Source organism: Capra hircus, chromosome 9 (genome assembly GCF_001704415.2).
Source record: "Capra hircus breed San Clemente chromosome 9, ASM170441v1, whole genome shotgun sequence".
Classification (NCBI taxonomy): domain Eukaryota; kingdom Metazoa; phylum Chordata; class Mammalia; order Artiodactyla; family Bovidae; genus Capra; species Capra hircus.
In genome coordinates, this window is record NC_030816.1 from 6,395,994 (window position 1) to 6,540,172 (window position 144,179).

Genomic DNA, 144,179 nt, shown 5'->3' on the forward strand with positions numbered 1-144,179 from the left:
AAATCAACTATGAAGTAACAAAAGTGAAAGTGTTAGTTGCTCAGTCATGTCCGACTCTTTGCAACCCCATAGACTGCAGCACACCAGGCTCCTCTGTCCATGGAATTTTCCAGGCAAGAATAATGGAGTGGGTAGCTATTCCCTTCTCTAGGGGATTTTCCTGACCCAGGGGTGGAATCCAGGTCTCCTGCATTGAAGGCAGATTCATTACCATCTGAGCCACCAGGGAAGCTCTTAGGAAACTGCTTTGTAAATTTTAAACGGTCCAGGCCAAGAATACTAGGGTGGGTTGTTATTTCCTACTCCAGGGGATCTTCCTGACCAGAGATCAAATTTGTGTCTCCTGCATTGGCAGACAGATTCTTTACCATTGCACCACCTGGATCAACTATACTTGAATATAAAATAAAAATTAAATTTAAAAAATGTGTTTCTATGACAAAATGCATATTTACAAAGAATTCAAATGTAAACCCCATTGATTAGTTTTCCTTCAGGGAGTGTGGGAGGATGTTTAAAAGGTTTTTCTGGAAGCTTGGGGTATTATGGGCTGTGACTGAGGAGTGACCCAATCTTTTTGGCGCTGGTTGTTTAAAGGCATTTTGCTTTCCTAGTTCAAATCTTCTGATAGAAGACTAGTTTGAACTAGAAGACTAGATCAAATCTTCTGATACATTATCCACAGAGAGCTGACAGACCATATCTGGTTATAGCCATAAAAAAGTGGGTTATTTCTAGTCTAGGTGGCAGGCAGTGTGATGGACAAAGGTGAGTCCATATCCTGAACCTGCACACTGTGACCCCAAGTCCTAAGTGCTGGATTCAAAGCTGCCAAATCCTGCAGGCAGCCATGTCTGTCTGTATAGCAACATTCCCCCACCCGCACCGCCTCATGTTACCTTAGAGCAACGGTTCTCAAACTTGAGCTGCGTTGAAATTCCCTAGAGGGACTCTTCATATACAGACTGTCTCACCCCTGGGAATTTCTGGTTCCAGAGGTCTGGAGAGGAGCCCAAGAACTGGCATTTCTAACAAGTTCTCAGGGGACACTGCGGCAGCTCTGTGGGGTGTGTGTTGGGGGGTGAGACTTTGAGAACTACCGCCTCAAGTATAAGGCAAATGTCTATTTAAATGATCCTGAGTTTGTTCTTCAAGAGGAAAACTGTGGTTATTGTCCAGGGAAATGCCATACTTTTTCCTGCTTGGGAACAAGGAGTGTGTATTTGTTATACAGTTTGACTTCAGAGTTACAGGCAGCATTGATTCTGAACCCTGGTGATAATGTTTGAGGTGATAACATGAACAGGTTTTCTTGTCTACTGAAAATATTTTAGGTAAAGAACAGATTTATGCTGATTACTTCAAGGAGCTCCTCTGTAAGTGCTTAGGGAGAATAAATGTTACAGATGTCATTGAAACTAGAAGCAAATATTGAAGCTAAATTTAAGATTTAGAGGGGGAAGTTCTTAGAGAAGAAAAAGACTCTAATACCCCTTTGCTCCCAGATATACCCAGAAGTTTTCAGTATCCATGATTGCCTAGGTAGGTAACTCTTGGGTTCATCAGGATAAAAAAAAAAAATCTGAAATCTGTGATGTCCTGTTTTATATAGATTGGGTGAAAAGTATATCTAGCCAGGATCAATATCACATAACACATGGGACAGGAATTCTGAAATCTGATACTCAGGTCAGTTACAGAGAGGCAAGGCGGCTGCATTTGGCCAGGCTATTCAGGGCGACCCTCGCTCCATGGCCAGGAGGCTTCATGCTGCATTTCAATGCAGTCTTCAGACCACAGTGTGGGCTCCTGATTCCCATCTATTCCTCCTCCATGGAAACGGTTGGTGAAGCAAAACTATGTGTGTAAAACCGCTCCTCCCAAGGGCTGCTGATTCCCAGAAGCAGCAAAGTGCCTCCTGCCAAAGACCGTAACCTCCATGTGGGTCTGTAAAGACAAGAGCCACTTCCAAGATGGCAGATCACAGGGTGAAACAGCACGTTTTACTTTCTTTGGTTCCACATGAACAAGCGTCTCTTGTTAAAGAGAAGTTTGGGGTCTTGAGATAGAAGTAAAATACTGATGAGGTGGTGCTGTCCCTCAGCTGACATGCTACAGTTTTATTTTCTTGAGATTACATCATCTCATTCATCCTCACAATACCCTTGTAAGATATGTTCTGTCCTATTTTGCATCTGAGGAACCTTAAGAAAAATTGTTTGACCAAAGTTGTAAGCAGTTTAAGTTACAAACTCCCAACCCCAAAACCTATGTTCTTTCTCCGCTACCCTGGCCACTTACTTCTAATTTTTGTTCTATTCTGGATTAAGATGGAATATCTTTGTTTTCTATCGATGCAGATTTCACAGATGTAGTATTTGTATGAGAAAATATGTATCTGGATGTCTAAACCTTTTCTATAAACTCTAAAGCACAGTTTAAATGTCTTGTGACTCATCTATTGCTGAAACTGCTCACCTTTAACAACAAAATGAACTTCATAGCAAGATCTTATCCCCAAAATGGCTTGTTCCTAGGAATAAGGCTTGTTGAGTAAATAACTAGCACTAGTCCACTAAGAACCTTCCAGTATTTTTTTTTCTGTGAAAGTGTTAGTTACTTAGTTGTGTCCAACTCTTTGCAACCCCGTGGACTGTAGCCTACCAGGCTCCTCTGTCCAGGGAATTCTCTTGATATTCCCTTCTTCAGGGGATCTTCCCAACCCACCGATCAAACCTGAGTCTCTTGCATTGCAGGCAGATTCTTTACCATGTGAGCCACCAGGCAATAGCCATTAATTTTTAACAAACTGGGCAATGCAGGAAATATGGTTCTTTTTATGTGTCCAAAGTGTCATCAGAGAAAATGCCTTCCCCATTCCACAGCAATGCTGATCATTCCATGAGGAGATGTAGTAGGGTGTCTACCTCCCCCCTGCCACCAGCCCTACAGGCCAGCACGTCACATCAACTAGCCAAGCAGACCTTTGCCAAAACTACAGGAAAGATTTTCTCTTTTTGAGGTACGTGCGAGCTGAAGAGATGCTGTGGCTTGATGCTGCTAATTCCAATACTATTAGCAAACGTAGAATTAAAACTGGAAATGATACCCAGCAAGGCTGAGAGGTGGACAGAGTAAGCACTCCTATTTTAACCTCCAGAGCAAACTACATTTTCTTGAGCCTTCCAGATTCAAGCCAAAATAATCTCCTGGTTCATAACTTTAGGTATCTGTCTTTTACCACTTAAAAAGTACTAATGCAAAACTCTTCCTAAAATATTCTATTTCTCTGGATGTAAACTGAGACTAGTGAATGCAGTCTATTACCTGTGTATGATAGACTTAGCCCATATTGCAACCTGTTAGTCTCAACGATAAAAGGACAGCAATAAGAACCTTCTTTAGAAAAAAACTGTGAGGATTCAATGAAATAGGGCATGTACATTAAAAATGCCAGCCGCCACATATAGAATTCAACAATACCACATCATTCCCCCTTTCCTCCATTACCTTTCCAAAATATCAACAGCTTGAGCATCAGCTAGTTCTAAGTGTTTTTCATGTATCAACTCATTTAATGTATGCAAGTACCATGAGCTAGAGACTATAATTAGCCCATCTTATAGAGGGAAAGGGCAGTATCCAGGGACACACACATCGAGGGAGCTCTGGGACACAAATTGTCACATTAAGTGATTGAAGTCCTGGGTTTTTTGGATTTCATTGTTGTTTTATGAAGCTAACTCTCACTCCTCTCTATGTCACTAAACCTGTCTTCAGAAAACCTTTCCAAAATTTAGCTATTCTACTCATTTGTAGATCAGGAAAGCAGCTCATCAATCATGTTGCATGGTCAGTGCTGAATACAGTAAGGGATGTGTGAAGTGCAGGCCTAAGAGGCACGATCTATTTGGTGCAGATGTCTTCTCTTAATTCAGAGGTTTAGAAGCTCTTTTTGCTTATATTGTACTCAAAGTATAGTGTCAGTCTATCACGTACACATCTATGCTCTATTTCTTTCCAATTATTCCCTCAAGGAAACTCTCTAAACAGCTGTGACGACAGTTGATGTTTACTGTTTGTCAGGTACCAGGCACCCTGCCAAACCTTAACCCAAGTATTTACTCCTCATAGCACGTCTGACTCTTTGTGGCCCCATGGATTGTAGCCCACCAGGCTCCTCTATCCATAGGATTCTCCAGGAAAGAATACTGGAGATGCCCTTTCTACTCAAGGGCATCTTCCCAACCCAAGGATTGAATCCGTATCTCTTGCATTAGCAGGCAGATTCTTTACCACTAGCACCACCTGGGAAGCCCAAGCAGGATTATAAAAGACCAGTGAGTGCTAAGGAACCCAAGGACACCTAGGGAGTGGACAAAGGGCAGGGGTGGCCTCGCTCCACGTCCACACTGAGGGTGGGCAGGGCCTGACTCTTCCTGGCACCTAACGCTGAGCAGGGCACTCTCAGGAAGCAAACAGTTAATGAATGAATACATGCCATGCCCTTCACAAAAGTAAAAAAGCACTTTCAAGTGATATAAAAGGGGACTTCGATGTGAAAGGGGCACTTATTGTGCAGAAAGAAAAAACGCTGTAAGAGCAGATCCTTTCTTGACAAGTTATGGTAATTTCTTTAATCCTAGAAAGTCCACACTGTCACAGTAATATGAATTTCCCAACCCTTTTTCACTAGGCAGACTTGCGGGCTCTACCCAAGTAACACCCAGCCCAGGACAGCAGAAGTGAGGCATGTCTGAAAATGAGGTGGAGAGGAGGGTCAGAACAACAGCGAGTCAGCCATGAAATGGGTTTATGACTCAGTTTAATCCTCCTTACCTTTGAATATTATGAGCAATATATGCCATTATGATAGCTATTAAGGGTGAAATGAATAATTAAAACTAATTATCTGATAAGACTAAGCATACTATCTAACCTGATTTAAGGCAAATTCATCTACTTCTACTAAAAATACTGAACAGGAAAATTAAAAAGGTGAATAAGGAAATAAAAACCCTTCAGGTCTTATTTCCACTATATATTTCCTAAGTGACCTAAGGAAAGTATCATTCAAACAGAGTCACAGTGTATTTTAAATTTTTATTAGTAAGAGTTTGGAGTACAAATAAAATTAGAATACTTTTGGCTGAAAAATTAGCAGCTATGAAAAAAATTAATATATAATATTGTATCAAGAACTGCATCACAAAAATACTGCAGTTTACATATATTAGAATGATTTACAACATAGTAAATGCTTATTTATATCAATCCAAAAATCTCTTTATAAAAAAATTTGATATAGTTTAGCACTTTTGAGAGATTCAGTTCCTAATAAGTAACAGGAACACAATTTAGAAGATGTAGGTAGTACATCTTGTAATTGGAGACCTAACCAGTAAGTCTTGTCAGATAATTATGAAATTATATTCAATAATCATTTATAAGAACTCAAGATAGAAACTCTGATTCCCTGATCAGTATGTATGCTTGGCATCAGAAATCCTACTATGAACAAATATGTAGCAAATTCTTGAAAACTACAGTTCACTTTAGAATAAGTGCCAGTCACCACCTGTTCTTTCCCTGACACACAGTTCCCACCACTCTTCATTTGCACTGCCTCTTCTCCTAGGCTGGTGGTATATTTCTGCTTCTTAAAGACCAATCATGCCCAGCATAATCCAAGGTCATCGACTCCTCTGCAGCTGAAGTGGGCTGTGAAACAGCAAAAAGAGCCCAAACACTTTTCAACAGAAAAATCATCCACCCAACTCAGCAAGGGAGGAGCTCCATCTGTAAAACGCTTTTCACCAAGGCTGCTTTAAAACTAGTCCTCTTAAGTCCAATGGTATCACATGATCATTGTCTCTTTGGTTTGACAGTAAGTTCAAATCTTGAAGTACATGTTAAAATTTCCAAGTTATGTTACTCTGAGTTGAAAATCTTGCTCTAGTGGGATGAAATTTCTTCCATTCTGTGCATTTGGTATGACATCTCACAATCAATCACTGAGATACAAAGAGCGTTAGGAGTTCAAGGAGAGGAATTACTGATTACACTTCACCGGAGCCTCTGGAAGCCAAGACAGGGAGTGCGTCATTCCTGCGAACAGAAAGACGGCTTCTGAATTCAACCTGATGAGTTAGCACAGCTGTAGGTAAGTGATGTACTGAGACTCTGTCACTGTGAAATGAGTAGCATTTAACTGTGGTTACTTCCAGAAGAATGGGAAATTCCCACGTTGTCACCGTTTCCACTTTAGAGTAGCTCAGCCTTGGCATGTTAGAAAGGGACCCCCTTCACTCCTAGTCGCAGTGGAGAGGTTCCTAGTGGCACCAGCTCCCCACTTCTGGTAACTGCACTTCCCTACAGCACCTCTCGCTCTTCATTTCCACGCAACCATCAGCGGGAAAACTGTATTTAGCTCAGTGAGGACAGGACCAAAAATAATAGGGATAAAACAGAAAATGAATGTGTATGCCAATGGAGTAAAACTCCTCATAGAGCTGATTCAAGAGGTAAAACCTATTTGCAAAAAGGAAGTGAGATACATCTCTATTTGCACAAAGAAAGTAAGATACATCTCTATTTTCGGTTTCATTCAAAAGAGCCTCCTTCCGTATCGGCAAACTAGCTATGTGGTGTGGTATGAGCTACTTTTCACTGTATTTATATACTAAAAATTATTCCTTAATAAGGACTTTTTAATACATTAATAAAAATATATTAATAAAATATAATACAAGAAAATATACATTAATAAAATATATTAATAAAAATATAATACATTAGTAAAAATATATTAAAAAGTCCTTATTAAGGAATAATCTTTAGTAATCTTTAGTATATAAATACAGTGAAAAGTAGCTCATACCACACAGTATAGCTAGTTTGCCGATATGGAAGGAGGCTCTTTTGAATGAAACCGAAAATAGAGATGTATCTTACTTTCTTTGTGCAAATAGAGATGTATCTCACTTCCTTTTTGCAAACAGGTTTTACCTCTTGAATCAGCTAAATACGGTATTAAAATATCTTAATAATAACAATTGGAAAAAGACATTCTAGTCAGTCATCTCAGCACTACTTCTTCAATTTCATCTTCTACAGAATCAACTGCTTTTACCGCTGGTTTACTGTTTGCATGTCTTAATCGGTGTCTGCTTGGATTAAAACTTCTTCCTTTGCTGAGGAAAGAGTCATCATCATCTCTATGTTCCCTATCCCAGCTGCTTTTATCCCCAGGGAGAAAATTTAGAGAGTCACAGTCTTCTTTAGTGGCAGCCAGAGAACTTGGGTCACTGCTTTTGGAGGAAAGGCTGCTGCTGCCACTGGCACCAAACAGCAGTTCCATCAGGCTGGCTTTTCTTTCTCGTCGGGTAACTGAATCTATACCGTCTTTACTAAATTTCTCTGTATTATTTCCTGAGAAACCCAAAAGGTCACTTTTTTGGCTAACTGGATTTGACCTCACTGGTGTTTTTGCAAATGAAGGCACATAGCTACCAAACACAAGCTCAGCTGGAGAGGCTGGGCTTCGAGTACGGCCTGGATCCTGACCATCTTCTTTGGTCATTGAAAGACTGAGGTCTTGCAGATGATGCCCGTTAAGTAATCTCTCTGAGGATCCAGAGGACATGTGTGTTCTGGGGTTTCTCTCTGGGGAACGCAGTTTTGGTTTCAAGTCAGGAAGCGATGGCAGCAAAGGATATTTTACATTCTGAGAGTCTTGTTCTCTGTTGATTTCATTCAGTTTAGCAAGTAGCATTTCTCTCTTTAGCCTCCCTTCTTCCAGTTTATCAATTTTCTGAACTTGGTACATTTCCACTTGGTATTGTCCAGTTTCCAACACTGGCTTTCCTTCTCTTTCCAACAAAGATGTCTTTTGCTTTGGCATTTTAGCAAGTTTTTCTCTTTCCCATCCTGTAAGAAATCAAATTTTTAAAATGGGATTTTATAGTAGTATTTTCAAATAAGAAAACAACTCTCATCTTAATTTACAAACCAGTTTCAGCTAATTTGTGTATGCTCAGCACACTATAAATTTCATTTTTATACTTGATATTCTGGGTTTAAAAAGCATACTTAAAGACTTAAAGTCTTCATTCTTTTTCTTTCCTTCAAAACTTCATTCAGATGTTTGCGACTCTTGATAAAGGGGATATTAACCCTTTCTTTCCCAAGGGATGTTTACTCATCATTTGCTTAAGCTCTTACCATTCTCCAGCTTCTCAACATCCTGTTTCACAACACGGAGTCCTTGATCTTTAGCAAACTTGTCTTCTCTTTCCACAGTTGGGTTTAGAATCCCAACTTCTCCAAGATTATCTCTCTCTTGAGATTCCATATCCTATTATGTGTTTAAAAAAAAAAAATGCAAAGTTCACATGCCGGAAAAGGGGGAAAAGTAAGTATCATAAATTTATCTCCCATTAAGCATATCTCCCATTAAGCAACTAAGTTAGAAATTAAAGCAAATTTTCCATTTCCAAAGCAGCAAGCCACAGGTTACCACCTTTGAAAGATTTTCACAAGCACGCAAAATTCTTTAGTTAAAATTTTTAAAGAGGCATTTGGAAGACATATCAGAACCAATATCCTACATAAAATTCTAAAGTGCCCTTACTTCATACATTTCACAACAAAATCTGATGAATTCAGTTAACAAGAAAAGGCTATTCATCAACTATTAAAGGCCCAAGTGACGCACTCAATCTTTCAAGTTTATACTATGCCCAAGGCCTCCAATTAGTAAATCTCATAACATTTAAAATCAATTAAAAATATAAACTTAAAATGTATTGTTTCTCATAGTCCCTTTCATATGTGTGTGTGATTTTTCTTAATAAAAGTAGAATATATAATTAGTGGACATGCAGAAGAAAGAACTGTCTCCTAGTACCCATTTCCTCCTCCTTCCTTTTAGTTACAGAATCCCTTGAGTTTCAGCAGAACATAGGGCTCCCTAACTGGAGGTCTTATTTGCTAGCCTTCCCCTGAAGCTAGACAGGACCAGTGGCAAGTGAGTGGAAGTACATATGCAACTTCTGACCACATTTATTTAAACAAAAACTGCTTGCCCTGCACTTCCTCATTCCTCCTTCTCCCAGGTGTGGTAAGCCAATTCCAACCACACAGATGAGGGTACATTCTTTGTGACTAAAAAACAGGCCAAGAATGGCTACCATGGAACAAAGGTGTCCACCCATCCTGGACTATCCCCTGACCTTCAGTTTATTACAAGAGAAAGTGTCTTGAATCTTGCTTGCACCACTGTATTCTGGGTCTCTTTCCAATAGTAACAGCTCCCATCTGCTGGGACCCCTTAAAGTTACAGGATAAGCTTCCTGATTAGTTACTACCACAGACCTGAAGGGTAACCCGCCCTTGTTTCATAGATTAGGAAACTGACGTTCCAAGAAGTCATACAAGTCACTAAAATGTTAGAATCATAATTTAATTAAAAAGCAGCGCTAACTCCAAGGCCACATCCTCTCTTTCACCACACCAGACTGCTGCTGCTTGTGCTGACTCTTAAAGCATTTTTTTTTTTTTTACCTTTCTAAGATTAAGAATTACTTTGGTATTCTACGCTTTACCTTTAAAATAAATCAACATGATCTAGTCTTGATGGGCTTTCCAGGTGGCACTAGTTGTAAAGAACCAACTGCCAATGCAGAAGACACGAGAGACGCGAGTTTGGTCCCGGGGTTGGGGGGATCCCCCGGAGGAGCGCCTGGCAACCCACTCCTGTATTCCTGCCTGGAGAATCCCATGGACAGGAGCCTGGCGGGCTACAGTCCATGGGGTCGCTAAGTGGGACACGCTGACTTAGCACACACACACAGTTTCAATGATATTCAAACGTAGAAAGAAAAGAGATACCATCACTTATATTGTAAAACGAAATAAAGGAAAAACCTAGAGTATAGACAGGAACCAACTCAGTCCATCCTTTTTATTTTATACCACAGGAGGAGATCTCAACTGTAAACACCGAAGACAAAACCCTATTAGAGAAAAGGACCTTTCGGTACTCAATGAATCCTTTTTAATGAAGATCCAACACAGAGCTCCTGAATGCCACTCTAATTTGAATGACATAAAGTCAGATTCTACTGCAATTACTTGGTTCAACATTCATCTAACCTATAAAAGTCTCTTATGCAGGAGGCCAAAAAAATAGTCAAATTCTAACAGATCATTTGAAAGCTACTATAGTTTGCTGTTAAACACAAAAGCAAGAAGGATTTTGAGAGACTATCTGGTAAGAGACATAAAAGGTAAGACACTTAAAAACTTTTCTTCTTTCTCCAGCCCAGAAAGTACAACCTTTCTGAAGCACCTGAAAGATAGTGTTAACTGACAGTCAATCCAAAGGAGTTTAATAAAATGCACAGATGTTACCTTTTTCCTTATAAAAGGCTAGCTGCATATTTATACAGCTACAGCACTCACTCCATTGCTGAAATTTGTAAATGTTTGATATTGTGTATTTAGGAATACTTTACACCTAGACTTTAGTACCTAATCATATTGCTAAACTCACCAAAGAAAGACGTTCAGGTTCTTCCCTTTTGTTTTCATAACACAGAACTGTCTGTGGTGTTATAGGATAGTCCTCCAGCTTGAAGTCGTCACTGGTTTGTATTCCTTTTGTACACTGGTTTGTAAAATCACTCTGGCATGCAGCTACCATGAAAATTATAAAAGAATTTTTCTAGTCGTACAGTGCTAAGATATATGGAATTCAGCTGGTATATGTTCACGCTCTACATGAGATAATGCATGTTTCTCAGCTCCATGACTACTCACTATTACTATTTTTTCTTTTATTTCTAGGATTTGCTGGCAATTTTGTGACTTAATCCCATGGATGGACGAGCCTGGTAGGCTGCAGTCCATGGGGTCGTGAAGAGTGGGACACGACTTCACTTTCACTTTCACTTTGTGACTTGAAGACAGTTCTGAGGAATAAATCCTATTAAACTTTTAGGAAGTTTATGTTTTTAACTCTTTGGAATTCAGAGAAAAAGGAAATTTACACTTTTGTTTTTTAAAAAAAGTATGGATATGCATAAAAACACCAAAGTATTTATGAGTGAAATGAACAACAGCTGGGATTTCCTCTAAGGTAGAAAAAAAGTAGACAAACTAGATGAAATAAAATTAGTAAAATGTATAACTGTTAAAAGGCAGGTAAGCCATAAATAAAGGTTCATTATACTATAATCTCCCATTTAGGGTATGCTTATATTTTTTCATAAAAGATAAAAAAATAACATATTAAAAATTTTTTTAATTATGTAAAATAATTTTAATGACCTCAAGGGAAAAAGCTGAGAAAGTGAAAGATTTCTGAAAAGTACCTATAAGGGAATTTAAATTTATTTCAATAAAGTTTTTTCCCCTCAGCTTCCTTCTACCTAAACATTAATTTATTTTATTAATAAGAAAAACTGCAATATGTCTTTCAACAATAACTACTATACCATTTTTTCTTGATGCAAATTCTTTTTCTTTCTTTGAAGTCTTTGGCAGACGATGAGAATATCTGTTTTTTATGTCCAGTTCTCTCTCCTTTTCCTAAAAACAAACCCAATATAATTAAGAATGTATAGAGTTTCAGTTTAAAATAAAAGTCCTCATCTTGTCCACTGGTATTTTCCTCATCAAATTGGAATACACCCAGGTGCAGCTTCCCTTTGCAACTACCAACTATAGAAAGGAATGCTTTTAGGGCATTTAGGTTAGGGTAGACCAGTGATTCTCCATTAAAAATCCGATACACACTAGCAGTCAAGAAAATCAGAATAAGGCAAAAGTCTTTTTCTACCCACTCCTATTGCCTTCAACTGACTTCCAGGCCTAGCCTCAGAGATAAAGAATTTAATTAGCATCTCTCAAATTTGGGTTCCAAATTAATGATGAGTTAAAAATTAGACCATTTTTTAAAACACAAGTGTTCTTCACCATTTTGCAGCTAAGACTTTCTCTGAAAATTTGATTAACAAAATGAAAATTCTATGAAAGATAACGCATAAATGCTTTAAGTTGTACAATATGTCAACCCATCAGTGAACTTTGGGTAGAATTAAGAACATCTACTTCAACAAAATTAAATAATTTGAATGTTTCCTCTAAATACTATGAAAAGAAAGGGCATTATTTGAAATAACTTTAAAAATAATCAATCATGGGGTTATATGAGGAAGAACATTGGATTATTCAATCATGGAACACAGAAAGACTCTAGACCCATAATTTTTCTTCCAGGATTCTATAACATTTTTCAGTTGTAGCATTCCTATCTACATCAGTGAATCTAATGTTTCATTTTTAGTTACAGTGATTATATTAATAAATCTTTTCTTTATAAGTGTCAAAATCAAAGTTCCAAATATAAATGATAACTGTTAAAATACTGAGTTTTCATCTAAGACATATCATGGGGAGAAATGATGCAATTTAAAATAAAATGCTTACCTTTAATTTGTCATATAGTCCTTGTAGCTCCTTTTGAAGAAGTTTATTTTCATCATGAGCCTCACATGCCCTTTTCCTTTCAGCAAGCAACTGTCGCTGCAAACTGTTAGTACTTAGCTCAAGGTTTCTTGATAGTTCCTATGATATGTATATAAATACATAGAAAAAAGTACTTTAAAAATAATTCAACAGTAAAATACTGCACACAGTGTCAAAATGACATTTTCTGTGGTACCAAACAAGACACATAAATTAGACTGGGCTTCGTGTTCATAAATATACAATGAAATGGAACACAGATTTATCAACAATTTAGTAAGATATTTAGCCTATTATTTCACTTACTGTATTTCACAATGATTTATACATAAATGCTGCATGAACAATACATGGATAGTCATTTAAATTGGGAGAAAAAGACAGCAAAAAGATGTGATGAGAAACACTGGCTTTGGGAACCATTGTTTAGCAAACAGAAACTGAGACAGCTGTGTAAAATTACACAGCACTATTCAAGGTGCAGAGAGCATCATCCCAGTTTTTACTTATTTCAGCTCAAAAGACATACGAGATCAAAGTGAAAGGATGGAATATGGTATTTTAAGCAAACAGAAATCAGAATAAAGTGGCACAGTTTTACTTATATCAGATAAAATAAACCCCAAGCCAAAAAAGGTAACAAAAAACAAAGGTCAATGATAAAGTAGTCAATACATTAAGAACATATCATAACATATACACTATCAACACCCAAACAATGAAACATATTAAGCAAATACTGATAGATATTAAGGGAGAAATCAACAATACTATAACAGTAGGAAACTTCAATACCACACTACCAGCAATGGAAAGGCTGTCCAAACAGAAAATCAACAAGGAAATGTTGGAACCATACTTTATATCCAACAGTAGCAGAATACTTATTCTTCTCGAGTACACATGCAACATTCTCCAAGATTGATCATGCTGATCACAAAACAAATCTTAGCAAATTTAAGAATGAAATCATACCAACTATCTTTTCTGATGACTTATGCTTGTGTGCTTGTGCTAAGTCACTTCACTCATTTCTGAATCTTTGCGACCCTATGGACTGTAGCCCACCAGGTTCCTCTGTCCATGGGATTCTCCAGGCAAGAATACTGGAGTGGGTTGCCAGGCCCTCCTCAGGGGATCTTCCCGACCCAGGGACTGAACTCTTGTCTCTGCACTGACAGGCAGGTTCTTTACCACTAGTGCTATCAATCACAAGAACAAAGTTAAAAGATTTAAAAACGTGGAAATAAAAGAACACAGTTCAGTTCAGTTCAGTCGCTCAGTCATGTCTGACTCTTTGCGACTCCATGAATTGCAGCACGCCAGGCCTCCCTGTCCATCACCATCTCCCAGAGTTCACTCAGACTCACGTCCATTGAGTCAGTGATGCCATCCAGCCATCTCATCGTCTGTCGTCCCCTTCTCCTCCTGCCCCCAATCCCTCCCAGCATCAGAGTTTTTCCAGTGAGTCAACTCTTCGCATGAGGAGGCCAAAGTACTGGAGTTTCAGCTTTAGCATCATTCCGTGTTGGAGAAGACTCTTGAGAGTCCTCCAACAAGTCCATTCTGAGGTAGATCAGCCCTGGAATTTCTTTGGAAGGAATGATGCTAAAGCTAAAAGAACACACTTCTATACAACCACTAGGTCAAAAAAGAAACCAAAAGGGAAATTTTAAAAATTATCTTAAAACCAACAAAAATGGAAATATTTAATACATACACCAAATCTTGTATATTGCAGTGAAAACTCAAAGTTAAGAGCATTAATGCATATATTTAGAAATTAGAAAGAGCTCAAATAAGCAACCTAACTCAGATGACCATTATATCTACTACTGTGGGCAGGAATCCCTTAGAAGAAATGGAGTAGCCATCATGGTCCACAAGAGAGTCCAAAATGCAGTACTTGGATGCAATCTCAAAAACGACAGAATGATCTCTGATCATTTCCAAGGCAAACCATTCAATATCACGGTGATCCAAGCCTATGCCCCAACCGGTAACGCTGAAGAAGCTGAAGTTGAATGGTTCTATGAAGATCTACAAGACCTTTTAGAACACCCAAAAAAGATGTCCTTTTCATTATAGGGGACTGGACTGCAAAAGTAGGAAGTCAAGAAATACCTGGAGTAACAGGCAAATTTGGCCTTGGAATATGGAATGAAGCAGAGCAAAGGCTAATAGAGTTTTGCCAAGAGAACGCTGATCATAGCAAACACCCTCTTCCAACAACACAAGAGAAGACTCTACACATGGATATCACCAGATGGTCAACACCGAAATCAGATGGATTATATTCTTTGCAGCTGAAGATGGAAAAGCTCTATACAGTCAGCAAAAACAAGGCGGGGTGCTGACTGTGGCTCTGATCATGACCTTCTTATTGCTAAATTCAGACTTAAATTGAAGAAAGTAGGGAAAACCACTAGACCATTCAGGTATGACCTAAATCAAATCCCTTATGATTATGCAGTGGAAGTGAGAAATAGGTTTAAGGGACTAGATCTGATAGAATACCTGATGAACTATGGACGGAGGTTCGTGACACTGTACAGGAGACAGGGATCAAGACCATCCCCATGGAAAAGAAATGCAAAAAAGCAAAATGGCTGTCTGGGGAGGCCTTACAAATAGCTGTGAACAGAAGAGAAGCAAAAAGCAAAGGAGAAAAGGAAAGATATAAGCATCTGAATGCAGAGTTCCAGAGAATAGCAAGAAGAGATTTAAAAAAAGCCTTCCTCAGCGATCAATGCAAAGAAATAGAGGGAAATAACAGAATGGGAAAGACTAGAGATCTCTTCAAGAAAATTAGAGATACCAAGAGAACATTTCACGCAAAGATGGGCTCAATAAACAACAGAAATGCTATGGACTTAACAGAAGCAGAAGATACTAAGAAGAGGTGGCAAGAATATACAGAACTGTACAAAAAAGATCTTCACTACCCAGATAATCACAATGGTGTGATCACTCACCTAGAGCCAGACATCCTGGAATGTGAAGTCAAGTGGGCCTTAGAAAGCATCACTACAAACAAAGCTAGTGGAGGTGATGGAATTCCAGTTGAGCTCTTTCAAATCTTGGAAGATGATGCTGTGAAAGTGCTGCACTGAATATGCCAGCAAATTTGGAAAACTCAGCAGTGGCCACAGGACTGGAAAAGTCAGTTTTCATTCCAATCCCAAAGAAAGGCAATGCCAAAGAATATTCAAAAGTGAAAGTGAAGTCACTCAATCGTGTCAGACTCTGCGACCCCACGGACTGTAGCCTACCACACTTCTCTGTCCATGGGATTTTCCCAGCAAGGGTGCTAGAGTGAGTTGCCGTTTCCTTCTCCAGGGGATCTTCCCAGCCCAGGAATTGAACCCGGGTCTCCCACATTGTGGGCAGATGCTTTACCCGCTGAGCCACGAGGGAAGCCCCAAGAATGTTCAAACTACTGCACAACTGCACTCATCTCACACGCTAGTAAAGTAATGCTCAAAATTCTCCAAGCCAGGCTTCAGCAATACGTGAACCGTGAACTTCCTGATGTTCAAGCTGGTTTTAGAAAAGGCAGAGGAACCAGAGATCAAATTGCCAACATCCGCTGGATCATGGAAAAAGCAAGAGAGTTCCAGAAAAACATCTATTTCTGCTTTATTGACTATGCCAAAGCCTTTGACTGTGTGGATCACAAGAAAGTGTGGAAAATTCTGAAAGAGATGGGAATACCAGACCACCTGACCTGCCGCTTGAGAAATCTGTATGCAGGTCAGGAAGCAACAGTTAGAACTGGACATGGAACAACAGACTGGTTCCAAATAGGAAAAGGAGTACGTCAAGGCTGTATATTGTCACCCTGCTTATTTAACTTCTATGCAGAGTACATCATGAGAAACGCTGGACTGGAAGAAATACAAGCTGGAATCAAGATTGCTGGGAGAAATATCAATCACCTCAGATATACAGATGACACCACCCTTATGGCAGAAAGTGAAGAGGAACTCAAAAGCCTCTTGATGAAAGTGAAAGAGGAGAGTGAAAAAGTTGGCTTAAAGCTCAACATTCAGAAAACGAAGATCATGGCATCTGGTCCCATCACTTCTTGGGAAATAGATGGGGAAACTGGAAACAGTGTCAAACTTTTTTTGGGCTTCAAAATCACTGCAGACGGTGACCACAGCCATGAAATTAAAAGACGCCTACTCCTTGGAAGGAAAGTTATGACCAACCTAGACAGCATATTAAAAAGCAGAGACGTTACTTTGCAAACAACGGTCTGTCTAGTCAAGGTTATGGTTTTTCCAGTGGTCATGAATGGATGTGAAAGTTGGACTGGGAAGAAAGCTGAGCACCAAAGAATTGATGCTTTTGAACTGTGGTGTTGGAGAAGACTCTTAAGAGTGCCTTGGACCGACGAGTCCATTCTAAAGGAGATCAGTCCTGGGTGTTCTTTGGAAGGACTGATGCTAAAGCTGAAACTCCAATACTTTGGCCATCTCATGCGAAGAGTTGACTCATTGGAAAAGGCTCTGATGCTGGGAGGGATTGGGGGCGGGAGGAGAAGGGGATGACAGAAGATGAGATGGCTGGATGGCATCACCGACTCGATGACAAGAGTTTCGGTGAACTCTGGGAGTTGGTGATGGACAAGGAGGCCTGGCGTGCCTGCGGTTCATGGGATCATAAAGAGTCGGACATGACTGAGTGACTGAACTGAAATGAACTGTACTTTACTTTGAGGAGCTCAAAGAAGAAGACCGAATTTAGCAAAAGGAAGGAAATAATAAAGATCAAAGTGGAAGTAAGTGAAATAGAGACCAGGAAAACAACAGAAAGGATCAATGAAACTAAGAGCTGGTTCTCTGAAAAGGTAAACAAAACTGACAAATCTTTACCTTGGACTAAGGAAAAAAGAACTGGAAATGAGAGGGGAGAGATTACAGCCAATACTACAGAAATGCTCTGTATCATAAGTGACTAGTATGAACAATTATGTGCCAAAAACTTACATAACCTAGAAAAAATGAAATACACAACCTACCAAGAATGAATCAGGAAGAAACATAAAATGTGAATAGGCTAATAATGAGTAAAGAGACTGAATCCGCAATCAAATTCCCAACATGGAAGAAAGGAGATCAAGATGGTGGAGTTAAGGGGACATGGAGTTCACCTGCCCCAATGAACACATCAAAAATATGTCTACAGATTGAATAATTCTCACGGAAAACTAACTAGAAACTGAAAAAAGGGCTGTATAACCACAGCTGTAAGGAAGATAAACAGGTAAGCAGGAATGAGAGGAAAGTGACTGGGTAAGGACTTGTGCTTCTGGGCAAGAACTCAGGAAATGAGAAACTGCATGGGGAGCAAGTATGTTTAGCCACAGGCTGGGCTCCCAGTCCTGGGGTCTTAGTGGAGGAGAGAAGCACCCTGGACTGCTTGGACAGACGGAAAGGCTGGGGAACCCTGGACTCCACTGAAGAGGAGCACATGAACACTGGCCTGCCTCTGAGGCTGGCTGGATGAAGGTCCACTCTAGCAGCTAATGGGTTTCCCACAACCGTGTCACTCCAGGCCCCAGCTGAAGCCAAGTGAACAGTCAAGCCCCGCTCACTCCATGCCACCATGCAGCAATGAATCTGGGGTAGCCAGCATCAGGGGAAAGACTCAGCTTTGGGATACAGAAGCAGCAGAGTCCTGGGGCAGGGCCTGGTGCGTCTGCAGCAGCCATTTTCGGCACTTTTTAAAGCAGTGCCCAGAAGCAGGACATATTTCTGGGAGCAGCCACTGTACCACACCTCAATATCCCCTGCCACACAAATGTAGAGAAACCACACAGGCTCCTCCTCCCCTGTGGAGCAAAGTGGGGACTGGGGACAGTGATCTGCTTGTGAGGTGTCTTGCCATGCCTCTGAGGAGAGGTATGGCTGGTTTCTGAGTTTCCTGAAACTCCTTCACTGTGTGCCCCAGCCAAAGCCAAGCAGATGCTCTATCCCTACTCAGTCCCTGCCACAGCGTGGCTCTGGATGTGGGATGGCCACAGCCAGGGAAAAGTCTCTACCGTGGGCTGCATCTAAAGGAGCCAGACACCTGCCCAGGCAGTGTGCTGAGCCTGTCTGCACAGCCCCACCTGCTTCAGCAACCCTGCTTGGGGGCGAAGGTCCTGGTGCTGAGAGAGAGAAAGATACACACTTAAAGGGAACAGAGGCAGCTTGAGCCTGACAAGAAGAGCTGCTGTTTTGGCAATTTGGGATCAGACCCTGCCCCTGACAAAGAGGTGACAGCCACTGAACAGAGAGAAGTCCCATCTCATACCATGAAATTATGGCTGAAAACTTCCCAAACCTGAAGAAGAAAACAGATATTCAGATAAAGCACAGAGGGTTCCAAACAAGATGAACCCAAATAGACCTACACTAAGACATACAATAAAACGGTAAAAGTTAAAGAGAGAATTCTAAAGGCATATGCAAAGGAGAAAGGTGTCCCCATAAGGCTATCAGCTGATTTCTCTGCAGAAACTCTGCAGGCCAGAAGTGAGTGACATGATATAGTCAAAGCCCTGAAAGGGAAAAACCTGTAACCTACGATATTCTGCTCTGAAAGACATCTATCATTTAGAATAGAAGTGATAAACGACTTGTCAGACAACCAAAAGTAAAAAAAATTCAACATATGAAAACTACCCTAAGGAAATGTTGAAGGGTCTTGTGTAAATTGAAATGAAGTAAGAAAATCCCTGTAGGAAAGGCAGTATGTAGATTAAAAGATGAAAAAAGTAGAAAAGCAACTGTAACTAAAACAGTTAAAGAATAATCAGGAAGATGTAAAATGTGATATCAAATACACAAAATGTGGGTTATGCAGCTTAAAAATGTAGATCTTTCAGAATGTATTTGAACATTTAAGTTCAAATGTTTAAGATTACCCAGTTTAAACCAAGTAGATATGAGTCAACATATGTGAACCCCATGGTAGCCACAACCAGAAAACAAGCAATCAAATGGCAGTAAGTACATACCTGTTAATACTTACTTTAAATGTCAACGGACTAAATGTTCTGGTCAAACGATGAAGGTGACTGACTGGATTTAAAAACAAAAACCAAGACCCTTAAATATGCTGTCTGTGTGAGACTCACTTCAGGGCTGAAGACACACACAGTGTGTAAGAGAATGAAAAAAGATGTTTTATGAAAATAAAAATGACAAAGTGTGGGTAGCAATACTCACACAGTCATATCAGCCTTTAAAATAAAAACTATAATGAAGGCAAGGAAGGCTTTGTATAATGATAAAAGGATCAATATAATAAGAGGGTATTATACTTGGAAGGACTGATGCTAAAGCTGAAACTCCAATACTTTGGCCACCTCATGCGAAGAGTTGACTCATTGGAAAAGACTTTGATGCTGGGAGGGATCGGGGGCAGGAGGAGAAGCGGACGACAGAGGATGAGATGGCTGGATGGCTTCACTGACTCGATGAACTCAAGTCTGAGTGAACTCCAAGAATCGGTGATGGACAGGGAGGCCTGGCGTGCTGCGATTCATGGGGTCACAAAGAGTCGGACATGACTGAGCGACTGAACTGAACTGAACTGAACACTTGTTAACGTATACATACCCAATACAGGAGCACCTAAACATAGAAAGCTAATACTAACAAACATAAAGAGAGAAACTGATAATAATACAACAATAGTATGAGATGTTAACATCCCACTGACATCAATGGACAGATAATTGAGACTGAAAACCAAAAAGGCACAGAGGCCTTAAATGACATAACAGACCAGTTAATCTTGATACCTACATGAAGCTACATGCAAGAAAAAAGCAGAATACACATACATATCATATGCACATGAAATGTCCTCCAGTATAGATCACATACCAAAATAACAAAACAAGCCTCAACAAAGTTAAGACAGAAATTATTTCAAGCATCTTTTCCAGCCACAACAGTATGAAACTAGAAATCAACTACAGAAAGAAAAGTAGCTAAAGAACATATAGAGATTAAATAACATATTAATGCTAATTTAAAAATGGCTCAATGATAAAATCAAAGAGGAAATCAGAAATACCTAGAGACTAATGAAAATGAAAACACAACTCTCCAAAATACACCAAAATGAACCCTTAGAGGAAAGTTCATAGTGATAGGGGCCTTCCTCGAGAGAAAGAAGAAATCTCAAACAGTCTAACTAACCACCTTAATAAGAAAGAGAGTAAAGAATAAGAAAAAGAACAAAGGCCAAAGTCAGCAAAAGGAAGGAAATAGTAAAAATCAGAGAGGAAGTAAGGACTTAAAAGAAACAGAAGAAAAGATCAAATGAAAACAAGGGCTGTTTTTTTGTGTTTTTTTTGTTTTTGAAAGATAAAATTGATAAACCTATAACCGGGCTCACCAAGAAGAAAAGAAAGAGGACTCAAGTAAATAAGCAATGAAAAATGATAAATAGCAACCAATACAACAGAGATCCAAAAAACTCGTAAGAAAATACTACGAATAGGTATACGTCAACAAACTGGACAATCTAGAAGAAATGGACAAATTTCTAGAAGCACACAGTCTGCCAAGTCTGAGTCAAGAAGAAACAGGCAATTTAAATAGACCAATCACTAGAAGTAACATAGAATCTTTAATTAAAAATTAATAATAATAAAAAAAACACCCAGAAAACAAAAGTCCAGGCCCAGATGGCTTCATGGGGTAAATCTACCAAACATGTAAAGCACTTATACCTATCTTTCTCAAACTATTCCAAAAAACTGAAGAGGAGAGAACACTGCCAAATTTATTCTACAATAAATTATCATAATTTATTTAACCATATTCTGCTTCTCAACATCCAAGCATTTTCAGTTTCTCCTATGGTGGACATCCTATTATATACACATTTCAACTTAGTTTTATATTATTTCCTCAGGGTAAATGTAAAGAAATGAAGTTTCTGGATTGATAGATATTTATATGATTTTAAAGCTTTTTGAAAAGCATTACCAAAATGCCCTCTGGGAAGACTGTAAACAATTACATTCTCTTCAAAAGTCTAGTAGCCTTTATTTTACTATATTCTTGGAATGATTGGATACTGACATTTTAAAATCCGTGGACTAGCAAAAAACAGAATATTACTGTTTTAATTTCTATTTCCTAGATTAATAATCCTGAAGTTAATTTTTATGTTTATTGGCCATCCATATCCTTTATAAACAGTTTTATACAGTGTAATAGGAATTTAGAAGACAATGACAAAATGGGGAAAAACAATATTAAAAACAAAACAAAAAGGCTACAAAATTTCTAGAACTGAAGATATAAAAAGAGAGATTAGAGCTGGAAAACCATCATGATAAAGATTGAATTACAAAAGAATCATCAGTGGATGTTAAATTTTAATAGGGAAAAAGATACATATACATCCCAAGCGGCTCACCACAGATTGCTTATTGGTTTCACTGAAGAAGGAAAATAGTAATTTTATCAAGCAATACATTGGCAAGGTGATCAAAATTAACATCAACAGTAAAGGACAGGTGAACATCATGTACCTCCAGCTGTGATAGCTTAACAAGGAAATAACACATCACTTATTCAGTATTCTGCAGAAGAATACAGAAACCTCAGTCTAATAAGAAAACATCAAAGAAATACAAATTAACAATATTCTATTAAATGAAAAGGGATGGGGTACCATATTCTTCAAAAACATGAATGTTGAGACTTCCCTGGTGATCCAGTGGTTAAGACTGCCTTCCAATCAGGGGACATGAGTTCAATCCCTGGTCAGGGAACTAAAATTTTTTAAATGTGAATATCGTAAAAGAGACAACAAAAGTATGAGGCAATGTTCCAGATTAAAGGAGGCTAAAGATATCTGGACAATCAACACAACACTTGACTTTAGATTGAATCTTGTACTACAGCAGTGAAGTGGTATAAAAGACACTATTACATCAACTGGAAAAAAAACAATATAGTGTGGAGGGATTCTAGCAAATCATTTTATAAATGTAAATTTATATCATAATAGTACTATGTTTATACAAGGACATATCCTTACTCTTAGGAAATAAAAGCAATACATTTAGAGGTGAAAAGCATATGTATAGAACTTTCAGGAGCTTGCCAGGTGGTGCAGTGGTAAAGAATCTGCCTGCCAATGCTGGAGACATAAGAGACACAGGTTTGATCCCTGGGTTGGGAAGATCCCCTGAAGTAGGAAATGCAATCCACTTCAGTATTCTTGCCTGGAGAATGCCATGGACAGTGGAGCCCAGAAGTTTACAGTTCACAGGATTACCAAGGGTCGGACACAACTAAGCAACTGAGGAAACACATAGAACTTTCTCTCAAATAGTTGAGAAAAAAGTTATATGTGTATGTATGTGTACATGTATGTTTGTGTTCACACAAGACAGAGAAAGAATATGTGTACATAAGACACATGGAGCAAATGTTAACGAAAGGTGAAGCTGGGTAAAGAGAATGAGAGTGTTGCTAGAACTATGTATTTATTTGTAACTCTCTATAACCTTAAAATTATCCCCATATAAAAACTTAATTTAAATAAGTGTACCTTTAGACACTTAGAGGCAAAACAAGAAACCGCTGAATTCAAACAAAATGTTTGAAAAGCTGCAGGAAGTTAAAAGAGAAAATCAAATTCTAAATGATAGTAACTGTCAACCTGCAATCCAAGACTCAGTAAAATTATCATTCAAGAATGAAGATAAATTAAATAGAAAGACTAGAAAACTAACCACTCAAAAGCCCTCATTGAAAGGATGACCAAAAGGATCAGAAGGAAAGTGAACCCTGAAGGAAAGGTGAACACTAATGAAAAATAGTGACATGCAAATAATAACTGTGTGCCAAGAAACTAATTGTAAACCTCAAAAAATGATTGAAGAATTGAGGAGTTTTAAAATAAGGTAAATTAAAACAGACAACAATAATACGATACTAGAGATAATGCTTCACTGTCCTGATGGAATCTGAAAAAACACAAGTACTAAGACTTTCAGTTCAGCTCAGTCGCTCAGTCGTGTCTGACTCTTTGTGACCCCATGAATCGCAGCACGCCAGGCCTCCCTGTCCATCACCAACTCCCGGAGTTCACTCAAACTCATGTCCATCAAGTCTGTGATGCCATCCAGCCACCTCATCCTCTGTCGACCCCTTCTCCTCCTGCCCTCAATCCCTCCCAGCATCAGAGTCTTTTCCAGTGAGTCAACTCTTCGCATGAGGTGGCCAAAGTACTGGAGTTTCAGCCTCAGCATCAGTCCTTCCAAAGAACACCCAGGACTTATCTCCTTCAGAATGGACTGGTTGGATTCCTTGCAGTCCAAGGGACTCTCAAGAGTCTTCTCCAACACCACAGTTCAAAAGCATCAATTCTTCGGCGCTCAGCCTTCTTCACAGTCCAACTCTCACATCCATACATGACCACAGGAAAAACCATAGCCTTGACTAGACGGACCTTAGTCGGCAAAGTAATGTCTCTGCTTTTCTATATGCTATTTAGGTTGGTCATAACTTTTCTTCCAAGGAGTAAGCGTCTTTTAATTTCATGGCTGCGGTCACCATCCGCAGTGATTTTGGAGCCCCAAAAAATAAAGTCTGACACTATTTCCACTGTTTCCCCATCTATCTCCCATGAAGTGATGGGACCAGATGCCATGATCTTCGTTTTCTGAATGTTGAGCTTCAAGCCAACTTTTTCACTCTCCTCTTTCACTTTCATCAAGAGGCTTTTTAGTTCCTCTTCACTTTGTGCCATAAGGGTGGTGTCATCTGCATATCTGAGGTGATTGATATTTCTCCCGGCAATCTTGATTCCAGCTTGTGTTTCTTCCAGTCGAGGGTTTCTCATGATGTACTCTGCATATAAATTAAATAAGCAGGGTGACAATATACAGCCTTGACATACTCCTTTTCCTATTTGGAACCATTCTGTTGTTCCATGCCCAGTTCTAACTGTTGCTTCCTGACCTGCATATAGGTTTCTCAAGAGGCAGGTCAGGTGGTCTGGTATTCCCATCTCTTGAAGAATTTTCCACAGTTTATTGTGATCCACACAGTGAGGCTAAGACTTTAGACTCCCTTAATTCAAATACAGATTATCTTAAAAATTCGAGGCTAAACTCTAAAAGAAGAGTAGTAGAATCTGTCATTCTGAAATCAATGCAAAGGCAGGGTAAAGAGTAAGAGGCAGGATGAAAAAAAAAAAGAAGCAGAGAAAAGGTAACAATAATTTTGTTTTAAAAAAATAACCCACATAGATCTACCTCAGTAATGCCAACAAATGTAGTAAATAAATATGGAACAAGATATTCTTATGCTGAATTTGTTTTAAAAATTAATTTAGTCAAATAATGTATAAGCACAGAGATAAAACATTAACACAAACAAGATGAAAGTAAAGGAAAAAATATATTAGGCAAAAGAAAAAAAGAAGTGTCGATTCAATAGGCTTTAAGACAGAAGTATTAGAGAGGATTTTTCATTTAATGTAAAAGAAAACAAAACAATCACCAGAAAGGTAAAACAAACCTGAACCGGTTTTACTTTTTATTTATTTATTTATTTTTAATAAATTTTTTTTTTTAAATTTTAAAATCTTTAATTCTTACATGCGTTCCCAAACATGAACCACCCTCCCACCTCCCTCCCCATAACATCTCTCTGGGTCATCACCGTTCACCAGCCCCAAGCATGCTGCATCCTGCGTTACACATAGACTGGCGATTCGATTCTTACATGAGAGTATACATGTTAGAATGCCATTCTCCCAAATCATCCCACCCTCTCCCTCTCCCTCTGAGTCCAAAAGTCCATTATACACATCTGTGTCTTTTTTGCTGTCTTGCGTACAGGGTCGTCATTGCCATCTTTCTAAATTCCATATATATGTGTTAGTATACTGTATTGGTGTTTTTCTTTCTGGCTTACTTCACTCTGTATAATCGGCTCCAGTTTCATCCATCTCATCAGAACTGATTCAAATGAATTCTTTTTAACGGCTGAGTAGTACTCCATTGTGTATATGTACCACAGCTTTCTTATCCATTCATCTGCTGATGGACATCTAGGTTGTTTCCATGTCCTGGCTATTATAACACAGCTTTCATACATGCTGCATTTTTTGGCAAGCTTTATCAAGAAGAGGAGGAACATATTAACTGTATTAGGAATTAAAATGGGGCATATAACTACAGAAGTAATAGAAATTTTAAAATCATTTTTTGTTATTCAGTTGCTAAGTCATATCTGACTCTGTGGCCCCATGGACTGAGGCATACCAACTCCTCTGTCCTCTAGTATCTCCTGGAGTTTGCTCAAATTCATGTCCATTGACTCAGTGATGCTATCTCACCACCTCATCCTCTGCCATGCCCTTTTCTCCTTTTGCCTTCACTCTTTCCCAGCATCAGGGTCTTTTCTAATGAGTCAGCTCTTTGCATCAGGTGGCCAAAGTATTGGAATGTCAGCTTCCACAAAAAATCTTCTAATGAATTCAGGGTTGGCTTCCTTTAGGATTGACTGGCTTGATCTCCTTATAGTCCACGGGATCCTCAGGAGTCTTTTCCAGAACCATAATTCAAAAGCATTATTCTTCGGTGCTCCACTTCCTTTACAGTCTATCTCTCACATCTGCACATGACTACTGGAAAAACCATAGCTTTGACTATACAGACCTTTGCTGGCAAAGTGATGTCTCTGCCTTTTAATACGTTGCCTAGGTTTGTCATAGCTTTCCTTCCAAGAAGCAAACATCTTTTAATTTCATGACTGTGATCAGTGATTTTGGAGCCCCCCAAAATAAAATCTGTCACTGCTTCCACTTTTCCCCCTGCTATTTGCCATGAAGTGATGGGACCAGATGCCATGATCTCAGTTATTTTTTAACGCTGAATTTCCAGCCAGCTTTTTCACTGTCCTCTTTCACCCTCATCAAGAGGCTCTTTTTTAGTTCCTCTTCACTTTCTGCCATTAGAGTGGTATTATCTGCATATCTGAGGTCATTGATATTTCTCCTGGCAATCTTGACTCCAGCTTGTGATTCATCCAGCTCTGAATTTCACATGATGTACTCTGCATATAAGTTAAATAAGCAGGGTGACAACATACAGCCTTGTCATATTCCTTTACCAATTTTGAACCAATCTGTTCTTCCATGTCTAACTACTGCTTCTTGACCTGCATACAGGTTTCTGAGAAGACCAGTAAGGTGGTCTGGTATTCTCAACTCTCTGAGAATTTTCCACTGTTTGTTGTGGTCCACACAGTCAAAGACTTTAGCACAGTCAGTGCTAAAGTAGATGTTTTTCTGAAATTCCCTTGATTTCTCTGTGATCCAATGAATGCTGACAATTTGATCTCTGGTTCCTCTGCTTATTCTAAATCAAGAACATCTGAAAGTTCTTGGTTCACACACTGCTGAAGCCTAGCTTGAAGGATTGTGAGCATTACCTTGCTAGCATGTGAAATGAGTGCAATTGTGCAGTAGTTTGAGCATTCTTTTGCATTGCCTTTCTTGGGACTGGAATGAAAACTGACCTTTTCCAGTCCTGTGGCCACTGCTGAGTTTTCCAAATTTGCTGGCATATTGAGTGCAGCACTTTCACAGCATCATCTTTCAAGACTTGAAATAGGTCAACTGGAATAGCTCACCTCCACTAGCTTTGTTTGTAGTGATGCTTTCTAAGGCCCAGTTGACTTCACATTCCAGGATGTCTGGCTCTTGGTGAGTGATTACACCATCGTGATTATCTGGGTCGGGAAGATATTATTTGTACAGTTCCTCTGTGTATTCTTCCACCTCTTAATATCTTCTGCTTCTGTTAGGTCCATACCATTTCTGTCCTTTATTGAGCCTATCGTTTCATGAAATGTTCCCTTGGTATCTCTAATTTTCTTGAAGAGATCTCTAGTCTTTTCCATTCTGTTTTTTTTCCCCTCTATTTCTTTGCATTGATTGCTGAGGAAGGCTTTCTTATCTCTCCTTGCTATTCTTTGGAACTCTGTATTCAGATGGTTATATCTTTCCTTTTCTCCTTTGTTTTTTGCTTCTCTTCTGTTCATAGCTATTTGTAAGGCCTCCTCAGACAGCCATTTTGCTTTTTTGCATTTCTTTTCCTTGGGGATGGTCTTGATCCCTGTCTCCTGTACAATGTCGTGGACCTCTGTCCATAGATCATCAGGCATGCTATCTATCAGATCTAGTCCCTTAAATCTATTTCTCACTTCCACTGTATAATCATAAGGGATTTGATTTAGGTCATACCTGAATGGTCTAGTGGTTTTCCCTACATTCTTCAATTTAAGTCTGAATTTGGCAGTAAGGAGCTCATGATCGGAGCCACAGTCAGTTCCTGGTCTTGTTTTTGTTGACTATATAGAGCTTCTCCACCTTTGGCTGCAAAGAATATAATCAATCTGATTTTAGTGTTGACCACCTGGTGATGTCCATGTGTAGAGTCTTCTCTTGTGTTGTTGGAAGAAGGTGTTTGCTATGACCAGTGCGGTCTCTTAGAAAAACTCTATTAGTCTTTGCCCTGCTTCATTCTGTATTCCAAGGCCACATTTGCCCGTTACTCCAGGTGTTTCTTGACTTCCTACTTTTGCATTCCAGTCCCCTAGAATGAAAAGGACATCTTTTTTGGGTGTTAGTTCTAAAAGGTCTTGTAGGTCTTCATAGAACCATTCAACTTCAGCTTCTTCAGCGTTACCGGTTGGGGCACAGGCTTGGATCACTGTGATACTGAATGGTTTGCCTTGTAAATGAACAGAGATCATTCTGTCGTTTTTGAGATTCCATCCAAGTACTGCATTTTGGACTCTTTTGTGGACCATGATGGCTACTCCATTTCTTCTAAGGGATTCCTGCCCACAGTAGTAGATATAATGGTCATCTGAGTTAAATTCACCCAACACAGTCCATTTTAATTAGCTAATTCCTAGACTGTCAATGTTCACTCTTGCCAAGAGTGAACCCAAGTTCACAATGTAAGAGAAACACAAGTGGGACTGTAGGTGTTGTGAGAGGGAATCAGAGGGCAGACACACTGAAACCATAATCCCAGAAAAGTAGCCAATCTTATCACATGGACCACAGCCTTGTCTAACTCAATGAAACGAAGCCATGCCGTGTGGGGCCACCAAAGATGGACAGGTCATGGTGGAGAGGTCTGACAGAATGTGGTCCACTGGAGAAGGGAATGGCAAACCACTTCAGTATTCTTGCCTTGAGAACCCCATGAACAGTATGAAAAGGCAAAATGATAGGATTACTAAAAGAGGAACTCCCCAGGTTGGTAGGTGCCCAATATGCTACAGGAGATCAGTGGAGAAATAACTCCAGAAAGAAAGAAGGGATGGAGCCAAAGCAAAAAACAATACCCAGCTGTGGATGTGACTGGTGATGGAAGCAAGGTCCGATGCTATAAAGAGCAATATTGCATAGGAACCTGGAATGTTAGGTCCATGACTCAAGGCAAATTGGAAGCGGTCAAACAGATGGCAAGAGTGAATGTCGACATTCTAGGAATCAGTGAACTAAAATGGACTGGAATGGGTGAATTTAAAAACATGACCTAAGCAAAATTAGCAAAATATCAAATAGGTAGATGAATGTTTTAAATATTGTTGTCTTCTTATATTCAATGTATTTCATAAGGAAAAATTTTAAATATTTTAAGAAACTGAAGATGTGGGATAGAAAAAGAAAAAAAATCTTTCATTGGAAGGATCATGGGTGTTTTTTCCCCTATTTCACTTTGAAAGTGAAAGTGAAGTCGCTCAGTCCTGTCCAACTCTTTGCGACCCTGTGGACTGTAGCCCACCAGGCTCCTCCGTCCATGGGATTCTCCAGGCAAGAATAATGGAGTAGGTTGCCATTTCCTTCTTCAGAGGATCTTGCCGATCCAGGAATCAAACCCAGGTCTCCTGCATTGCAAGCAGACGCTTTAACCTCTGAGCCACCAGGGAAGCCCTTGTCTAAAACTGTTAACAAACATTTTCATTACAGAAAAAAAAAAAATGTAAATATCTGAAGAAATAAGATAGAATTCTAACTCTTTAAAGAGAGAAATAAAGCTTTACAGAATTGAATTTTTGCAAGTAAACCCAAAGAATAACTGAACTTTTCAATTATTTTCCTATTAGTTAATAAAGCAATATATACTTTAATAACTGCATTTGTTAAAACAGGTCTATAAATGTCAGTTGTTTTGTGTATAGCTCAGTGTTACTGTAACTTAATTAGAAAGGCCTTAGACCCTTGTATAACCAAGGACCTTCGTGTAACCTATAGAAACAGTTTTTACATTCCTAGTTAGGTGGTCATTCAATCTCTGTACAAACTGGGAAAGGAATACATCAAGGCTGTATATCATCACCCTGTTTATGTAACTTATATGCAGAGTACATTGTGAGAAATGCCAGACCAGATGAAGCACAAGCTGGAATCAAGACTGCTGGGAGAAATATCAAAAACCTCAGATATGCAGATGACACCACCCTTACAGCAGAAAGTGAAGAAGAACTAAAGAGCCTCTTGATGAAAGTGAAAGAGGAGAGTGACAGTTGGCTTAAAGCTCAACATTCAGAAAGCTAAGATCATAGCACCTGGTCCCATCACTTCATGGCAAATACATGGAGAAACAATGGAAACAGTGACAGACTTTATTTTGGGGGGCTCCAAAATCACTGCAGATGGTGACTGCAGCCATGAAATTAAAAGACGCTTGCTCCTTGGAAGAAAAGCTATGACCAACCTAGACAGCATATTAAAAAGCAGAGATATTACTTTGCGAACAAAGGTCCATCTAGTCAAGGCTATGGTTTTTCCAGTGGTCATGTATGGATGTGAGAGCTGGACTATAAAGAAAGCCTAGCACCGAAGAATTGATGCTTTTGAACTGCAGCATTGGAGAAGACTCTTGAGAGTCCCTTGGACTGCAAGGAAATCCAACCAGTCCATTCTAAAGGAAATCAGTCCTGAATATTCACTGGAAGGACGGATGCTGAAGCTGAAACTCCATACTTTGGCCACCTGATGGAAAGAACTAACTCATTTGAAAAGACCCTGATGCTGGGAGGGATTGGGGGCAGGAGGAGAAGGGGATGACAGAGGAGGAGATACATACAGTGGAGTAATACAGAGCCTTTAAAAAGCATGAGAAGGCAAGAATGGCATAACCAAGATGATGACACAGTTGTTCCTGACTTGGCTCCACTTTAAAAGAAAAACAAGTAACTATGCAAGAGAAGACATCACTGAGCGAATCTCAGAACACAGAAATGAGGCTGAAGCACGTCCTGCACCACACAGGCCGAGACAGACTGCAAGGAAGGGCGAGAGGAACAGCCAGGCGCTGACCGCAGGGCCCTCTCCCCAGTGTAGCACCCTGCCTACAGCTGCTCCAGGGGCAAAGGAGCGCACAGGGGTGACATCCAGCACCCCCAGCATTGGGGGGTCACCTCTGGGAAGTCCTGCTCTGGTTTCGCCCCATGGGAATCACAGAGCATCTGTGGGCTCAAGCACTGGGAATCTGACTGTGACAGACAACGGGAGGAGGGGCTTCCCGCCAGCAGCACGGGGGTCTTGGAGGACAGAGCTCCTGCCTGCAGAGCACACACAGGAAGCCCAGCCAGCAGCTTGCTCTGCTGCGGCCCAACTGGCTGGCACAGTGTGGCCAGGGAACTCGGGTGCGGCGCAAGTCTGCCTAATTCGGGCCTTCAAATGAGGAGGTCTCCCAGCCCTGCAGCCGGGTCTGCCCACATCCCGCAGAGGAGCTGAGTTTTAGCTCCCCTGCCCCACCACGTGGATCACGGCGCCCAGCCCCTCCTACCAGAGAAACTGTTCAGGAAAACTGGGGAGCTGCCTGAAGTGGGCTCTCCCAGCTCCACCCAGGCAGAAGTCGGGTCACAGCCCTGCCCGCCATGGAGTGTGGTCCCTGCCTGCCCCCATCTGACGGGAAGGGCTGACAAGAACACCCAGAAGCTGCACAACGCAGCAATTCTTGAGCTGATGGGCAGGTGAGCGGGCAGAACGGGTGGCCCCCAGAGCAAAGTCAGTAGCACCTGTTCAGCCAGTGAACCTGGGGCGCAGGCTGACTCGAGTCAAGACCACAAAAAGCACCAGTGGCCTTGGAGATACCTAGCTGATGAGTTCGGGTCGGGAAATGAACTCACAACCTCACTTGTTGCCGAAAACAGTGTTCAGCCTGCCTGACCAGGCAGCCTCAGCAGAGCACACCGCGGGCTGTGGAGCCGACCCAACAGCCCTGCTGACAGTGGCACTTGAATGGAGAACAAGGCCTGTGTCTCTCCCTGTCTGCAGATTCACATGTGTAGAGAACAAAGTAGCGGTTACCAGTGGGGAGAGGGAAGGCGGAAGAACAATACAGGGGTAGGGGTTCCAACTACTAGGTACAAAATAAGCTACAACGATATATTATTGTTCAACAAGGGAAATACAGTCAATGTTTTACAATAACTATAAAGGGAGTATAACGTTTAACATTTTTGAATCACTATATTGTACACCTGTCACTTACATAATACTGTTCAGCCAACTATACTTCAACTACAAACATATATATATATATATATATATATATATATATATATATATATATATATATATATCTCAAGACTGGTTCAAGAAGAAACAAAGCCTGAATAGACCAATTGCTAGTAAGGACACTGAATCAGCAACCAAATGCAGTGAAATAAAGCACAGGACCCAGATGGCTTCACCAGTAACTTTGCTGAACAACAAAAACAAAATCAAAGTAGAGGAAATGCTTCCAAATTCATTTTACAAGGCCAGCATCACCCTAACACTAAAGACAGAAAATATCAGTACCAGGAAATAGAAAACTACCAATCAATATCTCTGGTGAATAGAGATGCAAAAATCCTCAATAAAATACTAGCAGATCAAAGTCAGTAGCACAGTAAAAGGATGATCATGATTAGGCAGGATTTATAGCTGGGATGCAAGGATGGCTCAATACACGTAAGTCAATTAATGTAGTACATCACATTAACAGAACGAAAAGAAAAAAACTCATATCTCAATAAATGGAGGAAAAGTATGTGACAAATTCAACATTTGTTCTTGATAAAAATTCTTAACAAATTATAAGAATTATATCTCAGCATAATAACGGCCATATATGACAAGCCCACTACTAATATTATACTCGACTGTGATAGGTTGGAACCTTTTCTCTCAGATCAAGAATAAGACAGGTGCTCACTCTCACCACTCCTGTTCAATATAGCACGGAAAGTCCTTGCCAGAGCAATCAGGCAAGAAAAGAAAAGGCATCCAAACTAGAAAGGAAGAAGTAAAAACTGTCTATTTGCAGATGACATGATTTTATATACAGAAAATCCCAAAGACTTCAACCAAAAAACTGTTAGCTATCACTGAATTGGGTAGAGTTAGAGAACCTAACATTAACATACAAAAATTAGTAGCATTTCTATACACTAAAAAATTATCTGAAAAAGAAAGAAAACAATCTCATTTACAATAGCATCAAAACAATAATATACTTAGCAATAAAGTTAACCAAAGAAATGAAAAAACTTCTACTCTGAAAGATACAAGATACTACTAAAGAAATCAAAGACATAAGTAAATGGAAGGTATACAGTGTTCATGGATTAGAAGAATATTGCTAAAATGTCCACATTTATCCAAAGCCATCTACAGATTCAATGCAATCACTATTAAGATTCCAATGGTATTTTTAAAATTATCTTTTTTTTTTGAAGTATATTTGAGTTACAATGTTGTATTCGTTTTTGCTGTACCTAATGGCACTTTTTTTTTAAAACAAAAGCAGAAAGAAACAATCTTAAATTTTATATTGAATGGCAAAAAAAAACCCTATTACCCAAAGCAATCCTCAAGAAGAACAACAAAAAGCAGGAGGCATCACACATTCCTGACTTCAGGCTAATACTATATAGTAATTAAAGGGGCTTCTCAGGTGGCTCAGTGGTAAAGAATCTACCAGACAATGCAGGAGCCACAAGAGACAGGTTCAATTCCTGGGTCAGGAAGATCCCCTAGAGAAGAACTGGCAACCCACTCCAACATTCTTGCCTGGGAAATCCCATGGACAGAGGAGGCTGGTGGGTTCCAGTCCTAGTGGGTCATGAAGAGTCAGACATCACTGAGGATGCACATACTCACATAGTAATTAACACAGTATGGTTGTGGCATAGAAACAAAGAATCAGTGGAACAGTTTTGAGCCAGAAATAAAGCCACACATATAAAGTCAAAACTAATATTTGACAAGGGAGTCAAAAACATTCCGTGGGAAAACACAGCCTCTTCAACAAATGGTCCTGAGATAACTAATCACATATAAAAGAATGAGGCTAGACCCCTATCCTCACAAAAATCAATTTGAAATGGATTTAAAAATGTAAGATGTGAAACCATGAAACCCTTAAAAGAAAACACTGAAAGTGAGCTCCTCAATATAGGTCTTGGCAATGATTTTTTTGGATATGACAGCTAAGCACAAGCAACAAAATAACAGATAGAATAAGTGACAGGACATCAAACTGCAAAGCTTCTGCACCGCAAAGGAAACAGTCATCAAGTGAAAAGAACACCTACAGAATGGGAAAGAAATTATTTGCACTAAGAGGTTAATATCCAAAATATATAGAGAACTCATTCAACTTGTTAACAAAAGACACAAATAACCAAAGTAAAAAATGGGCAAAAGACCTGAATAGACATTTTTCCAAAGAAAATATATGAAAGGCCAAAAGTACATGTTCAACATGACTAGTCACTAGAGAAATGCAAATCAAAACCTCAATGAGCTAACACCTCATACCCATTAGAATGATGGGTACTAGGATTGTAAACTGGTATAGCCACCATGGGATAAAGGATGGAGGATCATCAAAAAATTAAAAATAGAACTATTATATGATACAGCAATTCCATTTCTGGGAATATATCTCAAGGAAATTAAAATACTAACTCAAAAAGATATCTGCATTCTCATGTTTATAGCAGCATATATTTATAATATCCAAGACATGAAAATAACCTCAGTGTCCAATGATGTCCATTATTCATCAATGAATAAAGAAGTTGTGAGGGGGGTGTGTGTGTGTGTACGTAATAATCCTCAAAAAAAGAAACTCATAGAGAAAAGAGGTCAGCTTTGTGGTTACTGGTGGTGGAGGTGGAGTTGGTGGGGGGTGGGGGTGGTGAGGAGAACTGGATTAAAGTAGTCGAAAGGCACAAACTTCTAGTTAAAAAGTACCAGGCATCTGATGTATACATAGGATGAGGACTAAAGGCAACACTGCTGTAGAATGTATATGAAAGCTGTTTAACAGAGCAACCAAAGAGTTCTCATTACCAAAAAAAAAAAAAATTCTTTTTTTGCTTTTTCTTTTCACTGTATCTCTATGAGGTGATGGAGATTTAAACTTGTTGCAGGAATATCTTCGCCATATTTATGTCAAATCTTCATGCTGTACACATTAAACTTATACATATGCTAAATTGTACCCCAATAAAACCAGAAAACCAGAAAATAAAAATGAGACAGATTTAATATATGTGTATGTGAGTGTACACACATATATATATTACGCATATATCCACAAGGATATGTAAAGAGCACCAAAATACATTTTCAGTGAAAAAAACATGAAGCAATGTGTATGGTACACCTTCACTTGTAGTTAGAGAGTAAAAAAATATACACATATATAACCATGTGCATGTAGAGATGATTTCTTAACAGAGATTACTTCTTGGGAAGAGGGTTACAAAGGATAGCATAGAAGGGATACTGGTGTTTCCTTACATACCTCTCTGTATTATTTGAACTTTCAGGCCTTTTTTAGTGCTTCTATTATTTTTTTCAGTAGAAAGTTATGATTTTAAATATCAACTTGAAATTCGTATAATAATTGTTCTATCTAAATGGGCAGTTTTTAAGAACACTACAAAATGTACTCTCTGCAATGGTTTAAACTTTGCCTTTCAATCACAGATCTTATAATTTCATTGTAAATCTTTGTCTACCAAAAATGATAAAAAAAAAAAAGAAACTTGTAAATAACAAAATCTAGCCAATTTCTTAAATTATTCTGCAATAAAAAATTAACAGGATCTCAATAAATATTTATTTTACAATCAGTTCCTTTTTTCAACATTAGAAATCTTTCATTTCTGCAACATTCAGTAACAGACATAAGGATAATGTTTTAAATAAATATGGTTTACCATACTAAAACCTTTTGACACACAAAAGTTTAAAAATATGATTTAGACTCATCAGCTTTCAGACCCGAGAGTGGCCTCAGAATCATTTCATTTAATTCCACAAATGAAGCAACTGAAGTCTGAGCATTAAGAGGACTCAGAGCAACAGAGCAGGGGAAGAATCGAGCTGAACTCCTGGTTTGACTTCTATTATCTGTCTTAGTTAACTTCATTCTTTCATTAAGACACAAAGCAGGTAGGTGAGGCAAACATGCCTTCTGGATTTGAGTTTGGGGGGGGGGCGGGGCGGGGAATGGGGTAGTGAAAGAGAAGAAAAACATTTAGAGCAGGAACCTAGCCTCTAGAATAAGGTATGGCAGGGAAAGATTCAGAAAAAGGAATCTACCTGGCCAACACTGCACAGCTCAGTTCTCATTCTGAATAAACTAGGAAGGGTAGAGAAGACAAGGCTGAATCAATTCTTTCTTCTGAAACTGATTTCCAGTGGAGGACAATATTATTATTTTATCAACAAGAAATAAATACCTACTTGAAGGCAGCTTTCGGGTGAAAGGAATCTGAATGCCAGTTTCTCATAAGAAAAAATAACAAAAGAGAAAGAAGTCTATTCAAACTTTCTTTGAGAGCGCTGTAATATTCAGGCTACTCAAATCATTTCCCCAAATCTTTAGAAATTTTTTAAAAGGGAGAGAAAGCAAACTTAATAGTTTCATTATGTTTTTCTGACAAGGTTATTCACTCTGTACCAATTTAATGTTAAAACAGAGCTGGATTTAATGTATTAAAAATGTGTGCCCTACAATCTACTGGAGTACTTGTAATAATTATGTACATGCTATTACACTTATGATCTTTTCTTAAAGCTTAGTAGATAATTTCCCATTTAGTGATTCAGGATACTTACAATAGCTAGCAACTCTTCGGTATCTGCTTTACGACAGAGTTGATTGTGGCTCTGACTCATCTCTACCACATCCTTAGATCGTGAACGCAACCTCCACTGTAAGTCTTTCTTACAAGGGATGGGAGAGAACTGGTGTCTTCGGCCCCTACTGGAGGCCAGTTCCAGGCCCAGTGAACAATGGTGCAGTTAGTTGGGCAGTCATTAATAGAAACTGCAAACTGGGGAAACTGCTAATGAAGCTGATAACAATGAACCACTGATATTCAGTCAGTGATTCTCAAAGAGTGGTTCAGGGACCCCAAAGATCTGAGACACTTTCAGGAGTCTGCAAGGTCAGAGCTCCTTTATGATACAATATTGCTTGCTATTTTCACTCACCACCATGAATGTATGGTGGAGTTTTCAAAAGGCTATGTGACAGGTAAAATTACATAACGAATGAAAGTCAACACTTTTTGCTTAATGCAACAAACGAACATTTTCCAAATGAGTAATGTATGGTAATACAAAATCACTCATGGATGAAACGCTCATTCAAAGGAGAAGGTCAAGGGATTTTAACGTGATAGAGTATGCAAAGTTCTCTGATATAATTTTAGATTCCATATTGCAACAAACCTTTGAGAACACCACTTACCAAGTTTTAATATAGTATCAAAGAATATCCAGTTAATCTGAAAAGCTTTTAAATATTCTTCTGTTTTCTAACTCCTATAGACATCTGTGTGAGGCTGAATTTTCTTGTACTTATCGACCACAACAACATATCGAAGCAGACTGAATGTGGAAGCAGCTATGAGGACCCAGCTGTGCTCTGTTAAGCCTAACACTGAAGAAATTTGTGAACATATAAAATGATGCCACTCTTGACCCAATTTATTTTGGTTTAGAGAATAGATGTTTTTCATTCAAAGATTTTATGATACCATGTAGTAAGTTTTTATTAATTTTCAATAAATTAATAAATATTTTTAAATGTTCTCAATTTTAATTTCTAATATGGTAAATATCAATAGACATACCCACATAAACAAAACTCCTGTGGTACTGGGGGGTGTGCAATAATTTTTAAGAGTATAAAAGGGTCTTAAAAACAAAAACTTTGAGAATTGCTACATTATATAACTATTAATATTTTATAAATGTTAGCACCTTAACAGGGTTTTTTTGCAGCTTGTTACAGTTTGTTGCAGTTTTATTTAAATATTAATTATATGTATATAACTATTAATATGAAAATAAATATATTTAAATGGGGCTGATACTTTGACAGGACTCTATTCAACAATCTTTCTGAAGTAAAAGCCAAAATGAAGGTATAAAGCCAACTGTAAATAAAGAAAGAAACATGCAGCCTGATTTAGCTGTCTGCCCTTTTGGACAGAGTTCAAATTTAACCAGTTTTAAATTTAACAAATTTAACCCTGTCAAGCAGCTCTTTATCCCAAGCATACATATGGCCTAGGACCCAGCAGACCATATCACACAAGGTTGGCAAGAAGCAACTGCCATGGGTGACTGTCCCGACTCATACATGTTTTGGTGCTGTCTAAGCATCTATCTACTTCTAAGCCACTGTACTCTTAAGTTACCTAAGACTATGCGTTCTATACTTACACTATGCACTCTGTCACTTTCATCAACTAACAAAATAAACCTGTAAACAACCTATAGAGGGTGCAGAGATAAGTTTTTCACAGCTCAACTATTTAGAGGTACCTTGAAGAATGCTTTCTTTTTCCTCCCCTAAAAAGAAAATATAACACAAGGGGAAAAAGAATTGTGGCTTAAAATCCCTTCCGGGATGAGGCAGTCTACAAACAAACAAACAAATCTGCCTGTCACAAATTCCAGTTTAAGGACTCTTAAAATGCTGTGTGTTAGTAGCTCAGTTATTTCTGATTCTTTGAGACTCCATGGACTGTGTAGCCTGCCAGGCTCCTCTGTCCTTGGAACTCTCCAGGCAAGAATACTGGAGTGGGTTGTCATTTCCTGCCAGAGGATCTTCCCGACGCAGGGATTGAACCCAGATTTCCTGCACTGCAGGTAATCTGCTTTACCATCTGAGCTACTAGGCTACACCAAACAAAAACAAAAAACACCAGTCATCCTTAGTAGAGAATAGCACAAAACTTAAAGTCAGCACTACAAGGATTTTACTGCAATTTCAAGGGACACTCAGGACTTCGATTTTGGTTCATTTGCAAAATGAAACACCACAATAGTTCTTAGACTCCTCCCTTATCCTTACAGTCAGTGGTACTGAGGTGGGAAGAAAAAAGATTAAGTGAAATTTGAAAAACTGAATGAGGCATGAAACAAAAAAACTACCTGGTAAAGAATCTGCCTGCAGTGCAGGAGACCCCAGTTCAATTCCTGGGTTGGGAAGATCCCGTGGAGAAGGGAAAGGCTACCCACTCCAGTATTCTGGCCCAGAGAATTCCAACTGTATAGACCACGAGATCACAAAGAGTTGGACACGACTGAGCAACTTTCACTTTAAAAACAAAGCATAAGATGAGCGGAATCACTCTACCATTATCACATATATAAGGTTTACGACGTAGTCTATAATGAAAAGAATGTAGTGTCAGCAGAGGAAAAGACATATACATCAGAAGAAGAGACCAAAGAATCCAGAAATAGACCCACAAAAATATGCCCAACTGATTTTGGACAAAAGTGCCAAATTCAGTGAAGGAAGAATAGCCTTTTCAAGAAATGGTACTAGAACAACTGGGCACTACATTGGCAGGGAAAAAAAAATAGAAATGCATTTCAACCTAAACCTCACAACTTAAATAAAAACCAACTCAACATGAATCATGAACTTTAAAGTAAAACATAAAACTGTAAAGCTTTTGGATAAAATATAGTAGAAAATCTTTAGGTCTACAGGCAAAGGGTGACAGGGATAGGCAAAGAATTCTTAGACCTGACACCAAAAAGCACAAGCCATAAAAGAAAAATCTGACAAATTTGACCACATCAAATTTTAAAAACTCTCTGAAAGACTCTGTAAGAGGATGAAAAGACAAGCTACACAGTGAGAAAATATCTGCAAACCATGTATCTGACAAAGAACCTGTATCTATTATATATAAAGAACTATCAAAAATCAACAGTAAAAGAACAAACAATTTGAAATATAGGCAAAAAACAAATGAACAGGATCTACTAATGGCAATAAGCATTTAAAAAGATGTTCAACATCATAAGCCATTAGGAATAATATTAAGTTAACACTAGGAGATATTGCTACATACCTATAGGAATGGCTAGAATTTTTAAAAGCGGTTAACACCAAATGCTGACAAGGATGTGGAGAAAGTGAATCACTTATACATTGCTGGTAAAAATGTAAAATGGTACTACTACTTTACAAAAGAAAATGGCAGTTTCTTACAAAACCAAATGTGCTTATCAAACAATTCATCAAGTGAACTTTCATTCATACAACCCAGAGAAATGAAAACTAACGTTCACACAAAAACCTGTTCATGAATGGCCATAGACCCAAGGACTGTAGCCTGCAAGGCTCCTCTGTCCATGGACTTCTCCAGACAAGAATACTGGATTGGGTTGCCATTCCCATCTCAAGGAGATGTCTTGAGACATGTCAGGTCTCCTGAATTGCACAGATTCTTTACTGTCTGAGCCACTAGAGAAGCCAGGAGCTTCATTAGTTAATAACTAAAACTGGAAACAACCCAAATGTCCTTCAACAGGATATACCATAACACTCTTGATATCCATGTCATGGAATACTACTTGGGAATAAAAAACGAACAAACTATTGATACATGCAACAACTCTGATGGAGCTCAAGGGAAAAAAATGAAATCTGCCAACCTTGAAAGGTTAAATACTAGAAGATTCTGTTTATGTTACATTCTTAAAATAACAAAATTATAGAAATGGTGAACAGATCAGTGGATGCCACAGGTCAGAGTGCTAGGGAAAGCAGGAAGGTAACTATTCTTATAAAAGTTGGTAACACACGGGAGCCTGTGATGGAACTGTTCTACATTTTGACCACAGTGATGGGCATGTGAATATGCACGTGATGAAACTGCACAGAACTAAATACACACACACATACACACTCAAACACAAATGAGCCCATGTAACACTGGTTAAGTCTGAGTAAGATGGATGAGCTGTATCACTGTATCACTCCCAATTTCCTGATTATAATATTATATTTGTCTATGTGCTTCCCAGGTGGTTCAACAGTAAAGAATCCACCTGCAATGCAGGAGACCCAGGTTAGGAAGATTCCTTGGAGAAGGAAATGACAATCGATTCCAATATTCTTGTCTGGGATAATCTCATGGACAGAGAAGCCTGGTGCACTACGGTCCACGGAGCTGCAAAAGTGACTAAACAACAACATATTGTAGTCTGCTTATGCTCTATGTTACCCCTGGGGAAAATGGATGGAGGGTATATAGGATCTATTTTTTTTTAACTGCATGTAAATCTACAATTGACACCATTTTTTTTTTAATTTCTTATTCCAGTAAGAAAAACCTAAATATTGAGAACACTGTACAGTAAGTATTTCAAAGACCTGAAGCTTCCCTGAGGGCTCAGCAGGTAAAGAATCTGCCTGCAAGGCAGGAGACACAGGAGATGCAGGTTCAATCCCTTGGTCAGGAAGTTCCCCTGGAGGAGGAAATGGCAACCCACTCCAGTATTCCTGCCTGGAGAATCCCATGGATGGAAGACCTTGGAGGGCTACAGAGCACAGGGTCACAAAGAGTCGGACGTGACTGAGTGACTAATACTTTCACTTTCACAGACTTATCACAGATGACTGATTTCCATGCACTCAAGTGGGTAGCCACACAATTCAACTCCATCTACAACACAGAATCCACAGATTTGTTCAAGTTTTCCTTTCTTCCTTCTCTTTCTTTCCTCCTCTATCATTCCTGCAACCCCCTTCATAACAGGCTATGAGAGAGAACTGCAGTATACGTGTGTGGGGTGTGTGTGTACATGTGTGTGCACTACAATTTCATGTTCTCTCTAGTTTTACAGAAATACACACAGAGGTGTGGGTTGTTTTTAACCATACTTAATAATCAACCTTCTGTGCTCTTGGTTCCTAATTTTAAAATCCATATGGTCACATTTTGTACTTCCGTTTAAAAGTAAACGTCAGCTATTCATGACAATAGATGTTTCTATCCCCTACCCTCACCCCACTACATAGGTAAGTAAATGGTCCAACAAAAAAAGTTTTCATATGTTTGCTCTGCAGTTTGACTTGATCGCTGGTAGAACCTATGCAATAAGATATCTTCTGTATACTGAAGCAAAAGTTAATGATTGCTAATTTGGGAGAATAAGCTAAGTTCTTTTTCTGGCCACTGATATATACTCTATTTAATAAGCCACTCTCTTTGGGCAGGGCATTGGTATATAGAGTCTGGTATATTATATAGACTAAAAAGTACTATTTATATACCAGGTACTAAAAACATCTAATTAATACATTGCAGAAAAGCTATTTTATAGTTCTGACTTTCCCTTGTTCAAAGAATTTTTACAGCAAACATTATTCTCATACTTTTCCCCAACCTTTGCTTTCTAAACAGATTATATATATATATATATATACACACACACACATATATATGGCAGCATCTAATATATGTTCTCCATGTAACAGTCATGGGCTAGTACTCTTTTTCTTTAATTTCAAGAAAAAAAATTTTTTTGTAAGATCTGCTATATTCTCAGACTATTAACTCAGCATCATTCCACCCACTTTTCACATCAAGTCTTATTTGGGGGAGTAGAAGCGCACCCTGCCCCAAAATATATCTTTCACAAATGTTCAAAGAAATAAAAATAGAAATTATTCATGTGGCATTTCTTACACAATGGCCTCAAATGTCAGTTTTATATACTATAGCTCTTATAGTATCATTTTCAATTTTAAAGAAACAATCACATAATCAAACAGTGTATTTCCCCCAAATAGCTAAGATTTTTGGAACTAAACATCTATCATCATGTGGCCCATTAATGTATACAGTCTTTCACATCTTGCTCTTAAAGATAAAATCTTAAATTTTTCCTAATCTCTTACTCAGAAAGATACTTAAAAAAAAATCAGATTTCATTTCCAAGCAATTGCTGAACTGCAATAAGCAGTCTTAAAAGTGCACATCAAATGCCCAATGAAAAATAACACAATACAGCACAATTAGAAACTGTGGGAATTTTACCTTAATTCTTCTCTCTGTGTCATCTAATTTTAACTCTGCAGAAGCGAGTTTCTTTGCTAAATCAACTCGTTCAGGTAGGTGTTTAGCTTCAGAGATCTTTTTCAGTTTCTGTAAGGAAATTTTTGTCCTAAGTAGTTCGCCTTCTGTCTCTTTCACCCTTTTTTCAGATACTCGTTCTTTCTCTTGAGATTTTCTTAAGCGGTCTTTGAGTGCTGTAATCTCATTGTTATGACGAGCAATAAGTTGTGAGATTTCGTTTTCTGTGTCTTCATACTTATTTAGGGCTTTCTCCTGCCTGTACTGAAGCCTTTTCAAAGCCTTATTTTCTTTTAGCAGCTCGGCTAACTTGACCTGGAGCTCAGTTACTTCGTTCTGCAGTTCATTGATTTTTAGCTGTCTTGCACAAAGAACCTGTTTTGTAACGCGATCAGGATCTTTTTGAAGTGGCTGCCTATTGAGGCTCTGGGAGCGAAATCCTGCTCGGACTCCCTTTCTGTTTGGTGGACCCTTAGGGCTTGGTTTCCTAGGGGCTGAAAAAGAAACAGTCATAACGTAAAGTGAAAGCTGTATCAGATGTAGAATTATTGACTCATCCTAACACAAATGACTCCATAACATTCTTTAGTCATTTTGTTTCCTTTAAGGAAACATTTTTAAAAAAATGATTTTACAATATTTAAATATTTGGTTTTACTTAGAGCTTTTAATATATTGTTTTTATTAAGAAAGATCTGAAATCTTTTAAGACAGTTCAAGAAACATATTCTGATCTAGCAAAACAATATCCCATGGTTTACAAGGAATTATTTTACACTGTTTGAAAAGATGGCAACATCAGGCTCCAGCATTTTTACCTTTGCAGATAAGATGGTCACTGTCAGCATTAGCACGGTGCCTAATAAATACAAAATGTCATGATAACCAAGTCATCTGTGCCAAGATATTTGGGATCATAATTTGAAACGTGGAAATGTATGGTTTTTTAAAATTAACTAGAAACCTTTGTTTCAGGAAAGATGATGACAACATGACAGAGATTTGGGACTTGGAGTTACTACTTCACTGGTCCTTGGGCAATTCAACTTAAACCCTTTCCAGGTCTATTTTTCCTTTTGTTGTGAGGATTAACTGAAGTATGTGCATAAGACAGAAAATTCTCCAAAAATATTCTCTGTCAGTGTTAAGAACTTAATCCCATGTATCAGTGAATGAAAATGGAAAACACTTTAGCAGTACAGATGTGATTCTAAATGCTTTCTCAGAGGCTTTCTTTTGTGTGATGTTCAAATCAAAAACATCTGGCATAATTTAAGAACAAGATAAACGACTCCAGCCTAAAAAAATAAAAGCACGCAAAATCTTTAAAGTGTACATATCACAACATTTCACAAAAATTTTGAATATTATTTACTCAAAGTTCATTAAACCTTGGCCTCAGTATACAGAGCACCTGCCCTTTAAAAGAGGCATCTGGAAGTTTGCCATAGTTGAAAACAGCGAACTTTAATCTCCAAGGTTACTGCATTTTTTCTAGAAGGAAATGCATTCCAGAGGGGAAAAAATGAAGAAAAACTAGAAAATCCAATCTTTCCCTACCTACTTCACGAGCCATGGATTTTATTATGCAAACAGGTAAAGAAAAACATGTTTACAATTTAACATTATAAAGTTTCATTTAAAGAGACAGAAATTTTGTAGAGGGTATACTAAATGTGTTCTGGTTTGGGATTCCAGCTCTATACATGCCTAAATATTTGAAAAGAAGTAGTAATAAAAAGAAATGAAGGAAAGCCTATTAGTAGCTTTGAAACTATGCTATCCAATATAGCAGTCACCAGCCACATGTGGCGGAAAAGGCAACGGCACCCCACTCCAGTACTCTTGCCTGGAAAATCCCATGGGTGGAGGAGCCTAGTGGGATCCTCAGTGGGGTCGCTAAGAGTCAGACACAACTCAACGACTTCACTTTCACTTTTCACTTTCATGCACTAGAGAAGGAAATGGCAACCCACTCCAGTGTTCTTGCCTGGAGAATCCCAGGGACGGGGGAGCCTCATGGGCTGCCGTCTATGGGGTCGCACAGAGTCGGACACAACTGAAGTGACTTAGCAGCAGCAGCAGCCACATGTGGCTACTGAAAACTGAAATGTGGGTGATCCAAATTGAGTCCATAACTGAAATACACATGAGGTTTCAAACACCTAATTCAAAGAAAAAAAAGGAATGCAGAATATTCCACACACTATGATTTATACTAACTATATTTAGAAATGATAATATTTTGGATATTCTGGGTTAAATAAAAATTATTAAAATTAATTCCACCTTTCTACCTGTTTTTCTTTTTAAATGTGGCAACAAAAATTATATTTGTGGCTTGCCATTTGTGATTTGCATAATACTTCCACTGGAGAAACTGCTCCAATTTTAAATTGGAGCATCTATCATTTCAATTTTCTTTCTTTCCCAACATACTGAGTGAACAGAGTTTTAGTGACTATATGGTATTACAGAGTATGTATTCAGCTCTTGGAATGACAGAAACTTTATACATAAAAATGGTTGTACATAAGAATAAATGTTAATCATCCCAAATCTCTGATTTTTATGTATAAAATTATATTGCTCAGCAAATAAGATTTCATGAACATGGAAACTTAATTTGAGAAGTGAAAGCCTAGATATTATACGAATCAGGTTATAAATTCTCCACTAATATTTTATTCTATGATACAGCCAGACAAAAAGGGCTTCTGCCACCAACATTTGACATCCTAAAAATCTGAACATTGTTTTCTACTATATTCTATTAACCAGAACTCAAAAAATATCTCTCAACTTTCATCTATCTCTTTCATTTTCAAAACAATCAAGATGAAATACAGGGCTAGTAACACTCAGAAGAAAGATGACTGACTGTTGTATATATCATTCTTCATCTCCCCCTTGTTAAGTTACCACCAAAAAGAGGGCAGACAAATACTGTTTTCCTTCCATCAGGTGTTAAAATTACAGTACGACTCATTAAAAAAACATGTAACAAAGATAAACTATGCATCTACCAAAAACTTAGTATGTTTATATTACTGATAAAATGAGAAACAGAATATGTACATAATATGTAATATATAAATATGTATAACCTAAATTATTATTAAATTGTATTATACATGTAACTTCTGATAGAGCACAAATTTTATTTCTGAAATAATAAGCTGAAAATGTAAAAGGAAGAACGAAGACTACGTTACCAAGTGTGAAATTCTGCAAATTCAAGTGTTCAAGATGCTTTTTTAAATCACATTTGGTTTTTCTTTAGGTTAGTCTGAAGTGAAGTCGCTCAGTCGTGTCCGACTCTTTGCGACCTCATGAACTGTAGCCGAGGCTCCTCTGTCCATGGAATTTTCCAGGCAAGAATACTGTAGTAGGTTGCCATGCCCTTCTCCAGGGGATCTTCCGGACCCAGGGATTGAACCTGGGTCTCCTGCCTTGTAAGCAGATGCTTTTACCGTCTGAGCTACCAGGAAAGCTCAGTTTAGTCTACAACAGTGATAACTGCCAACTTAAGCCAAAAGAAATCAATGTTTAAGGACGTTATCAGTTTGGCCCTGTTGGCTTGCACTAAAGTGCACAGACTTTAATTCAAAAAACAATGCAAAGCAGAAAACAGTACAAGTCAGGTTGAAAATTTTCTGGGCGATACTCAAACTGTTTCTCACAGCTTTTTCTCAATTATCTTCTTAAATAAAACTGCTTCTAGGTAAGGAGTGAAAAATTAAAGTATTTCTACCAATAATTCCCAAGGTATGTGAATGATTTCTTGGGAATAAAGTCATTTTCTAAGATTCAACCCTAAGGACTGTTTATTCTTAATTATGCAGCAAAAGTTTAGTATCAGATCATGCTCTCAACCACAAAATCAAAACAAGAAAATGACACTGGGATGGATTTGGAGGAAGAGACTATGAAACCTGCAGCACTGTACTTGTAGCAAAAACAAACAAAAACATACCAGCAAAAACCATATAGAAAAAAAAAAAACACTTGTTAAAGTTTTTTAAAGTTGTTAAAAGTGTCAACGTCCCCAGGAAGCCTGATCGAGGATTCACGAAAAGGTTGCTTTCAAAAGGAACACACATTCTTTGCAGATTTTAAAAAGGCAAATGTTACTTTTCAAAGTAAAAATTTATAAAGGCAAATGTAATCAAACCCCTGCTTCGAACTTTTCAATAGCTAACTATTTCCCCCACATAAACAGCCACTATCTTAACACAAGATTCTAGGCATTTCATTACCTCACCCTATTCTCCTTTTCAGCTCACATACTACTTCCTGCCTCGCAATCTTACCACTCGAAGCTACTAATGTGATGGCTGTATTGTATCTATTAACCGATACCATAAAACCTCATTTTACTGATGCTGGGAAAGACTGAAGGCAAAAGGAGAAGGGGGTGGCAGAGGATGAGATGATTACACAGCATCACCAACGCAATGGACATGAATCTAAGCAAACACTGGGAGATAGTGAAGGACAGAGAAGCCTGGTGTGCTGTAGTCTATGGGTTTGCAAAGAGTCGGACACGACTCATTGAGTGAATAACAACAAATAAAACCTCATTTCCCTTAGCTTACCTATGATGTACTAGCGGTCCTTACATATTTTGTTACTAAGTATATACAGATTTTCTTGACTAGGGATTTATTAAGATGAAGAAGAGATTTCCAGAACATTATGCAGTCAAATATGTATTAATACCTAGCTCCAGACTAATAACATTCTAACAAGAAAAATTATTTCTAAAGATTTATGCTGTTCCATTATAACACCATTTAATAGAAAACAGACTGGTGGTCCCAAATTCCACTTCTAAGCTGAGTTTGAACTTTTTCAGTAAGTAACAGTAATTTTACCCAATCTATAACCATTTAATAGAAAACAGACTGGTGGTCCCAAATTCCACTTCTAAGCTGAGTTTGAACTTTTTCAGTAAGTAACAGTAATTTTACCCAATCTATAAAAATGCCCCTTAACCACTTTACATCCATGCTTTTCACAACTTTCTGAAAATAAAGAAAGGTACAAATGTTTTGTGATTTTTTTTTTTCCTTTACAAACCCCAAGACAATCATTTATTCAGGAACAGGCGAAAACAAAAATGAGAAACCTCAGTTAGAGTTCATTGTTCTGGATACAGTATGGCTGTGAATGTAACAAAGGATAGTACACTGTAAACAACATTTATAAAAATATATCCTATTCTCATTCACACAGGTTTCCTTAAGCACTCAGAATGAATATTCTAGGTCTACTGGAGTCTTTTAAAGGATGCTTACCGTGATGATGCACTTGGCTATCTGAAGTTTGTTTTTTAGGATATTTTCCCTTAATACTTGCAGGCGGGGAGGGATGCACCAGCGACGACCGGCCAGAAGACTGTGGAGTAGTTCCAGAATCAGATGAAGAGCAAGACGAACAGTTTCTGCTTGTCTTACCTTCTCGATCAGTGGCTGGACTTCTTTCTGTTTCCCCCATGGCTTTACAAAATAAGTCTCTATTCACATAATTTCACAGATTCTTCTCAGAAAAATCCACAACAAGCCTGAAGAGCGATTTTTGAGTCTTCAGATCCTGGGGATGATATTCGGATCTGGGCAATCTGTTTTCTCTCTGTATCTTTAGTTCACAATTCACAATAGCAACCAGAAGATAGGCTTTTTCCCTCTACAATTAAGGAAGAGGGAGGGAAACTCATCATATTTCATGAAATAGATTTCAAGAGTTAATTACAATGAAAGATACCAAAAGCGAAACAACATATTGCTTAGAATTTTAAAAAGAGGCCATAATTTAATTCATCTATATTTTCATACATAGTTCTCTACAGTATTTGGAGAAAAGATAGACTGTGAGAGACTAGAGAGGGAACATCTAGGGTACTGACATACACTTGCTTCTGAATAAATGTTAACTGAATCTGACTCCCTTGAATCTTAAGATTTATAACAAACACAAATGCTAGGTGAATAATAAAGTCACCAGTTTTTGGTTTGGGTGGTGGGGGTGGGGGGAAAGGTGGTAAGGAACAAGCCTGCTAACAAAAGTAAGAAAAATACCTAAGACTGACTGCATAAAAATGTAAAACTGAACCATGAGAAAAATTAATCAAATTAAGGCAGTTGAAGAAACATATTTACAACATGACAGAAAAATCATGACCATCCTTAACAATCAATAAATACCTCATATCACGCCACAAGAAAGATAGGAGGTCAAAAGATAAATGGGCAAATACATGTTAAGACCCACAGCAGGCAACAAAAATAGGCACAAAAAACATTCAACTTCACACATCATTTTTAAATCTAACAAACTTCCAAAGATTCCTCAAAATAACAATGCTTCCAAAATGACTATCAAGACAAGACTGGGGGAAAAAAGCTGGCAAAATAGGTTAAAACTTTAATTATGCTTTTAACCTTTGATCCAATAATTCTACTCCTGGATACCAAGAAAATTACCCTAAAAACAGGAGGATTATGCACAAATGTTGACTGTGGCACAATTAAAAAGAAAAAAAGTAACCTAAATGTCTAACCATTGCAAAATAAGAAATTAAGAAAAGTATTGAAAAAATCAATACAGCATAATATTATGCAGATGTCAAAAATGTTTACAAAAAGTTTAACAAGGAAGATGCGTATACTATTATGGTAGAGGAAAAATTCAAAGTGTTGTATACAATATGATCTCCACTACAGAGTCACTGAAAAATGCTGAGTACTCTTTTTAACTGAACTCAGGAACTGGAAAAAACAAAAAAACAAAACACCTCCAAAAACCAAGGTATACACGTACACAAAAATGATTTCTGTCTGGGCAACACGGATTTTAGATAAGTTTATCTGTCTGTTTAACAGAGTTTAATTTTCTAGCAAAATGAAACCAGATTACTTTTATAATCAGAACAACTCTTCTTAATATTTAGAAGAAACAAAGTCCATTGAGGAAATTAGTGTTAAAAGAATACTGGGCCTGGTAATAAGTGAAAGAGACATCCTCAAGGTAGCATTACTGCCGTTCACTGCGGCACTGGGCGGTGGGAAAGGACCACATCCGTCCAAATGACCATCAACAGGGAACTGGCTACCCACACTGGACACCTCCACACAGCGAAGTACTGTGCCACCAAGCTCTTAAAGCAATGAGGACTGCTTCTGCATAATCTCTGCAATCTGCAGTGATCGCCAAGAGACAGTAAGAAAGGGAAGAGGGAGAAAGGCATGCGTAGTATGCTACCACTTATTGAAGGAGGGTTATAAATTCATATCTATAACTTGCACACTTTTACAAAATAGAGGAATAAACTATACACTTCATGAAAACACAATGGGTTCTCCAGGGCAGGAGTATCCAACGGAACTGTGAGCAAGAGTGGTGGTTGCCAAGGGGGAAAGAGCTGGGAGAAGAATGGAGTGGGAGGTTGGGGTTAGCAGATGTAAGCTTTTATATATAGAATGGATACTGCACAGCACAAAGAACTACATTCAGTATCCTATGATAAACCGTAATGGAAAAGAAGGTATGTATTAAAAAAAAAAAAAAAGAAACCAAGGTACGTATATGTATAATGGAGTCACTTTGCTGTACAGCAGTAATTAGCACAGCACTGTAAATCAACCATACTTCAATTTTAGAATACAGAAATGTTTTAAAATCAGTTCAGTATGATAGCTAGCCGCATGCAGCTACTGAACACTGAAATGTGGTAGGTGTGAATGAGGAACTAATTTTTAATTATATTGAACTTTAATTAACTGTTAAAAGCCAAATGCACTAGTGGTTAGCTGACTGGACGATACAGCTGCAGAGGAAGGTAAGACGCTGACCTGAGGGACAGGGATAGGAGTTAGACTTCTTTACCTTAACGTCTGTAGATTCAATGCTGGAAATCATACTTTTTGGAAATTAGGTTTTTAAAAAGCATTTCCTATGAATCAAAAGAAAATCTAACTGTAGGTGGCTCAGACAGTAAAGAATCCAACTGCAATACAGGAGACTCGTGTTCAATCCCTCGGTGGGTAAGATGCCCTGAAGAAGGAAATGGCAACCCACTCCAGGATTTTTGACTGGAGGATCCCATGGACAGAGGAGCCTGGCGGGCTACAGCCCATGGGGTTGCAAAGAGTCAGACCCAACAAAGCAACTTTCAACGAGCAACTAACACTTTCACTTTCATATATACGGTTGGTGGCAAAGCCACACAGATTAACCAGTACTAACAACTTTAAAGAACACAATCCCTAGGGAGATGATCCTACTGAAAAACGAGGTTCAGAATTTTTCTAAAAACAATTTTCAATAATCGCATTGCTGGTATTATCCTACGATCTAGAAATGTGGTCATAGTAGAGAGCAAGAAAGCTCTGAAACACTCGTGATGGAGTGTCACAAGGGTTCAGGACAGTGCTCCAGGAAGCTCTGACCAGTCAACATGGGACAATAGCATCTGCAACAAGCACTGTACCAGCAAAGGATTAAAACACACAGAACGTGTTTAAATTCATGACGTCATATGCTATTTTAAAAAACTAATGAGTTACCTCTGAAAGATACTAAGGAACCAACTCATTCATCTGAAAATTGATACATGAAGAGGAAAAAATCCAACATGTATCCTGTCTACACTGTTACAAGCTGTATCTTAGAACAACAAAATAGTAGATTAGAGGAAGTATTTCTTTACAGAATTATTCTAGCTAATAAATTAAAAAGGGGAATATTCGAATGACAGAATTAGAACATTGTCATTTTGTAGTTACTAATGCAATAATGAAACTAGATCATGCTCACTAATGGCTAACACCACAGAAAATAATCAGATACAGTGTGAGTCCGGAGGAGATGCAACTATTCCCCTGAGGTAACAGATTCCTTCTACAAGAAAAATAAAATCTGATTTTGATCAAACTTCTAAACTGAAATGACAATTTATAGAAAATTCAGGGGACAGAGGTACAAGGAAGCAATTAGCAAGATCTACTCTGTGGCCAATTCTGTAGGACCAACTGGCTTCTTTAACATAGATTGCAAGCAGAAAAGGGAGAGATAGGGAAAGGTATCTATATATTTTAAAGGCCTCAGGAAAACAAACAACTGCCATCTATGAGCCTTGTTTCAATCCTAATTCAAACAAATTATGCAAAAGAAAATTATAAAACTGAGGAAATTAAAACACTGACTAGATATTTAATGACATTAAGGAACTGCTATTGCTTTAGGTAAGATCACGGTATTATGGTTATTTTTTTTAAAAGAGTCCTTATATTTCAAGGTAGATGTTGAGATATTTATAGATAAAATTAAATAATGCCTGGAGTTTACTTCAAAATAATCCACGGGGAAGGAGGTAAAAGTATATAGTAAATAAGACTGGCCATGAGTTAGTAAAACAATGTAAAAACTGTGGACACCTGCAGCTTCATTACTCTAATATCATTGCTTTTGTATTTGTTTGAAATTTCCCTTAGTAAAAAAAAGAATTTTTTAATAAATAAATAAATGGTTCATGAAGGAAAGGTGAACTTATGAAAATCAATTGTATTTCCATGTACTAGTGACCTACAGTGGAAAATAAAGAGAGGAAAACAATGCTGTTAAAAAAAAAAAAAAAGTCAAGCAAACTAACTTAGATTTTATTGCCTAGCAATCTCACTCTCTGCTACAATTAGCTATTTGAGCTGAAATCAGCAAAGGCAAGGACTAATATTGCAAATATATAAATCAGTCTGAATCTTTCACTTTGCAAATCATGAAAGAAAATATTTACACATGTAAAAAATTATCCGAGGAAAAAGGATAATGAATTAAGGCAATTAAGTGGATCCATCACTTATCAGCTGTGCAAATCTCAATCTACGTCTAAATCTCAATTTTCTCATCTGTAAAATGGAAATAATAATGGTATCTTCCTTAGAAAATTGCTGTGACAACTAAATGGAATAATTAACTATCCCACAGTAAGCACTTGCTAAATATCAATAATTATATTTATAATACAAACATACAAGATGCTCGGTAAATTCTGATTAACGTTCCCTGTCAAAGACTTTCAGTTTTAATTTTAATAGCATAATTAAAAGTTAACTATATGATACGGCTGAGGATTATTTCTGTTTATAGCATATAGCAGAAGTAGTTCCCTATGACCTATCCCTTCTAAGTCAGGAATCCACCTAACTCTTCCTGCAAAGGGTAAGAATCCACAAAAACATTACCTGTCATTCATCTCCTATGCACCAACACTAGCTCTCTCCCTACCCACCCCCTGCCCCCAATATATGCATCTTTGAAAAAAAAAAAATAAGGAAATATCCATTGCCCCATTATCCAAGTCTTGTTCCCTGGGACAACCATTTTAATGGCCTATACTTTTTTGCTTTTACTATTTCTTTTTATTACTGAAGTATAGTTGATTTAAAATATTGTGTCAGTTCCAGTGTGTGTACGTGCATGCTAAGTCGCTTCAGTCGTGTCCGACTCTTTGCGACCCTATGGACTGCAGCCCGCCAGGCTCCTCTGTCCATGGATTCTCCAGGCAAGAACACTGGAGCGGGGTGCCATGCCCCCTCTAGGGGTTCTTTCCGACCCAGGGAACGAATCTGAGTCTCAAGTCTCCTGCATTGGCAAGAGTTCTTTACCACTAGCTCTACCTGGGAAGTTTCAGGTGTACAACACAGTAATTATACATACATACATATATATACACACATATATATACACACATATATATTCAATTTCAGATTCTTTTCCCTTACAGGTCTTTACAAAATATTGAGTATAGTTTCCTGTGCTTTATAGCAGTTCCTTGTTGGTTAACTGTTTTATATATAGTAGTATGCTTATACTATTTCTTCAATTAGTAATTTTAGGCTATGAAAGATAAGGATTTAACTCACATCTCATTTTTAAATGGCTGCAACATGCAACTACACGTTGGTTATGCAGTTTTTTCTTTGGAATTTCTGTCCTTTTTTCTTGAGAGGAAAAAAACATCCTTCTTACCATGTCACTGATATCTATCAGTTTCTCAGTCATTCTATCTGTAGCCTGAAATCTGTTATTCTTCTTAAAGACATTTTTTTCTTGGAGTAATTTCCTATTCTAATTTAAACGAATTACTTTCTACTTGCTGTACTGCTGTCATTCTGGAATTATTTTGATTGAACTTCTGTGTTAATCTACCTTTTCTAGTAGTCCATGTTATTTTTATTCGTTTTCATTGTGTTTCACTGCTCCATATTCTCACGCAACTTCTCCTGGAATGGTTATCTAAAGTGAAAGCTCTGAGTCTTTGTATGCCTGAGAATTCTGCCGCATACTTGATTATTTTCCTAGGTTCCAAATTCTAAGTCATTCTCTCTCAGAACTTTGGAGACACCGCTCCACTGCCTTTAAAACCTCAGAGCCGCTTATGGGATGTGACAGTCATTCTTTCATTCACCATATGTTTCTTGTGCTCTCATTATGCAACAGTAATGAAAAAAAAAAAAAACAACAAACAATCTCTGCCTTACGGAGCTTACACTCTAGTTATGTCCACTTGATTCTCATTCTTTATAGGTAATCTTTAAAGAAAACAAAACAAAACTCCTTAGTTGCCTTTAGGACCTTTCCTCTTGCTATACTGAAATGTCACAAAGATATACACATAGGTGTGAGGTTGTTTTTTTCTCATTCATTGTGTTGCCCTTTGCTTCCCTCTTCCTTATTGTGCTTAGGTTACATTTTTGATAACTGACTTTCCCTTTACTCTTTTTTAAACTTCTACTGGTTAAATAACAGACTTTCTCTCTTTGTCTTTTTGTTCTATTTTCAAAGACATTTACCCAATTTATCTTCAAAACCATCCAGGATTTTTGAATTTGTGCAAAAATCTTATTTTCTAAGAACTCTTTGTTTTGATTTTTTCAAAGAATTATTCTATTCTTGCTTTAATGAGGCAATACTTTTTTTTCTTCCCCTGAGAACACTCTAAATAGACATTTTGTTTAAGATCTCTCCTGATGCAGAAATTACGTTTCACACAGCTACAGTTTTTCACTTTGTTTAGCCTAGGCTTTTTAAATACTGCTGATTTTATTTCTGTGAATTTTTGGTCACCCAAAGGAAAGAAGAATGAACAAAACTGCACATGAGCATGGCCTCCTGACAAGCACATGTTGCTTCAGGATGAACAGCAAAGAATCAGCACTATATGGGGGACTTACTGAAAGTTAGCAAAGAGGAGGGATTATCTCCAAACACAAATGTCCGCCACAGCAACTCTACTTTTTAAATGCTATCATTTCCAGAAGAAATGACGTCCGTATTTTTTAATGGGAAAGAGAGGAAGGGGTGAAGGGCAGAGAGAATCATACTGTTGATGTGCACAGGCTTGAGACACAACTATTCCATTCATAGTTTTTCAATTACTCTTTCTTCCCATTTTTAATTTTTCCTTTCTTTTTAAATCCTAAGATTCTCTGAGAATCTGCAGGATACATCAGAATACTTCTTTCCCTCTTGAGTATCTTGTGACATAGTTCTCTCTGTTCTAATCTGTTCCATGGATCATTTCCCTTTCCTGTTTCAGAAATGTGTTGTATTAATAATCTCTCATCCACTGAGGGTACTCTATCATCTTTTCAATGTTAAAGGTTTATTCTCTTTTATCCTTAATATGATTTTAATGCTGTCTCCAGCTAGAAGAAAAATACATATGGTCAGATCTACATCTTTAACAGCAAATATAACTCTTTGCTTTAAGTAAATGGCTATTTATTTCTTTTAAATTTATTTTTAATTAGAGGATAATTGCTTTACAATGTTGTGTTGGTGTCTGCCATACATCAACATGAATCAGCCACAGGATGAGTCATCTTTAGGCTAATTATTCCTAATAATAATTCTCAAACTTTTAAGAGAATTTGATACAAGCAATCACTCTTCCAAAGTTTATGAAACTACTATTCAATTCATACATCTATTCCATTCAGTCAACACAAATTACTAAATTACTAATGGCTACAGATGCCATTTAAAGACAATGAGGAAATTAAGATGAGCAAAACACACTAGGAGTTCCTTTACGGTAGGGTCTGGCTCTTCCATCAAAGATGGCCAATTAAGAAAATATCACAATAAATTATTCTATGTATCCTTTATATATTCCCTAAAAATATTACATGTTAACTACATGAAAACATTTTTTAAAGTGATAAAGTCAGCCTCAGGTTATATACCCAGAGAAAACTATAATTTGAAAAGATACATGCACCCCAATGTTCACTGTAGCACTATTTACAATAGCCCAGATGTGGAAGCAAGCTAAATGTCCACTGACAGAACAGCAGATAAAGAAGGTAAGGTACACACACAGAATGGAGTATTACTCAGCCACTGAAAGAGTGAAGCAATGCCACCTGCAGCGAACGCCAGGGATGGACCTAGAGATCTATCATATTAAGTGAAGTAAGCCAGACAGAGAAAAACAAGTACCATATGGTGTCACTCACAAGTGGGATCTAAAAGAAAAATGATACAAATGAACTTATTTAGGAAACAGAAACAGACTTCAGACTTCAAAAACAAATTAACGTTTACCAAAGGGGAAACACTGGGTAAGGGATAAATTAGGAGTTTGGGATTAACATATACACATTACTATATAAAAAATAGATAATCAACAAGGACCTATTGTACAGTACAGGGAACTCTATAGTCTGAAAAAGAATAGATATATGTATATGTATAACTGAATCTCTTTACTGTACACCTGTAACTAACACAACATTGTAAATTAACTATACTCCAATATAAAATTAAAAGAAAAAAAAAAAGTCCCTGGAACACTAGACAATATTTTTCTTGCCTTTGCCAAACTTCTGATTACTTAGCATCTATGCCAAAAAAGGTAGGCTATTTTTAAAATATGTATCCCATATTGTGTTACAATTCTTCATGACAACAAACAAGCCCTCCTTAGAATGTACTGCAATCCAAAGATCTAAGCATTCCTAGAAAACAGAAATTTAGACACTTGTGAAATTTTTCTTTTATAAAGTTAGGTCTTAGTCCTTGTAAAAACACAGTTGCCTGGCTAACACTACTGCCAGAAAAAACAGTTCAAACAAGCAAACAGGAAAACAAAACAAGTTAAAGAACATACATGAAGTATTAGACCAAAAAGATGGAAGGCAAGAAATGGATACAGACATGATAATGCAACTATCAGAATAATAACTAATAACTTTGCTACAAAGTACAAGCAAATAAAAACCCGTGAATTACTACTAAACAAGACTGCGTAACAATTTGGCACTAGAAGGAACCCTGAGAAATCGGTCCTTTCTTTGCATAGATTAAGGAAACTAAGACCCAGAAAAACAAAGTGATTTACCCAAGATGGCATTTTACCTAAGGTCACAGAGTTAAATTAGTAAAATCTGAAATGGACTGTAAGTTTCTCTTAATTGAGGGACCTATTCACTATTTCAATAGCAACAATCAGGTGAGAACTACCTTATCTTTAAAGGCGCCTCCATCTGCAACTACACGGTTCTGTGGCACTCTCCTGCTAAAACTGAAGAAGCACTGCCGCTCCTTTTAAGAGCTAAACTCACCTGCCTTCTTTCCCACTCCTCCTCTCCATCTCAAGGACTGTACCTGCAATTCAGCCCTCTTTACTGGATCATTCCTACTAACAAAGAGGCTCTAATAAAGCTATTGCTTGGCTCCAGGTCCCTATTGCATCTACAACCCAATTTCTCCATGCCAGTCTTCCAATAAAAGAAGACTATTCTGTCTATACTAAAATAGTCTTCCCAACCCCAGGGATCGAAGCCACGTCTCCAGCATTGCAGGCGGATTCTTCACCAACTGAGCCACCACGGAAGCCCAACCTATACTAGAATATTATATTATATGATAATCTAGAACCTCTACCTCCTTTCCAACGTTTTTCTAAATTTGCACTAGTCAGGTTTTCATCTTGACCATTCCCCTGAAATAGCTTTCATCAAAACAATGACGTTCACCCTGGCGAAATCCAAAAATCGATTTTCTGTCCTATTTGTCCTTGACCTCACAGAGCATTTGAAAAGACTAACCATTTCCTCCTTCCTACAACACCCTCTTTATAACTTCCTTAGCCTCCTCTTTCCTGGTTTTCTCACTGCCTCACTGGCCATCTCTTCGTCTTCTCTGGTGAATCTGTCTCCTCTTTCTGATCTCTAAAGGCTGGAATACACAAGGCACCATGTTTTAGGCCCTCTTTTATCTACACTCTCCTCTTAGGTGATCTCATCTAGACTTCACTTGCCCTGCCTTCCAGATTCATATATTCACCTTCCTGTTTGACAACTCCAGCTGGGTACCTAAACATGCCAATACAAAATCATGATCTGTTCACTTTCTACTCCCACCAACTCTTTCCTATTTTTCTGACCTCATTAAATGGCATTTCCATCTACTAAGTTATCCATGTCACAAATCGAAGGATCATCCTGGATTTCTTCTTAATCTTACATCCCACAACCAAACCATCTGTAAAACCAGGCTGGTTTATCTCCAAAATATATTCCAAATTGGATGATTCCTTATCATCCCCACTACTACTGCCCTGGTCCAAACCACCATCTTCTCTCTGCAATAGCCTCCTAACTGATATCCTTCTTTCATTCTTGCTGCCCCAGTTACAGAAAGCTACCTGACACAGAGATCAGACAGCATCAAGCAGACCTTCTACTTAATACCTTTCAATGGCTTTCAACAGTCATCAGATTCCTTAGCCAGACCCACAAACTCCTGTGAGATCTGGCCCTCCTGCCTACTTCTCCATCCTTACTTCATGCTTTATCTCTTCCCCTCATCTTCTGCAGCCACAGTGGCATTCTTTTGTGCCTCTAACGTGCTAAACATGTCACCAACTCAGAGATCTGCTCCACCTCTTACCTAGATCTTCACAAGGGTGAGATTACTCTGCTTTATTTTCTTCACAGACTTCGTTACTATTGGGAATAATCTCACATTTGTCTCTTCCTGTTAAATATAAGACCCATGGGAACAGAAATCTTCTCTGTCTAGTTCACCAGAATGATCACAATACCATGTATTAATCTTTTTGTGAAATGATTACTCTATAATGCTATTTTGAATATAATATTAGTACTTTCATTCAATAAAATGTACCTTTCTATTTTAAAGAAAATAATTAAATCGTCCCACATTCAACTAATTGTATAAGACTTACATAAATCTCTAAAATGTCTAAGAAGGGAGAAAATGAACAAGTCAAAAGTTTTGCTCTGAGCCATTCCCATCATAAAGTTGGAATATTCTTACTGGGTTAATTTTAAATGATGGAAATAACCTATAGGGTTTCAGACAAAATAAATTTCACCTGCAGTTACAAACATTTCTATTAGACTAATATAAACTAGTCACATTAAGTGAATAAAATTTTTTTTCTTAAAAAATTATCAACAGAGAACACTGAAGATTTATACTTCACGTAAAGCTCTCCAGCTAATTTAAACTAATTTTTTTTTGTGACAAAGAATGAGTCAGTTAACAGTTGTTCATCTGTTTCTCTTAATTGTACAAGGGTAACCAGATGAAAACAAAAACCATAAATCTTGTCCAATTTCAATTTCTAAGAATTGTTAATCTTCCGAAAGTGGCCAGGAGTGCTATTGTGGCAATGCTAGAAAGCCATCAAGTTTAGCACTTATCATTTTCCAACTCATCTCTAAAAAGTCCCAAGTAGTACACATCACAAGTCAGAAAAAAGATTAGTACAAGCTTCTGCAGTAACAGAAATGCCTCCTATAAATGATATACAAATCCAGTTTCAAATGAATCAGAAAGTAAACCAAAGCTGTAGAGTCCACTGTATACTGAATATTATAATAAGCATCTCATCCACGTGACTTTAAGAAAAATTCATTTTAAGGAAAAAAAACTATGTAAAATCAAAGAACTGTTAATTTCCTGTTATTTCCCTGTGTTCAACTTCTTTGCATAAAACATTGCTACCTGGCTACCTCTGCTGCCAATATGAATTCACGTAATAGCCAACTAGATGAGTGAAATAAAAATAAACCAGGAGAGAAAGAGATGAGCAATATCTACCCTCTCGCCCACCAAAACCACAAATAACTGAAGATGAGATTAAAGTAAAAACAATATTGCTGCATTAAAGCTATAACTCTTTCTCTCCTATAAGGGAGAAATGATTAGAAACAAGTCAAGTGTTTCCATTCCTCTACTTCTCGACATTCTAGGATGTTGCTAAGTGGTTCCTTATTCTACATATATTTACACAACACTGACTTCTGCTTAAAAATCAAACTATGTTTAGATTTTAAGTATAATTTCCTAGACTCTAGGTCAGATCACAGTAAAGGTTAGACTTAAGATTTAAGGTATAATCAACTTCCTTTAAATAGCACACTGAAACATGGGTCAAACTAAAGCATCTTAACTACAGTATGTATTCCCAAACTTCAGTCAGTCAAATGAAAACACAGAATATTCATTCATTCGGCATTTACTGAATACCTACAATCAGGCACTGGACTATGGATAAAGTTGGAGACACAAAAATGAGTCAACTGATCCCTACTATTAAGAAACTCCCAGCCTGAAAAGAAAGATAAGTAGTATTAAATACTAATGATAAAGGGAAATAACGGAAGCCGAGGAAACTCAAAACGACGATTAGAGGACAAAAGGGAGTTTGGGAAGACTGCCAGAGGAGAAAATGCCTAAAATTGAGTTATTTGGTATTAGCAGAGGTCAAGTACAAGTATGATTTGGGTTGTGTATTTGTGTTCTGTGGGGGCAAGATGACAGCTAAGGTTAGCTAAAGAAGACAGTTGATGAAGAAAGACCCTATTTCGGTAAGAGGAAACGTGCAGAAGTAAAAGGCATGAGATAAACTGCAAACAGTTCAAAACAGTGATGACTGAGAACCTGAAATACAGCTAGTTAGAACAGAAAGAAGCTGTTAAGTAAAAAATATGCATGGGATTTTGAAAACAGTACATGAAAAGAACATAAAATACCTCTTTAATAATCTTAATATTCACTATGTATTGAAACAGCATTTTGGATATCTTGGGTTAAATAAAACATTATTAAAATTAATTTCACCTGTATGTAATTTCCTGTGCGGATCCTGAAAATTACATATACAGTTCACATTATATTTCTATTGGACAATGCTGGTTTAAAATGACTGTATTGACTGGAGGTAGTGATAAAGTATTGATAATAATAAGTGAGACAGAGTGAAGTGTAAGAGACCATTACAAGAAGGATTTTTATGCTATACTAAGTTCACTGAAACCAAAGGATCTTCAGTAAGATTAAAATAACCACACCGACAAAGATCTGACAATGATTCAAAAATACAATGATCCATCCAAGAACTTGAGAGCAACAAAGCTTAAGGAATAATAACAACTGGCCTTGAGATCAGGTGACAAATGATAGAAGTCTGAACTAAGGTTCGGTAACTTAGAAATACAGAATGCAGAATTGATTTAGCCATGTTTATCAAGTAAAATAAACTGGACATTGTGGCCAATTATATATGGAGTAGGAGAATGAACCTAAATAAACCCTTGAAAAATTGGGTGAATATGGTACCATTCAACAGTACAGATTTGGCGAGGAAGCCTGATGAGTTGGCTATCAGACACAGTGAGTTGAGGATGTCTATGGGAAAATCTATGTGGAAATACCAAAAAATCAATTATATAAATTTGTAGCTACCTCAAGTGTTCCAGGAAAGAGATTTTTTAAAAAATGCATTATATATTGACAAAAATATGGAAGGTGGAAGCGAAGACTATCAAAAGCCTGAGAATGAACTCAGCCAAGAAAAGAACACAGAGTGAACAGAAGGCAGAAGACTGAATTATGAGGAAACACAATAATTAAGTGGTGGATAAAGGAGGATTCCATACAGGAGATGAGGAATGACAGGCAGAAGAACCAGGAGAGAGATCAGCATGTTTATCCTAACAGTCCTCTACTGTGTCATACAGAATCATGGTTCCATGATCGTTTAACAGAAGATATGCAACTCTAACAAAAGAAAAATCACTTTTCTGAAGTCACAGTTTTTGACATCTAAAATGACACTCTGTCAACCTAAGAGAATTAAAACAAATTATTTCCTCTTATGTTTTGAATAAACATGCAAGTCAACATTCAGCAAAATCCTAAAGTGAAATATTTAGAACAGTAATACAAAATTCAAATGTAAAACTACAACTGAAAAAGATTAAAATAATAACCACACTAAAGTGAGAAAAAAAGTAAAGAAATCTCCAGAACTGTATCCTTTTCTGTTTTGCTGTTTTCCAAATTGCATGAAGGCCCTTCAACAACAACAAAAATCATTTAAATGATGACTTTGATCCCAAAGAGATACCTAATCCAAACTCTTAACCTCAAATTAAGGACCATCATAAACATGTAGGTGCCCAAGTGTACTTTTGTAGACAGAAGCCAAAACTTTCTTCAGACTTTCAGGGGGGTGCTCCACGACTGAAAATCACCACTCAGGGCAGACTATTTAATATCCAATTCTTTTTTCACGTATGTAGGTATAGATGTGAACAGTCTCAATAAATTTAATCTTCACGATATGTATACCATACCCATTCTGAAATGGGAAAACATGATGCTAGTCATTTGTTCCCAGCTAGGAATCTGTTACTAATTGATGTTTGTAGATTATCCAAGGCAGCAAAGTGCATGAGAGGGATTTATGTTCAGGTGAGATGAGAGGGGGGTTAAGCCCAGGTGAGTCAAAGAGAGGAGATGTGAATTGGACCCGTGTTCTTCACCACTGTTAAACACTATCCCGTGGTCCTGCCAACTTAAAACACCAAGTGTCTGAGCACCCACTCCAACTCATCTACGCCAAAAAGGCATTTTTTGGGGCCAACTCGTTCCTCCTCTCATCCCATCTCTGAAGGATTCAGAAAAATTTCACAGCCTGCACCAAAGATCCTCTCCACGCTAACCAGTCTTCATTTCCCATCATTTATCATCCCAAAGCCTCACAGCCTCTTTCCCCTTCTTGACTCTGGTCCTCCTTTCCCATCTTCAGTCGAGAGGCCTCTGGGGTTTTTTAATAACTCTGAACCCCTTTCTCTAAGTATTCCTGCAATGCGTTCCCTTCCTTCTCTTCCCGATCACCAACTCAACCTTTCCCCCCAACTCGCTCCCCTCAAATTCCCCTCTTCCCGGGACCCTCCTAGTGCCGGGCTCGAGATTTACTTTCCTAGGGACTTTCTCCTCCCCGCGTCCCCAAGTCCTCCTCCATCCCTAATCCTTTGAAAAGTCCACTCGCACGCCCCTGTCCACTAGAGCTACCTCGCCAGCGCCCCCAAAGCCCGGCCTCGCCCCGCACCCCGTACTCCCCCCTTGTCTCCACGCCCACCCCAAAGCCCACCTCCAACCCGCTGCGGCCCCTCCTCAGCGCCGACTCGGCGCCCGCCGCCTTGCCTTCTCTCCGCGGGGCCTCAGCGTCTGCGGGCTAAAGAGGGGGTGGGGGGCAAGGGAAGCTGCGGGGCGGGCGCGGAGGGGGCCGGGGTGCGGGAGGTTTGAACACAGCGCCAGAGCAGGGGCGGGACAGGCAGCCGTGGGCGGCCGTGGGCGGCCGCGGCGCGGCGACCTCGGCTCCAGGGAAACGGAGGCGGAGGCCCAGACTGCACCGCGGGGCGCGCGCAGCCAATGATATGCCCGCCCCCGACCTCCCATTGGCTTCTGTTGCTACAGGAGTCTCTTTCTTGCGTACAAGGGGAGGCGGCCATTGGCTGACCGCTCTAGCTGTGGCGGCTGAGGAGAGGGGCGAAGCTGTGCGAGCCGCAGCCCAGAGAAGCGCGCCCGGCCCTTTTTAGGCTGCGCGGAGCCAGTCGTGGCCGCAGAGGGGGTCTAGGGGCTTCGTGGGTGGCTGGGAGGTGAAGGCCTCTGGTGAAGTGAATTGTAAAAATGAGCCACTGGCCAATTAAAAACATTGAAAATTGTCTCGGATCGCTTTTGGAAATCACTTGGTTTGAAATTAGAAACAGCCAGTCGCTCCTCTGTTCTCAGCACTGAAATTGCTGATTTTCAAGAGGATGTAGAGTAACCATAATGATTCTTCTGCCTCGAAGTCCTGGCTTTCGTGAAGGACGAAAGCGCCCCGTGTTTTAGAAGGGGTTTGAGATGGAATGACATATGAAACATTTGAGCTTTTTTTTTTTTTTTTTTTTTTTAAAGGAAACGTCTGTGGCGCGTGCCAGTAACTGTTAAGAGCTGCTGTGTGGCCTATTTTCCCTTTAAAAATAATGGACTGTATTAAACGGCATTAATTGCGGGAGGCGAGGAAGGTTAAAAAAAAATTACTCTTTGTGATGAAGGTTCTTTTAAGCCCTTCTAAGCCTTCTGATTATCAACATGGTTTAACACCACACTCCGCTGTCTCGCCATTGTTAAAATCTGCAGACAACCTAATTCTTGAAGGCAAAGGTGTTCTAATCAATCTTCTGACCGTGGATTATGATAATTCCGTTTCTTGCTTGGGCTTGTTTTAGACTTACACTGTTTCAAACCTTTCGTTTTATCCTATCAATCTATTTCATTTCAAGTTAAAGATTAACCCACTTAAACAAAACCATGTGTGCCTGCGTGGTCGCTTCAGTCCTGTCAGACTCTGCGACCCTATGCACCGTAACCCGCTAGGTTCCTCTGTCCGTGGGGATTCTCCAGGCAAGAATAGTGGAGTAGGTTGCCATGCCCTCCTCCAGAGAATCTTCCCCATCCAGGGATTGAACCTTCGTCTCTCATGTTTCCCGCGTTGGCAGGCGGATTCTTTACCACTAGTGCCGCCTGGGAAGCCCAAACAATAACATAATTAAATGTAATTTTCTCTATGTGCTAATAATCATTTGAAGAAAAGTAATTATCTGTTAGTGAAAAAGAGTAATATCAGAAAATGCACTGAAATAACTTTTCATTAGTTTAAATGCTAATACTCTTCATTAAAATAGCTCACTAGTTAGTACTCCGTTAAAGTTAATACTACATAGTTTAGTAAACGCATCAGTGGATTACTTTTAAAGGAAGTTGTATAAAGAGTCAAAAAACATGCTGTAGTTAGGTTTTAAAAAACCTGAAAGACAAGAAAAGTCTCCAGAATCAACTGGGGTTTGCTAGCACTCAAGGACAGTTGAGAATGAATGATATTTATTCAGCCATCACAATTTGATGGTGTAATCTCATTCTATCTTCATTCAGATACTAGATGGGTATTGTTATTCATCGTTCTACATGAAAAAAAATGATTCTGTGAGGTTAAAGGACCTACCACTAGATACTAAAATAGTAAGTGGTTGAACCAAGATTTAAGTCAAGGTAGCTAAATTCCAGGTTTCAAATTTAAGGCCTTTAATATGTTTCACCAACAAGTTGGTAAGAGTTTCTGGAAAGCAAGAAAGAACTGAAAAGTTTAGGAGTCTCCATAAAATTGTCTAATTGGATGAGATACATTTTCAAGATCTTTACAATGTAGAGTTTTATTCACTTATCATATTTGAAATAACAGGGATTATCAATTTATTAGACCTAGGAAAAAGATCAAAAGAATTTATAAGCCTACAGAAGTTAGAGATCAGTTTATTGAACTAGGTTATCCCAAAATAGGAGATAATTTCAGATGTTTTTATTTGATTTTACATGATTTTGATATTCTGATAAGACTGGAATTTTCTAAGATTATACCATTTGCCATCTCATTTCACTACACTACATAGAATTCTGCTTTTCAAAAAAAAAAAAAGGAAGCAAAGTCAATAAAACTACACCTTTATATTTCTGCCACTTGAAATTATAATCAACAGTAACCAGGCTTCTTGTTTTTAAAGATTATATTTATGAAAAAATTTTCTAATAATCATTGAGCACTTAAGAGTTTTATTTTTAATACTCTTGGGCTTACATTGGTATTGCAATATCTCCAGTTTAACTGAATGTGAATTTTTTGCAGCACTCTGATTTCCTTGTTTAATGCTATATGGCCAATGATGCAGATGATATTAATGAAAAATTTCCTAGACATGCTTATGAACAGACTTATTCCCATTTTCCATAGGGGGAAACTAGAAAGTGTTTCAACAATTTGTTAGAAGCTTCATAAAATTAATAGGCAGAGTAGGAAGTAGACTTTGCAACTGTAGACAATCTAGAAATTACAATGACTATAATTTAAAATGGCCATATTAGAAATAATCACAAATTAGAAAGTTCACCAGCATATAATTATTCTTAGCTAAAATTCAGTTGTTCATCTATATAATTAAAAAAAATACTGTCACAGTTTTGTGTATTTTACCTAGATATGTGATACACAATGCAAAATTCAAAAATTCTAAATCTAACTTTTCGTGATATATTGCTAGAAAATTTTAAATTCATTAATAAATTCCAGGTAAATAGTAGATTGTCAGCACATACTATTAACTTTAAAGTATAATCTAATACACCAGATGTTTAAAAGAAATTCAGAGACTTCCCAGGTGGTTCTGTGGCTGAGGATCCACCTTCCAATGAAGGGGACACAGGTTCCATCCCTGGTTGGGGAACTGAGATCCCACAGCCCTCAATCTTTCCCAGCATCAGGGTCTTTTCAAATGAGTCAGCTCTTCGCATCAGGTGGCCAAAGTATTGGAGTTTCAGCTTCAACATCAGTCCCTGCAATGAACACCCAGGACAGATCTCATTTAGGATGGACTGGTTGGATCTCTTTGCAGTCCAAGCGACTTCTCAAGAGTCTTCTCCAACACCACAGTTCAAAAGCATCAATTCTTCAGCGCTCAGCTTTCTTTATAGTCCAACTCTCACATCCATACATGACCACTGGAAAAACCATAGCCTTGACTAAACGGACCTTTGTTGACAAAGTAATGTCTCTGCTTTTGAATATGCTGTCTGCGTTGGTCATAGCTTTCCTTCCAAGGAGCAAGCGTCTTTTAATTTCATGGCTGCAATCACCATCTGCAGTGATTTTGGAGCCCAGAAAAATAAAGTCAGCTACTGTTTCCACTGTTTCCCCATCTATTTCCCATGAAGTGATGGGACCAGATGCCGTGATCTTCGTTTTCTGAATGTTGAGCTTTAAGCCAACTTTTTCACTCTCTCACTTTCATCAAGAGGCTCTTTAGTTCCTCTTCACTTTCTGCCGTAAGGGTGGTGTCATCTGCATATCTAGGTTGTTGATATTTCTCCCGGCAATCTTGATTCCAGCTTGTGCTTCTTCCAGTCCAGCGTTTCTCATGATGTACTCTGCATAGAAGTTAAATAAGCAGGATGACAATATACAGCCTTGATGTACTCCTTTTCCTATTTGGAACCAGTCTGTTGTTCCATGTCCAGTTCTAACTGTTGCTTCCTGACCTGTATACAGGTTTCTCAAGAGGCAGTTCAGGTGGTCTGGTATTTCCATCTCTTTCAGAATTTTCCACAGTTTCTTGTGATCCACACAGTCAAAGGCTTTGGCATAGTCAATAAAGCAGAAATAAATGTTTTTCTGGAACTCTCTTGCTTTTCTAATGATCCAGCCGATGTTGGCAATTTGATTAAAGAACAGTAAAACTGGAGACATAGAAAGTGGTCTCCTCGTATAAGAACAAATTTAGTCTGGTGGTTGTTATTATTTGCCTTTGCAGTACAGAAACGCTGATACCCTTTGATTATTGCTTTATTTAAATAAGGGCTTCCTGGTGGCTCAGGTGGTAAAGAATCTTCCTGGAATGCAGGACATGCAGGTTTGATCCCTGGGTTGGGAAGATCCCCTGGAGTAGGGAATGCCTACTGACTCCTGTATTCATGCCTGGAGAAATCCACGGACAGAGAAACCTAGTGGGCTACAGTCCATGGAGTCCCAAAAAGTTGGACATGGCTGAGTGACTAACATACTTTTCTTTAAAGGATAAATTTTATTTGATCACTTTGAAATTTACAAGTTAATTATTTTGTTAGTGGAGAAAGAAAAGTATTGAGATATTTACTAGTATTTTTATTTCATAATTGGTGAGCAAATCACTAGTAGTTTCTCAATTTCATTGAGTCTATTTGTAAGGGGGAGGGGGTGTTGCTTTTGTTTTGCCTGAGTGTGTGAGTAAGTGAAAGTTGCTCAGTCCTGTCACTCTTTGTGACCCCATGGAGTGTAGCTCACTAGGCTCCTCTGTCCATGGGATTCTTCAGGCAAGAATACTGGAGTGGGTTGCTATTTCCTTCTCCAGGGGATCTTCCTGACCCAGGGATTGAACCCTGGTCTCCTGCATTGCAAGCAGATTCTTTACCATCTGAGCTTTGTTTTGCATAAAAAGAACTAAACCCAAAGTTGTTTTAAGCTAGTTTGTAATACATGTTTTCATATTTTGTTCCTCCACAATTACATCTTTAAGTAAGTCAACTTATAGATCAAAATGCTGTCTTCAACACTGTTTTGGACTAGCATTGAAGGAAAATGTAATTCTATTTGTATTCACATTGTTCAGTGTGAAAGGGAGAATAATGTAGTTTCCTTAGTAGATAACTTGCCTGTTCTCAACTGAAAATAACCCACAGGAGATTCTGTTAAAATAAGTGACGATTTTTAATTAACAATAAATATCCTATGTAAAGAAAAAGTATTTTTAGTACTTCAGAGATCTAGCAGAATAGGCAGCTATTTTTTTTCAGTGAAAACAGGTAAATGGCACAGAGAAGAACTGCCATTTGGAAAATGGAAAATCTGAGCTATAAAATTTCATTCATTCATTAAATACATATTGAGTACTTGGGGGAATACAGAGATGAAAATTGAAATCATTGTCTTCCAGCTGCCTGCTATCTAATGAACACGAGAGGTAAGTTTTCTGATAGCAAGTCCTATGTAATAAGGGCAATTATAAAGATATGCCTAAGGTGCTAAGGGGACTTGGAGAAGAAACTCTCAACTCAGCCTGGTGGCCCAGATATGCTTCCCAGAGGAAATGACTCTTGAATTAGAGTTTATGTCACCTAAGGCTAACCAGAAGTGGAAAGATATATAAGGCAGAAATAAATCAGTATATACCCAAGCAGGACAGCGCATGCCCAGAGATGCAGAGCAAATCCTTCAGTAAACATCACGGGGAGGGCGTGGGGAAATGTAGAGCATACACTGGGCGAGGGAATGGCCCCCTCTCTCTCCAGTGTACACCTGAAGAGGAAGCAAAGGCTAGATTTTAAATGAATTTTTTTTTTTTATGTATTCATTTGGCCGTGCTGGTTTTAGTTGCAGCACACGGGATTTTCGGTGCATCATGAGGGCTCACTAATTGCAGCAGATGGACTCTTTAGCTGCTGTGCGTGACCTTAGCTGCTCCAAGGTGTGGGAATCCTAGTTCCCCAATCAGACTAGAGATCGTTTCTGTGTCCCCTGCATTGCAAGGTGGATTTTTAACTGCTGGACCACAAGGGAAGTCCCTAAATACCTTTTTAAGCTTCTGTTTAATCCCAAAAGCCATGAGGTAGTGGTTAATAAATTTGGGGATCAATATGATTTGATCTCTGCTTTAGAAAGAATTGACAGGCTTCCCTGGAAGCTCAGACAGTAAAGAATCTGCCTGCAATACAAGAGACCACAGTTTGATCCCTGAGCTGGAAAGATCTGTGGAGAAGGGGATGGCTACCCACTCCAGTATTCTTGCCTGGAGAATTCCATGGACAGAGGAGCCTGGTGGGCTACAGTCCATGGGGTTGCAAAGAGTTGGACACGACTAAAGCGATTTCGAACACATGCACACTTCACCAAAGATGGTGAGGACAGAAGGGCAAGTATGAACAGAATTTATTCATTACTTGTCAAGGACAGTAGTAAGTGGTTTGGTGACCATGTTTGAGATATCTTTAGGACATACGTTTCTAACAAGACTTAGTAATTTCACTCCAAGGTATTTACACAGGAGCTATAAAAACATATATCCAAAAAGTACTTAATCAATAGTGTCTATAACAGCTTTATTCATATTAGGCAAAATAGGAAACAATTCAAATACCCATCAACATGAGAATAAAAATTATAATGTAATGCTGGTCATCAATAGAATTAATGACTGATCAACTTGGATGAATTTCAAAGACATGATGTTGAGCAAAAGAAGTCAGACACAAAAAAATATATATGATGTATATTTCCATGAATCAGTTCGAAACAGACAAAGTTCATCTGTATCGGTAAAAATTAGAACAGTCAGGGTAGTGACTGACTGAAAGGGAGTGAAAGAGAATTTTAGAGTGATGTGAATTTACTATATCTTGACTGAGAGTTCAGAAAAACATCTATTTTTGCTTTATTGACTATGCCAAAGCCTTTGATTGTGTGGATCACAAGAAACTGTGGAAAATTCTGAAAGAGATGGAAATACCAGACCACCTGACCTGCCTCTTGAGAAATCTGTATGCAGGTCAGGAAGCAACAGTTAGAACTGGACATGGAACAACAGACTGGTTCCAAATAGGAAAAGGAGTATGTCAAGGCTGTATATTGTTCCCCTGCTTATTTAACTTCTATGCAGAGTACATCATGAGAAACACTGGACTGGAGGAAGCACAAGCTGGAATCAAGATTGCCTGGAGAATTATCAATAACCTCAGATATGCAGATGACACCACCCTTATGGCAGAAAGTGAAGAGGAGCTAAAAAGCCTCTTGATGAAAGTGAAAGAGGAGAGTGAAAAAGTTGGCTTAAAGCTCAACATTCAGAAAACGAAGATCATGGCATCTGGTCCCATCACTTCATGGCAAATAGATGGGGAAACAGTGGAAACAGTGTCAGACTTTATTTTTTGGGGCTCCAAAATCACTGCAGATGGTGACTGCAGCCATGAAATTAAAAGACGCTTCCTCCTTGGAAGAAAAGTTATGACCAACCTAGATAGCATATTGAAAAGCAGAGACGTTACTTTGCCGACTAAGGTCCGTCTAGTCAAGGCTATGGTTTTTCCTGTGGTCATGTATGGATGTGAGAGTTGGACTGTGAAGAAGGCTGAGTGCCAAAGAATTGATGCTTTTGAACTGTGGTGTTGGAGAAGACTCTTGAGAGTCCCTTGGACTGCAAAGAGATCCAACCAGTCCATTCTGAAGGAGATCAGCCCTGGGATTTCTTTGGAAGGAATGATGCTAAAGCTGAAACTCCAGTACTTTGGCCACCTCATGCGAAGACTTGACTCATTGGAAAAGACTCTGATGCTGGGAGGGATTGGGGGCAGGAGGAGAAGGGGATGACAGGGATGAGATGGCCGGATAGCATCACGGACTCGATGGACATGAGTTTGAGTGAACTCCGGGAGTTGATGATGGACAGGGAGGCCTGGCGTGCTGTGATTCATGGGGTCACAAAGATTTGGACACGACTGAGCAACTGAACTGAACTGAACTGACTGAGGTAGTAGTTAAAAGAATGTTTCCTTTATCTAAACTCATCAGAATTTATACTTAAGATAGATGTTTTTCCCTGTATGTGAACTTAACCTCAATTTTAAAAAAAGGCTTAGTAAAAAAAAAAAAAAAAAAAAAGAAGAAGATCACGTTATATAATAGAAAAATCTAGAAGTAGCCCCAGCTACAATATGGTGGTGGTTTAGTCCCCAAGTTGTGTCCGACTCTTGCAACTCCATGGAGTGTAGCCCCACCAGGGTCATCTGTCCATGGGATTTTCCAGGCAAGAATACTGAAGTGGATTGCCATTTCCTTCTCCAGGGAATCTTCCCAATCCAGGGATTGAACCCTGGTCTCTGGCATTGCAGGCAGATTCTTTACCAACTGAGCCACCAGGGAAGCCCAATTAAATTTTTGTTTTCTCTTTATCTCTTGCACGTATTTTCCAACGTGCAGGTTTTATGTCTGGCAGGCTTTCCCTGCCAGGTTTGACCACCAAAGCTCCGGGCTTACATTCTATTCGTCTAACAACCCCATTGGAAAAGAATACCTCTTTTCTGATTGATCCAGAAGAAATCCTGGTATTAAAATCTCTGTTCATACCTGAGCATGAACTAATTACTGTGGCCAGGTGGATCCTTTGGGTGGGGAAGGCAGAAAAGAATTTTCATGTTCATCCAGAAGAGTTGAGAGAGGTGGTTATCCAAAGGAAAACTGGAATCTTGCTACAAGAAGGTATATGGGGCAAAACCAATAGATGTCCCCAAAAGTGATGATAAACTTTTATTCAAATGGGTTCGTAGTGTCTGGTGATTTTTTAATTCTTTTAAGAAAAGCACACATAAGTCTAAGTTCCCTAGTCTTTAATATATATAAGATCAGCCAAACTGGTTGTCTGCTGACCCCTTCTGATTTATAGCACCTCCACTGTCAAAACTTCCCTGTCAATAATTTCCAGGACTTTCCACAGAGTATCTCATACTTAAACTAACCTCACTGGTAATCCTTAGGAAAGGAAACAGGGCTACTGCCCTGGCATATGACAATCTACCTCATTTCTCTGCAGAACCCAGCAGTTCTCACTGGTGGCTGTCACTGATTGGCCGAGTACCACGACTTAGGTCCATGCCAAAGTTGAACTGGAATGCTGCCCATTATATGCGATTGTTTCTCAGTTCCTAGCCTGCCTTTCTATTTTCTATTATGTGATGCTGAGACTAGAACGCAGCTAACTGCATCTCCCAGGCTCCCTTGTGACTTGGCTCACTGCTGGGTTCTGACAGCAGGAGGCATTAAGGAAAGGGCTGGAAGGCAGGCAGTGAGAAGAGGGATGTTCTTCTTCATGTCCTTGTTCCTATAATGTTACTCCAGCAGCAGCAGCAGCAGTTGGTTCTAGTCTGACATGATTTTTGCTGCTCCTTGGACCAGATACCTGGATTTCTCTCCTGTTGGATCTTTTCTCTGAGTTCCTAAGTTTTAGTGACCCCCACCTCTCCTTTTTGGTTTCCTTAACCCATACCGGTAATTGCCTTTTGCACGGCCCTTAGAATATTAGTTAAAATTAAAGCCTACACATAAAACAAAGAGAACATTAAAAAAAAAAAAACTATCAAAGCTGCCCTCTGAGAGGGGACTGATCTGATCTACCTCTCTCAGTCTTCTTCTGCTTCTATTTCTGGCTAAGAAGGTATTTAAAGGTCACTGTAAACGACTGCCCGTCTCCAAGCTTCTCAGTTGGCTTCGTGCCTCCTTCTATTTAATCCTCCCAACTGAACATCTGATTCATCATTTTAACAATAACCCTTTCCCTCTGCCTCCCCTCCCTTCATGGCTCTCCTCCCTGGCCTGTCTGGACATGCTTGTGATGTCAGATGCCTGCACTTGAGCTGTCCTTTTCGTATCCATGGTGATGGATGAAAAATAAGCTGCTTTGGAGTGATTTAAACTTTAATCCATTCAAATGATGCATGCTTTATTACTATGCAGGTGACTTTTTTCCCCCCAGTACTTTCAGATCACTGAAATCTTGAATTATTAAAGAATTAACATGCCTTTTCTTTTCTCCTTCTCTTTTCTTTTTCTTCCTTTTTAAAAATCTTTTTTGCCTTGCTAAGTTCAAGTAATCTTTTTCATCTCAGGATCTGCAACTCCTTTCTTGATAATTAAATCAACACAAAAATAATTTCAGAAATATGATTCCAAAGGAAAAGGAATTACAAAAGATATTTAAAGTTCCTCCTCACTACATGTGTGTAAGGGACTTGTATTAGGCTAAGGAAAGCTTGGAGAGCCTATATAACACTTGGGAAAACATAAGCAAACTGTAAAACATTTACAAAGTGTCACTTCCCAAAATGTTGGCCTCTTAAAACCAGTATGTGAAAAGACTTCAGTGGTCTCTAGGTATAGTATTACATAACTGGCTACAAATCTTTCTGAATTCAAGAAAGAGAAAATGTCAGCCTGGTGGCAGTTTTCAGCACTAATGCTAATACCTGCTGATCATTTTTTTAAAACAGGCTTTGTTTTATCAAAACAAGCTTTTTAAAAAACAGGCATTTTTTTTTAAAAAACAAGTTTTGCAAGCAATGGTTTCTAGCTAAAATGTATTAACTCTTTCCATTCTATCAATGTTTATAGTTTCCTTCTCATTTATGAATGACACTGACTTTTCAGTGATCTGAAGTTTCTTTACATTAAAAAAAATGTAATAAATGCTACAAGTGATACAAATGAATAGCAGAAGTCATGAAGGCAGCAGTTACGGGACACTTAATTCTCCACATTTGTGCTACAGTCAAGAGCCACGGTCCTGTCTATTTTTCTGGTGGCGAAGGGGGCGAGGGGGTGATATGCATTTGCACACTTTTCTTAACTGTTACCTCTCTTATTTTCCTGCTTCAAAGTCTGGGCACTCTTTGAATTAGTGTTTTTGTTTTCTGGATATATACCTAAGAGTAGAATTGCTGGGTCATTGCACTCCAATGTTCAAAGCAGCATTATTTGCAATTGGCAAAATACAGAAACAACCTAAGTATCCATCCACAGATAAACAGATAAAGAAGACGGGGTGTATATATACAGTGAATATTACTCAGCCATTAAGGAAAAAAAGAATGCAACTGCGCCATTTGCAGCATGAATAGACTTGGAGGGTATTATGCTAAGTAAAATAAATCAGACAGAGAAAGACAAATACTGTATGACATCACTTCTATGTGGAATCTAAAAAATGAAACAAACTAGTAAACAAAACAAAAAAGAAAGACTCACAGATACAGAGGACAAACTGGTGGTTACCAGTGGGGACAGGGAAGATGGGAGGGGGCAGGCAGGGGTAGGATTTTAAGAGGTATAAAACTACTGGGTATAAAATAAGCTCAAAGGATATATTGCACAACACAGGGAATATAGCCAATATTTTATAAGAACTATCAATGGGATATAACTATTCAAAGTATACCTATAACTTATATAATATTGTGCATCAACTATACTTCATTTTTAAAAATAGAGAAAAAGAACAGTAACAACAACAACAACAAAACCCACAAAAGTCTGACACTCAAAGATCAATGCAGAGGTGAGTAAGCCTTGGGGAAAAACATTAATGTCGTATGAACAATCGAGAATAGGTGAGCTCATAGAGACAGAAAGCAGAACAGAGGTGCCCAGAAACAAAAAAGCCATCAGGGGATGGGAGCTACTGTGTAAAAGATACAGAACTTTTGTTTGAGATGATGAAAACCTTCTGGAAATAGGCAATGGTGATGGTAATGCAACTTTTACATTTATTTAGTGCCACTGAATTGTACGTTTAAAGAGGTAAAGTTTACACAGTGATGTTTATTTTGGTGGTGGTTTAGTCGCTCGGTCGTGTCTGACTCTTTGCAATCCCATGGGCTATAGCCTGCCAGGCTCCTCTGTCCATGGGATTCTCCAGGCAAGAATCCTGGAGTGGGTTGCCATTCCCTTCTCCAAGGGATCCTCTCAACCCAAGGATCAAACCTGCATCTCCTACACTGCAGGCAAATTCTTTACCACTGAGCTACCAGGGATATTTTACCACAACTTTAAAAAATATTGCAATTCATGGCTGTTCTTAGCCTTGATGACAGAAGCTTTCGTGAACTGGCACAGGTGGTCATATCTGGCTTTAAAGCTGAGTGAAGCTGGCATGGACGGGATGCCCTTCCTGAAAATTCAGAAGCAAAGCAGGACTCAGAGCAAGTCTAGGCTGAGCAGCAGTAACCATGCGATTCATTAGACTGGATCCTGAGACGAGAGTGAGGGACCTGGGACTTCTCTGGTGGTACAGTGGTTAAGAATATGCTTTCCAATGCAGAGGATGCGTGTTGGATCTCTGGTTGGGGAACTAAGATCCTACATGCCACAGGGCAAAGAAGCCCAGGTCCACAACTACTAACCCCGAGCGCCCTTGAGCCCCCTTGCCACAACTAGAGAAGTTGGAGTACCACAACGAAGTACCACTTCTAAGGCCAGATGCAGCCAAGTAAGTAAATAAATAAGAAACACAAATGTACCCAGTTCTTATGGCTGCTCAAAAAAAAAAAGAAAAAGAATGAGTGACCTGAATCTGAAGACGCAGGCAAGAAATGAGACAGCAGGAAGCCAGATCCCACTTGTCCTGTTTGGCATCTGTCAAGGGCACAGTGGCCAGCTGCTTGCTCTTGGTGACAGGACAAGAGCGGGGTCCTGGTCATGGTATCGAGACCAGGCAGCAGGTCACGAGGTAAGACATTACCTAAGACATTTAAGAAAACGGTAAGAGTTGGATGAATTGAGAAGACTTTTCACCAGATAATACAAATAAAATAATATAAAGACAGAGAGTGGGATAAAAGTTATTGAACTTGGAAAGTATCTCTGGTCTTCCCCTTACCCATTTCCTAATATTGTATGAGATTTCCTGTTGGTCCAGAGTTGTAGCTAATGCCCAAAGCTGAGATCATTCTCTGAAGTGAAGTGAAAGTGTTAGTTGCTCAGTCATGTCCGACTCTTTGTGACCCCATGGACCGTAGTCTGCCAGGCTCTCTGTCCATGGAATTCTCCAGGCAAGAGTACTAGAGTGGGTAGCTATTCCCTTCTCCAGGGGATCTTCCTGACCCAGGGATCGAACCCACGTCTCCTGCACTGCAGGCAGATTCTTGACTGTCTGAGCCATCAGGGAAGCCCCATCATTCTCTAAAGAGCCATAAATAATTAGGACTCAAAACGTTCCACCAGAGCTTATTAAAAAGTATAGAATCAACCTTACCACTACCAACCACCACCCTCAGAAACTCCTTTCTTTGCCTTCATCTTACCAAAGGAAAGGCTGAGTGGGTGGGCGTGAGGGGAAGAAATCCAGGGGAATAATTCATAGAGATTCATCAGATGCCTTGAAGAAGAACAGACTAGCATCTTGGTCCCTGAATGATGCCTGCTAAGTTGCAACCTCTTGGGAACTTTGTGCTGCCATTTTGGGGGTGTCTCCCATTGTTTATGAGGCATGCATAGAGACTAAATGTTCATTTCTGGGCTAAAATTTCTGATGGTGAGAGTAGAAAAGCCACTCCCAATAAGGCTTGAAGATACAGTGTGCCTAGAAGAAGGAAGGGCTCCTGGCCCCAATCTGTTGGCCGTGGTGTTAAAGGACACAGCAGGGGCCCCTGGAGCCTCAAGAGTCCGTGTGCAGGAGTGGGGAATTAGAGGAGAAGCAGAAGCGCACGGGGCAGCCCAGGAGACCCATGAGTGGTCAATGCACAACCCAGACAGACTGGAAGGATGACCAGCAGGGCAACCTGAAGGAAGTCTGGTTGGACCTTCTCTTCCTCACACCAACAGAGGGACTGTGGGGAAAGCTGAGCGTTGCCCCGAGGCACCCACACTTCACCTGCCTGGGGACCACCTCATCCTCAGAGGCATTGGCATCAGACAAGAACATGATGAACCAGAGAGAGTAGCGATGCCTCCCCACTGAGACCCATGGGGCATCACAGAAGAAGGTGGAGGCTGACCCTCTCATACTCCAGAGCCAGCTGGACCAGCTCCCCTCCTTTTGTTGTGTTCAGAGCTCCAGCTTCTACTGTGTGAGGGGAGGAAAAGAGATTGAGTCAGAAATCAGCCTGAAGCTTTAAAACTGAAATACACTTCCAACCCTGAAAGTAGCAGGCGTGTTCTAGAATCTGCCCAAGATGTTAATCTGGAATTCAAGACAGCACAGTGGAAAGCAGTGATACTGCTGTATTTTTGAATACTGAGACAGCTTCATTAACATACATAATCCAACTATATACATGATTTTTATGAGTTTTTTTTTCACTTGATGACAACAATTTTCTCATCTTAAAAAACCTTCACGGTCTCAAAAAGTCTATATAAATATTGTTTATAATAGTCTATTTCCATTACCGATATGTCACAACTTGTTACCCATTAATATTTCAGGATACTGATGTTGTTTTCAAATTTTAAGAATTGAATTCTAACATTTATTTGTTCCTTTAAATGTGATTATTATTTTCATTAGTAAATATCTGCTGATCCATGGACAAAGAGATTCTGACCAGCAAGTAATCCATTAGAACACAGTCTGCGGTACTGGTAAGCTAGCCAGGAGTTTCTGATGATGCATTTCCTAAGCTGGCAGCATTACACACTTTATGCTTCCGGTGCTTGCCAATTTGTATGGAGCTGATGGCTGTGGTCCTAAAGGATATAACATGACCCTGCCTTCTAGAATATAAGCACCTCAGGGTGGGAGTTTGTCTCTGATTCATTCTCTGCCATATGCCTGGTACCTAGAACAGGGTCAACACACAGTAGGCACCAAAATAGTAGTTTAAAACAAACAAAAAAAAACTAATGTAGTTTTAAGTAGGAATGGGACATAATTACTCTTCAATTTCCTTTTGGTTTTTGCAGAGTGCATTTATGGGAACCACATGGGAGGTGGTTAGGATGACAATGGATCTAACAGAAGAAAATGACAGGAGGCAGGGCCACTAGAAGACAGAACCAAGTGGGGAAAGGAGCTGAAGGTTCTGATATCTGAATAAATATTGACAAGATGCTGCAGCTTTGTTTTTATATTTAAGTTAACCAATTCAATTAGTGAGATATCAGATTCATAATAACATGGCTGAAACCATGCAGTGATCATACAGGGGAGGTTATTCCTAGTGCGGCCAAGTGTGGACTGAACACACACATCTAACCCTCTGCCCCATGAAGTCCCAGGGAGATAACAGAATAACCATCACATAAATCTTAAAAAACATTTTAAAGATTAAAAACGTGACATACCTCCATGGGACAGAGATAGCAACTGACCAAAAGTTTGCAGAAATCCTAGAAGACAGAAACTAACTAGGATCAGACTGAAGGTGCAGATAGATAAGTGAAAGCCACAGTCTAAAACTTCATGGGGAAGAGAACTTCTTTCTAAATGAGGCCCAGAGAAATTCTAAGATCAGAGACAATGTTGGCACAAGTCAGCTTAAGATGGGGTTATCATCAGTATAATTAATTAAAGAACTACTGAGAGAGTTGGGTCCTCCCTACTCCCCTTTCCCTCTCTTTCTCTGTCTGTCCCCTGGGTTTATATCCTCAAACTCAGCCTACAAACAGCATGCATGGAAGAGCTCCTTAAAGCCACAACATGCTATCAGCGTTATGTGCCTGAGTCTCACTAAGTCACTTCAGTTGTATCCGCTTCTTTGCAACCCCGTGGACTGCAGTCCGCCAAGCTCCTCTGTCCATGGGATTCTCCAGGCAAGAATACTGGAGTGGGTTGCCATGCCGTCCTCCAGGGGATCTTCCTGACCCAGGGATTGAACCCATGTCTCTTACAACTCCTGCACTGGCAGCCAAGTTCCTTAACACTAGCGCCACCTGGGAAGCCCTATCAGCATTATCAGTTCAGTTCAGTTCAGTTCAGTCGCTCAGTCATGTCTATCTCTTTGCGACCCCATGAATCACAGCACGCCAGGCCTCCCTGTCCATCACCAACTCCCGGAGTTCACTCAGACTCACGTCCATCGAGTCAGTGATGCCATCCAGCCTTCTCATCCTCTGTCGTCCCCTTCTCCTCCTGCCCCCAGTCCGTCCCAGCATCAGGGTCTTTTCCAATGAGTCAACTCTTCGCATGAGGTGGCCAAAGTACTGGAGTTTCAGCTTTAGCATCATTCCTTCCAAAAAAATCCCAGGATTGATCTCTTTCAGAATGGACTGGTTGGACCTCCTTGCAGTACAAGGGACTCTCAAGAGTCTTCTCCAACACCACAGTTCAAAAGCATCAATTCTTTGGCACTCAGCCTTCTTCACAGTCCAACTCTCACATCCATACATGACCACAGGAAAAACCATAGCCTTGACTAGACGGACCTTAGTCGGCAAAGTAATGTTTCTGCTTTTGAATATACTATCTAGGTTGGTCATAACTTTTCTTCCAAGGAGTAAGCGTCTTTTAATTTCATGGCTGCAATCACCATCTGCAGTGATTTTGGAGCCCCAAAAAATAAAGTCTGACACTGTTTCCACTGTTTCCCCACCTATTTCCCATGAAGTGATGGGACCAGATGCCATGATCTTCGTTTTCTGAATGTTGAGCTTTAAGCCAGCTTTTTCACTCTCCTCTTTCACTTTCATCAAGAGGCTTTTTAGCTCCTCTTCACTTTCTGCCATAAGGGTGGTGTCATCTGCATATCTGAGGTGATTGATATTTCTCCCAGCAATCTTGATTCCAGCTTCTGTTTCTTCCAGTCCAGCGTTTCTCATGATGTACTCTGCATATAAATTAAATAAGCAGGGTGACAATATACAGCCTTGACGTACTCCTTTTCTATTTGGAACCAGTCTGTTGTTCCATGTCCAGTTCCAACTGTTGCTTCCTGACCTGTATATAGATTTCTCAAGAGGCAGGTCAGGTGGTCTGGTATTCCCATCTCTTTCAGAATTTTCCACAGTTATAAATGTCAACATTTTAAAAACAGTTTAACAAAACTCAGAAAGGAAAAAGTTGGAATATCTGTAAATGTCCTAATTTCCTCATCTTTCATATCTTTCCTCATCTTCAACTAGTTGATGAAGACTACCTAAAATTAATGTCAATAAATAGAAGTGAGAAGTTAGAGGATAACCACTGCAAAAAAATAAAATCCTTTACATTCAGAGGACTAGATGAAAATGATTACCCCTGGGGAGTTAAGACTCGGCACAGGTGATGGGGGGAGGGGCAAGGAGTCTTAGAGAAATCTGTATAACTTAGAAGATTTTCTAAGTTTTGATATTGCTTTAATAAATTGTTAAAGGTTTAGTAAAAGGAAAATTGGGCTTCCCTGTGGCTCAGCTGGTAAAGAATCCTCCTGCAATGTGGGAGACCTGGGTTCAGTCCCTGGGTTGGGAAGATCCCCTGGAGAAGGGAAAGGCTACCCACTCCAGTACTCTTGCTTGGAGAATTCCATGGACTGTATAGTCCATGGGGTTGCAAAGAGTCGGACACAACTGAGCGACTTTCACTTTCACTTCAAGAGGAAAACAGAAATAAACACACTAAAATGTTAATAGTGGTTGCTTCTGAATTATAAGAATTATGGACATTTGGGGGTTTTCTGTAGCTCTACGCTGTCCAAGCTTACTATCTCCATTACTTCCATCATAGAAAAAAAAATTTTTATTAAGGAAATGTATAGCACAGAGAACTATACTCAATATATTGCAATAACCTGTAAGGGAAAAAAACCTAAAAAACAATATATTATGGGCTTCCCTGATGACTCAGATGGTAAAGAATCTGCCTTCAATGCAGGAAACCTGGGTTCGATCCCTGGGTCGGGAAGATTCCACGGAGAAGGGAATGGCTACCCACTCCAGTATTCTTGCCTGGAGAATCCCATGGACAGAGGAGCCTGGGGGCTACAGTATATATAAAACTGAATCACTTCCTGTATGCCTGAAACTAGCACAACATTATAAATCAAGTATAATACAATTTAAAATTTTTAAAATAAATTGTAAAAAATTAAAAAGATACGAAAAATTAGGCTCTCAACACACACACATACATAAACTGTTTGACCATGGCTTTGCTGTAAAGTATTAAACATGCAGATACAGAATTTGAAACATGTAGCTGAAGGGAGGAGGCTTGGTTTTGTAACTACTGGAAACAGAAAGACAGAAATTGAACCCGAAGAGCAGAAACTGGCAATGGTTTCAGAAAGGAATGAGTTCTGAATGGACACTGGAATGGGGAGTTGGACCAGCTACGGGCTTACTGAGCCACCCCTGAATTTTCCCCCAGCTGGGGTTCTCTGCTTCTCTAGATTCTTGTGTAGGATGAGACATGCATATCCATCTTCCGCCTTGATTGAATATAACCGAGACAAAAACCTGACCTCTGCAGAGGTCACCAAGGAGACCTTCCCCATTAGGGCTTACTCCACCCAGAGCTGCTGCTCCCTGGCTTTGCACTGGCTGGTCCTGTCTGACAGAAACCAGACCTGATCCTATAGAATCACCTCCATGACCACCTGACTGCTGTTCCTACAAATGGTCAAGTCAAGACCACATGGGCTGCTAAGTTCCTCTACAGGGTGGTCACCACATATGGTGTGGTGGTGGTGGTGGTGGTTGTTCAGTCGCTCAGTCATGTCTGGTTCTATGCGGCCCCATGGACTGCAGCACGCCAGGCTTCCCTGTCCTTCAGTAACCGATTACCCCAGAAGATGCCTCTGCCTTGCAGCCTCCTTGCTGGCGTAACTATCTGCGTCTCAGATAGTTACGCAAACCTGTCTTACTGGGACTTCAATGTCATGACCGTGGTGTCTGTCTCTGCACCTTTCTTTTTAATACTTTTTCTGCCAATGTGCCAGAAGAGCATATCCTTTCATGCAACATCCGGCAGAGATTTTCTACGAAAGTCAACAGTCAAGGGTGCAGTGTTAATTGAATATCAAATGGGGAGCGTGCCAGCCTACTACAGAGAAAGAGCTCCTTGAGAAATATCCATCATTTTAAGGAACTCTGATGAAGGCCAATTGAGAATTTTTGCACAAAGTTTCAAAATTTGAAGGACTGTTTTCCTTCCCCCCATTTCCAAGCTTTTATTTATTTAAAATCTTTTTATTGAGGTACAGTTGATGTACAGTAGTATGTAAGTTTCAAGTATACAGAGGAATAATTCACAGTTTTTAAAGGTTTTACTCCATTTATTGATATGCATAATTGGGGGACTGTTACTTTTTTTAAGCTGTACGGAATCTCCACTGCTGTGCACAGGCTTTCCCTAGCTGCAGCGAGTGGGGGCTGATCTTCGCTGCGGTATGTGGGCTCCTCATGGCGGTGACTTCTCTGGTTGCTGAGAGTGGGCTCTAGGTGAATGGGCTTCAGTAGTCGTGTTGTAAGGGCTCAGCTGCCCTTTGCTGTCTGGGATCCTCCTAGACCAGGAATTGAACCCGTGTCCCTTGCATTCGCAGGTGGATTCTTAACCGCTGGACCACCAGGGAAGCGCAGGACTGCTGCAAGTGAGCTTTTTTCATTGCATGCTATAAACAGGTTTTGAATTATGTACAAGTTCTTCGGAGTTTTGAATTACGTACACGTTCTTCTACAAAGCCTCATCCCTCAAATCCTTTATTATATAATGGAGCAGTAGAAGCTATTGAAATATTAACGGAGTCGTGACTGCTTTGCAGTGGTTTATCTAAAGTCAGCTGGGATATTTTTGGCTAAGATCTTACTTCTCAAAGTGGAGTCCACAAACAAGCAGTGTCAGCATCTCTGTGAGGCACTTAGAATCTCAGGCCCTGCCCCAGACTTACAGAATAAAAGCCTTCATCCAGGTGATTTGTATAAACAGCAAAGTTTGAAAAGCATTAGTTTAGGAGAATCCAAGGCTGCTTTGGGAATGTTTTCAGTTGTAAAAACAGCGGCTCTTCATTTATGAATTTTACAAATACTATCTGACCATTCTATAATGGTTATTTGATACTTAAGGTGGCTGCAACCTGGTGCACTAACCGCGGGTGGCTGCCACCCGGCGCACTAAGCGCGGCTGAGAGGAGTTACCCCAGGTCAGAGGTCAGAGGCAGCCGCCCAGAGTGCCAGGCTGCAACGGCGCAGGAACGGCGGAGAGGAGCTACCGAAGTCCTAGGTCAGGGGCGGCCGGGAGGAGCATCCCGAGGAGCGGTGGCTGCGCAGGCGTAGGAGGGCCTAGAGGAGCTATCCCACGTTGAAGGTCAGGAAGGGCGGCGGTAAGGAGATACCCCTCGTCCAAAGAAAGGAGCAGCGGCTGCGCTTTGCTGGAGCAGCGATGAAGAGATACCCCGCGCCCAAGGTAAGAGAAACCCAAGGAAGATGGTAGGTGTTGCAAGAGGGCATCAGAGGGCAGACACACTGAAACCATAATCACAGAAAACTAGTCAATCTGATCACACTAGGACCACAGCCTTGTATAACTCAATGAAACCAAGCCATGCTTGTGGGGCAACCCAAGATGGGGGGGTCATGGTGGAGAGGTCTGACAGAATGTGGTCCACTGGAGAAGGGAATGGCAAACCACTTCAGTATTCTTGCCTTGAGAACCCCATGTATGAAAAGACAAAATGATAGGATACTGAAAGGGGAACTCCCCAATCAGTAGGTGCCCAATATGCTACTGGAGATCAGTGGAGCAATAACTCCAGAAAGAATGAAGGGATGAAGCCAAAGCAAACACAATACCCAATTGTGGATGTGACTGGTGATAGAAGCAAGGTCCGATGCTGTAAAGAGCAATATTGCGTATTAACCTGGAATGTCAGGTCCATGAATCAAGGCAAATTGGAAGTGGTCAAACAAGAGATGGCAAGAGTGAATGTCAACATTCTAGGAATCAGCAAACTAAAATGGACTGGAATGGGTGAATTTAACTCAGATGACCATTATATCTACTACTGCGGGCAGGAATCCCCCAGAAGAAATGGAGTAGCCATCAAGGTCAACAAAAGAGTCCAAAATGCAGTACTTGGATGCAGTCTCGAAAAAGACAGAATGATCTCTGTTCGTCTCCAAGGCAAACCATTCAATATCACAGTAATCCAAGTCTATGACCCAACCAGTAACGCTGAAGAAGCTGAAGTTGAACGGTTTTATGAAGACCTACAAGACATTTTAGAACTAACACCCAAAAAAAGATGTCCTTTTCATTCTAGGGGACTGGAATGCAAAAGTAGGAAGTCAAGAAACACCTAGAGTAACAGGCAAATTTGGCCTTCGAATGTGGAATGAAGCAGGGCAACGACTAATAGAGTTTTGCCAAGAAAATGCACTGGTCATAGCAAACACCCTCTTCCAACAACACAAGAGAAGACTCTACACATGGACATCACCAGATGGTCAACACCGAAATCAGATTGATTATATTCTTTGCAGCCAAAGATGGAGAAGCTCTATACAGTCAACAAAAACAAGACCGGGAGCTTACTGTGGCTCAGATCATGAACTCCTTATTACCAAATTCAGACTCAAATTGAAGAAAGTAGGGAAAATCGCTAGACCATTCAGGTATGACCTAAATCAAATCCCTTATGATTATACAGTGGAAGTGAGAAATAAATTTAAGGGACTAGATCTGATAGATAGAGTCCCTGATGAACGATGGAATGAGGTTCGTGACATTGTACAGGAGACAGGGATCAAGACCATCCCCATGGAAAAGAAATGCAAAAAAGCAAAATGGCTGTCTGGGGAGAGCTTACAAATAGCTGTGAAAAGAAGAGAGGCAAAAAGCAAAGGAGAAAAGGAAAGATATAAGCAACTGAATGCAGAGTTCCAGAGAACGCAAGAAGAGATAAGAAAGCCTTCCTCAGCGATCAATGCAAAGAAATAGAGGAAAACAACAGAATGGGAAAGACTAGAGATCTCTTCAAGAAAATTAGAGATACCAAGGGAACATTTCATGCAAAGCTGGGCTTGATAAAGGACAGAAATGGTCTGGACCTAACAGAAGCAGAAGATATTAAGAAGTGGCAAGAATACACAGAAGAACTGTACAAAAAAAATCTTCACGACCCAGATAATCATGATGATGTGATCACTAATCTAGAGCCAGACATCCTGGAATGTGAAGTCAAGTGGGCCTTGGAAAGCATCACTACAAACAAAGCTAGTGGAGGTGATGGAATTCCAGTTGAGCTGTTTCAAATCCTGAAAGAGGATGCTGTGAAAGTGCTGCACTCAATATGCCAGCAAATTTGGAAAACTCAGCAGTGGCTGCAAGACTGGAAAAGGTCAGTTTTCATTCCAGTTCCAAAAAAAGGCAATGCCAAAAATGCTCAAACTACCGCACAATTGCACTCATCTCACACGCTAGTAAAGTAATGCTCAAAATTCCTCAAGGCAGGCTTCAGCAATACGTGAAACGTGAACTTCCAGATGTTCAAGCTGGTTTTAGAAAAGGCAGAGGAACCAGAGATCAAATTGCCAACATCCCCTGGATCATGGAAAAAGCAAGAGAGTTCCAGAAAAACATCTATTTCTGCTTTATTGACTATGCCAAAGCCTTTGACTGTGTGGATCACAAGAAAGTGTGGAAAATTCTGAAAGAGATGGGAATACCAGACCACCTGACCTGCCTCTTGAGAAACCTGTATGCAGGTCAGGAAGCAACAGTTAGAACTGGACATGGAACAACAGACTGGTTCCAAATAGGAAAAAGAGTACATCAAGGCTGTATATTGTCACCCTGCTTATTTAACTTCTATGCAGGGTACATCATGAGAAACACTGGACTGGAAGAAGCACAAGCTGGAATCAAGATTGCCGGGAGAAATATCAATCACCTCAGATATGCGGATGACACCACCCTTATGGCAGAAAGTGAAGAGGAACTAAAAAACCTCTTGATGAAAGTGAAAGAGGAGAGTGAAAAAGTTGGCTTAAAGCTCAACATTCAGAAAACTAAGATCATGGCATCCGGTCCCATCACTTCATGGGAAATAGATGGGGAAACAGTGGAAACAGTGTCAGACTTTATTTTTTGGGCTCCAAAATCACTGCAGATGGTGATTGTACCCATGAAATTAAAAGACGCTTACTCCTTGGAAGAAAAGTTATGACCAACCTAGATAGTATATTCAAAAGTAGAGACATTACTTTGCCAAATAAGGTCCATCTAGTCAAGGGTATAGTTTTTCCAGTGGTCATGTATGGATGTGAGAATTGGACTGTGAAGAAGGCTGAGCACCGAAGAATTGATGCTTTTGAACTGTGGTGTTGGAGAAGACTCTTGAGAGTGCCTTAGACTGCAAGGAGATCTAACCAGTCCATTCTGAAGGAGATCAACCCTGGGATTTCTTTGGAAAGAATGATGAAATTGAACTGAAGGTAGGTTACATGCTTCTCATAATGACTGCAGTATTTCAGACTTCAGTTACTCTAGGCATGAGACTCTATGCCAAAGGTTTGGAATCAACCCCTCATTGTCTTGGAGATACAAACCCTTTTAATTGTGTTGAACTAGACCAGAGAGAATCTACTCCCAGAGTATTCGGTTTTGATATGGAAGCTGCTTTTCAATCATGGCTGGAATCTTCCTTTGAGAAACAATTCATATAATATACACAACCAAGTGAAGAAAGAAAAAAATAGTTTGGAGCTGGTGTGAGTCAAGGAACAAAGTTCTCATTTTACCATCTAATTAGCCATGTGGTCTAATTAGCCACGGTCTCAGAGTTTGTGCCTGCCAGCCCCAGTGTTCAGCTCAGTTCAGTTCAGTCCCTCAGTCGTGTCCGACTCTTTGCGACCCCATGAATCGCAGCACGCCAGGCCTTCCTGTCCATCACCAACTCCCAGAGTTCACTCAAGCTCACGTCCATCGAGTCAGTGATGCCATCCAGCCATCTCATCCTCTGTCATCCCCTTCTCCTCCTGCCCCCAATCCTTCCCAGCATCAGAGTCTTTTCCAATGAGTCAACTCTTTGCATGAGGTGGCCGAAGTATTGGAGTTTCAGCTTTAGCATCAGTCCTTCCAAAGAACACCCAGGATTGATCTCCTTCAGAATGGACTGGTTGGATTTCCTTGCAGTCCAAGGGACCCTCAAGAGTCTTCTCTGACAGCACAGTTCAAAAGCATCAATTCTTCGGTGCTAGGCTTTCTTCACAGTCCAACTCTCACATCCATACATGACCACTGAAAAACTATAGCCTTGACTAGACAGACCTTTGTTGGCAAAGTAATGTCTCTGCTTTTGAATATACTATCTAGGTTGGTCATAACTTTCCTTCCAAGGAGGAAGCGTCTTTTAATTTCATGGCTGCTGTCACCATCTGCAGTGATTTTGGAGCCCCCCAAAATAAAGCCTGACAGTGTTTCTACTGTTTCCCTACCTTATTTCCCATGAAGTGATGGGACCAGATGCCATGATCTTCGTTTTCTGAATGTTGAGCTTTAAGCCAACTTTTTCACTCTCCTCTTTCACTTTCATCAAGAGGCTTTTGAGTTCCTCTTCACTTTCTGCCATAAGGGTGGTGTCATCTGCATATCTGCGGTGATTGATATTTCTCCCGGCAGTCTTGATTTCTGCTTGTGATTCTTCCAGTCCAGCGTTTCTCATGAAGTACTCTGCATATAAGTTAAATAAGCAGGGTAACAATATACAGCCTTGACGTACTCCTTTTCTATTTGGAACCAGTCAGTTGTTCCATGTCCAGTTCTAACTGTTGCTTCCTGACCTGCATACAGGTTTCTCGAGGCAGGTCAGGTGGTCTGGTATTCCCATCTCTTTCAGAATTTTCCACAGTTTATTGTGATCCACACAGTCAAAGGCTTTGGCATAGTCAATAAAGCAGAAATAGATGTTTTTTCTGGAACTCTCTTGCTTTTTCCATGATCCAGCGGATGTTGGCAATTTGATCTCTGGTTCCTCTGCCTTTTCTAAAACCAGCTTGAACATCTGAAAGTTCATGGTTCACGTATTGCTGAAGTCTGCCTTGGAGAATTTTGAGCATTACTTTACTAGCGTGTGAGATGAGTGCAATTGTGCGGTAGTTTGAGCATTCTTTGGCATTGCCTTTCTTTGGAATTGGAATGAAAACTGACCTTTTCCAGTCCTGTGGCCACTGCTGAGTTTTCCAAATTTGCTGGCATATTGAGTGCAGCTCTTTCACAGCATCATCTTTCAGGATTTGAAATAGCTCAACAGGAATTCCATCACCTCCACTAGCTTTGTTCGTAGCGATGCTTCCTAAGGCCCTCTTGACTTCACATTCCAGGATGTCTGTCTCTAGGTGAGTGATCACACTATCGTGATTATCTGGGTCATGAAGATCTTTTTTGTACAGTTCTTCTGTGTATTCTTGCCACTTCTTCTTAATATCTTCTGCTTCTGCTAGGTCCTGACCATTTCTGTCCTTTATGGAGCCCATCTTTGCATGAAATGTTCCCTTGGTATCCCAGTGTTACTCTGATCAAAACTACGGAATGTTGAGGAAGATGGGTGGAAATAATTTTCAAGACTATTTTCTACTGAAACTCTTCAAAATCACAACAAACTTCAATTTTAGACAAGATACACACATGTGCCGAAGAACTAAGTGCGAAAGGAACAGTTTATCACATAAATGAAGACAACCCATGCTTGTGTCCCCAGTGAGAAGAAGAGATCCAAAAATTGTGTGTTTTGGTTTGTTTCCTTTTGTGTACCACTTGGACAAGCATGTAAAGCATGTAAACATCTAAACAAGAAGGGTGACTTTTGCAGCCATGATGGACAGAAACCATCAGAATAGTGACGATTCTAGATGACTTAATCTTGTAAGACTGAGCCATCTTCCTTCCTTTTCCATTCAGTGTCTTTGATAATGAACAGGTTTCTGAGAAAATTATATGGTCTGGCCCCAATTTTAAAGGTCTGGCCCTTCATTCTGTTATTGTTCGTAAGTCATTATTTATCATTCATTTCCTAATGGACCATAAGTTATTATTTATCATCCATTTCTTAATGGTCATTTTAAAATCATGTGGCTAAATGAGCTGTGTAGAGTTTATAATTCTCAATGATCTTTGGAAGGCAAATGACCTATTTTCCCTCTTATTTTTCATGTTGTAACTATAGTAGGTATGTTCATGCTATGTCATCATGATAGCTGTCTACTGAAAAAAAATTAAATAAGAATTTCTGGAAGTATCCAGAAGATTTTTATATAAGAAATTCCAGAGGTGGGAGAGAAACATAATTTTTAAACCACAAAGTTTGTGCTAAGGACATAATATATGCAAAAATATTAATAGAGCCTTTTTAATCTTCTTTTGACAAGTTCTACTGACAGTCATTTGAGAATTCTTGTTTCTAGAGTATTCTTTGAAATTCAGTAGAGGATTTATTGAGGAGTCTGCAACAGGGAATAAAAAATGCTGACTTGAAATTTGTAATTCAAATGTACTTTCCTCCAAATCCTAAACTTCAGTCCATCAGAACATAAGTCAAAAATATAAAATGGAATAGCTTTCCTACGGCAGAGTGATGTGGTTAAGAGTACAGACTCTGAGGTCAGAGGTCAGAAAGACTTGGCTCTGTCACTCAGAAGGTGCCTTTTGGGGCAAGTTACTCAAAACGCTCTGAGTTTTAGTTTCCTTATTTGTAAAACGGAAGCCAAAATGTTCACTTCCTCTGATTTTTGTCAATTAAATAACATAATTGAGTAGTAAACCCTAAGGCCAATGAGTGTAAGTATATGTATATTATTATATTATTACTATATATCTAGCAATATCTAGCTAGACAGTGAAAGAGAGAGACATTATATAGATAAATATTGTCATTACAGATACTGTTATGAAATATCTATCAGTATCTGGCTAGATAATGTAAAAGACAAGATGTTTCATTCACAGTAGTCACATTTCATGACCTACATAAAGAAAAAGCTAAAAATATACCATGTCCCTGGAAAGGAAAACTGAATAATTTAAAGGTGTTAAATCATCCCAAATTGATTTATAAGTTCACTGACAGTCCAAACTCAATTTAAAAAATTTTTTCAAAATGATCTTAAAATATATTCAAATGAATAAGCACACAAAGTAAGTCTAAAAATGAAAACTAATAATTATGAGGAGAAATATAAAATGTTCAAATGTTAAAGTATTAGAGTGCTACCAAAGTTTTTATAATAGTACTGACATAAATTTAATATATGATAAAGAAAACTTCTCAAATAAAAATAAGAATTATTCATTAAATGACTCTGGGGAAAATCACAGACTTAGAGATCTCTATTTATAACCAATACCTCATACTATTTCATCAAATACATACCAAATGAATTTAAGAACTAAATATAATATTCAAAATATAAAAAGCAAGCATAACATGAAATATTTATCCAATTTCTGCAAGCAGGAAGCTTTCTAACGTTATAAATAGTGAGAGAAGTTTCCAGTAAAACATATAAACAAAAGATACAAATATAGACAATTGCCCAAAAAGAAGTTAATGCATGTTAGAAATACGGAAAAGTCTAACATCATTAGAAGCCTTTAAAATTTTTCAAGTTGAAGTGATTAGATCCAAGTAGATTCTGTTTTCATTTCTCACTTATTTCTTATTTCAAAAATAAGAATATTGAATGCTGGTAAGGAGGTACTATAACAGGTACCCTCAGACACTGGTAGTATAAACCGCTTTGAATTGTTTTATTAGTAGTATATCAAAGTCTTAAAATGACCATATCCCTCAACCCAATAATTACACTTTTAGAATTATTCTGTTTGAAGAAATTCCTCTGTACAAAAATTATAGTGTGCAAAATTCAATAATCACAAAAGTATTTAAAAAAGAAAATTGAAGATACTATAAATTGTAAGGTGATTAAATATTATCATATATGATTAAACTTTGGAAACATTAAAAATGTTAAATTTATAATGAGGAAAGGAAATAATACAATAATTTTTAAAAAGAAACAAACTTCAACATAAAAGTATAATAAATGTCAAAAATATTAACTCTGGTTTTGGATGATGGAGCTATTGGATATTTTTGAATTTGTGTTTTAAATATAGTTTCTAATTTGTCTATTATGAACATGTTTAACTTTTATGATTAGAAAAAGATAAAGTACTTTAGAAAACTCAGTAACATATTTGCTTTTATAACAATTCATGCTTTTCTGCCATGTGAGAAATATATAAAATAACAATTGCTAATTTATATTTCTTCCCAGACCACAAATACAATTATCAACTCTTGGAAATCCCATCTACAGAAGAGCCTGGTAGGCTGCAGTCCATGGGTCACAAAGAGTCAGACATGACTTAGTGACTCAACAACAACAAAGGTGTCCAAGTAGAATGCTATTACATACAATTCAGTAGACTTTGATCTAAAAACATGTTTTGTTTGTTTTAATCAGCAGATATAAAAGAGTACTTGCATTTTATAATATTTTATAGATAATTTCTAAATTAAATGATAAGTAAGATGATTGAGTAAAGAAGACACACAGAATTATAATGTGAATCACACTGAAATTTTTAGTAAAATTGATATCTATCAATTTTTCCCTTTTATGATCATTTTAGTGATTTATGACAAGAAAAAATAGAATTAATGACTTTGAGAAGATATTAAAATTTCCAAATTGTTATTAAAATATGAAAGGTTTAAAATTTTATTGAGCAACAAAAAGCATCCAGAAAAGATTTTCAAAAACATCTGTAAAATGAAATAAACAATGTGAGGAGCTATTAATAGAGAAATGAGAGCAATGAAACTATTCCCCTGGGAGTGTTCCCAGATTGTAGCAAATATTACCATGCAGTAGCCTTCTAAAGGTAATTATGTTTGGAATATTTACATTTGGACTAAATGCGCACTGGAGGAAAATGCATTGTAATTAGTAGTGGATAAGCTTGCTAGGACACTGCTTCAGCCAGCAAACATTAGAAATCCAGAGAATGTTTTTTTCTAAGCCAATTTTAATATTTTACAATTCATTTATGTGTCCCATTTGGCATGCAAAATTTTTTCCAGAATGCTTCCAGGAGAAAAGTTACCCTTGATTGCACAGAGTTTGGAATTAATCAGGCTGGAATGGACAAACAATTATGTATATTACAGTTTATTATTTTGAACTTCACTGATTTAAGACATGATCATTCAAGTCTGACTTGGTTCTTGTTTTCCTTGGAATCATCAAGGGAGAAAATATTTACAATGCAAACGAATAACGTAAATGAGAATCTCCTAAAAGAGAAAAGTTAATTTAAAGACATTAGCACATTGATTTGCTATGAGGGTCAAATGAGTTTCACTTGAATGAAATGAATGAGTTATTCCTGCAGGGAAGGAGACATTATAGCCATGAGGAATGAACAACAGATGAGAGGATGTGTGTGGAGTCTGTTACTTTAACCCCTGCAGACAGCTCAGCTCTTTGACTAGATGGACTTTTGTTGGCAAAGTAATGTCTCTGCTTTTTAATATGCTATTTAGGTTGGTCATAACTTTCTTCCAAGGAACAAGCATCTTTTAATTTCATGAATACAATCACCATCTGCAGTGATTTTGGAGCCCCCAAAAATAAAGTCCAACACTGTCTACATTGTTTCCCCATCTATTTGCCATGAAGTGATGGGACTGGGTGCCATGATCTTCATTTTCTGAATGTTGAGCTTTAAGCCAACTTTTTCACTCTCCTCTTTCACTTTCATCAGGAGGCTTTTGAGTTCCTCTTCACTTTCTGCCATAAGGGTGGTGTCATCTGCATATCTGAGGTTATTGATATTTCTCCCAGGAATCTTGATTCCAGCTTGTGCTTCTTCCAGCCCAGCATTTCTCATGATGTACTCTGCATAGAAGTTAAATAAGCAGGGTGACAATATACAGCCTTGACGTACTCCTTTCCCTATTTGGAACCAGTCCATTCTTTCATGCCCGGTTTCAACTCTTGCTTCTCCACCTGCAAACAGATTTCTCAGGAGGCAGGTCAGGTGGTCTGGTATTCCCATCTTTTGAAGAATTTTCCAGAGTTTGTTGTGATCCACACAGTCAAAGGCTTTAGCATAGTCAATGAAGCACAAGGAGACGTTTTATTGGAATTCTCTTGCTGGTTCCATGATCCAACAGATGTTGGCAATTTGATCTCTGGTACCTCTGCCTTTTCTAAATTCAGCTTGAATATCTTGGTTCATGTACTGCTGAAGCCTAGCTTGGAGAATTTTGAGCATTACTTGGCTAGCATGTGAGATGAGTGCAATTGTGCGGTAGTTTGAATTTTCTTTGGGATTGGAATGAATACTGACCTTTCCCAGTCCTTCTGAGTTTTCCACTGCTGAGTTTTCCATATTTGCTGGCATTTTAAGTGCAGCACTTTAACAGTACCAGCATTTAGGATTTGAAATAGCTCAGCTTGAATTCCATCACCTCCACTAGCCTTGTTCGTAGTGATGCTTCCAAAGGTCTATTTGACTTCACACTGTAAGATGTCTGGTTCTTGGTAAGTGATCACACCATCATGGTTATCTGGGTCGTGAAGATCTTTTTTGTACAGCTCTTCTGTGTATTCTTGCCACCTCTTCTTAATATCTTCTGCTTCTGTTAGGTCCATACCATTTCTGTCCTTTATTGTGCCCATCTTTGCATGAAATGTTCCCTTGGTGTCTCTAATTCCCTTGAAGAGACCTCTAGTCTTTCCCATTCTACTGTTTTCCTCTATTTCTTTGCACTGATCACTTAGAAGGCTTTCTTATCTCTCCTTGTTATTCTTTGGAACTCTTCATTCAGATGGGTATATCTTTCCTTTTCTCCTTTGCCTTTTGCTTCTCTTCTTTTCACAGCTATTTGTAAGGCCTCCTCAGACAATCATTTTGCCATGTTGCTTTTCTTTCGCTTGGGGATGGTTTGGATCACCGCCTCTTATACAGTGTTATGAACCTCCATCCACAGTTCTTCAGACACTGTGTTTATCAGATTTGGTCCCTTGAATCTATTTGTCACCTGCACTGTATAATCGTAAGGGATTTGATTTAGGCCATACCTGAATGGGCTAGTGGTTTTTCCTACTTTCTTCAATTTACGTCTGACTTTTGCCCCAGTCAGCTCCTGTTCTTGTTTTTGCTAACTGTATAGAGCTTCTCCATCTTTGGCTGCAAAGAATATAATCAATCTGATTTCAGTGTCGACCATCTGGTGATATCCGAGTATAGAGTCATCTCTTATGTTGTTGGAAGAGGGTGTTTGCTATGACCAGTGTGTTCTCTTGGCAAAACTCTGTTAGCCTTTGCCCTGCTTCCTTTTGTATTCTAAGGCCAAACTTGGAGAACAAACATATAGTCATAGGTTTACTTTTAAAAAATGAGAAAGGAACCCTCCCACACTGGTGGGGGGAATGCAGTTACTATGGAGAAAAGCATGGCAGTTCCTTCAAAAATTAAAAATGGAGCTGTCATATGAGCCAGCAATCCCACTTCTGGGGCATATATGCAGTGAAAACTCTAATTTGAAAAGATACATGAACCCAATGTCCATAGTAACATATAAATTTTCCGTGAAATAAGAAAGATCTCTAACTGACCTTCTGACCAATGGTGAGACGGCTATTACTCAGCAAAATATTCTGATAACAAACTGATGTGAATATATAAGATGCATTCTTTGTGCTTGTGTTGTTTTTTAATTTAAATCAAAAAGTTGGAGTTTTCATTTTTTACTTTTCTAATTTTATTGAAATATAGCTGATTTACAATGTTGTGGTAGTTTCTAGTGTACAGCAAAGTGATTCAGTTGTACATATATATTCTTTTTTTAGACTTTTTTCCATTATAGATTATTACAAGATACTGAGTGCAGTTCCTTGTGCTATAAATGGGTCCTTTTTGGTTATCTATTTTATATATAGTAGTGTATATATTTTAATTCCAAACTCCTAATTTATCTCTCTTTCCCTCACCTTTGGTAACCATAAATGGTTTTCTGTGTCTGTGAGTCTATCTCTGTTTTGTAGATAAGTTCATTTGTATCATTTTTAAGATTCCACATATAAACCATATCATATGATACTTGTCTGGGGCTTACTTCACTTAGTATGATAATCCCTAGGTCCATACATGTTGTTTCGAATGTCATTATTTCATCTTTTATGGTGAGTAATATTCCATTGTGTGTATATACCACACCCCCTTATGAAAATGTTCAAATGTAGGCAAAAATAGAACAATATAATGAATCTCCATGTGTATCACTAAGTGAAAACAATTATCAATATTTTCATGGCATGGGCTTTGATTAGAATTACTACTGGCATGGGCTTGGATTAGAATTACTACTGGCATGGGCTTGGATTAGAATCACTAAGTGAAAACAATTATCAATATTTTCATGGCATGGGCTTTGATTAGAATTACTACTACTTTCCCTTTATTATCTGGAATACCAAGCAATGACTTAATGGACAAATTTAAAATTACAAAAAAAAAAAAACAAAACACACACACACACAAAAAAAACAAAGGATTTAGTTCCCAAAGTTGTAACAGGAAAAAGGAAGCTAAGACCACTGTTGGAAGAAAACTGCACTCTAGTAGACCAGTTTGATATTAAAACTGGTTAGATTAAAGTATGAAACAGAATGAATCACAGTCTAACCACATATTACCACCACCTACCCGCCCCACGACACTGCCCACCAGTACACACACACACAAAAGGTAGGCTGATCCACTTTCCAGGGTCCAGAATGAAGGAAGAAAAGAAAAATGGATTAACATGTACCAACTTTCCAAAGAATAAAAGAGGAGCTATTTTGGTTGTGTAGGAGGGCACATGAGGAATGAGGGATGGGATTGCTAGGGATGTTAAATAGTCTTGTTTAGGCTTCAGAAACAAAGCAGAGCAGGCCTCTGACCTTGCTGCTAACCTATCTGGACAGCGCCCTGACTAGGCGTGGCTGTGACTGCCTGCCTGCTGGGAGTGCAAGCCTTCTACGTAAGATGGAGGAGGCATCTCGAGAGTGTCGAGCCCCCGGAGGAGAACTGGCCAACCAAGCCCCTGGTTTAGCAACATTCCAAGTTTTACAAGACAAAACAAACAGCAATGACAGGAAACCAGAGCTGCAGTTTGGTCACAGATTGATGATGAAATCAGTTTGCGTCCTGGGATGATAAACAGGAATCCACAACTGCAATCTTTGAATTCTCTCCCCCTGAGCAGACAGGCTCCCTGGGACCCTTTCCCAGTTGGGACTCCAGATGTGCTGTGACACAGGACTTCCCAGTACTGATTAAACCTGGATGTTGGTCAAAACCCAATTTGGTGATGTATTCTCCACTCTATTTCTCTTTTCTTTTAACATTATTATATTGAAAGTAAGCTAGATAATTCTTTAATAAATATCCATATTATTTATTTGTATATAACGAATGGCTTATCTTGTTAACAAATCCTTCAAACCTGAGATGAAAGTGAAAACTTTTGGCAAAACAGGGATTGATAAATAACAGAGTATTACAAATACAAAAAGGAGGCAAACAGGATGAAAGAATCAGAAGCAGGTAGAGATGACTGAGATAAATAGGAGAAGACAGGAACTGTTAAGGAAAAGGGACAGGGAGAGCTCAGCCCAACAAGAGGCATCTGAAAGTGAAGCAACAAGTTTAGCAAGCAGCACGACCTTGGTCTCTGATGTCATCCTTACAGAAAGGAACCAGGGCTTCTAAGAGGAATGGCTGATTCCAGGGCTGGCATGTGGCTACCATACTGAATCGCACAAGTGTAGTCTCTTCCCCCTGTTTTACAGACTAGTAAATATGGACCCCAGCAAGTTAGGTAACTTTTTCAAAGTCATACAGTTTGAAAGGCAAAAATCAAAATTAAAACCCACATCTCCTGATTCCTAGAAAGTTCCCTTTGCACTATGTCACATTATTTATGTATATAAATGTTTATATGCATATAATATTTATTTTAGTTATATTTTATGTTTATATATTTTATATTTATACTATTATATTTATTTATAAAGAAAAATTCCCATATTTTAAAATGAATATTATACTACAAGCTCCCTGAGAACAGGGATGTTTTCTTTCTGATTCACTGACATTTTATCAGTTCCTAGAAAAGTAACGACACATTATTGGTGCTTAGGAAATAGTTCTTGAACAAATGAATGTATGGACAAACAGTTATAAGACTGTTTATTACATAAATCATTAGCTACGTGATATCTTAACTAATCTGATAATATATGAAGGCGAGTACTATATTTTGTTCACTATCCTGTCTTCAATTCAGTTCAGTAGGTTCAGTCGCTCAGTCGTGTCCAACTCTTTGTGACCCCATGGACTGCAAAACCCCAGGCTTCCCTGTCCATCACCAACTCCCGGAGCTTGCTTAAACTCATGTCCATTGTGTTGGTGATGCCATCCAACCATCTCATCCTCTGTCATCCCCTTCTCCTCCTGCCTTCAATCTTTCCCAGCATCAGGGTCTTTTCCAATGAGTCAGTTCTTTGCATCAGGTGGCCAAAGTATTGGAGCTTCAGCTTCAGCATCAGTGCTTCCAATGACTATTCAGGACTGATTTCCTTTACGATTGACTGGTTTGATCTCCTTGCAGTCCAGGGGATTCTCAAGAGTCTTCTTCAATAGCACAGTTCAAAAGCATCAATTCTTTGGCACTCAGCTTTCTTTATCTTAGGCACCTAAAACTGGGACATGCATAAGTGCATTCTAAGTCACTTCAGCTGTGTCTGATTCTTTGCAACCCTATAGACTATAGCCTGCCAGGCTGCTCTATCCATGGGGTTCTCCAGGCAAGAATACTGAAGGGGGTTGCCATTTCAGTCTCCTGGGAATCTTCCCTACCCAGGGGTCGATTGATGGTCTCATGCTTTGGCAGACCTGTTCATTACCACTAGCACCATGCTATTAAATATTTAACTTTTGAAATAGCTATGAAAATAAATATGAAAAGCTGTGAAAATAAAACTTTTTGAAATGGTTGTGAAGTGGTGATTTACTTTTACCACAAACTTTATTTTGATCAGCAGTAACATGATGTGGTAGAAAGAGCAATAGTACAGATGGGTGGTCTGGGTTAGGAACTCAGCTATGCAATTAACTGGCTTGTAATTTTGGATAAGTTCCTTCAGCTCCCTGGAGAGTGCTAAAATGAAAGGCCATATCTCCAGTCTCCAATTCACCTCTAAACCTTTGCAAAAAAAACTCAGTATCAATAGTTTTGCAAAACTCCAGATGTAACAGCTTAATAACCCACTGATTTTCAAAGGTATGATATATTTTTCTGAAAACTGTCATATCAGATAGGTCACGAGGGAACCAAGACATAAAGTTGGGTTACAACTGCTCTGAACAACAATTTTTATCATCTAGATCACAGAAGTAAAATGCTGGAAAACAGGCACCTTGACAGTGGCATAAAAGAGATCCAGTAGCAAAATTTTCTAGCTCCTGCAGCTAAATGTGAAATGTATCTAAATGTGAAATGCATTTAAACAGGGATGTTTCTTTTGATTACAGAATATTAGAATGTGGACAGGTATAATGTCACTTAAGCACAGAGCACGGTGTATAATATAACTTGTCAACTACTATCATTGGTTAAACCATTTTCAACATACAGTTGACCAACACCAATAAACTTCGCTTAGTCATTTCTTCCCCTTCTATGTAAAATCTATTGTAGCCAACAGTGTCTGTTCCTTCAAGGATTTCCACTGCTGGGCTTGATTGGTTTCATGCACTGCCAACCACCATCGCCACTCCCAATTTGAATCATTTTGAATGGAAATAATATTAACTATTCATTTTATTATTTGTCTGTGAGTTAACCCTTGAAATTTTATCCTATTTATAAAGTAACGACATTAGAACTGCATTTTTAAAAAAAATCATGTTCTCTTCATGATTTTTAAAGTTTATTCTGTCACGATATGCATGGGTTGGAATTCAAATTTTACATCTGAAGAAATAATCTGAGTTTTTTTTCTTTTTTTTCAGCCACGCAGCTTGTAAGGTCCTTAATTCTCTGACTGGGATCGAACCCAAGTCCCCTGCAGTGGAAGTGCGGAGTCCTAACCTATGGACCGGGGAAGTCCCTCTAAGTTCTCTATTGAAGCTGGACTCATAGTGTTGAATGACAGTGATATAAACAAAAGGCAGAATCCCATGTTTTCAGGGTAGGTTTACTCCTTCACAGCTTTGAATACAATGCCCCCTATTTTTACAATGAATTTCCCTCCTACTTGTCTGTCTGTAAAATCCTGTGGTATCCAAAACCAAGCTTAGGCATTACCATCTGTTACAGACCCTTTACAAAATTTCTCTCCTTACAGCCACAAACTTGGATAATCACCTCTCACACTGACTTTTGGCATGGCCAAAGAACTTAGTTGGCCAATGAGAATTTAAAATATATGATGCAAGCAAAGACTTGAAAAGTGATTATGCATTGAAGCTCACTTTCTCTTGCTGTTTTGACCTGGTTTTCAGCAACAATGTCAAGAAGCCTAGGCTTTCTTGATACATGTTGGAGACATATAACGCAACTGTCTTCTGTTGCTCCCGTCACCCACTCTATGTGAGTGAGCCCATTTATAAATAACCAGACCCCAATGATGTACCAGCTGAATGGAGCCATGTCCGTGAGTCCAGGTGAGACGACCCAGATAAATCCAGCCAAAATCACTGCTTTACAGATTTGTGAGCTAATAGACGATTATGCTTTTAAGGGACTAAGTTTTGGAGTGGTTCGTTATAAGCAAATATGAACTGATATAAAACATTGTTTCTGTAAGCGGGGCATTGCTACTACAAATATCTGAAATGTGTGACAGCGGCTTTAGGGCTAGGCAATCTGCAGAGGCTGGAAGAGCTGTGGACCGTGGCGCTTAGCATAGACTGGGAGAGTAGCAAGAAAGCAGTTAGCAAAGGCTGGAAAGAATATTGAACCACCCACCAGTGAAGGTTGGAACAAGAATAAGTAAACTACTGCAGCAGGCTGAAAACAGTGGTGACCCGTTCTTACACTACTGCAACAATGCATAGCTGTCACCTGTGGCACTCTGGAAGTCAGAAAATACAGCTAACAAACTGTGGAGCTGCCTATGGGGAGTTCCAGGCAGTGCCAACTGGTTTCTGCTAGCTGCCTATTAGAAAGTACTCTAAGGAGACTTCCCTGGTGGTCTAGTGCTTCCCAATGCAAGGGGCCTGGGTTTGACCCCTGGTCAGGGAACTAGATCCCATATGCCACAACTAAAGATCCTGCATGGAACTGATGCAGTCAAATAATTTTTTTTTTAAGTACTGTAAGAGAGAGATGAGCTAAAGAAGGAACTGGGCAATATGTAAATACAAGACAATGACCTTCATTGCCTGGCAGGAGAAACTTTAAGAAAATAAAACTGTATTGTATTTTATTCAATTTTAAATTTTTTGTTCAATATTAATTTGTACTTTCCTTGATTCTGCAAATTTTTTTTTTACTAATTCTGCCATGATGTTTTATTAGAAAAAGCAGATCTCTGAGGTTACAGATGAAGTCATGAAAACTAAGAAATTTACCCAATTACATAGCACGTTGTAAATCCAGGGTCTGATCTTGAGCTATCTGGATTCAAATTTAGTACTCTTTCCTTCTTCCCTGTTTCCTAATACTATCAATAAGGAAAGCCTTCCAATGGATGAGTTATTTAACTTAAAATATACTGCATTTTTTCATTATTATAATAATTCTCAAAAAATACACAAGAGTTTCACAGAACTGAATCCTTTTAATATTCAAGATGGGTGATAGAATGATACATTATGTATGAAGGGCTAGAATATGCTTTCCACTTTGGTAATTATAATAGAGAGGAAATTACAGTGCTCTGATAGTTTGTACTATTGAAGGTGGACTCTCTTTGATATTTGACCCGTAATGTTCCCTTGGTATATCTCCTGCTGTTTTGGGCTTAGTGTCTTCCTCATTTTTTGGAAAAGCCTTTCCTCTTTTTTTTTTTTTATTTGGAAAATTCCCATTTAGATTAATGAAATGGAATTTTCCCTGGCAGGAGAACAAGGAAGAAATGGGTGTTCAACAACAGGAGGATATAATGTTAAACCTACTTAGGAAGGAAGGAATACAGTCAGTTAATATAATTGTTCCCCTTCTTCCCCTTTCCACAAAATGAATTCTATTCTTGGAACAATTATATGTTATTTTCCCTGAAATCAGAGAACACATTAAACTTCTTTAAGTCTTCTGTTTTTCAAAATTTTGCATAATCTCCATTCTCTTGGGATTTGGAAAAGAGAAACTTCTCCATCTTTTTAAAACTTGCATACAATAATAATTAAGCCTTCTACAGTGACCTTTATGTTTGGCAGAAGAAATTTTAAGGAACTGCACTGAATTTTATTTAATATTTAGATTTTTGTAATTCAACATTAGTTTGTACTTTCCTTGAGTTTGCAAATTATGAGTCTTTTACTACTTCCGTTATGATGTTTGATTTAAAAATTAATGCTCATCAAATGCAGTTGTATCAATATCTTAAGTATCATAGAATGTATCAATATCTTACTACTGAAGAAGAAAGACAGCACAACCTCATAGTTTATCAAGTTATTTGGTATATTTATAAGCACGATTTCTCACTAGAGGCACTATTTAGTAGTATTTTGGGCAGAAAGATAATTTCAGGTGTGAGACTGTTCAAAGCATAGCATTAGTTTATCACATCTGGTCCTGACACACTAAATGGCAGAAAGACCCCAGAATCATTGTGATAAGCAAAAATGCCCACATATATTTATAATTACCCTCTGGGGGTATGGTATTGTCCCTAACTGAAGCAGATTCATTGATGCAGTGCAAATTTGAGACATCCCAAACTCTCTCCTTCCCCTCTCTACATCTCTCCCAATGAATTATAGGAGTCATACAGGGCTTCCCTGGTGGCTTAGATGGTAAAGAATCTGCCTGCAATGCGTAAGATCTGGGTTCGATCCTCGGGTTGGGAAGATCCCCTGGAGAGGGGAATGTCTACCCACTCCAGTATTCATGCCTGAAGAATTCCATGGACGGAGGAACCTGGCAGGCTACGGTCCATAAGGGTCACAAAGGGTCAGATACAACTGAGCAATTAACACTTTCCCTTTTCACTTTCAGAGGGCATCTCACTTGTGCACATGAAATTGATCTCTCCTCTGCCACATGGCAGCAGCTAATTTCCTTCTTCCTGCTCCAGCTTTCTGCAGTGATGTCCATCACATCATTACTGGTACTTTTTCCTGTGACAGTTCTTTCCATTTATACACTGGTACTGCTTGCTTCCTCCTGTTAGTCGTGAACTACACTGTTGTGTAAGCTAAGGATGTTTGTTGCAGCGATCAAGTCACCGCTTTACAGCCATCCTGACAGCGAGCCCTGAGGGAACTCAGGTTGGAGGCTGAATGTGCCCGCCATCTAGCAGTCAGCTCCTGCAGCGGCCCCTCCCAGTGCACGTTGAGGAGACTCAGGATGAGAAAGCACAAGATACTGGCCCCAGAGAGTGAGGTGCATGTCAAAGGAAATGTCAGTGAGCCTGGACTCTTTCATCCCTGATACATGGAAACGCGCTAAATTTCTTAACTTGAGATCTCCGGTTTTCTTTAATTCACAGTAATCTTTTGATGTTCTGTCTATCTGGTCTTTTGTTACAAAAGCTCTTATACATTCTGGCTCCCCACTTGCCTCTATGGAACAGTTTCTCAGCATTATCTGAGATGCTGTCTCCAGGTTTGAAGTCCTCAGAATGCCCACCTAATAAAACATAATTCTCAGTTTTTTAGGTTACCTTTTTTTTTCCATTTAATACAGTATAAAGTGGGTTGAGTGCTATGCCATGGTTAGTCTCAGGATGAGGAGGATGAAGCTGAGAGGTCTAGCCTCTCATCCCAGAACCTGTGTTCAACACTCTCCTCCCTGAGAATGAGTTACCTTCCCAAGAGTATCTCAGCACCTACCAGATTGTAGATTTAACGAGAGCAGGGACTTCTGGGAACAAAACCTGGATCATTGCTGGTGTCAGATACTTAGAGCTCAGATTCATCTTGAATTCATGTACTAATTTTCCCGAACTAAGCCGCAGTCTCTGCCAGACCTCTAGACAGACTTAAAAGTGTCCCATCCAAGGAGTCCTATTTAAATTCCCAGGTTGAGGGACACCTCTATAATTTTAGCTTTTACAAACTCAGTTAAAATCTTAACTGTGTGCTCATCTCATGTTTCCAATTGCTTATATTCTTTCTGTAGTCCCAAACTCAGTATGTTATCTTTCCTGTCAAGTGTGCCAGAAAGTGTTTCCAACTTCTTTAAATTTGTGGAGGAGGGGAGAGGAATCAGTATTATAATCATACTTCCTGAGAAGCTTTGAGGTAATTTTTTAACTCTCCCACTTCCACGTGTGTGTGCGCGTGCGTGCACGTGTGCACACGTACGTGCACATGTGCACACGCACTCAGCGGCTGAGTTGTGTCTGACTCCATGCAATGTCGTGGGCTGTCAGGCTCCTTTGTCCGTAGAGTCTTCCAGGCGAGTATACTGGTGTGGTTGCCATTTCCTACCAGGGACTGAAACCTCATCTCTTGTGTCTCGTGCATTGGCAGGTAGATTTTTTACCACTGCACCACTGGGAAGCCCTTCTTATTTTTATTAGATACTAACTATGCTGTTAATAATTCGTTTTTAAGTGATCTAATATGTCACTTATTAGAGGCCTTTATAAATGCTTTCTTAATTTATCTATTTATGTTCTTTTCACATTGCCATAACACTTTTTTCAGAGGTTTATTGCCTTTGAATTAGATTAATCAGCTACTTTGTGATTCAGTTTCTCCTGATTCATTCTTTTTATTTTTCTTTTTGGCCACACCACACAGCATGCAGGATCTTAGTTCCCCAACCAGGGATAAAACCTGCACCCCCTTTAGTGGGAGCTCAGAGTCTTGAGCACTGGGCTGCCAGGGAAGTCTTTCTCCTTGATTCATTCTGCTTTCTAACCTATAAAAGCTAATTTTCCATCAGACCACCATATATACCTCTGCATCTACTTGGTCAAATATGCCTTGATGCTACTCATTTTACAAATATTTATTAGATGCTTATTATGTATCAGATCTTGCTCTTTCTTCCCTTATTTAAAAAAAAAGCTACTTATTTAATGTAAAATTTATCCTGGTTACTTCAGTCTGCATAGTTCTTTCCTTTCCCTTATTCCACAAGAGCTCATAGTCAGAACTACGAAGTTGGGATTTTATTGATAATCAACTGTCTTATAAATCACTTATAAATCCTTGGAAGACCTAAATCATAGTTTATTTCATTTGCATATCTTTATATTATCTATTACAGGGGCTAGGTACATTACAATTCCTTGTGAATAAATACTTGTTCCTATTTTTACTGAAAGCTTAGATTTTCCCAAGATAGGCCTGATTCAAAACTAAGCTGGCTGGGATACAGCGTATAAAATCCCCATTCATTGATCTTGGCTGGTTTCCTACAAGCTGTGATATTTCGTGTTTTTAAACAAAATAAAATCGTGCTAATAAATTTTTTTAGGATAGATGTTACAGAGTTAACTATTCCTTAATCTTCCACCAATCCTTTGAAATAATTTAATACTTCTTGGTGCAGACTCAATGTTATGGAAAAATTATAATTAAAGAAAGCACACCTGCAGAAAAATTTTATTAAATTGCTTTTGCGAAATGTGGTAAGTGAATTTAAAATTTACACAAGGGACTTCCCTGGTGGTCCAGTGGTAAAGAATCCACCTTCCAACATAATTTTTAGTACCTCAGTCATGTCCAACTCTTTGCAACCTCATGGGCTGTAGCCTACTAGGCTCCTCTGTCCATGGGATTCTCCAGGCAAGAATACTGGAGTGGGTTGCCATGCCCTCCTCCAGGGGATCTTCCCAACCCAGGGATCAAACCCAGGTCTCCCGCATTGCAGGCTGATTCTTTACCATCTAAGCCACCAGGGAAGTCCCCTTCCAGAGTGGAGGACAGGAATCTGATCCCTAGTTGGGGAACTAAGACCCCACATGCCACAGGGCAACTAGAGAAGCCTGCATATCACAAGTAGGGAAAGCCCATGCACCACAAGGAAGACCCAGTGCAATCAAAATAATAATAATAATAATTTAAAAAATAAAATTATATAAAAGAGCAAAACAGTGAGAATAGCCAGGGAGAAAAAAAGAACAGCCAATGTACTGTTGAAGAAAAAATGTGCCATAGGGAAATGAAGAGAATTTACTGACCAGATTTTGAGGATTATTTGGTTTAACCAGTGTGTTAGTAGGGCAGAGATAGACCAATATACTAATGCAAAAAAAAAAAAGGAACCAAACCTCAGAGAGAGATCCTCCCATATGTATAAGACAGAAGCCAGAGCTGCAATTTTAGAGCGGTATGGAAGGAACAAATGATGTAATAAATAATGCCCAGACAGTTTGCTTTCTATATGCGTCCACATCATACATAACCAAAAAATAAATTCTTGGTGGATTAGATACATATAGATTTCTAAACTTTCTGAAGAAAATGTAGATTATCTTTGCAAATTTCTGTCACAGGAAGGATTTCTTTAAAAAAAAAAAGGCAGAATTTATAAAGTAAAAGAGACAAATGGAAGTCTGCCAAAATAAGAACTTCTGTGTATTGGAAGACACTATTTTAAAATGTAAAAACACAAGCTATAAACCAGGGTAATATATTTCCAACATGTATTAGTTAGAACAAAGTATGAGCATCATATACATCTATGAAACTTCAATAAAAAAAAACGTGTGGACCAATTTTAAAAATGGGCAAAAAAAGATAGACACCCATAACACAGGAAAGGAAATGCCAATAATAAGTACATATATAAAAACATGTCCGACTTCACTTGTAATCAGGAAAAGGCCGAAATACCCTTTTGCACACGAAATGTTGGCCACAGTTTTAAAGCCTGACAGATCAACGAGCTTACGAGGATGAGGGAAAACAGAAATTCTTAAATATTGCTCCTAAGAGGATAAATGTGTCCACCCTTCTTTGATAATAATTTGACATTATCTAGTAAAGATGTACCCACCTAATAGCCAGTGATTCCAACTCAAGCTAAATACCCCAGACTAGAGAAACTGTCACATATGATCAACAGAACACTAAAATATTAAAATATTTACTGGTACTAAAATATTACAGGTACTAAAATATTCACTGCAGTACTGGTTTTAATAGTAAAAACTGGAACCAGTTCACAGGACCATTGACAGGAAACTGGATAAATAAATTGTGGTAGGTACATAAAGTGGAATGCTTAATTTATAGCAGTGAAAACAAGTCAACTAGTGTTTTATGCATCCACATGAATGAAATCATACTGATGAAGAAAGTGACAGATTACATACAGTTCCATTTATAAAAAATGTACATAGAAACACATACAGAACCGCACAAACATATTATTTGGTGATGCATAAGTTTTTTGAGGGCTTCCCTGATAGCTCAGTTGGTAAAGAATCCGCCTGCAATGCAGGAGACCTCGGTTTGATTCCTGGGTTTGGAAGATCCACTGGAGAAGGTATAGGCTACCCACTCCAGTATTCTTGGGCTTCCCTTGTGGCTCAGCTGGTAAAGAATCCATCCACCTGCAATACGGGAGACCTGGGTTTGACCCCTGGGTTGAGAAGATCCCCTGGAGCAGGGAAAGGCTACCCAGTCCAGTATTCTGGCCTGGAGAATTCCATGGACTCTATAGTCTATAATATAGGGTCACAAAGGGTCGGACATGACTGAACGACTTTCACTTTCAAGTTTTTTAAAACTAGAAAGAAAAATAAAGAAATGACAACCCATAATTCAAGATAATGGTTACCTAGGAAGCCAGGAGTAGAGTAAATTGACAGAATGCTGATGCTTGGTGATGCCAGGATCAAAAATACGTCATGATTCTCATTCTTAAGCTGAGTGGTGGGTAGAGGCATGATTATTCTATTTTTCTTATTTATACTGTACATATGTATATTCTATAGTCTTTACATATGTGAAATAATTAAATGAGCTTGCTATCAAATGTAGTGAGTGTTTAGCTAAACGCCCCTAGTTCGCATCCTGATTCTGAAGTGGCTTTGTTTGCCTAAACTGTCTGGATATGCACATTTAGTAGGCACTTTAAGCACAATTTCTGCTTTCTGTGCATGGTCCCAGTAACAGTGTAAAGAGAACTTGCTCTTTACAGCTCTATCTTCCTTCATCATGAGTTCACACCCAAAATCTATGGAGGAAGACTATCAATGGGAACACGAAGAAAGTCAGGGTAGCTGTAATGAAATGACGCACTGGGATTATTTGTATTCACTCTGTATAGGAATAATTTGGGAGATTTCCACTTTGCTCTACACTGAGTGGTGACAAGCTGCTCAACACAACAATAACACTTTCGAATTGTCTACAAATTTCAAAATAACGTTTTCAAAAATAATCCCCTTCCCGTTCTTCACAACTCTTCCCCACACTCCAAATCTTTAGGAGCATATGGCAGTTCCCAGAAAAAGCCAAGTGGCTATCTGAAACATTAATACACTGCTGCTATGATCACAGGAATAAAGAAAACCGGGACTCCAGCAATCTCACACAACCACTGCCGCCTGCCAGCTCTTATATCAAATAAAAACCATCACTTCGGGGAAGGATGGTTGCACGGTGACTAAGCAGACAGATGGCAGGTGTGAGTCAAAACACTCTGGGGTGCTAGCTCAAATCAGCCTGCACTACTCACTGCTAGAGAAAGAGGGAATCAAAAACCCGATCACCCACTGGTCAAGGAGCGAAATGTGAAAACCTGATCAAAAGAAAAGGTGGAGGGGATAACCAGGGTCTTAAGTGTCATACACACAAATGAGTTCTCATCCGAAAAGGAGTTTTGAAGCCCAATTATAAGTCTCACAAAGTTAGCGTAGGTACCCAACTAACACAGTCTGCTATATAGTATAGTTCTGTGCTATAATAGGTTTATAACAGTTTTCACACAAATAATGTATTAGAAACACACACACACACAAATATTTTTAATCTTGCAATCCCGTACACAAACGCACAACCTCTCGGAGAGGATGCACGCACATGACAGTATACTCCAGACACATGAACTAACTTACATGACTGGACAGGGGAACGCACGTTCGCATCTTTGAAAGTTCTCAACTTGAAGGTCCGTGTGTAGGGGACTCCTTGTAACTTCTAACCAAATTCTTCAGGCCTGCCCTTTGATCTTTGTCTGCCCTGTCTGATTGAAGCTTCTCACACCTTCCTTGCTGGTATTCCCTGTGAAGCACAAGGAGGTTGTTTCTCCACTTTACTACTGCCCCAGGACCACCACCAACCCCCCAACCCGTTACCCCCCTACCTGCACCCGCCCCGGCCTACTCCCCCACCCCAGACTGGGACCACCTGTTACACAGAGGTTAGCCAGCTGCATTCCCAGAGGGCACTTTCCCAAGGCCAAAGGTAAGATGCTAACCACTTCCTCACCTGGGCCACATCCTGTGGCCCTCAGAGCCTCAGCCTTCAGTTCCTGGGGGCACACGGGGAGAGGGGCGCAAAGGGAAACCAAACGGAATCTGTCTGTGCTGGATGCTCAGGACAAAACAAAGACTCAACCACTCTCTAATTTGCATAATTGTGTTCACTATTGCCATCCTGAAGATTAGCTTTCATGAATATGAATGTAATTACACAAAAGGGCCCTAGGTGGAGCCTCAGTACTGGTGGCCACAACTGCAAGAACAAGTGGAAAACAGCATAAATCAAAGTCCTCTAAAAATGCCACGAGGAAAGAGGGCATCTTTATCCCTGCATTTGTGTGTTGCTGATGTTGTGTTTCTGGCATAGGAAAAACATGAATATAGAAGCACATGTTTTGCTTAAGAATAACTCTCAAAAGAGCGTGTTCCCTAATAAAGAATGAAAGCATATTATTCTGGGGTTAGTAGATGTAAGCTATCATATATAGAATGGATAGACAAACAAGGGCCTACTGTATAGCACAGGGAACTATATTCAATATTCCGTGAAAAGCCATAATGGAAAAGAATACGAAAAGTAATATATATAAATGGACCTCCCTGGTGCCTCAGATGGCAAAGAGTCTGCCTGCAACGCAGAAGTGCTTAGTCACTCAGTTGTGTCCGACTCTTTGCGACCCCATAGACTGTTGCCCGCCAGGCTCCTCTGTCCATGAGGATTCTCCAGGCAGGAATACTAGAGTGGGTTACCATGGCCTCCTCCAGGGGATCTTGCCAACCCAGGGATCGAACACCTGGTCTCTGGCACTGCAGGCAGATTCTTTACCATCTGAGCCATCAGGGAAGCCCAAACTGGGAACCTAAGCAGGAGACCTGGGTTCAGTCTCTGGGTTGGGAAGATACCCTGTAGAAGGGAATGGCTATCCACTCCAATATGCTTGCTTGGAGAATTCCATGGACAGAAGACCCTGGCGGACTACAGTCCATGGGATCACAGAGAGTTGGGCACGACTGAGGGACTAACACACAGACGTGCATATATATGCATAACTAAGTCACTTTGCTGTATAGCAGATATTAACGCAATACTGTGAATCAACCATACTTCAGTTAAAAGAAAAGCATATTAACACCGCTGTGGGTATTCTATCTCTGAGATAGTTTGGGTAGGAAGGACTTTCCCTAACCTCTTAGCACACTCTCCTCACCATTTCTCTTCTCTCTTTAGAGGGATACCACCACTAACTTACCTATTTTAAGTGTAAAAAGTCTAACATTATGAGAAATAATTAGAATTATTTTTAATGATTTGCTGTTATTAGATTACAAACAGAAACCACACGATGTCAAAATTAACTTAAAAAAAAAATCTGTCACTATCATCAAAGAATGAAGATAGACTTATTCAATTTTGAAATTTTTTATTTTAAGGGATCTATGTAGCGCTTTGAAAAGTGTATTAGTATTTGTTGTCACATGTAAAGATTATTAATGGAATAGGGAAATTTGGAAGACTGCCAACCAGTGACAAACAAGTGGTGGAAAAGAGGCAAAGTGAGAGTGTGTGTGTGTGTGTGTGTCCGCACGTGTGTGTGCGTGCGTGTGTGCGCACATGCGTGTCCAGCTCTCACATGTCCAACTCTTTGTGACCCCATGGACTGTGACACACAAGGTTTCTCTGTCCTTGGGATTTTCCAGGCAAGAACAATGGAGTGGGTTGCCATTTCCTCCTCCAGTGGATCTTTCCAACCCAAGGATCAAACCCATGTTTCCTGAGTCTCGTGCGTTGCAGGTGGATTCTTACTGCAGAGCCAGGAGGAAGCCCAAAATGAGAATGCCTGCCTATAATGCAGGAATCCTGTATTCTGAGTAGAATTCTTGCAGTTGGAATCAAGGACATTCGTACTGATCCTCTCTTAATTTAAACATATTGATATTTTGCTCATCATGATTCTTTTTACTTTAATTTTTATTTAAAAAAATGTAAAAAAATTTTTTTTATTAGGGACTTCCCTGGTGGTCCAGTGGCTAAGACCCCATGCTCCCAGTGCAGAGGGCATGGGTTCCCTCCCTTGTCAGAGAACTAGATCCCACATGCTGCAACTAAGACCCAGCTCAGCTAAATAAACAAATAACATATCTAAACAATTTTTTGATTTATTAAAAATATTAAAGATTTGTTAAATAGCTTGATAGTGGAGTTCTTTGGTGCTCCTTAAATTTTACAGTTGAGACAATGGCTTTACTCATATCACCCTGGTTGCAGACCTGATCTATAGGGGTTTATTATTTTCACAAACTTCTAATTGAAACTTAGCATTTTCTTTTTTAAAGCATTTCCTTTAACTATAAACTTAGGCAACAAGCTGTCAAAGTATGAGTATTATCTGTGACTTGAGGCCAGTAGAAATTACTGATATTTTCATGCGACATGACTGTGGCAAATATTGCCAAATATTTCTGTTCATCACAACTTTCAACTTATGGTATTTACATCTGCAGTATATATTGTTATTCAATGCCTTAATAAAGAAGCACACATTAATATACCACAAATTTCTTTTTAACAATTTATAGCTACAGTTTAACATAATTGCTTTATTTTATAATCTTATGAAATTTCTTTTATTCATTTAAATGAGTTTTTCTGAAAAGGGATCCACAACCTCACCAGACTGTCAAAGGATCCAAAGTACAACAAAGGTTAAAAACTCCATATAGGATAGCTACCTGGCTAGCTAATAATCTCCTGGCCAAATTAACTCTCAGCTGGGACTACTCATTAATTCAGGTAACCTATAAATCACACATATATATATATTCATACTCACATAAAGCATACATAGGTAGGTAGGTAGATAAACATAGCTAGATTATATATAGTGAGAGATACAGATAGATAGATAAAACAAGTTTTTTAAAAATTAATTCACGCTGAAGTAAACCAAATCTGTCTAATAGTATAAGGACATGCTGTTGTTCAATTGCTAAGTCTTGTCTGACTCTTTGTGACCCCATGGACTGCAGCACTCAAGATTTCCCTGTCGTTCACCATCTCCTGGAGCATGCTCAAACTCACAGCCATTGAGTGGGTGATGCCATCCCACCATCTCATCCTCTGTCATCCCCTTCTCCTCCTGCCTTCAATCTTTCCCAGCATCAGTATCTTTTCCAACAAGCCGGCTCCTCGCATCAGGTGGCCCAAGTATTGGAGCTACAGCTTCAGCATCAGTCCTTCCAATGAATATTCATGGTTGATTTCCTTTAGGATTGACTGGTTTGATCTCCTTGCTGTCCAAGAGTCTCCTCCAACACTGCAAGGACATAAGGACACTTAGTATGATACAAGTTCAAGTTCTGGAGCTCAAATTTTACTTGAAATCAAATCTCTTGGAGTCTTGGACCTAGAATCAAACTTTTACATGAGCTTCTTTGAACTTCTAATTCAGATGGCTGTTGTCCTAAATATGTCTCAAACTCCAAATCTTAAAGGTTACCACAAGAAGTTGTTAAAACCAGTTCTCAATGAGACTTCCAAACCATTCAGAAAAAACTTTCATTTTAAAACTCTCTGTATTTAGAATTGCTTCTCTCCTTTCAACATTCTCTTTCTCTCTCCCTCCTTCCCTTCCTTGCTTCTTTACTTTTAGAGAAATTGGCTTTTTGTTTTACTTTGAAATATTTCAAATAATTTAAAGGAAGAACTTTTTTAAACAAAATCTGTGTGTGTATACACTATCCAGCTTAAGAAATTAAACACTGCAAATAAGGTTTAAATTCTGTTATTAATTTCTGATCATATGATACTCCCTCACCTTCAAGAAATAATTAATATTCATAATTTGGTATTTGTTATTCAGATATATGAGTTGAAAATTACAGTACATATGAATGTATCATTAAATGACAATATTATACTAAATGCTTTTACATTTGTATATTTGGTTACACACTATATTTCATCTTGAACTTGCTATTTTCTCAGCACTATGTTCGTGAGATTTATCTATAATGATACAAGTAACTCTAGTCATTCTTTTTAAATAATACTAAACTTTTTATTTTGAAATAATTTTAAACTCACAGAAAATTTAGAGGGTACAGAGACAACCCACGCATCACCTCCTCAACTTTCCCCAGGGTCAACATCCCACACAACAATGGTACTTTTGTCCAAACTAAGAAATTAACATTCATACATTACAAACAATTAAACTACAGACTTTATTTAGAGATCACCAGTTATTCTACTAATACTAATTTTCTGTTCCAGAATCTAATCTAGGATATCATATTGCATTTATTATTCACTCTTCCTTTTCTACTGTATTATTATACTAAAATTTATTTTTCTATTATTGTATTTATAGGCAAGCTGCTTCCAGTTTTTCATCAATATACCTGATATCTTTGGGGACACACATGATATCCTTGTGCACATACATGTAACATGTATTCTTCAAGGCAGTTATAACAACATGTATCTCACAAATAAGTGAAAGTTCCACTGCTTCAAATTCTTCCCAACATGTGGTATCATCAGGCTACATTGTTACCAATTTTATGGGTATAATATAGCATCCACTTTTTCTTAAATTTACATTTCCTTTACTACTAGTGAGACTGAGCATTTTTCTTGCGTTTCCTATTTTGCAAAGGGTTTGTTCACATCCATTGCTATTTGATTTTTTTGATATTGATTTGTAGATACTTATATTTACACATATATACTCTACAGCTCATGAAACTGAGAATATAATTTACTAAAATTGATACATATTTCAGTACAAGAAATAATCTTTAACCATGAAGGAAACTGAAGCAGTAATTTAAAATTTTTCCCTGAAAAAAATGCTAAGCCCCATAAAGTTTACAGGTGAATTCTATCACATAATTCTATCTTTATGCAAACTCTTCTGCTCACAAACATAGCTGCAAAAGCTTGCCAAAGTATTAATGAACTGGATCTAAGTAAGTATTATATTTATGATATATTATGACCCCAAGTCAACTGAAGATGAATTGGGGGATATATGATAAAATTAAAAATGAGTGGTATTCAATTCTAAAAGACACAGGTACGCAGTGTCCACTGCAGTACTAGCTACAATAGCCAGGACTTGGAAGCAACCTAGATGTCCATCCACAGATGAATGGATAAGCATGATGTGGTACATACATGCAATGGAATATTACTCAGCCATAAAAAGGAATGAATTTGAATCAGTTCTAATGAGGCGGATGAACCTAGAGCCTGTTTGTTATACACAGTGAAGTACGTCAGAAAGAGAAAAGCAAATACGGTATGTTAGTGCATATATCAGAGAAGGCAATGGCACCCCACTCCAGTACTCTTGCCTGGAAAATCCCATGCTACAGTCCATGGGGTCGCAAAGAGTCGGACACGACTGAGCAACTTCCCTTTCACTTTTCACGTTCATGCATTGGAGAAGGAAATGGCAACCCACTCCAGTGTTCTTGCCTGGAGAAGCCCAGGGACAGTGGAGCCCGGTGGGCTGCCGTCTATGGGGTCGCACAGAGTTGGACACAACTGAAGTGACTTAGCAGTAGCAGTAAGCAGCGCATATATATGGAACCTAGGAAAATGGTATTGGTGAACTTATTTGAAGGGAAAGAATGGAGACACAGATGTAGAAAATGGACTTGTGGGCCCAGTGGGGTAGGGAGAAAGTGAGATGAATGGAGAAAGTAGCGCCAACATATGTACGCTGTCACGTGTAGAAGGGATAGCTGTGTGACACAGGAGCCCAGTCTGGCACTCTGTGATGGCCTAGCATGGTGGGATGGGTGGGGTGGGGGGCTCCAGAGGGAGGGGGCAAGTGTGCAGTTGCGGCTGATTCACACTGTTGTGCAGCAGAAGCCTACACAGCATTGTAAACATTTTTTTAAATAAATAAATAAAGCTGATGACCACAAACCACCAAAAAAAAAAAAAAAAAAAAAAAGAGTGGTATCAGTAGAGCTACACAATAGATCAATGGAACAAAATATACACTTTTGAAACGGATACATTCAGAGAACCCTGATTTATGATGTAACAGGCATTGTAGGTAAGTGAGTAAAGGAAAGTCTAACATAATTATCTTAGCCTGGTTTTCTAGAAACCAGAGCCTAGGGAAAAGCTTAAGGTCTTTTATTTTACTGGGAGATCTAATTTCTGGGGGGCAAAGGGTGATTAAAAAAGGGAAGGGGGCGTTGAGACTGTGAAGGAAGGGAAACATATTTTTGAGCTAGCCACAGTTTCACATAAGGACACAGTTGGCTGCTCACTGCTCAGTCATGCTGGACGTTTTAAGACAGGGTGTTCAGATGCATCATGTTTCAGGTGGGGGGATGGGCAAAGACTTGATCTGCTGGTTCACTCCTGTCTTCTGTTCCTCTTTGGGTCAAAGTTTGTCTCTGAAAGCATGACCCCCAGCACAGTTTCAGGCAGTCTCTCTTTGGGCCACCTCTAGGTAGTATTGGATTTTGTCCAGAATGGGCAGAGACAGGAGGAGCCAGAGACTCCATGGGTCCATTCAGTTTGAGCCCATGCCGGGCTGCACCCCGCAGGCCTCCAAGCACTGTTACCTGTCCAGCCTCACACTGAAGGAAGAGCTCAGAGTCAGGAAGCAACAGAGACATTAATGGCTTAATGGACGAGGGATCTTACATGTCTAAAACAAGATTCTGGAGCAACACCCCACCATGTGCAGCAGATGGCAGGCAGGACATGGTGATGGGCTTTGCCATGGGGGGTGGGGACAGGGGTGTGTATAGAGGGAACTGACCTCCTCTTTGCTCATCTGTTACCAAGGAAACCAGCAGAGGTGCATGCCCCTCACCATCCCTTTGATAAGCTATCGTGGTGAAGATGCTCTGATCAAACATTAAAACAATCACTAGCTGGGATGGGGCAAGTATGTACTAAGAGGGAAGGTCGGTCATGTGAGTAGGTTATAGGTGGAGCAAGGACCAGTCCATCAGGGGATATACAGAGAACAAGAGAACAGCCGTCTTGACTGACCTGACCATCCAGCCTGGGTTCCAGACCTATTGAGGTTCCCACAGCAACAGTCGTGATGGGGGCAGTGCTGGAGTTGCTGCTCTCCATGGGCAAGGTCAAGGCCGTGGCAGTGCTGTAGATGAGGCATCAGCAACAGCAGCCACGGAGCCGTCAGGAGCTCATCAAGCGTAATCAGCAGAGGGACCTGAGCAAGGGGAGGCTGAGCGAACCTGAGGAGCTGCATTAATTGTGCCCCAAACAACTGGACACCCACATGGGAAAATACAACATCTGATCCTACCTCACACGTTAAAAAAAAAAAAAAGCTCTAGTTGGGAGTCAAGATCTAACTGTGACTGGCAAGACATTTCAGGAGAATACACGTATTTCCTGAAGAGAAGGAATTTTAAAACAGATCTCCAATACAACTGACACAAACTATAAAGGTTTTTAAATTTAATAACATGGTTAAGAATCTACTGTTCATCAAAAGACTTCATAAAAAGAAAAAAATTTGGAGAAAATTTTTGCTAAATTATAACTGATAAAGATATTTAGGCTATATAAAAAAGTATTAAAAGCGGCATGAAAAGGACAAGCAACCAGCAGAAAAAAAGGCAAGTGCTATGAATAGCATTTAACAGAACACAAATGGCCTGTAAGCATATTTTAAATGCTCAAATTTAACATCCGAAATCAATCAGTGTAACACATCGAGCAAAAGAATAAAGGACAAAAACCACACGAACGTTGCAATAGATGCAGAAAAAGTATTTGACAAAATTTTAACCTTCGTGATAAAAACTCTCAATAAACTAGAAATAGAAGGAAAATTCCTCAATTTGATTAATGGCATCTAAGAAAAGCTTCTACTAGATAATGATGAAAGACTATATACTTCCTCCTAACAAGCAAGAACAAGAAAAGGATGTCTGCTCCTACGACTTCTATTCAACATTCTACCAGCTGTTTTAAGCCAGGGCAACTAGGCAAGAAAATAAATAAATAAAAGGACTAGATTGGTAAAGAAAAAAAAATTAGCTGTATTTGCAGATGATATGATCATTCCTATATACAGAAAATCCTAAGAATTTTACTAAAAAACTATTAGAACTAATACATGAATTCAGCTGGGTTGTAGGACACAGATTTATATACTACAGAAGTCAACTGTACCAATTGTACATTGGTAGCAATGAACAAACCATAAGTGAAATTAAGAAAATAATTCAATTTACAATAACATCAAAAAAATGAAATATTAAAGAACAAATTTAATAGAAGTATAAAAATTATACTCTGAAAATTAAAAATCCTGGTTGAAAGAAATTAAAGAGGCCCTAAAATAAATGGAAAGGCATCATGTGCTCATGGGCGGTGGTGGTTTAGTCACTAAGTCATGTTTAGCTCTTGTAACCGCATGGGCGGCAGCCCGCCAGGCTCCTCTGTCCATGGGACAATACTCCTCCAGGCAAGGAATTCTTCTCCAGGCAAGAATACTGGAGTGTGTTGTCATTTCCTTCTCCAGGGGATCTTTCCGACCCAGAGATCAAACCCGGGTCTCCTGCATTGCAGGCAGATTCTTTACCATCTGAGCTACGAGGGAAGATTGGAAGACTTAATGCTGTATAGGTGGAAATACTCTCCTAATTGATCTACAGATTCAATGCAATCCCTATTAAAATCATAGTTGGCTCTTTGCAGAAACTGACAAGCTGAATCAGAAATTCATATGGAAATCCAAGAAACCTAGAATAGCCAAAGAAATATTTAAAAAGATCAGAGTTGGAGGGCTCACACTTCCCAATTACAAATTTACTACAGTCCTGCAATAATCAAGAGAGGTGGTATTCGAATATAGTCAGAGTCAATTGATTTTTAGTAGGGCACCAAAAAAATTCAATGGGAAAAGAGTGGTCTTCCTAAGAAACAGTGCTGGGATAACTGGGTAACCACAGCAAAATAATAAATTTGGAGCCCAACCATGTTTGTTGTTCAGTCCCTAAGTTGTGTCCAACAGTTTGCAACCCCATGGACTGTAGCACACCAGGATTCCCCAGCCTTCACTATCTCCTGGAGTTTGCAGAAACTCATGTCCATTGAGTAATGATGCCATCCAACCATCTCATCCTCTGTCACCCCCTTCTCCTCCTGCCTTCAATCTTTCCCAGCATCAGGGTCTTTTCCAAAGAGTCATCTCTTCGCATCAGGTGGCCAAGGTATTGGAGCTTCAGCATCAGTCCTTCCAATGGATATTCAGGTTGATTTCCTTTAGGATTGACTGGTTTGATCTCTTTGCAGTTCAAGGGACTCTCAAGAGTCTTCTCCAGCATCACAATTCAAAAGCATCAATTCCTTGGCACTTAGCCTTCTTCATGGACCAACTCTCACATCCATACACAACTACTGGAAAAACCATAGCTTTGACTATACAGACCTTTGTCAGCAGAGTGATGTCTCTGCTTTTTAATATGCTGTCTAGGTTTGTCATAGCTTTCCTACCAAGAAGCACGTGTCTTTTAATCTATCAAACGTAACTCTCTCAAACTCCTAAAAAGCAATGCATCCTATTATTAGGCCAGCATGAGCCCAGAGTCATAGAAATAATGAAGGTAGAGAAAATGGAGGCTTGTCCACAGAGTGTTTGTTCAGAGTCAAGATAGGACTCTGTGCGGGTGATGGCCACCCTCTATCTTGCTATGAATAGAGGAACAGTAACAGTAGGTAGAAGGCAGCACTCTCTCTCTTTGTCCCCTGGCTACACTCCCCTGCCCCAGAGAATCAGGATCCGAGGAAGCCACTGGCCCTTCCTTCCATTCTTGAGCTGGTTAGCTCAGTTCAGTTCAGTCGCCCAGTCGTGTCCGACTCTGTGATCCCATGGACTGTAGCACGCCAGGCTTCCCTGTCCATCACCAACTCCCAGAGCTTACTCAAGCTCATGTCCAGAACCTGCTGTACCCACACTGACCACCCACTTCCCCAGGCCAGGGAGGAAAACCACACTGACCCTTTCCTATTCCCGCAGGCACAGAAGCAGACGCTATCTGTCTTCCTGTTGCTAAGAAAAGTTATTACTCCTTTCACCTGGAGTGGGTTCCCAGCTTCTATTGCCACAAATCATTAGTTTTCTGAGTGTGACATTTTCCCAGTTGTCCTTTCTATTAATAGATCCTCACTTGTCACACCACCTTCCCAGGTGACACTGATGTCATTGATTTGCTCCGTCATCACAGCTTCCTCTGCTGGCCAGAGACACTTAAAAGCATCTCAGGAGACTCCTAAAGCGCCTGCTCTTACCTCCGCCAGCTATAAACAAGTCTCAGTGTCAGCTGAAGGTTTTTACGCCCTGAATCTGCAAACTTCAATCATCTGGTAACCCTGTTTCCCTAAGGTGGGAAAACCCATGAATCATGACTTTAAGGCAAGTTTTTCTTCCCTAAAGAAAAGGTGGCAGGGAACCCAATGGGCCATAGAGACAAGGAATTTTAAATGGGTCTGCAAGAAGAAAAAAAAAAAAAATATATATATATATATATATAAATGAGTTGTAATAAAATAATGCCTCAGCAGTTCAAGTGGATTTGATTCTTAAAAACTCAACTCTTTCACAGATAAAAGTGATCATTTTTTTTTAAATGAAATGTTTACTTATTCTCACTCAATACTCTTTGGCATAGCTTAAGAGTAAAAAGGCCTTTTCAATTTTCTACCAATACATTCAGTTGCTCATGTCAACATTTAAGGGCTAACCATTCATACTATGCAGTATTCTCTCTGTGAAATTCCTGAAAAGTCATTTTGCTCTGGAGACCCCTATCTTTATCTATTTATTTATTTATGATTATATGGTACTTGCCTTCAAGATTTTTGAGGTGGCTTAAAATAGAAAATATAAAAATAATATATTTTTACTATGCAACTATAATTATAATAAATAAATAAAAGCCATGAAAAAGAAAGGAAATAAATATATACAGAAGGAAATAAATGCAGCTACACCAATTGAGCCCTACCTTGAGCTTCCTAGCAGTCAATGGAAAAGGGAAATGGAAGTCATACCAATACGTCAAATTAGAAAAACGGGTTTGGTTTCATTTTACAACCAAATCTACAAGGAGTTCACCCAAAAGGAAACATTCATTCATTTATTTGGAAAGTCTTTATTTAATACTTAAAATGAGCCAACTCCTACATGAGATAATAGGAAAACATTATTAAACATTTCAAAGATGGCCTCTTCTCTCAAGAACCATAGAGCCTATTGGGAGAGACAGACAATAAGCAAGTATAATCAAGCAAGTCAAAATAAAGAATAGCAAGAAGAGATAAGAAAGCCTTCTTCAGAGATCAATGCAAAGAAATAGAGGAAAATAACAGAATGGGAAAGACTAGAGATCTCTTCAAGAAAATTAGAGGTACCAAGGGAACATTTCATGCAAAGATGGGCTCCATAAAGGACAGAAATGGTATGGACCTAACAGAAGCAGAGGCTATTAAGAAGAGGTGGCAAGAATACACAGAAGAACTGTACAAAAAAGATCTTCATGACCCAGATAATCATGATGGTGTGATCACTAATCTAGAGCCAGACATCCTGGAATGTGAAGTCAAGTGGGCCTTAGAAAGCATCACGACGAACAAAGCTAGTGGAGGTGATGGAATTCCAGTTGAGCTGTTTCAAATCCTGAAAGAAGATGCTGTGAAGGTACTGCACTCAATATGCCAGCAAATTTGGAAAACTCAGCAGTGGCCACAGGACTGGAAAAGGTCAGTTTTCATTCCAATCCCAAAGAAAGGCAATGCCAAAGACTGCTCAAACTACCACACAATTGCACTCATCTCACATGCTAGTAAAGTAATGCTCACAATTCTCCAAGCCAGGCTTCAGCAATACGTGAACCATGAACTTCCAGATGTTCAAGTTGGTTTTAGAAAAGGCAGAGGAACCAGAGATCAAATTGCCAACATCCGCTGGATCATGGAAAAAGCAAGAGAGTTCCAGAAAAACATCTATTTCTGCTTTATTGACTATGCCAAAGCCTTTGACTGTGTGGATCACAATAAACTGGAAAATTCTGAAAGAGATGGGAATACCAGACCACCTGACCTGCCTCTTGAGAAATCTGTATACAGGTCAGGAAGCAACAGTTAGAACTGGACATGGAACAACAGACTGGTTCCAAATAGGAAAAGGAGTATGTCAAGGCTGTATATTGTCACCCTGCTTATTTAACTTCTATGCAGAGTACATCATGAGAAACGCTGGACTGGAAGAAACACAAGCTGGAATCAAGATTGCCTGGAGAATTATCAATAACCTCAGATATGCAGATGACACTACCTTTATGGCAGAAAGTGAAGAGGAACTCAAAAGCCTCTTGATGAAAGTGAAAGACGAGAGTGAAAAAGTTGGCCTAAAGCTCAACATTCAGAAAACAAAGATCATGGCATGTGGTCCCATCACTTCATGGGAAATAGATGGGGAAACAGTGGAAATAGTGTCAGACTTCATCTTTTTGGGCTCCAAAATCACTGCAGATGGTGACTGCAGCCATGAAATTAAAAGACGCTTCCTCCTTGGAAGAAAAGTTATGACCAACCTAGAGAGCATATTGAAAAGCAGAGACATTACTTTGCCGACTAAGGTCCGTCTAGTCAAGGCTATGGTTTTTCCTGTGGTCATGTATGGATGTGAGAGTTGGACTGTGAAGAAGGCTGAGTGCCGAAGAATTGATGCATTTGAACTGTGGTGTTGGGGAAGACTCTTGAGAGTCCCTTGGACTGCAAGGAGATCCAACCAGTCCATTCTGAAGGAGATCAGCCCTGGGATTTCTTTGGAAGGAATAATGCTAAAGCTGAAACTCCAGTACTTTGGCCACCTCATGGGAAGAGTTGACTCATTGGAAAAGACTCGGATGCTGGGAGGGATTGGGGGCAGGAGGAGAAGAGGACAACAAAGGATGAGATGGCTGGATGGCATCACTGACTCGATGGACGTGAGTCTGAGTGAACTGCGGGAGTTGGTGATGGACAGGGAGGCCTGGCGTGCTGCGATTCATGGGGTCGCAAAGAGTCAGACACGACTGAGTGACTGAAGTGAACTGAACTGAAAGCTGTATACAGGGAACTAAGAATAGCCAAGATCTGTCAGGAAAGCCTCCCTGAGGGGTGGCAGTTAAAAAACAAGTAAGAGGTAAAATGTAGTTTCTGCACAGAGATAAGGTTCAGGGAAGAAAAGACCCTAAAATAATCTCACAGAGTACCTAATTTTTGAGAGGCAGAAACTCAAATATGTGCTTGTCGACTAATCCTGCTTAGTGATGTTACAGAGGGGCAAGCTGAAAGGCTCCAGATTTTTAATTAATATACCAAAATATATTTTAATTAATATACCTAAACCAGGTAGTTCTCAATTATGTTGATGGAGATGAGTGAAGTTATTGCCAGTGTTTTCTAAAGGGGCCAATAAAGCAAATGTTTAGTAATCATTATAATAAATAATGAAAGTTGTGAATAACTGTTAAACTATCTAGATATGAATAAATACATAAAATAATCATTTGTTAAATGTGCTCTAGAATATACAATGCTGAATAAAAATGTCTTGAATTATGGAAAAATATACCTAAATATATTTTAATTAGTGTATCTAATTTTTAATGAATATACCTAAAAATGGATCAAGAGTTCAGGGAGACTTTTAATGTAAGGGTGGCTGGAAGTTAGATTTACCTAAAGAAGACACAGAATCTGCTTCTGAGAGTCCTGAGGGGACATGTTTGCCTATTTGGACTTGGGTGATTTTTGCCTGAACTCAAAAGGTTAAGAAAAATGGTTTCATTTCAGTAGCTTCTCTTCTTATAATTGCTTTTCTTGCCTTATCTCCTATTTAAGTAAAAGAGAGATAAGTAAGAAATGCAGTCTTAGGATGGAAACATTATAATTCAGATTCATATTTAAGGTTTGAATAATTTAGAGATGGAGAAACTAAGAGGAAGCGGTATAAAATGTCCTCATCCTGTTTTAGGCTGTGGAGAGAGCAGGGTCAGAGGCGGAGAGTGCAGAGGAGAGGAGAGAAGGTGGAAGTGCGTGTGAGAGAGCGAGCCTCTGCTTTAGAAGGAACATGATGCTGAAAAAAGCTGACAGGCAGAAAAGAAGCCTAAGTGGGGTTGCTATGGTTACCGTACCATCTGTGTTCCTGCCTACCCCACACCAAAGGGTTATATAACCTTGTAACGAGATAAATATGAAAATGGACTTCACAGTGAAAACCCGTTCTTTCTGTTATTTTTTAAAAGGGTGATTCTAAATCAAAATGAAACATGGCACAACTGTTTTTTAGGTCTACTTCCACACGAAACACTCCAGGGGGCAAGCGCAATTCCCCTGAAGGCATCATGGATCTCTGAAGTATTGCAGTGCTCCCGATTTTCCAGTCTTTGAGAGGCTATTGTGCTTATTTAATTTATAATTAGGCGATGTCCCAGCAGTTGATATATTTACATGTTTTCAATTGCAGTTGATTTACAAATAAACCAGCGGTAAACTAAAACACAAGAACTGTTCTCCACAAGGAAATGAGGCTCTCCATGGACCCCAAATCCAATTTTCCTCAAATGTGGGAGCGTGCAAAGAATACACTCTCCCGGACACAGAGAGGAGAATATTCTAAATTCATATCTCTGACTAGAAACAGCTTTCTTGTGCACGTTTACAGGAACTGAGATCCAAATTGTTGTATCACAACGGGCAGAAAACTGAGCCCTGACCCAGCCACCCCCTCACACATAGCCCATAACAGGATGTATTAGAAACACCAGCCACAGATGAGCAACGTGCAACCATGACGAGCAAGAACTGGGCAGCTGCTGACTTTTGCCCACTTCATCCCCATGCTGCTTTTCTGGGAAGCCTCGTGCTAGGGTCCCATGAAGGCCAATCATTCCTAAGTCTGTGTTTCTAACCTTCAGCTCTTCCCCACTGATATCTTGCAGGGACCTCAACATTCATACATCCAAGGATTAATTCAACTTCTCCATCTCCCATCACTTGTTCTGCTTTTGCTCTTCTGGTTAATATCCAAACCAGAAAGTTCAAAGCTGCCTTCAACTTTCCCACCTTCAAATACTTTAGCCATAGAGCTTAGGTAAGTTATCTCATCTATCACGACTGAGCCTCGATTTCCACAGAGGTACCATTTTTCTCAAGTTAGCGAAGAAGGTTGAATGAGAAGGTGTGTGGAGACGGCTCAGAACAGTGCCTGGCCCTAGTTAGTCCTCAGGAGATCATGGTGGTTTCACAACTACTACCAGATGACTGCGCACGATTCTAAGCCTTCATCCTGAAGACAGAACTTCCCCACTTTTTCCACATTTACTCTCTGCTCTCTTCAGGGCCCAGGAGAGGCAGAGTATATAATCATTTACCTATCTGCAACGTTCCTGTCTTTGTGTCATTACTGTGTGTTGAGTATATGGGGAGGAGAACACTTGTCTTCTATTTTTAATTGATTTTTATTGGAGTAGAGTGGATTTACAATGTTGTATTAGTTTCTGGTATACAGATTCAGATATTTCTGGTATATTGATTCAGATATTTATATCTATATATTCTTTTTCAGATTCTTTCCTATTAGAGTTTATAACAAGATACTGAATATCATTCCCGGTACAAATAAACAGTAGGAACTTGTTTATTTTATATAGCGTATATCTGCTTTTTTGCCACACACAATATACTAAATGAAAAAGGACAGGTTATAAAACAGTATGAATACTATAATCCATCTTTTAAGTTTGCAAATAAACATACTTATGCATACAGGAAATCTGAAAGGATATATGCCAAACGTAAAGCGGTTATTGCTCATGGAATAGCCTGTGGGAGATATTTTTCCCTTTCTAATTTGCTGTGATTTCCTAAAAAGTCAGTGTGGTAGTGTCCCTGGGCTGCTGAGCCACCCAGGTCCTGCTCACCCGAGTCCACGTCAGGCTGAGGCCACGGGGCATGCAGCCCCAGGAGACCCAGGCCGAGGTCTCCTAGAGCCCCTCTGAAGCTTCCCTCCCCTTCTTCTTCTAAGTCATCCCTCCCCACCCTTAGGTAACCAGAAGTTTGTTTTTTTAATGCCTGTGAGTCTCCTTCTGTTTTGTAAATAGGTTCATTTGTATCTTTTTTTTTAGATTTCACATGTAAGTGCTATCATATGACATCTGTCTTTCTCTGACTTACTTCACTTGTATAATCATCTCTAGGTCTGTCTGTGTTGCTGCAAAAGGTATTCAGTCTTTTTTATGGCTGAGTGATGAGCCATGGAGAAAGGTGGTGATGAGTGTATTCGGTGTGTGGCCAGAATGTGAACTGTGTTAGCAGGTAGAGTAGACAGTTGCCCAAAATGCCAGCATCAGTGTCTCCCATCACACAAGCTTTCTTCAAGGTGACCCTGCCACTTCTCTGCCCAAGAGGCAGAGCCTCTTTTCTCTCCTCGTGAAGCTGAGCTGGCTTCAGGACTTGCTCTGACCAGTAAAATGTGACACGGGTCTTAGAGCTCCATTTAAAAGATGCACTAGGGACTTCCCTGGCCGTCCAGTGCTGAAGACCTTGCCTTCCAGTGCAGGGGGCGCAGGTTCGATTGCTGGCCAGGGAGCTAAAATCCCGCACGCCTCTCCAAAAAACCAAAACGTAGAAGAGAAGCGATATTGGAACGAACTCCAAAAAGACTAAAAATGGTCCACATTAAAAAAAAAATCTTTAAAAAAAATGTATAAGCAAACAAACAAAAAAGATTTTACAGCTCTTTTCCCACTCTTAGCAACTTTCTTCTGAGAATGTTGCCTAGAGCCCCTCACGACGGCAGCAACATGGAGAGGCTACCTGCGGTTAAGATCAATGTGCCTTGGCCGACAGCCCCCGCTGAGCCCAGGCCCCAGCCAATCTGTCACATAGATGCAGTCCTATGCATGATGCTTGGAGAGATGAGTGGAATCACCCAGGCAACCCATGGAATCGTGAGACAAAAAACAAGCTGTTGAACTATTAATCATGTGAATGAATACCTCCATAACCTTGTTCCCCTCTTCTTACAGGTTAATTTCTTATTCCCTGCCCTTGACATGGCATGAGGAATTATTGATACTTAGACAAATATTAAGGTCATAAGTGTCTTTACAGAGTATTATCCAAACCCACCTTGAATTCTCCATGTTTTGGTAAAGCTGTAATATTCAGAGCGAATTTTTAAATGTGGGGAATTGAATCAATGAGTACCCAGATTCAAATACGAAGTGCTGTGATGAAATCTGTGGTGTGGGAATGCAAGCAGCTGAACAAGCAGAGTTCTCATCCATTGACTGCTGGCACCCAGGAGAGTCAAAATGCAAGTTGCATAAAGAAAACTATGAACACGTGTGGTTGATTACAGTCAGTTTGATTAAACACACTCAAAAGAGAGATGATTCCTGCTGAGCCAATCACGAAATGAAAACAAGCGTCTGAAAGCATGATGACAGAGTTGGTGACAGGAAGCAAATTTCACCTTGAGATATGATCTTGGTGGAAAATTTTATTTTGGTTACTTCTTCTCCTGGACATCAAATTGCTGACTTAATCATGTTCATCCCCAATGGAAAGAAACCAGAGGCTTCTCCTTTAAAATAAATAATAAGGTCATGAAATTGTAGAGTACTGGTCAATTGGTCTTCTGAACCTGACTTTCCAAGTGGAGAAATTGATGCTGCAGGGCCTTTCCAGAAGTGTGAGCTGAGCGGGCAGGCAGACTGGCTGAGGAACTGCTCACAAATCCCCGGGACATCCTGTGGATCCTGGGTGGGGGTTGCAAAGTGTCCCTTTTGCCTTTGGAGAGGTCAGGTCTGCCCTGCTTAGCTCTCCAAGGATCCATCCCAGAAGCCTTAGGACAACCTTCACACAAGATTTTTAGTTTGTTTTGCTTGTGTGTGTGTGTTGACCGTGCTAGGTCTTCACTGCAGCGTGCAGGCTTTCTCTAGTTGCAGAGCAGGGGCTCTAGCACGTGAGATCTTAGTTACCTGACCAGGGATCAAACCCATGTCCCCTGCATCGGAAGGCAGATTCTTAACCACTGGACCACCAGGGAAGTCCCAGCGTTTTCAGGTTTTAGCTGGTGGGCCATATATTTTGTTTTCCTAACTCTTCTTAGCCACATACACACCTGTCTGTGCTCAGTCACTCAGTCATGCCCGACTTCTTGCGCCCCATGGACTGTAGCCTGCCAGACTTCTCTGTCCCTGAGATTTTTCAGGCAAGAATACTGAAGTGGGTTGCCACTTCCTCTTCCAGGGGATCTTCCCCAGCCATGGATCAAACTCACATCTCCCATCTCCTGCATTGCAGGCAGATAGATTCTTTCCTGCTGAACCACCAGGGAAGCCCATATACACACGTATAGCTACCTTCTTTCCTCTCTCAGGTCTCTGAAAACTTACTTTCCTCATGTTGAGCATTAGATACCCTTGCTGGAAGAATTCAGACTTTCTGCCATCACGTGAGGCTTACATTGCATTTCCCTTGCCATGCTGAGCGCTGCTGAGCAGTTATAACTGAGATGGACATCAGTGCATCAGAAAAACAATCTGATACTAGGTGTCTGGCTGGCAGACCCTTTAGAGGTCATTTGCTTTCTGGTTAAAACATCACAAGTTACTGTGTCAAGGATATTTGATCTTTGACTTTTTAGAAATCAGAAACCCATTTTCTCCCTTCTTCTTCTTCTTTTTCACTAAATGCAATATTTTGGAGCATTCAAGCTCCGGAAAAGTCCCTTTTTCAGATCAGCACTCCAGTGTTCTTGCCTGGAGAATCCCAGGGACAGGGGAGCTGCCATCTCTGGGATCGCACAGAGTCGGACACGACTGAAGTGACTTAGCAGCAGTACATAAATGAACGTCTTTTGTCATTGACTTACACACTAAAATCTGGATGGAAAGTTCTGCTAGGACCTCCCTGCTGGTTCATAATTCACACACCCATGCAGGGACATGGGTTCTATTCCTGATCTGGCAAGATTCCACATGCCGGGGGACAACTAACTTCATGTGCCACAACTACTGAGCTGCAACAAGAGAAGCCACCGCAATGAGCAGCCCTCACACCCAAACAGCGAGTAGCCCCCGCTCTCGACGACTAGAGAAGGCCCATGTGCAGCAGTAAAGACCCAGTGTAGCCAAAAATATAGTTCTGCTACCAGTGAGCATTGTATAAGAAATCCCATTACCTACTAAGTTTATAGTAGGTAATGGCGTTACCTACTATCACTTTCTTTTAAAAAAATAAAAAACGAAAAACTATTTATGTTTTGGACGTTCATTATTTTCAGAATCAAACTTTGGGCTCCAGTTTTGAGATAAACATAAATTTTTTTTTTCTAGTTGTTTAAAAAGAAAACACACATTGCTTCTTTATTGAGATAACCAGCACCATTCCATAGTACATCTCTAGAATTCTCCAAATCTTTAAAAGAGACTTAGCTACTGAATTTACTCCAGGATCCCATCCACGTTTCCCCAGCACTCATTTTACAAGAATGTAAAGAAACAAGGGCCTACTGTACAGCACAGGGAACTATACTCAGTATCTTACAATCATCTCTAAAACAAAATCTGAATAAGAATATATGTATACACACACACACCTGAATCACTCTGATGTACACCTAAAATCAACACAACGTTGTATACTATACTTCAATTTTTAAAACATGGTTAAAAATAAGTAAATAAAAAAGAAAATAAAAAAAAGAATGTAAATAATCTTGTTTCACAAACATGCCCTTCTGCATAGAAGCCTGGGTTACTCCCAGACTCACTGTGGTCTCCAATGATACAGTTTGGTTCTGCTGGTCTTAAAATTTTCTGCAGTTTCGGGCTGCCCTCCCGCCACCCCCCCCCCCCCCCGCCACCCACCCCCAGCTGATTCTGTGCAGTTTCAAAACCACAGCAGTAGACCTCTAGCCTTGCAACAGAGCATGGATAAACAAGAAAACCAGCAACCTGACGGAGAGACCCCAGGACGGAATGCTGAGGGTTGGATCCTTAGGCTCAGAACTCACAGCTGGGCAAACAGCGCGTGCTGGGTTCCCAGTGTACCTGGCAGAAGGCAGAATTCCTGGCTCTTCTGATTCTTCTCTCTTTATTAGCATCATCTCTTTTTTAAACCCACAGTCCCATGGAGCACTTCTTCCATGCATCTATGGACAGACCGGCTATTCCAGCCTTTCTTTAATTCTTCCCTTAGAGGCTGGGAGATGCTTCCATTCAGCTCAGTCCTAACCTTTTTGGGACAGCTGCACTCAGCATGCAGACACTACATCCTGAGGATTCCATCCATTATGAGAAAAAAAAGTAGCAGGCGACTGGAAAAGGGGCCTCCCTGGCCTCTGAGCTTCCCTGATGGCTCAGTGGGTAAAGAATCTGTTTGCAATGCAGGAGACGCAGGAGACATGAGCTCAATCCCTGGATTGGGACGATCCCCTGGTGAAGGAGAAGGAAAGGGCAACCCACTCCAGTATTCTTGCCTGGAAAAATCCTGTGGACAGAGGAGCCTGGCAGGCTATAGTCCATGGAGGCACAAAGAGTCATACACGACTAAGGAGGCACGGCTTACTGGCCTCCTAGGAGGACAGTGAGCAACATCACCAGGATCAAAGAGAGCCAGGACCAGCTCCTCAGTGCCTCTGGCTCTTTCGATCTGCAGCTTATCATCTGATGAGTCATGTATAAGAGTCTCATCTTCCACGGTCTAGATTCAGTGTCAGCTTCCTGTGAACAGTAAATCGGTTTGACCCATTGAGTTGCCCAAAGGGCTTGGCACATGTAACTGTTCAAAATGTTTGCCTTAACAGGATCCAAAGCCTTCTCCAAAAAGATCCAGTATAAATTGAGGGCAGGACCATAATTGCACAGGGCATCACAACAATAGATTTTATAAAGATTCCTAAAGTGTCTCAGCAGTTATTATTCAGAGGGGAAAATCTTATGACTTACAATATCTTTCTTTTTTTGCGGGGGGGGGGGGGTGTTACTGTGCAGCATGAGGTATTAGTTCCGCCACCAGGGATCGAACTTGTAATCCTTGCACCGGGCATGTAGAGTTTTAACCACAGGACTGCCAAGGAAGTCCCCCAAATCTTTCTTTTTACTTTACTTTTTTGTGGTCCTTTTTTTAAAAAAAGTGAAGTATAGTCAATTTACAATGCTGTATTAGTTTCAGGTGTATACAAAGTGATTCAGTGTGATATATATTCTTTTTCAGATTCTTTTCCATTATAGGTTATCACAAAATATTGACTACAGTTTCTTGTGCTACACAGCAGGCCCTTGTTGGTTATCTATTTTATGGATCTTTCTTTTAATTTTTTCCCCCAGAATTCAACCTCAGAATCTGTCTTTCCACCCTAGCTGTAGATCAGAACCACCTGGAGTGCCCCCTGACCCTACAGCTGCTCTTTTTCAACTCCACTCCCCTTACCACCAATTTTGAGGCTTTAGATGTGGAATGCATTTATTGGAAAACATGCATTTATTGGAAAACATGCATTTATTTTAAGTTGCCCAGGTTAATTGTCTCACACCTGGCAAGCTTTGGGTCCACTCTTCCCAGAGAACACTGAAATGCAAGCCTTGTATTAAACCTCCCACACCCTGCAAAAATTGCTGGGCAGGCCGGGGTGTAGCACCTTTAACCATTAACTTCTTATCAGGGCTGGAAGATGCAGTGGTGGAGATTTAGGTTGATCATTTACACTAAATATACATTTACTGTTGGCCCTCGAGGTGCCTCCTCACTGGTAAGCAACAGGATTGTCTCTTGGGTAATAAGCCCCTTTCTAGTTTATGACATTGGACATTAGGATGTATTTGAAGCTGCTGTGCTGAGAGTCAAAGGAATGAGGTCGTGTTGGCTGCAAAATAAAAGTTCTATGAGGAGAAAATGTATATAAAGGGCAGGAAGCATGTACTATTTTAAAAGTCTTTGTTTGCCCAAGGTCGTTGCTTAGGCACATCCTGATGACTTTGACTAGGAGACAAAGAATGGCTATACCCCATACTGCCTTTGCCTTCGCAATATGCCTGCAGTTCCAGGCCCGCAGTCCTGTCCTGCAACCCTGCTCTCTCCCTGCTGACAGATCTCTTCCAGTTAGAGGAGATACCTGTCTTTCCTTCCTCATGTTTCTGTCCATCCCCAGCCCCATAGCGTGGTTAAATCAACAGAGCCATCAGAGTTGGGGCAATGCATTTTCTATGGTGATTATTAACCATTCATTCATTCGCAGTTGATCCAATATATTGATCTAAGCAGTCATATAGCTGTATTTCCATTAGCAGTTAGGATTCTCAAACACTGAATCAATCTTGTCTCAGCCTGGTAGCCATTATTATAAAGACAATCTTATTTTCCACTAACACAGCAAATATGCTTGTGAACACAGAGTTAGAAAAGTCTAGGGAAAATCTTATTATCCATTTATCCAACCAAAAAAGGCAGGCCAATCAAGTCTCATTTCTCCTGTGGCCCAGCAAGTGGAATTGCATTTCTGCACAAGTAAGCCACATTTCCAACATCAAATTAGAGAAATTTAGAAATGTCATTATGCAACCTGTTATAATTTGAGATATGCTGCCTGAGCTAATGCCCGCCTTTCTAAACTCTAATTTTACATCTGCTTCCTCAAGGATTGCAAGACATTCTGCTGACATTCTTACTCTGGAGCAAAGGAGGGCACAATATTACTACTCGTTTTTATAGTGTTGAAAGAGTCCAAAGAAGCTAACTGGTAGAATGAAAGAGAAATTGGATGGAAGCCTCCAGTCCAAGCGTCACCAAGTTCAAGTTCATACTGCTTACAGTATGACAGGCCAGTAAATCAGTGTGTCAGGTCAAGGGATAGCAACTTCATTTGCAAAGTGGATAGACTGAGCAGATGATGGACTAGTGTCCCAAAGAACCATTCTGCCTGAGTTAGAATTCAGACTTGTTTTCTACTAAAAGGGAGGCAGTAAAGTCAAACATTTCCTGGTTCTGGTCAGTTTTTAGAAGGGATATGTTAATTTCTTCCTTCCTGCAGGCATTCACAGGTAAGCCTGGTCAGGATATTTCCTATGAGCTAAACAAGGGTATATTAACCTAATACTCAGAGAAGGCAATAGCAACCTACTCCAGTACCCTTGCCTGGAAAATCCCATGGATGGAGGAGCCTGGTAGGCTGCAGTCCATGGGGTCGCTAGGAGTTGGACGTGACTGAGTGACTTCATTTTCACTTTTCACTTTCATGCATTGGAGAAGGAAATGGCAACCCACTCCAGTGTTCTTGCCTGGAGAATCCCAGGGATGGCGGAGCCTGGTGCTAAAGGCAGGCATTAGCTCAGGCAGCATATCTCAAATTATAACAGGTTGCATAATGACATTTCTAAATGGGAATACCAGACCACCTAACCTGCCTCTTGAGAAATCTGTATACAGGTCAGGAAGTAACAGTTAGAATTGGACATGGAACAACAGACTGGTTCCAAATAGGAAAAGGAGTATGTCAAGGCTGTATATTGTCACCCTGTTTATTTAACTTCTATGCAGAGTACATCATGAGAAACGCTGGACTGGAAGAAACACAAGCTGGAATCAAGATTGCCAGGAGAAATGTCAATAACCTCAGATATGCAGATGACACCACCCTTATGGCAGAAAGTGAAGAGGAGCTAAAAAGCCTCTTGATGAAAGTGAAAGAGGAGAGCGAAAAAGTTGGCTTAAAGTTCAACATTCAGAAAACGAAGATCATGGCATCTGGTCCCATCACTTCATGGGAAATAGATGGGGAAACAGTAGAAACAGTGTCAGACTTTATTTTGGGGGGCTCCAAAATCACTGCAGATGGTGATTGCAGCCATGAAATTAAAAGACGCTTACTCCTTGGAAGAAAAGTTATGACCAACCTAGATAGTATATTCAAAAGCAGAGACATTACTTTGCCGACTAAGGTTCATCTAGTCAAGGCTATGGTTTTTCCAGTGGTCATGTATGGATGTGAGAGTTGGACTGTGAAGAAGGCTGAGCGCCGAAGAATTGATGCTTTTGAACTGTGGTGTTGGAGAAGACTCTTGAGAGTCCCTTGGACTTCAAGGAGATCCAACCATTCCATTCTGAAGGAGATCAACCCTGGGATTTCTTTGGAAGGAATGATGCTAAAGCTGAAGCTCCAGTACTTTGGCCACCTCATGAGAAGAGTTGACTCATTGGAAAAGACTCGGATGCTGGGAGGGATTGGGGGCAGGAGGAGAAGGGAACGACCGAGGATGAGATGGCTGAATGGCATCACTGACTCGATGGACGCGAGTCTGAGTGAACTCCGGGAGTTGGTGATGGACAGGGAGGCCTGGTGTGCTGCGATTCATGGGGTCGCAAAGAGTCGGACACGAATGAGTGACTGAACTGAACTGAACTGAACTGAACTGAACTGAACTGAACTGGGAGGCAGGGTTACCTGGGAGGCAGGGTTCACAGAGGTGGGCCATTAAGTATAATCTAAGCTTATAGGTTAACATTCCTTTAGTGATTAACTTGTAGTAGAATACAAAGGTTCTTCCCTATTATACAAGTTTGTTGCTAACTAGTTATTTAACTTTGGAGAGTTACTTGATTCATTGACTCATGACTTTCTCAGTCATGCATTTTTTTCATTCAATACAGATTTCTTAAATTATGTGCAAATATTTAGAGCCAAAAGGTTCACACTTTCAGCTTGAAAAGACAGAGAGGATCTCCTGCACTTGAGGTCAGTGAGGAGACTGCACCCTTGGCCTGCCTTGTGCCTGGTGAAAGAGAAACTGTTAGTTGCTCAGTCGTGTCCGACTCTTTATGACCTCATGGACTGTAGCCCGCCAGGCTCCTCTGTCCATGGAATTCTCCAGGCAAGGATACTGGAGTGGGTTTCCATTCCCTTCTCCAGGGGATCTTTCTGACCCAGGGATCGAGCCCACGTCTCCTGCATTGCTGTCAGATTCTTTACTGTCTGAGACACCAGGGAAGGCCATGATGGGGCCACTCTTACCTTCAAAAGGGTTCCCAGCATTTCACAAGCCATGAACTTGATGACTATGGCCCTCTGTTATTAAAAAAAAAAAAAAAAAGATGCTTTTGTTAACTGCATTGAAATACATCATCCAATGAACTTCCAGTCAAAATGCTTGGACTTCATTTTGCGGAGGACAAGTCACTCCAAAAAATGTCACTGGGAATGGTATTTTTGACATTCACTCTTAGGATCAAGTGATACCTGATGCTGCAGCTTTTCTCCGGCTTCACAGCAGGTTGAAAAATTTTCTCACCAATTATGTCTCAGTTTCATGACTTGGAGCTCATGTCTTGGCCACACACAACCTTCTTGTACAATTCTGACACATCCTATCTTCCACCCAAGGTCTGACAGTGTCCAGGAGTTACGTGCACGTCTGTCATGCTTCATAGTTCAAGAAAGGACTGGTCCCCAGTACACAAGTAGGTCCCCAACAGAGGCGGATACTTTGAAGGAGCGGATGAATGAATGGCTGGACACAGGTCCTGCCTCAGCCCGTCATCACTTGTTTCTTTACTGCAGGTCACAGGATCCTCCCCTGCAGAAGGAGGGGTGAGCTTCACGATGTTGGGCCCCATGTCCTGCTTCTACACAAGGTCTGACAGAAAGGTCCTGGATCTGAGAGATGGGAGACCTGGCCATGCGTAGCACATAGGAGGTATGCACATCAAAATGATTCACTGAATGGAGCCTGCATTCTTGTCTTGAATTTGTAACTAACTAGATCACGTGATGGGAGTAAGGATCTAAACCCAAGTTTTCCCATATGTGAAACAGAGGAGTTAGACAAGGTCACCATGACTATACCATTTGGTTCTCAGATTCTATCATTTTATTATTTTATATCCTATCTACCCAGAGCTTGATCTTCTTCTATGAGGCCTGATCATTAGTAAACTGGTCCGTGAAAGGGTGCTGGGGAACCTCTCTGAGTATCATTGTTGTCATCTACGAAGGCAGACAATAATCCTAGGGCTGTTTTGTGATTTGAATGAAAGAAAGGAATGAAGTTCCTAGAAATATTCATGACATATGCCTGGAAAATCCCATGGACAGAGGAGCCTGGTGGGCTGCCATCTATGGGGTCGCAGAGTCGGACACGACTGAAGCAACTTAGCAGCAGCAGCAGCATGCCCCCAAAACGATAGTTGTTACTATTTTCATCATTAAATAACAACTTTTCCTCTGCTCTTTTAGTTAATAGAGCTTTGCTAAATTGTGTGTGTGTGTGTGTGTGTGTGTGTGTGTGTGTGTTATGTGTTCAGTCATTCAAGTCATGTCCAAATCTTTTCGACCCTGTGGAAGATAGCCTACCAGGCTCCTCTGTCCATGGGATTCTCTAGGCAAGAATACTGGAGTGGGTTGTCATGTCCTCCTCCAGGGGATCTTCCCAACCCAGGGATCAAACCCCATGTCTCATGTCTCCTGCATTGCCAGGTGGATTCTTTACCCTAGAACCACCTGGGAAGCCCTTGCTAAATTAACTGGCCTTAGACTGACTAGAGTATGTAGCTCCGCTGCTGCTAAGTTGCTTCAGTCGTGTCCGACTTTATGTGACCCCGTGGACTGCAGCCCACCAGGCTCCTCCATCCATGGGATTTTCCAGGCAAGAGCGCTGGAGCGGGTGCCGTCGCCTTCTCTGGTATGTAGCTCTAGTCTCTACTTTAAACTAGTCTGTCATGGGGACTTTCCTAGTGTTCAGTGGCTAAGACTCCACACTCTCAATGCAGGAGGCCTGGGTTCCATTCTTGGTCATGAAACTAGATCCCACATGCTGCAACGAAGATCTAAAGCAGCCAAATAATTTTTTTTTTAATAGTCAGTCATGGACTCCAGCGTCGGGCAAATCCAGACTCTTACTAGAATTAGCCACTTATTAGCTCTCTAACCTTAAACAGGTCACTTAACCACTCAGAACCTCAGTCTCCTCATCTGTAAAACATGGATCATTATGCTTGTTTTGAAGGTTTTCTGTTAGGATTAACTGTATGTAAAAAATCTGGCATAGGAGTGGCTCAAAAATACCAGCTATAATTACAAGTCTATAGTGTTAGGCGAGACAGGGCTGGGTTTTTTTTTTTTTTTAACAACTTTATCATCCATGGGAGAAAATAAGTGTAGTCTATTAAATTCCATTCTTCCTGCTGCAGCCTGCAATGATTTCGGCCAGCATTCCCTATGGTGGTTTTAGTCCTCTCACCCCACCTTACCTGGAAATTATCAAGGATCTGATAATAAGTAGGTGACAGAATGTAACCAGTTCCAACAATAAGGATAGTTAGTGCCACCTACTCCCTGTTACAGGGCTACTAAAATACCAGCTTAGAAAACATAAGTAACCCAAACAGTGAGTAATACAAAATATAATCTTGATTTGACCTTGACATGAAGCTTGGATGTTATGGCAACAAACTTCCTCTCTCATTAAGTTCTGCTGGGGATAAAATCAACAGCCATTTCCTGAGTTCACAGCAACTGAAACAAGCAGTTCAAAAACCTATTTGGTTTCAGAGAAGCCCAGCTTGTTCCATGTTAAATATTTGCTACAGAAATCTTCCAGCAATCCACAAAAATGCATAGAACCAAAAACTGTCTATTTATCAAGTGGGAAATGCTAGAGAACTATGGGTTCAGCCAGCACTGGCCAGTCCCACTAACGTGTATGTGTTCTTCCTGGCCATCTAGGGGCCTGGGCCAGCCCTCCGGGACATCTGACTGCAGCGCTTGCTGTCAGTGGAGTTTCCCAGGGTATCTAAGGCACTCTGCTGACAAAGGCCAGACTTACTGCGACTTTCTTTAGTGGCTCAGTTGGTAAAGAATCTGCAGGAGACTGGGGTTCGATTCCCACGTCGGGAAGATCCCCTGGAGAAGGAAATGGCTACCCACTGCAGTATTCTGGCCTGGAAAATCCCATGGACAGTAGAGTCTGGCAGGCCACAGTCCATGGGATCCCAAAGAGTTGGACACAACTGAGCGACTAACACTTTCACTTTATCTGAGAGGCAGGTGTGGGGACACCTCTGCAGGGCTGTTAACCCAAAGCCAAGCAGTGCGCTGTTTAGCCCACAGCTAATAAAAGATCAACCAGACTGTATTCTTTTAGAATCAGAAAAGGAAAGAATCGAGGACATCTCTTTCCATTCTTATTCCAGCATCAAAACCTATATTAAAACCCAGCGGTTCAAGTGCCAGAGGAAGGCCTTTGGTCCCAAAAGTGCCTGAACTAGGTAAGCAGGGACCTAGAGAAAGAAAGAGCCACATTCCCTGCAGTGAGTGAAACTGATTATTTTAAAAAGAGTATGTTTTTTAAAAATAAAGTTTTAGTTTATAGTATATTAAATTATAATCCATGATTTCTGGGGATAGTGGAGGGAAATTATGTAGAGAAGTTATACTATTTTTTCTAACCACCTGACAGTATTTGTATTCTAGAGATAAAGTGAAAGTGAAGGCGCTCAGTCGTGTCCGACACTTTGTGACCCCATGGTCTATACAGTCCATGGAATTCTCCAGGCCAGAATACTGGAGTGGGTAGTTTTTCCCTTCTCCAGGGGATCTTCCCAACCCAGGGATCAAACCCAGGTCTCCCGCACTGCGGACAGATTCTTTACCAACTGAGCTATCAGGGAAGCCCTATTTTAGACATGAAGCTTTCATGTAAACTTCAGAAACAATATTTGCATGAACCTTGGCATCGCTAGCTGTAGATCATTCTACTTCAGTGACTCCTGGAAAGCAAGTTATTTTGACCTGATTCGTTTCATGATGTCATTGCACCTTCCCTCAGGAAGATGGGTTTGGAGCATTACCTGATGCGAGACAGGGCAGCTGGAACCTGGGCATCTGGCCCCAGTCCCAAACCAGGGCAGTGAGAAAGGAGAAGCCACATGTGCTGCCTCAGGGTCCAGAAGACGCTCCATGCATGATTCTCAAGCCACCGTGGTGGGTGACAGTCTCTGCTGTTCACTCATTTTTTTTTTTTCCACAAATATTCTCTGTTCTCTCCTTCTGCCCACTTTTCCGTGACACTGGGTGAGATGGGAAACACAAAGTCCAGGGTTTGTTTTTCAAAAGCCAAACACACAGGAGACAAGGTTTGAGGGAGAGGCAGAGCCCTGGAGGACATCAGAGGACAGTAATTAGGCTTCCCAGGTGGCACTAGTGGTAAAGAACCCACCTGCCAATGCAGGAGGCATAAGAGACACGGGTTTGATCCCTGAGTTGGAAAGATCCCCTGGAGGAGGACATGGCCACCCACTCCAGGATTCTTGCCTGGAGAATCCCTTGGACGGAGGAGCCTGGTGGGTTACGGTCCATAGAGTTCCAAAGAGTCAGACATGACTGAAGTGACTTAACAAACATGTGGGTGATGAGTTGGGGCTCTCCTTATGGGACTAATGCCCTTTTGAGGACAGGAAGAGAGGCCACAGACAGGCTCAGTGCTCCCATAAAAGAGACGCCCCCATCCCCATCCCAGAGCTCCCTAGCCCCTTCCACCACGTGTGGATACAGTGGGATGTCTGTGACCCAGAAGAGGGTCCTCACCTGACCTTGCTGGCACCTGATCTCAGACTCACAGCCTCTAGCACTGTGAGAAAGAAATTTCTGTTGTTTCTAAGTTACCCAGACTGTGGGATTTTGTTACAGCAGTACAACCAGACTAAGTGACTTTCTATTTTCAAACCATCCTGAATTTTAATTTTGAGAGTCCTATGATTTTCACTGACCAGAAGTAATAATAAATGAGATTCTCCCCTATCTTTTGTATTTTACTAAACAAAACAAAACAAAGTCACATTCACCTGGAGCCAGTGCTCCAGTGCTTTACTGCTTTTTGTTTTGCCTTTTCAAAGACATACAAGCTCTAGCAATTTATTTAACCTCCCTAACCCTCTAGGGGTCTTCATATATGTCTGTATGAACCCTATATGTGTCTTGATCTGCAATACTGAGAAGACACTGATTGAACTGACAAAGAACCATGCACAAAGGGAGGCGCTGATCTCCCGTCTCTGGCTATTTCACACCTGGTCTCCGTGGCTTTGCCACCATGAATTAGTTTCTCTACCCATGTCTAGTCAACGCTGAGTGAACCCCGGGTACTCGGCAAATAGAGAATGATAAAGAAACTCCTTCGTGATAATCATATCCTTGAACATACGTCAAGTGTTGCATGGTTCACAAGGCAGGTCCAGGTAGTCGGTGGGGTTTGATACTTTTGGCAACTGTATGAAGTAGGTGTTGCTATGTGCTTCTGGCATAGGGAAGAACAGACCCGACTCCACAGGAGAACTGCTTTTTTTGCTCTAAGCTTTGTGCTTTGTTACCCGTGCTTCGTCTTGCTGACCATACCTTTCGTAAAAGAATGTTACCTATAGCCTGAAACCCACAGGATAGCCTATTCTTAAGGCTCTGATCTTTAAGAAGATAACATTTTTCCAGTCACATAGAAATAAAAAGTTACAGAATGGAGAAAAACATTTCTTTAGTTGGAAATTTACAGAAACACCCTGAACTGACCTACATGGACAGCTGCAACAACAAAGGAGTCGGACATCAACGAACCATGCCCTTCCCTCACCTTGCCTTCAAAAGTGCTTTGCTGAAACCCTTTGGAAAGTTCGGAGTTCGGGCGGCATGAGCCACCCATCTCCTTGCAGGGACCTGTAACAAACCTTCCTTTGCTCCAGACTCTGACATTTCAGTTTGTTTGGCCTCACTGTACATACAGACTGGGTTTGGTGACACTTCTTACAGTGGTTAAGAATCCATCTTCCAATGCATGAGATGTGAGTCCGATCCTTGGTCCAGGAATTAAGATCCTACATGCCACAGAGCAACTAAGCCCATGTCCCTCACCTGGAGAAAGTCCACACGCTGCAACAAAGACCCAGTGCAGACAAAAGAAAAACCAAAGCAGACAGCCAGAGCAAGTGGGTGTGGTGAAGGGCCCAGATCATTGCCTGTCGTCTTGCAGAGGCTCCATAAAAGTCTGGGTTGCTTCCACAGTGATGCAGAGCTTGTTCCAGGCCCCATCTTCATACCCTACGAGTTCTGAATTCTTCTTTGATGACAGAGGCACTTCTTTTAACCAGAAATTGGAAATGGAAATGTTGTGTTCTTCATTTTGCTTCATAATAAACATTACATAAATGTGTCTGGTTCTTTGAACTCTCTCAAGAAGGCTCTTGATAGAAAACACTAAGATAAAAGGATATTTGTAGTCAGTAGCCCCGGGCTTCCTTCTCAGACTCATTTCTTGCTCTTTGTCCTGTCTTCCTTCTTCCTTGTTCTCTTGTGTTACTGCTGCTGCTACTGCTAAGTCGTTTCAGTCGTGTCCGACTCTGTGCGACCCCATAGACAACAGTCCACCAGGCTTTCCCCCGTCCCTGGGATTCTCCAGGCAAGAACACTGGAGTGGGTTGCCATTTCCTTCTTCAATGCATGCATGCATACTAAGTCGCTTCAGCCGTGTCCGACTCTGTGCGACCCCATAGACGACAGTCCACCAGGCTCCCCCGTCCCTGGGAGTCTCCAGGCAAGAACACTGGAGTGAGTTGCCATTTCCTTCTCCAATGCATGAAAGTGAAAAGTGAAAGTGAAGTCGCTCAGTTGTGTCTGACTCTTCGCCTGCAGCCTACCAGGCTCCTCCGCCCATGAGATTTTCCAGGCAAGAGTACTGGAGTGGGGTGCCATCGCCTTCTCTGTCTCTTGTGCTATTTGGCTTCTTTTCTTGCCCGAGTAACAGGTTGTTGCTGGTGGGGACAGTGGAATCACACTGCCTGGTTCAAGGCTTTGCTGCTTACCGGCCACATGACCTCAGTAAGCTCCTCAACCTCAGACTTGTCACTTATAGCATGGAGATGTGGAGTCATTCACTTTGTAACCTGACTGCAGTGAAACGGGCCCACATAAAGAACCCAGCATAGCACCTGGCCTTTAGAAAGTGTGCTGCACGTGCCAGGGGCTGTGGTCTCTCAGGAAAGCCCTTTCATCAGCTCATCTGGACTAAAGTGTATCAGACTTTTTGTTGTTGTTGTAGGCTTCTGTACATTTTTATTTAATGATAGGATCCTTGAAAGAAAAGCTATGACCAACCTAGACAGCATACTAAAAAGCAGAGACATTACTTTGCCGATAAAGGTCCGTCTAGTCAAAGCTATGGTTTTTTCAGTGGTCATGTATGGATGTGAGAGATGGACTATAAAGAAAGCTGAGTGCTGAAGAATTGATGCTTTTGAACTGTGGTGTTGGAGAAGACTCTTGGGAGTCCCTTGGACTGCAAGGAGATCCAACCAGTTCATCCTAAAGGAAATCAGTCCTGAATATTCATTGGAATGACTGATGCTGAAGCTGAAGCTCCAATACTTTGGCCACCTGATGTGAAGAACTGACTCAGTTGAAAAGACCCTGATGCTGGGAAAGATGGAAGACGGGAGGAGAATGGAAGACAGAGAATGAGATGGTTGGGTGGCATCACCGACGTGATGGATATGAGTTTGAGTAAGCTCTGGGAGCCGGTAATGGACAGGGAGGCCTGGCATGCTGCAGTCCACGGGATTGCAAAACTCAGACATGACTGAGCGACTGAACTGAACTGATGGTCCTCAAACATGGAGACTAAACCAGAATGGCCCCGGAAGCTAACCACCTTGCTGGGTTCTGAGTCAACAAGCCTGGATGGGGCCGGGATGCTGACCTCCAAGCAGGCCTGAGGGGACTGGTGTTCAGACACCACAAGTATAAGGGGAAGGGCAAAAGCTTTGGAGGCAGAGACCCGAGTGGATTTAAAGTCATGTGACCTGAGGCCTATCACTCAACTCTTCACACCACATCCAAAAACTCGGCATAAAAACACCTCTGCTGGGCTTTCCTGATGGCTTAGTGGTAAAGAATCCACCTGCCAATTCAGGGGACATGGGTTTGATCCCTGGTTCGGGCAGATCCCACATGCTGCAGAGCAACTAGGCACCAGGGCCACAACTGCTGAGTCTATGCTCTAGTGCCCTCAAACCACAACTACTGAGCCCGTATGTCCTAGAGCCCCTGCTTCCCAACAGGAGGGGCTACCACAATGAGAAGCCCGTGCACCCGCCTCCTAGAGCCCCTGCTTCCCAACAAGAGGGGCTACCATGACGAGAAGCCCGTGCACCCGCCGAGATCTGAGAGTAGCCTCTACCTGCCACAACTACAGAAAAGCCTGGGCAACAACGGAGACATGGCACAGCCAAAAAAAATAAAAAATAAATACGCAAAAGTTTTCAAAAATTAAGGAAATATGTCTGTCATGGGGTTACCATGTGGAAAAAAACGGTAGAAAGTGTATAAAGCCTCTAGCACAGGGGGGTCTCAGTGCCAGAAGGTAGTGTATACAGAAGGAACCTCAGAGAAGTTCTAATTAAGCCTCTTTATATTAGGAAAGAAAAAACAGATTTATGCAGTTAATAGATGCTCAAAAGATACTTAGAGAAAGGAGACCAGACCTTGAACGTCAGTGCTGGGATCTGAATTTGTCTTTCCTGTGAGAGTCAAGCTCAAGACCTTAACAAGACTCCAGGCTCTGCGGAGCTCACACTCGTGTGTCATGTTATGAGTTAGGGAACCCTCTCGGGAGGCATCTCTAGGAGGAGGAGTGATGACCACACAGCACTAGCTTGGTAATGGTGGGATTTTATGCACCAGGGAGGGAACTAGGGAACCAGTGAAGCTGCTCAGTCATGTCCGACTCTTTGTGACCCCGTAAACTACAGCCTACCAGGCTCCTCCATACATGGAATTTTCCAGGCAAGAATCCTGGAGTGGGTTGCCATTTCCTTTGAAGTCTTACTTAACTGTAGCATGATATGGGAGAAGGAAGTTTCTCCTCCCCTTTCTCCTCCTCTTCCTGCCCTTCTCCCGCCTTTCATCCTTTGGCAGATACTCTGTGTTCAGAACTGTGGCCTAAGGGGAGTCAGAGGGCTTCCTCCTTACCCCTCAGCATGACATTGTGAGTTAGATACTATGTTACCCTAGCAGTCTGGTGCCTGCCATCCCATTATCACCAACAGTTTCCTGAATAGAAGAAGCAGAGGATAACTGCCTTGTCATCCAGCACGACCGGAAGCTTCTGACTGTTGTCATGAGCACCTCTTCCTTAAAAAATGAAATTCTTCTCATTTCCACCCTCAAAGTTGCATAGGAAGGTTGGAAATACTCTACTATGTTAGGACCAAACTGAAGCCAGGACAGGCTCTAAGGGGCGGGCTAGGCCTGAGAAAAGCTGAGGCTCTGGGAATTCCTGCAGGCAGTGTAGCTAGACCAATGAGAAAAAAATCCCCGTAGCCCCCAGCCCGTGCCAGACCTGAGCCAATCCGGATAGGGATGCGAGGTTTAAAAGTCCCAGCGCGCCCGTACGGTTTAACCAATCAGCTATGCTGTTACAGAAACAAAGAACCATCTGTATAAAAGTATATGTGATTCAGAGCTCCGGGCCTTTGTCTGATTCCACTGTGCTAGGTGAAACATGGGTCCTGGCTCGAGCTGGTAATAAACCCCTTTTATGCTTTTGCATTGCTGTGGACGTCTTATTCTCTCAGTTTTGGGGACTCGGACTCTGGGCATAACAACTACATGTTTCGAATTTCAAAGTGGAAAGGGATGTAAAGAATCACACTTTCAATCTTTTCTGACCGTAACACATAGTAAGAAACACTTTTACACATGACTCAGGACACACACACACACACACACGCATCCTGTTCTATTTCGCATTTTAACATCTCGTTGACCTATTAAATTGGTTTCTTGACCGGTTAATGGGTCACGATGTGCAGTTTTATAAATACTGGTAGAGATCACAGTTCAACTTCTCCATGTTGTGCGGAGAAAAAAAAAAATCAAAAGCCCAGAAAAATGAAGTGACTTGTCCAAGGTCAAATAGCCAATAGATACAGAGAATAACGAGTTCGGAGGCAAAGAGGGCTGAGACAGGATGTAGGGGAGACTGGCGAGATGAGGGAGTAGGTAGTAGAGGTCAGTAAGCCAGTGAGTCAGCATGAAGCTTTGTGTGTCTCACAAATACGT

The 144,179-nt window shown here is 39.9% G+C and overlaps 1 protein-coding gene across 1 annotated transcript; it reads right to left on the minus strand.

Annotated features, from left to right (window-relative positions):
* LCA5 (LCA5, lebercilin) lies at window positions 6,842-63,573 on the minus strand. The gene is made up of 8 exons (XM_018052900.1): window positions 63,478-63,573; window positions 48,302-48,689; window positions 42,966-43,495; window positions 12,493-12,630; window positions 11,499-11,592; window positions 10,556-10,698; window positions 8,224-8,356; window positions 6,842-7,929 (listed from the first exon to the last, which is right to left on the minus strand). The coding sequence occupies exons 2-8, from the start codon at window positions 48,498-48,500 to the stop codon at window positions 7,079-7,081; spliced, it is 2,088 nt and encodes a 695-aa protein (XP_017908389.1). The 5' UTR covers window positions 48,501-48,689; window positions 63,478-63,573; the 3' UTR covers window positions 6,842-7,078.

Coding starts and splice junctions, on each gene's coding strand:
- LCA5 (XM_018052900.1), bottom strand. CDS start 48,500: ATGGGGGAAACAGAAAGAAGTCCAGCCACTGATCGAGAAGGTAAGACA. Junction 43,496..48,301: donor TAGCCAAGTGCATCATCACG/GTAAGCATCCTT, acceptor TTTCTTTTTCAG/CCCCTAGGAAACCAAGCCCT. Junction 10,699..11,498: donor ATTTGCATCAAGAAAAAATG/GTATAGTAGTTA, acceptor TTTTCATGGTAG/CTGCATGCCAGAGTGATTTT.